This window comes from Lygodium microphyllum, chromosome 10 (genome assembly GCF_053477565.2).
Source record: "Lygodium microphyllum isolate KBCC chromosome 10, Lygodium_microphyllum_v1.1.10, whole genome shotgun sequence".
NCBI lineage: Eukaryota > Viridiplantae > Streptophyta > Polypodiopsida > Schizaeales > Lygodiaceae > Lygodium > Lygodium microphyllum.
Genome location: NC_141144.1, coordinates 59,702,143 through 59,846,321, shown reverse-complemented (window position 1 = coordinate 59,846,321; position 144,179 = coordinate 59,702,143). Strand labels below are relative to the sequence as shown.

The 144,179-nt window shown below is 41.9% G+C and overlaps 1 protein-coding gene across 8 annotated transcripts; it reads left to right on the top strand.

Annotated features, from left to right (window-relative positions):
• The first annotated feature begins 65,368 nt into the window (after positions 1-65,368).
• Positions 65,369-141,206, top strand: LOC148030047 (phosphoinositide phosphatase SAC6-like). Of its 8 annotated transcripts, none has more exons than XR_015692124.1 (22): positions 65,390-65,520; positions 65,601-65,777; positions 66,860-66,934; positions 67,131-67,258; positions 67,338-67,429; positions 93,918-93,966; positions 94,379-94,435; positions 94,523-94,556; positions 94,698-94,778; positions 94,846-94,952; positions 95,034-95,120; positions 96,777-96,854; positions 98,210-98,280; positions 98,395-98,493; positions 99,027-99,126; positions 101,587-101,695; positions 103,485-103,557; positions 103,678-103,771; positions 103,889-103,975; positions 139,970-140,036; positions 140,174-140,382; positions 140,979-141,206. XR_015692124.1 is itself a non-coding variant. In XM_087686319.1 (22 exons), exons 2-21 carry the CDS (start codon positions 65,633-65,635, stop codon positions 140,299-140,301), a joined length of 1,761 nt encoding a protein of 586 aa, XP_087542445.1. In that variant the 5' UTR covers positions 65,390-65,520; positions 65,601-65,632; the 3' UTR covers positions 140,302-140,349; positions 140,979-141,206. The 8 variants fall into 8 exon arrangements, 6 of the variants coding, with proteins under 6 accessions (XP_087542443.1, XP_087542442.1, XP_087542444.1 ...); XR_015692123.1 differs by lacking the exon at positions 140,979-141,206 and adding an exon at positions 140,609-140,758; XM_087686319.1 differs by having other exon boundaries at positions 140,174-140,349.
• Positions 141,207-144,179: the final 2,973 nt, after the last annotated feature.

Here is a 144,179-nt window from a genome sequence, read left to right as displayed (position 1 = left end):
ATACGTAGTCGGAGAAACAGTAAAGCTATTAAAAGAATTAAATGCCTTTTATGAATACGATATTATTTTATTTGACGTACTTGGAGATGTAGTCTGTGGTGGTTTTGCAGCCCCATTAAACTATGCTGACTATTGTATCATAATCACAGATAATGGTTTCGATGCACTTTTTGCAGCAAATCGTATAGCTGCATCCGTTAGGGAAAAGGCGCATACGCACCCTCTGCGATTAGCAGGTTTAGTTGGAAATCGAACATCTGAAAGAGATCTTATTGATAAATACGTTGAAGCTTGTCCCATGCCCGTATTAGAGGTACTACCTCTAATCGGGGATATCCGGGTATCTCGGGTGAAAGGAAAAACATTGTTTGAAATGGCTGAATCTCAACCTACTCTTAATTACGTTTGTGATTTCTATTTGAGTATAGCAGATCAGATATTGTCTCAACCAGAAGGAGTTGTACCGAAAGAAATTCCAGACAGAGAATTATTCAGCTTACTGTCTGATTTTTATTTAAATCAGAATAATGGAAAAAGAAAGAGTGATTCAGGCATTCAACAAAAAATTTCAACAGATTCTATAATCATTTGATTCTACAACCAAGTACCTTACAGTAACTCCATGCATTTACTCTTTTAGAGGAAATTTCTTTATGCAAACTATCAACGTTACTAATTTCGAGTGTGAAACCGGTAATTATCACACTTTTTGCCCCATCAGTTGCGTAGCCTGGTTGTATCAAAAGATTGAAGATAGCTTCTTTTTAGTGGTAGGTACAAAAACTTGTGGTTATTTTCTACAAAATGCTCTCGGAGTTATGATTTTTGCGGAACCTCGTTACGCAATGGCAGAATTGGAAGAAGGAGATACTTCAGCTCAATTGAACTACCTTTTGAATGGGGGGTTCCCTACATGCCTTATCCTAGGAGGCATCAGGTTGACTGCAACTCCGAAATGCATGGCAAGTATGATTTCCCTCTAACCTTCAATGTCAATGCTAATAAGCTAGAAGACAACCTCAAGTTTTTTGAGAAGGACTTGATTCCCTTGTTCAAATGGTTTGTGAAGGACTCTTCAGCTTGTCCAAGCCCTACTTTCATCACCATTTGCAATTACCTAAGGTTATGTCTCCAATTGCTTAATCAAAAGAAGATGGCAAAAGAAGAGGGCATCCATCCACTCTTCTTTGATATAAATTTCAAACTAATGTATTATCTACATATTTTTTTGAGCTATTAGAGGATATGAACACTAGTAGATACACTAATTGCAACCACCCATTTCTTCCATCTACACCCCTAGTTGTAAGGGTAGCATTGAAGGCCTACAAGTTGAGTAGGGCATGCCTAGAAAGATCGCTATCCCCACTCCCCCAACCAACACCAAGGAACCAAAGGGATCCATAATGAAGTTTCCAACCCAAAAGAAAAAATTAAGGTAAACAAAAGTCTCATTATAAATACTCATAGTCACATCCTCTAGGGGTCCCCAAGTAGGGTACATCTCATGGCACTAGCTAGTGAGCTCCATCCTCTACCCCTTCCCCACTTTCTAGACTTAGGGCACCTCACCCCGTATCACACTAAGCTTTGCACCACACCTTCCCTTTTACCAACTAGGTCCTCAAGTGTGGGACAACACTTCCAGCTTACTTGGGATTCAATCCATCTTCTAATTGCAGTTGCACAATAGTCACAACATAATAAGGTAGACACACACCCTTATGTAATGCACATTTTCTTTTATGACAAGATTTCGGCTTGAAGATCGACTTGACTAACCCAATGATATTGGTGGCCTGTGTATTCTTACCCTCTTTCTCATTTCTCTCAATGCCAATCTAAACCCAAAAGGACAAAGCAATAGCTAATTCCATCCACACTAACGATGGCCCAAAATTGCAACATCATTAGCAACTACCCTCTACATAACCCATCGACATTGATCACATATTAATACACACCAAATTACAAAGTTCCATGGGAGTGGCACAAGTCTAAGAGGGGTTAATCTTAACCCTTTCTAAGAAGACATGACAAAGGAGGTGCAAAAAGAAAGGCAAATTGTTAGAATAATAAGAGGAGCAGAAACTAGAGCATCTCTCCAATGGTTGTGCTTTGTTTATACAATCTAGTTTGTAAAGAGAGCTAAGATCATTTCCATACAAATAGAAATAAATCCTAAATGAGGCACAAGCGTAAGAATCTTGGCCCAACAAGTGGAAAAGAGTTGTAAGGGTGTGCAAGGTAAGAGAAGATCGATTTAAGCCAATGAGATGGGAGGGAAGAAAACCAAGCCCATGCACAAAAGCAAAAAAACAAAAGGATAAGCTCACTCTTGCGGTATGCAATCTTATGGAGCTCTCTTCTTACTTCTTGCTTGCATCTTTCTTTTGTGTGTGTGTGTGTTAGAGCAAGAAATTGGTATGGGAGAAGCTCTTGCTTCATTTTCTTCTTCTTCACTAAGGCAAAGCTTACACGGAAATCAAGGTTATGGAGCTACAGCTTGCTTGAGGTGAATCACTTGAATCATGGAGCCATTAATGAACCTTCTACAAATATACACAAGGAGAAGGTAAATCGGCGAGTTTACTTTATTGATTTTGAGAGCATGTGATGGTTACGGAAGAGGTAGCCATAGTTGTGTTGCTCAAAGCATTTAAAATATTGAGCATTCTATTAAGTCTAGCATGTGGCTTGTGAAAGCAATGTCAAATACAAGATAATATGCATGTACCTTGATTGTCCCATGAGAAAAGCCAACACAAGGAAGGCAATTGTCCCACCAATGCTTCTCATGCTCTTTGGAGTCAATACTATCTACGATGATGACACCATATTGATACTAGCAATACGATCACAAGGAACAAAGCAAGAAAACTACTATCAATATTCCTATATTGTCCACTCCTTCACAAATCCATTAGAGGAAAGAACAATATGAAAAAGAGAAGAAGAGAGCAATTAAGAAACTTTTGTTGCAAAACTAGGGATTTACAACCAATGTGACCAAGAAACTCATTTCCAATTCCAAGAGCACCATGATCACTCTTCAAATCAAGAAGGTCACAACCTCAAGTGCAAAGGAGTACTCCAATAGTAAGTAATACTTGAAAATAATAAGCAAAGTCCAAGAAGTGGATCCGAGAAAACTAGGAAGCTATTGAGCAAGGACCAAAATCCACATTTGACATGAGTGCTATTGGGTTGTAAAATAATGTGCCATTGTCTTACCCAAGATAAGGACCTAAAGCCAAAAATACATTCGATATGCACCTAGAATTGGGACAAGCCAAAGTCATGGTCTAAGGGTAAAATGGTAACCAATAAGATAATTGATACCAATCTAAAGGTGTGGAACACATCCCTGCCAACATGTTGGCTTTGACTAGTGTAATGATACTACTTGGGTTACTACTGCATAGTACCCCTAACCCAAGTAATGATACTACTTGGGTTACTACTGCATAGTACCCCTAACCTCTGGAAAATGTTTGAGTGATTGATAGAGAATGGGGTGGAACTATAGGAGCAATGATTCCATGTAATTCAAGAGCAAAGGCAAGCATTAATGTGACTAAGCCTTCATCGAGAGCACTTGGTTAACTCTTTTTGGGAAGGAGTTGAGCATCAACCAATTTGATATATGCTTACATGAGCAAAATTGTGAGAGAATCCTCTCAAAATAGAAAAAAATGCCACTTTTTGTAAAGCACATTGCTTTTTTATAATTTCGGCCTTGGATGGCTTGTGGCATTCAAATTTTCCTTTCATGTATTTTAATCCACCCAAAGTTGTCATTAAGTTTGTAAAACTTAATAATGAAGACTAGATTGTTTCTGTAGACCAGTTTTGAACCTAGAAAAACATGTTTGCATCCTAATTAAATCTCCCATAAACATATATCTAAAATGCTTCAATAAATGTTTCCTTGGATTTCATTCACTGAATGTGTAGCCACATGACAACATGGTTATGATTCGCAATACCATGGCGAATACAACTTCCCAAAGATACCCAATGTCAATCCCATTTGAGTGTGAAATTTTATACTTGTTTCAACTTGAGATCATTAGACCCTCATTCTACAAGTTCCTTGGCCGCTTCACTAACTAACCTTACCTTTATCCATCACTTGTAATTACCTTCACGTCCTAGTTAAGCTATTGGAACAAACCCCAACCACCTATGAAGGTGGACCACCCCAACTATTCTTTGACATCAATGCTAGCATAAACAGACTGGATATGTTTTGTTTATCACTACACCTAGGGGTCCTCAAGCTAGGTGCATCCAGTGACATTGGTCAACTAGCTCCAGTTCTAACCCCCTAGCCCTTTTCCCCATAGCACAATCTCGAGGCACATCAAAGGTAGAACACCTCAAGATGGCTCAGACGACCCGTCACCCTAGGACTTCAATGCACAATAAAATCATATATTGACTAGGTCCTCAAGTGTGGGATAACACATCGAGCTAGTTTGGAGCTCAACCCATCTCCTAGTCACACATGCATGAGCACAGGTATTGCACATTAAGGTAGCCACACTCTCAAGGAGAGCACATTCATTGTAGGTTATTGAAGACCCATGATTGTTGAAGAATTCATTAGAGGGGAAGGGGTTGTAATTTAAAAAAGGGAGGTGAGGGGGGGAAGGCTTTAATGAAAAAAGGAAAGGGGAAGAGAAAATGAGATATTGCACGTGAGAAAGAGAGGAGGGAGGGGCTTTTGATTGAAAAATGGAGGTTTGGAAAAGGGGGTAGGTTCAGGAAGCCCTCTAGAGGTTCAGGGCTTTTCGAACCTATAGCTAAAATAATATAGTAGTAAGATAAAAGATTTGAACACATGACTTGTGAAGGTGTTCAATAGACCTAATGAGCATTGATCAATAATTCTCGATAGCCTTTAGCTTTGCATTGTGCACCTACTCATTTACATTGACATTGAGTTGGCATTGATGGTGAGGTGGAATGATAGCTGTAGGATCTCATGAAACAAAGCTACCATTTCTATCGATTGCAACATTTAAGGAATCCTTGGGAAATGCTCTAGCTTTGATATTTTCTAAGAATCATAAGAAACTTGGACCAACTCCATGATGTCTCTTATGTAAACCAAAGCACCTAGACTAATCAAAAGAAAAATTGTGATAATAAGGCAAGAAATAACAAGGAGTCCACAATTTAATCCTCTTTTATTGGATGCTTGTGTAGATGATTTGGGTGAGCATGTGCTTCATGCACTCTACCCACAAAGCCCCCTATTGTTTTGAAATCAACCAAGAAAATTTGCATTTTCACCATGGCTACCATATGAAATAAAGGATTGGAATTGTGAATGTTATATAAGGGCTTCCCTCCACAATAAGTGCTCATGCAACATATCTCTTATATTTGCAAATCACTTACTTAGTAGTGAATGCTTCAAAGGCTCCATGTGATAGACCTAATCACAATCACGCACATCTATAACCCATACAAGATTTTGAGCAAATAAGAGTTGAGAATTGCTCCAAGCATTACACTAAATATGATGAAATCTCTTACAATGATGAGTACATTTACCTTAAATGTGTCATTATCTTTAGGAGAATCAATTGGACACCAATAAAGAGACATGAGACCCAAGAGTTTCACATATAGAATGGGAGATGAGATCTAATTTTACCATCAACACCAAAATTAATTTTTTCTTCAAGTTCTCTAAGGTATGAGCACACACAATCCTTCTCCTTTATGTCTTAATGCAAACAAGGCTTGATGGATTAGAAAAGGATTTACTTCCTCTTCCTCAAAGTTTTTTTCCCAAACCCTGGCCAAGAAGGAAGTACATCCTCCACTCTTATATCAATTGGGAGAAAGCTCAAGACTTCAACCTTAATAATACTTATGACACCACTTGTATAATGTCAAGTTAACTTTTGTAATATTGTAATTTTATCTTCAACTACACATTGCAATTATAAATTTATGTTCAACATCATTATCTTACCAAGCAATGAGAGGTGTACCATATATTTATTATAGGGTGTGGACTTTACTTTATTCCAATGCAATGTCATGGCTATTTACCATGTCATAAATGAAACCTTCCATTTGCAATGCAAACACATCTTCTCACTAAAATTAATTGCTCTTTAATTGTATTCACTTTTAGTTATGTTGTTAGCTTGACAAATTAGTAAACTTAGTTCCTTAGTCCTTACTAGCTTACTATAGTTTAATTACTTTAATACTTTGTCTATCATACCATGCAATTTTACTAATTTAGTATAATCTAGTTTGGTTACTTAATATGTAATATAATTCAGCTATAATTATTAATTTACTATAGTTAAATACTTAGTTTATTACTAGTTTACAATACTTTAGTTATTTAAATGATGAGTGATGGTAGTATTCTCTCTCTCTCTCTCTCTCTCTCTCTCTCTCTCTCTCTCTCTCACATGCTAGTGGGGCTACGCTTGTAGGTGGGACTCATCAGCCTGAAGTCATGAGCTCTCACAGAATGACCTTTTTGCTCATGGAATGACCTCCTCAATGTGGCAAGTGCCACATCAAAGCCCCATCGCCGCATCTGCAATGGGGCTTGAAATTTATTCAAACTCCCAAATAGTAGCCATCTGACATGATCATCGCATGCCTTAGTTTGTCACAGGTAAGGTGAGGTTCACCATGTCAGCTAGTCGAGCCATATTCTCAATGTCAAATCCATGTGTGCAAGTTAGCACTATCTACATCAAAAAGCAACATGGACTGATAAGTCAATTTCAAGAGTTGTCACCAAGCTCTACCCATGTTTCATAAAGATATATCAACACTAACTCATAAGTTAATATATTAGGTATATGTGCAAATTCAACACAATTCCATTCACTCGTGCATTGGTGCATACATCTTATTTGAAAAATCCAAAGCAATCGTTAATATTGTATTGGAGTAGAAGAGCCTTTATTGGCATGCTACTAATTAACTCTAACTTTATCGATTGAGCATGATTAGAATAACAACAATTGTTGCATTGGTTCTTAAGATATATGAGTGAATTCAATCCTGAGGCATTGATTAGTTTTTCTCATTATATAATCAACAAGATGTGTGTGTGTGTGTGTGTGTGTGTGTGTGTGTGTGTGTGTGTGTGTGTGTGTGTGTGTGTGTGTGTGTGTGTGTGTGTGTGTGTGTGTGTGTGTGTGTGTGTGTGTGTGTGTGTGTGTGTGTGTGTGTGTGTGTGTGTGTGTGTGTGTGTGTGTGTGTGTGTGTGTGTGTGTGTGTGTGTGTGTGTGTGTGTGTGTGTGTGTGTGTCCATAAATGAGGAAAATAGAAAGAATAGTCAAGGAAAACTTGCACCATGCTTTTAGGGACACCCTAAATATTTAGGTGGATTAGTTAAAGGATTTGTTTAGTTTTGCAATACCTCTGCACACATACTTGAGTTGTGGATAAGCCCACATCATAGACCTCCTTTCGCCTTGCATTGAGAGTGTGGCCACTAACTTAGGGACATGTCTCCTAGTCGAAGAGGTTGATGAACTTCAAGGAAATGGATTCATTTTTTATGGTGAGGTTGAATCATATTCAAGCACGTCAAGCTAGTAGATTTGACATGAAAAAAGTTTTATCAATGTTCCCTGCAACATGTACGTTGTATTTTTGCAAATGCTTGGGTTGGACCAATATGCACATGAGTTTATTTGTCAAGTAGCAATCATAAAGGTGGAATAGTTTCAAGCCTTCGGTAGTAGATGAACAAATATACAATTGTAGAAATGAAAAATTCAGTAGCAATAATCATGTCTTGGGGCAAGTATTTTAAACACAACTATTTGTGGCAAGAAAGTTGGTATTGTCTTTTTATAGAAGATGTGAGGGATAATTTAAAAATTGTTGGGGGTAAAGGTGCCTATGCCTAGCTGCCCATGTACACTGATAGTACCTGCACCATGTATTAGTTACCCACACACTTGTACACTATAGGTGGTGGGCACCCATCACTATCACTTCATTCTTTATTCTTTTAGTGACATTTGAATAAAGAGAAGGCCGGTCACACATTGTGACAGTTGAAGTTCCCACATCTTGTGTCTTGTTCTTGCTCCTTCCATACGTCTTGCTTCCACTCCATGCTTCCACTTTAGGGCTCAATCCCTTCAACTAGTATTAGAGCCATCTTCCCCGAGAGTGGGCATTCATCATTAGGTCCATGCTTCCACTCCATGCTTCCACTTTAGGGCTCAGTCCCTTCAACTAGTATTAGAGCCATCTTCCCCGAGAGTGGGATTTCATCATTAGGTGCTATTGGGGCTTGGTCAAGGTATTCATGGGCTTGTGTTGAGCTCATTTTAGTGAGTTCTTTTAGCTCAACAATTCATTCTTCAGGAGAACAACCATAGCTATAGATTCATATTGAAGTCTAGCTTGCTTCAAATCCTACTTGAGCTTGTCTAAAGGCTTCCTTGGGTACTCCTAGTGCCCCCCCACCCTCCCCAATCATCCTAGCAGCCACACATGGACCCTTAGGACCAACAACAGTATCATGCCATTTGTGCCTATTTTTAGGTTGGGGCAACACAACAATCTTTAGCTTCTTCTCATCAATGTGGTAGCTCATTGAGTACTTGAAAACACTCTTGCATACTAAGCATTGAGTCCTGGCATTGATCTTTGACATTGTACCTTAGATTTTAGTAACATATACTCAATCCTTGGCTAGAATAAACAAGTTGTTCACTAGTTAATATAGGACAACCCCCTACTTGGATGCTTCTTGCTCGATGGTGGCTATTTGGTTGCCTTTGGTTTGAGATGATTTTGGACTTGATTTGAGGCTTCATTTACTCAATTTTGTCAAAGATATTGCTGCTGTAATAAGCAAGGATGATTACTACTTTATCTGAGAAAGCACATGCTCATTAATATTGGATACTTTCTATGCATTTTGGATGTTATGCTGATGTATATCAATAATTTTCCATGCTTGGTTATGCTCTTAATCCGAGATTGGAGCTTTGACTTTTAACATTGGCTATCATTCATTGTTATGTATGGTCATTGGATGGAGCTCCAGGCTCTCTATATTGAGCCACAGTTTATGTTTGGATGTTACATTGAGCATTTGCGTATGCAATTGAGCTTGAAGGTCTTATAGTGAGACCGTGGGACTTGGTGACATGCACATGTTCTCATTATGCTTTATGTGTGTAGTTGATGCTTAATGGGCTGATTTGGTATTGCTTTTGGACCAGCACCTATATCTCTGTCATCATGCTGTTGTTAGTGATGTATGCATCTTGGTTGGCTATGTATTGAGCTTCTGTTACATTGCTCAGCTAGTTGTGCCTTTGGTCGGACTCTTCTGTTACCCATGAGACCTACTCTATGCATGATGGTTATGCCTATGGGGTGTATCTCACTCTAACACATTGAGTTTTCGATGCCAGTTGCGTATTTTTTGGCAGTTGCAGTTTGTCTTGTATCAGTGATTGCCTCTCTTTGGCATTGATTTCTAATTGCTATAATTCATTTTCATCATGATGTACTTGCAGTTTACTGCACTATTTATGCGAGCAATCACCTCCATTTGATAGTCTCTTGCATTGAGTTTGTGAACAACTCATTACTTGGTTAATACCTCTTGTTTTCAGCTTGATTTGGCTGTGGTTTTGAGGCTAATTTGCAAGTTATTATAGCAGCTTGTTTTGCCCTTTTATGCACTTACTTGGTCCCATTATGGCTAATGGTTCTAATGATTGTGCTATCTTTAATATTGACAAGTTGGATTGCACCAACTATAACTATTAGAAGGCCTAAATCTGGCAAGTTTTATTGCAAAAAATGTAGATTAAGCCTTTGAAACATGAGGGTGTCAAGCCCAAACATATTGATGTATATGATTGGGTTGAACTGGATGAGTTATGTAAGTCCACGATTATATTGTCCCTCTCGAAGCAGGTTTTTTATAATGATTTCTAATGGAAAGTCCGCATAAGACTTATGGGATAAGATTTGCAATGTCTATGAAAAGCAGATCCCTGCTTCTCTCAGATATATTGGGACTGAAGCAACTCATGGACATTTTTATAAAGGAGGGCACTTCCATGTTAGTCCACTTAAATGAGTTTCATTCCATTCTCATCCATTTGTCTTCACAAGGGATTGAATTCAAGGTAATCTCCCTCCCTTGTTCTTGTTGGTTACATTGCCTGAATCATGGGATATATTTCATATTGCTATGTGTGTAAACATGCCTACTAAAGGGCTAAAGTTCTAGGATGTAGAGGGTGCACTCTTGAATAAAGAGATTAATAGAAAGAATATCAATGCTCCTTGCACCTTTCATGCTTTGATAGTTAGAGGCAATAATGGTAAGAGTGATCAGGACCGTCATAAGAGAGACTCTCAATAGTCTTACTCTCAGTTACATGGACGGTCTTACAATAAGTTCCATGGCTATAAGTCCTCTTTGACTTGTCATTACTGTAGGAAAGTAGGACATATTCGGCTATAGTGCCATAAAATGCATAAGCGAAGGAAAAGAACAAGAGTAAAGTACAATACAAAATGATGATTGTAGCATTGTCCCTAGCAAGCCCAGCATTAAGATTGAAGAGATTAATGTCATTCAAACTGATTTGGATTATGATTTTACACTTGCATCTTCTTCTCTTAATACTTCACATCTAACTGATGCCTTGTCAGGATACACTCAGTGTTGGTTGATATATTCAAGGGATTTCTTTCATGTGACCTCTCATAGAGAGTGGTTTCAATCCTATTACAGTATAACTAGATCTGTCCATTTGGATAATGACCTGGCATTAGAGATAGTTGGTATTGGTGATGTCCAGTTTGGTTTCAGGTAGCATGTTCACTCTTCATGTACCGGTTCTCAACATGAGAAGAATCTTATCTCTACTAGCACTTTGGATGATCCAGGCTATGTTATCTCCCTTGGTGATTCCTCATGGAAGATTATCTATGGAAATCTTGTCATTCCATATGGTACTAAGTCCAAAATACTCTACCCCTTGCTTGTATCTGGGCTAGTTGACTATGTTTTGGCAGTGGATGCAGTTTCACATGCATCGCTCTGGCATTTTTGCTTTGGGTATGTGTCCTTGAAAGGAATGAAAATGCTTACATGTTTGCAGTATCTTTCACCCCTTGAGGATAAATGTTTTGAGTCTTGTGATAATTGTCTATAGAGCAAGTAAACATATAGTATTCATAAAAATTCTTGTATGACATGCATGGGTGAGTCTTTGGCTCTTATTTATTCAGACGTATATGGGTCCCTTGCCTTACAAGACATTAGATGGCACGAAGTATTTCATTACTTCAATCATGACTATACACATAAGGTTTGGGCATACCCTATTAAGCAAAAATCAAAAGTCTTGGCTACATTTCATTATCGGCTTGCTTTTGTTGAGAACCAATCTAGGTACATGTTGAAATTGCTAAGGTTAGATAATGGGGGTGAGTATGTCTCTAAAGCCTTTGAATAGGTAGTGCAAGAGGGATATTAAGCATCAGTTGACCGCCATGTACACCCCACCTCAGAATGGTATAACTAAGAGCATGAATAGGACAATTCAAGAGCAAGTCCATAATATGCTTGGCCAAACAGGCTTACCACAATATTTTGGACTGAGACAATTACTACTGCCGCACACTTGATTAATTGGTCCCCATGTACTACCCTTGACTATCAAGTTGCAAAGGAGGTATGGTCTGGAAAACCTCCCTCATATGCTCATTTGTGTGTCTTTGGTTGTGAGGCTTTCTGCCATGTTTCCAAGGATAAGCACAATAAGCTGGATCTTAAGTCTATTAAATGTATCTTTCTTGGTTATGGAGATATAGGTGAGATGTGATATCACCTATGGGATTCGTAGGCTTGGAAGGATATCTGCAACCATGATGTTTTTATCCATTAAGAGAAAATACACAAGTAGCCTAAGCATGTCCTTGAGGTACACAATGTGATATTTCAGGAGGAGCCTCTCCTGCTACTATAGAGCAAGCTAAACAGCCTGCAAAGTGGCTTATGCTCTAGTGGCCCAGGTCCCTGATGCTCCATGGGATGTACAAGCCCCACTACATGTTTTGAGGCAGTCTATTAAATATAGATGACAGCCTAAGCATTTTGCACCCTCTATGGATTATGTTATGGCAACAAATGTTGGTGAGCCTCTTATTTATGATGAGGCCATGCACATAGGTGATAGTCACTCTTGGGAGAGAGCCATGTAGTCAGAGTATGACTTACTGCATCCTTTGCCTAGTGGAAAGCGTGCTTTGCCATGCAAGTGGGTGTACAAGCTGAAAAGTACCCTTGGATGCCCCAAGTTGGCATACAAGGACAAATCAGATCCTAAGGGTTTCAAGAAGGAGCATGGTGTGGACTTTGATGAAGTCTTTTCTCCTTTTGTAGAAATAACAACCCTATGCAGAAAAATAAGAGATCACTTTTGCCACACATCAAAGAATGAGCTTCTCATTCACTTTTTGAATTTATATACAAAACCCTAATCCCTTTTGGTCAGTCGTCCCCTTTTTTACATGGCTAGCAAGCCCTCTCTCCTATTGTCCTCATATCTTCCTAGCTTCCTTTTTACCGCCCATCTACCCTTACAATTTTCATAGGAGGGAGCTTGGCACTCTTTTACAAAAGTTTTAGGGGTGCCTTGCATTTAAAAATGTGCCTTTGCCTTTGACTTAGCTTTTGAGACCACCCTTTCACTTTCGGCCGCTTCCCTTCCTACTTCTTCCTTTATGTATAATTTCCTTCTAGGCCACCTCTTTTAGCTCCCAACTTGTGTTTTTTCACTTTTTTTCCTTCTTCTTATACTAAGGTTAACATTACCCCCTCCTAGCCAAGTGCTAGTCCCATGGCTTTGACGGTAGTAGCTGGAAAGTGAGGTGGGTGCAGCCGGATGGACTTTTGAGTTTGTATACAAGCCCTTGCTGAGGATGCTATTGGATGGAGTTGCCCTTTGAAATTGAAGATGATGTTGGGGCGGGTCCCTCCCTAACGTGAGCGATGGGTGGATCTATCCTTTGAAATTGACGATGGTGTTGGACGGATCCTTCTTGGAGAATGGCGGATAGATGAATCAGTCCTTGAAATTGAATATGGTGTTGTACCGATCCCTCCTCATGCCCTCCGAGGTTGATACAATGCGATCTCAACCTCCAAGACAAAGTTATGCACTTCCTAAGGGGTGTATCTACCTCACCATCTAGTGCATGGTGCAGGTGCCAGTGGAACTAAGAGTTGGGTCACGAACCTCAGGCAAGCCTGTGATGTTGTCCCACACTTGAGGACCCAATTCGTGCGTCATTGTAGCTGCAGTGCATGGCTTAGGGAGACAGGTTTGGAAGTCCTGCCCTTGAGGTGTCCTAAGCATGAAGTAGGGGATGGGGCTAGATTAAAAATCCTAGGTGTAGTGATTGTGGCACTCGAATGATTTCAAAAACTTAGTCTTTTCCTTTTCTTCATTTTTTTAATTTTTTTTCCTTTTTTATTTTCTTTTTCTCCTTTTTTTTAAATAGATAAAGCGTTAAAATGCATGGATCTAGAGCATGGCAACTATGGAGGTTGGAAGATGAAGGCTAAGTTCATAGTGACATGGATAATGACTAGACCAAATGTTACACAAGTGAATTAGGTTCCAAGATAGATTAGCTTGTACTCATAAACACAATCTTATGTAAGAGACTGATAATGACAATGACACTAATTGAAAGCACACAGCATCATGATATTGCATTCATCATCTGAAAGTGATAGTCAATTACAATGTTTTATAGAAGTTGGGTTGTTCCACTCTCCTCACCCTGCATATGGGATTCAGGACATCTCTTCTTAGAGCATACATCATTTTTCTATTTCTCAACATCCCCCTCTAATGATGAGTCCCTACACTTGCTAGCTTTTTCCATCTCACCCTCCCCCTACATGGTGACATGGTCCGCAGAGACTAGTTCATACGCAGCCTAGTCAAGTTAAAGCTTGAAACTTTCCATCTTTGGCAAGGGTTTTTTCATCCACTATGGGAAAACATATGAAAGATACAATGAAATTTCTTTAGAACAATCTGTCAAAGTTGTTGATGGTAGCGGAAGCATCATCTTCTTCTTCTTCTTCATTCATGAACTAGTTCTAGTTGTGATCATTCTACATCTGTTGTGTTGAGTGCTCTTTTCTTGTGGAAACATTCACTAGTTGTATGGCTAGCCTTGCCATAGTAATGACATATAATCCTATCCTTGTTGTTGTTGGTGCTAAGTTCTCGACCACGGCCTCTTGTTCCATAAGTGCCCTTGGTGTACAAGAGATTGTTGGTGGTGGTGTGTTCCTTTGTATCTATGCTTTTAACTTTGCTTTACTTTCTCCATCAAGTAGTGAGTGCTCAATATCTTTAAGTGAGAAACTTGGAACATTACTTAGGGTGGACACAAGATTCTCATATGGATCCTTATTTACACTTGCAAGCAGTACGGCTATTGCTTCACCTTCATCAATATTCTTCCTAAGAGTTGCAAGTTGGTTTTTTAGGCTCATGAACTTGTTAATGTGTATGGTCATGGAAGCACTATCTTTTATATCCCGTTTATAAAACTGCATGAGTAATTTTACCTTTGAGTTCTTTGCTTGGGTATCAAAGATCCTGTCAACTTCCTCCTAAGCACTTCTAGCATCTCTGATCCTAGAGATATGATGTAGCACATCATCACTTAGTCCCCAAGAAATGATTCCTAATGCCTTGTTATTCATCTTCTTCCATTCTTTGGTTTTTGGTGGAGCTACTACAAGGATCCTGCTTTTTGAATCTTATTTTCCGCCATCTTTATCACCTTCATTATCTTCAAAGAGATCCCAGAGGTCTTTCCTCATGAGATGGTACATGGTCTTTTCCTTCCAAGCATGGAAGCCTTCTCCATTGAACTTTTCTATTTGTTCATTGCCATTTTTTATCTGCGACAAATCAGCCAGCAAAAGAGTTGTAGTTCAATGTGTCCAGAGACACACAAAGATCAGTGTCAAACTAACACTAGTTGAGTATCAATGGGGGATACTCTTCTTTGAGCTTAGTGTTAGATGTCGGTGCTTGAGGTCTTCAAATCTTCCAAGGTCTCCTATCCATGGGCGAATCCTGCTGTGGACTTTAGTGCTTGTAGCTTAGTGATTAAAATCATTGTTGAGAGCTTCAGTAAGAAAAACTAGTGATACATATCAAGCTTTTGAGGTTTTGGCTATGGAGTCTTTAGGGTTTCTAACAGACCTGACTGGTTTTTTTATCACAGCAACCTGTAGAGGAAACCAATTGATGAGTCCCTTGATGGGGAGTAAGCTCATTAGCCCACCTTTAATTTCCATATGTTCACAGGGAGAATTGCAGCATGTGCGTGCAGCAGCAGCAGTACAACAAAAGAAGGCATAGTTCTGAACAGCAAGGATGTATTTCCGCAATGCTCGCTTATAGAGGGGCTAATCTTGAGGTATGATGTGGAACAAAGAAGTGCCCTAAGGTGTAGAGGACATGTCTAGAAGAAAGCTTCAATAGATATTGCCTAGTTTGGGAGATCTAGAGGCTCCAAGGTAGGTAGGTACTATTTTGGCTGGCTGCCACAAGGTCAAGTGGAGATGGAAGTGAGAAATGAGACCATGAGCTAGATTTGAGCTGACCTGAGGTTAAAAGGAACTGAGAGAGCAGAGAAGTGAGTTATGCCATGCTCAACTGAGCTACCATGTTGAAATGCATGGATCTAGAGCATGGCAACTATGGAGGTTGGAATATCAAGACTAAGTTCATAGTAACATGGATAATGACCAGACCAAATGTTACACAAGTGAATTAGGTTCCAAGATAGATTAGTTTGGACTCATAAACACAATCTTGTGTAAGAGATTGATAATGACAATGACACTAACTGAAAGCATTTTGTCCTTGCAAATAGGTATCTTGGTCCATTGGCACTCGTCACAGTGCTTTAAAAATCATGCTGTATCTTGAAAAAGAGTAGGCCACCACAGTTGAGACTACATCACCTTGTCGGCTTTCACATCTCCACTGATTTATCCTCTTGCAATTCCCTTGTATGCCTCTACAATTATGTCATGCATTTCATGCTCACACATGCATCTTCGCAACAACACGTCTTGCCCTAGCCTGTAGAGTTGGCCTACTATCAACTGATAGGGTTGGACTTTCAGAATAAGTCACCTAAGTCAGGTTTTTTTAATGGGTCTTTTAGGCAATCCGTATTCCAGCACTTGAACTATGTCATCTGCCCAGTATGCCGTCAATTCAACTCTAAAAAAACATCGTTTACTAAACAAGTTAAATAGATGTGCATCTGGTAATTCATCTGTAATGCCCCAGCGGCTTCTCTAGTGGGTATGTGAGACATATGGTCAGCCATGTAATGCTGCTTCCCTTTGCATACAACCATGAAGAAGTCGATTTCTAAAAGCAGAAGTAGTCATCGAGCAATGTGTCCTATAGTGCATGGTTTATTCACAAGATAAAGCAAGGCTTGATGGTCAACAAAGAAGGTAAAAGGCATAGCCAAAAGATAATGCCGAAATTTCTTTACATCAAACACCATGGCCAAACCCTCTCTCTTTGTCTCGTTGAATAGTTCATTTTCATATCCATGAGTTGTCTACTAGCAAAGCTCACTGGATAGTCAAGATTGTGTTCACCAGGGTGGCACAGCACATCTCCCATGACAAACTTCGAAGCATCAATGTGAACATGGAAGGTTATGGTCCATACTCAGGGGCTCGTAGGATTGGTGTTGTGGCTAAAGCCTTTTTTAATTCCTCGTATGCGTGCTGGCATTCCTCAATCCATTTGAATATTACCAACAACTTGTACACATGTCTAGCAATCAATGCATAGTTCAGTACAAATCTCCAATAATACCCTATATAGCCTAAGAAGCACCGAACTCCCTTGTAATCAGATGGTGGTTGTGGGAGCTTTCACTCAACCGCCAAGACCCATGGACCGCTTGTTGTTTCAAGCGTTCCAAGCCGAGCACTAATGGCTACCTCTCACATAACCGACGCGCCATCCATACCTACGGGTGTAGTGAGCTTACCTCCATGCTGCTTGAGTTACCTCCTCTCCCGCGCACTCCGATAGCTCCATGATCCAAGTGCAAGCTTCCAACAAGCTCGATCCTCCCGCTCCAAGCTCCAAGCTTTATTGCCGCGAGCAAGATAAGAGAAGAGAAGAGAAGAGAAGAAGAGAGGAGAAGATGGAGAGCTTCTCCTCCTCGGTCCCTCACCCTCACACACTCACTCCCTCACACTCTCACACTCCCTCTCTCAAGCACAAGCTCAAGCAAGCAAGAACAAGAAGAAGAAGAAGAAGAAAAGAGCTACTTTTGGCCACACACAAGAATGAGCTTCTCATTCACTTTTCAACTTTATATACAAAACCCAAAATCCCTTTTGGGCGGTCATCCCCTTTTTCCCTTTTTTACATGGCCGGCCGTAGCCTAGGCCCTTTTTCCCATTGTCCTTCTATCTTCCTAGCTTCCTTTCCACCGCCCGTCTACATTTACAAATTGCACGGGTGAGAGCCCGGCGCTTCTTGAATTAAACCATGATGCGCTTGCGCTCTTTTACAATAGTTTGACTTGCGCTTTTCCTCGTGCGTCTTTGTCTTCCGTTTCTCTTTGCCTTGGCCTTTGTCTTTATCTTCTGTTTTAGCTTTCCGGATTTTCCACCGCTTGGCACTCTTTTACAAGATTTCAGGGTGCGCCTTTGTATTTTAAAATGTGCCTTTTCCCTTTTGCATTTCCCTTGGACTTTTAAGGTTGCCCTTGCACTTTTGGCATTTTCTCCTCTTCTTTCTTCAGTCGGGCTACCTTTTTTTCGCCTTTGACCTGTGTCTTTTTTATTTCCTTTTGCTTTCTTCATGTTGGGGTTAACATTACCCCTCTCCTAGACAAGTGCCACTCACCGTCATAGGTAGTAGACATTAGCATGCACCGAAGATGTGGGTGGCAAGGATGTCGGTGGTTGCCATGGCGGAGTGTTGGGAGTGGTGGGGAGGGAGGTCGTTTGGGGCACGTTGGTGGGTTAAGTGGTAGGTGGGAGGGCAATGGGAGTTTGTGGTAGTTCTGTTCTTTGGGGGGGTTGCACCAATGGGGGGGGGGGGGGGGTTGAACTAGTGGAGTACAAGTGGCGGTTTGGTGAGGATTTTGTACATGATGATTCGTGGTAGGCTTACCGGGTGATAAGGATAGGAATTCAGAGTTGAGTGTGGATGAAGAGTGAACGACACCTTCGTTGGATCTACAATACTTACAATTGAAAAACCGCTCATGTGGTCTCTCCCTAAGGGGAAGTGCTAGTCTTCTTTATCGTGCACAAGACATATTTTGATTAGTTTGGGAGACAGGTCGAACTCTAAACAAGCCTGGAGTATTGTCCTGCACTTGAGGACCCAAACCATGTATAGGTTATAGTGTGAATATTGAGTGAGTACACGTGCATATTTAGGTATTACTTAGTTAGAAGACTGTCAGCCTAGTTCCTTGTGTAGCAATGGGTGAGTGAAGCAAGGGGCTAAGTTGATGGAAAAATTTATAGATGAAGATGGGGAGTACACTTGAAGATTGCTTGAGACATCATTATGGTTTTGTCAAGGCAATGTGGCATAATTGAGCTGCTTGATGTCTTAGCTTTTGGTAGCTAGTGGCTACTTGTAGTGCTTGAAAAGTATGTTGTACTTTTCCATTGTCTTTCATGCCTTGCTTACCACTGTTGATTGTAATGCCATTGAGATGGAGTGCAAAAGAATTGTGCAAGTGGTTCAGGGTGACAGGTCTAACCATAGGCGAGGCGAGCTCCCTAGGTATGTCCTGCCCTTAATGTGCCCTGAACAATTGTGGGGGATGTACAAAGGACTAGGGGATTAGGGATGGAGCCAGCCGACCAACGTCACTGGATGTACCTAATTTGAGGACCCTTAGGTGTGGTGCTATGATCGTGTGTGCTTTTTTTTTCTTTCTTTCTTTCTTTCTTTCTTTCTTTTTTTCTCTTCTTTTTTTTTGGTGGGAAAAATGAATACAATCAATGCCATACATTGAGGCTATTAGCCTTTCATTTGGATTGAGAAACGTTGGGATTCAAAGGCTATGAAGAATTGATATTACATAGATGATTGTGTCACTAGCCTTGATGCTAGAGGAACTGTTGTTGAGATGAAGAGATACACTTGAGATTTTGCAAACCTCTTCGTAACATGTGAGATATCGAACAATTGAGGTAGCACTTGGAGTGAGCTGTGCATGGACAAGGGCAAAGCATCTTGCGAATTGAATCCTGGATGATGAAGAGATGTTCGCCCTTGTTGAGAGTGTGGCTCCTGCGTGAACATAGAGTTTAGCCAAGGAGGAGGTAATCGATGATTATGCTTTGGCCATGCTCAGTTGCCATATGTGCTTTTTCTGCAGAGGTTCTCATCCAGTGGCATTTCCGTCATGACTTTTGTTTCTTGGTATTCTTGTCACTTCCTCCATAATGGTTCTTTGTGGGGTTGGTGGTCTTGTGGTGACTTGGATATTAAACACTTCTAGACCTTGACCTGTGTCATTCTACATCCACTTGTCACTTTGTGAGAGTATATGCTCACTTGCGTTAAGTACATCAAGCCAATGCAATCCTGTTAAGACATAATTTTTCAGAATGCTATGATGCCTATCTCATTACTTGTTAAGATCGCATACATTAACGGTAGGTGAAGGAAGTGTGTACAAGTGGGGATCTTGCCCCTTTACTCATTAAGAACAAAAAGTTATGGCATGATGACTTGTCAAGCTTCTTGTACATCATAGTGACTTAGTCGATAGGTACTAGGCAGGGTGAGTCCGGTTGGCTAGGCGACTGGGCCGATACTTGTGCGGGGCTCCCGTGAGGTTGGGCAGGAAACATGTCGGCTGGGACATGAATGGTGTAGTCCCGGGTCACGACCGTTTTCAAAATGTCTTTAAACAGTTCATTAAATTCTTCCCTGTCCCAAGCTGCCTTTTCTGCCCTTGAGCATCTGGTGCCGAGCGTACGTTGGGGGTTTGTGCCACTGGCGTTGCCACATGCTGCGCGTTTCTTCGAGTCTCAACTTTCTTGGCCCAGGGGTTCTTCGGCCTTCGTCCGGGATGGTGTCGCTTAGGGCCTCGCTTCTTCGCATACCTCTTGAGGGTGGGCACGTAGCGCACCGGCGGAGGGGCATGTGCTGCATGTTCCCATCGGCACAGCGGAGAGCGTCTTTGCAAGCCAGCTGCCCTAGGCTCTCCATGTTTTCCTCGTAGGGGTACCTGCAAGGTGCGAACCAAGGGTTAGACCTTGATACACGATACAACTGTTCGCATGGAAGGGATTTTAGTGTGGTTTATCAAGCGCATATGACAAGAAGGGGAGGGGTGAGGCATGCAGTGTTTGTTGTAGAGGGATAGCCCCCATGATGATGTTTGTTTTGCCTCCAGCCATTAGCAGATATTCGCTTATGCTAAGTTGTGTGGACTGGTTGTCATGGAGTGGGACAGGGCACATCCTCGAAAGGATAGACCAAAAAGGGAAGAAGGTGTATAGAAAGGGACTACACCCTGTCTACACCATCAGAGTTGTTGGTCAAGGCTTCCTATGGCAGTAATGTGGGTTGCATGCCCTTCACTTGGAGGTGGGGATGGTCACACGGCTTTTAAATGCATGATGAGAGGAGGACTTGACGAGCTTAGTTTGTCAGACCCAACTCTTCTCCCTACGCTTGACTATCATTGCTTGTGTGTGTTGACATTGTTTATAGACGGTGACACAAAAATCAGTGTTTATTTATATACATATTTATGAATCCATGTGACTTCACGAGGATAAGAACCAAGTGTAGAACTTGGGGTTGTACTAGAGCATGGCACACGCATCCAGCACTCGTGGCAGCTTACTTAGTACTGATAGATATTTTGCCACATCGAGTAGCATGGACCCTTGTCCGAGTCTACTGGCAACATGTAACTCCTCCTCAGTGAGAACCTTATCGACCAGAGAGTTTTCTTGGCTAGGTTCAGCCAAGTCCATACCCCAAATGGCACTCAGCACTCGAAGGGAAGTTGGTGCCACATAGGTTGGGTCCCTTTGGGATCGCCATTTGGCCAATCGCTCCTCAAAGATTGTCATGATTTGAGCCCCTAGTTTGGCCATTGCTACGCGGCGTTCGCACCAACGTTGCTCAAATTGACTCTGGCATGTTGACAGTCGCTTTAGTTGCTCTATGTCTACGAGATTCGGTCGGCAGAGCACTTCATTGAACATGACGGTTAAGCGCAGTTCGTCAGCCTCCTCGTCAAAGATGAGTCGCATGCGTTCATGCAGGAGCCTATCATAGTGCTCATTAAGATGTTCTTGCTCTTCCCAGGATAGAGGAAAGGGCAAGTAATCTCCAAGCTTCTCCTTGGGGATTGTGCCCATGTCCACAAGGACGTAAACTCGTGCGAACACCTTGAGCTTAGCATCCAACTCAGCTAAGCATTCTGCGATACTTCTATGTTCAACGAGGGCTTGCTCGGTTGCCATCTCATGCAAGGTTCTAGGAGTTTACCTGGGTTTTAGTGTAGCCGGGGGCTCAGGCCTAGATGAGCAAGCTTGGTCAATGCTAGGATTACTCATGCTCTTGGGGTTTCCATGTTTCTCTAGAGGCTTCGTTATTGCGCTATGGTTCTCCTTGGATGTGACTGCTGGTGTGAGTTCGTCACCTTGTTGCGACAGTGTTGTATCCACTCTTGATTTGTCATTGCAAGTTCCATTGTCAGTGGATAGAGGGTTGCAAGCAGCTATTGATTGTAATGACTGCTTTGATTTGTCAGAGCACACGGATGTGTCTGCGGTTTCACCGCTATTAGGAGAGATATCAATGGATTCACTAGTGGGTGGACTTGATGCTTTATTCCCTAGCTCTCCAGCGCTCTTGGTGTCAATGTTCTTGGGATCCCCAACCACCTATGATTGTTGTTGTCTTCGTTGTTTTCTCCTCTTTTTCTTGGTCAGTGAAGGTGCATCTCTCAACGACTCAGGACCCTGGACTAGGTCAACCATTGATGTGCTTGGTTGGGCCTCAGCATTCTCTTTCTCTAATGTGTCCTTATGGGACATGGCCGTGACCTGCTGAATAGCCTCACTAGGTTGTGAGAGCACAACTGCCTCCCTTTTCGGAGAGTCTAGCTCTTCAGCCAACTCCCTTGTGTGTAACTCCTCCAACCTAGGGTTTAGGCACTTTGAAAGTGTTGGAGTTGTCGAGGAAGTTGGTTGTGACACCTCCTCCACAGGTAAACTTCCAAGGGCACTTTCCACAAGGGGCATTGTCATGGCCAAGGGCTGTGACTACTGTGATCCCTGATTGGAAGTAGTAGTAGCCAGTTTAGTGGGCTGGCTACCCTTGGTGGATTGCGGTGTCAAGTCCCTTGGGCGATCGGAAGTGGTCGCATCCTTTGTTGCCCTTTGAGCATTCATCTGTGTAGATCGAGCATGAGTTGATCTGGTCACATTGGGTTGCACAAGCATATTCTTGGGCCGAGAGCTACGGCTAGTGTCATGTCCCCCCTCTTGGATATTTGGAAGCCTCGATGGAGATAGAGATTGGGAGTGAGCAGCCGCCATTGACGACCACTGTTGTGCTTCCTGGAAAAGAGGATGTAGGAGATCTAGGACTCTTGGGTAGACTTGGCACTGGCTGAATGATTTGCTTGAGGCTATTAGACGATTGTGCCATTTTCTTTGTTGAGCGATCAGCCTTGCCATGAGCAATGTTGTGCTTATGATGCCTGTTATCCTCTTGGGAAGTCAAAGGCTCTTTGGGCACTAATGACTTTTGCATATCCTCAACGATTACACCTGATGTCTGCTTGTTAAGCATGCTAGGTTGAGGATCTACCCTCCAATGGGCACTAATGACTTTTGCATATCCTCAACGATTACACCTGATGTCTGCTTGTTAAGCATGCTAGGCTGAGGATCTACCCTCCAATTGGTCCCTTTGGGTTTCTTGATTTCGACCATGAGGGGCTCGATCACTCCACTGTTTTTTACTTGAGCCTTGGTTGTTCGTTTAGATCTCCTCCTACACTTCTTTGCTCTTGATACGATCTGGCCTTCAATCGACAAAGGAGGTTTAACAGGGGGTTTTGGTACCCAAATCCATCGGTTACCTGCATAATACCCTTGAGCACGTAGCAACGCTTTGGATATCCATCGCGGCGTTGCATTGACTCTCCATTGATGCCTGCGTCTATAAGGCTTGGGCTTCTTTCGTGGTCTTCTACGATATTTGTAAGTCCAAACCCTATCCCTGGCCTTGTCTCCTGACCTTTTTGTTTCAAGTATGGCCTCACTCACTGGTTCTCTTCGTTCAACCTGCGCTTTTATCAACTCTTTCAACAACTCATTACTCTCATTACTAGGCTTGCTTGGTATGTCAGAATGCTCCTTTCCCTTCCCTCAAGGTTTGGTGAGGTCACCCTTGCTAAAAGTCGTGATTATCCTCACACTTGGTAGTGTTAGGTATATCCTCTGTGCTATATAGTCGGCTTCACACTTCATTGCCTTTTTGAAGGGCCTTCGTAGGAGGATTTCCTTTCCACAATTCTCGCTATTTGGAGGAACATAGAATAGGACTGGCAAGCTTTCTGTTTCAATAGTTACAAGGATTCTGCACTTCCCTAGAAGTGCTTGTGGGTGTTCCCCGTAAGGGTTAAGAGTTGCATCAGTCGGTTTGAGCTCTGGTTGACCTAGTAGAGTCCATGCTTCATAAGTCAAGATATTGAAATCTGCTCCTTCATCAATGAGAGCATCAACACTATGCTCTCTTTCTGTGGTGAGTTTGACCCTAAGATAAGCAGGTGGTACTATGTCTTCATCTTCCGGGTCTTGGCTTGTAAATTTAAGCCTTTTGACAAATGCCCTTGAGTCCCCAACTGTACGACCAGATGTGGATTCTCCACTGGTGCCTTGGATCGTCAGTGTAGTGCTATTCAAGGAGCATCTATCATCAGGACTGTCATATCTAGTCATTCTCGCTATTGTAGCTTGATGTTGTTGCTTTCCGCTTTGACTAGATGCAGTCCGAATGCAACATATATGTGTTTTTGCAGTGTGGCCTTTTTGCCCTTGTTGGCTAGATGGGCCCATTGAGGTTCTAGGATCTCTGTTTCTCTCTGTTCGGGTATGGGCTTTTGGTTGTTCTTTTGCAAGTGAGAATCCATGCTCGTGTAGAGCCATTACTTCACTAGGGTCTAATTTGGAAGACCTGTCACAGCGCGCGTTTTCTCTCCAACCTACTTGGGGGAGGTGCGGAGGGGGCAGAGTCCCCCTCTGTGGGGGTCCACGAGGGCAGTCCCCCTGGCCCGCAGGGCCGTTACGATAAACACCATGCGCAATTTGAAGGACCGTTTATAGCCAAATTTTGAACTACTTGCTCTAAGTTTCAGCCCAATGAGACGATCTATGATATGGTTTCGGCTCTGTATGGTTTCTCGGTTAATTTCACTGTCTTCAGGTTAAAATTTGAGAAAATCTAAATTCGGCCCAACAGGTCCGAATTACAGGGGCCGAATGCCCGATTCGGAAGGGTCGAATGTGACTGGTCCGAATGTCAAATTCGGCCAGTCCGAGTCTAGATGTCCGAGGGTCGAGTCGATCGGGCCCAGTGGGTTGCTCGGACGGGCCGAATGAGTTTTTGGGCCGAGTCGGCCGGGCCGAGTGGATCGCTCGGACGGGCCGAATGAGTTTTTGGGCCGAGTCGGCCAGCCGAATCAGGTGAGCCGAGTCAAGTGGTCTAAGTGGTAGTGGGCCGAGGGCCGATTCTGGGACTCGGCCCAAAATCGCCGTCACTCGGACACGCCGAGCACGGAGCGTTTTTTGCCGGCGCGATGATAAATCGCCCGAATCACATGATCCAGATCACGGCCTGTCATACGTATCTCCACATCAAAGCTATGGATGGAGGGGAAGAGTTGTATATACCTGGAATAGCCAATAAACTCCAAAATACAAATCGGCAAGCAAATCAAACCCTCTTTCCCTGTTTTGACAACAGAAACCCTAATGCTGATTTTCTTTGTTTTTCTTTGTTTTCTCCTACTCTAATGCATCCAAATCACAAAGTAAATACCTACACTACTCCATCTCACAACATAAACCTCAAACAAAACAAAAAACCTACTTGCCAAGGAGATCAAATACCATCTTCAACCCCCTCACTTCCTACCTATCTCAAGCACCAGTTTGGGGAAACCCTAACTTTGATGTTCGATTCAAAGCACGCAAGCGCTCAAGGCTTGAATCCGTTGGTCCCGGCAACGGAACCAATGTGGGAGCTTTCACTCAACCGCCAAGACCCACAGACCACTTATTGTTTCAAGCGTTCCAAGCCGAGCACTAATGGCTACCTCTCACATAACCGACGCGGCATCCATACCTACGGGTGTAGTGAGCTTACCTCCATGCCGCTCGAGTTACCTCCTCTCCCGCGCACTCCGATAGCTCCACGATCCAAGTGCAAGCTTCAAGCAAGCTCGATCCTCCCACTCCAAGCTCCAAGCTCCATTGCCGCAAGCAAGACAAGAGAAGAGAAGAGAAGAGAAGAAGAGAGGAGAAGATGGAGAGCTTCTCCTCCTTAGTCCCTCACCCTCACACACTCACTCCCTCACACTTTCACACTCCCTCTCTCAAGCACAAGCTCAAGCAAGCAAGCAAGAAGAAGAAGAAGAAGAGAGCTACTTTTGGCCACACACAAGAATGAGCTTCTCATTCACTTTTCAACTTTATATACAAAACCCAAAATCTCTTTTGGGCGGTCATCCCCTTTTTCCCTTTTTTACATGGCCGGCCGTAGCCTAGGCCCTTTTTCCCATTGTCCTTCTATCTTCCTAGCTTCCTTTCCACTACCCGTCTACATTTACAAATTGCACGGGTGAGAGCTCGGAGCTCCTTGAATTAAACCATGATGCGCTTGCGCTCTTTTACAATAGTTTGACTTGCGCTTTTCCTCGTGCACCTTTGTCTTCCGTTTCTCTTTGCCTTGGCCTTTGTCTTTATCTTCTGTTTTAGCTTTCCGGATTTTCCACCACCTGGCACTCTTTTACAAGATTTTAGGGTGCGCCTTTGTATTTTAAAATGCGCCTTTTCCCTTTTGCATTTCCCTTGGACTTTTAAGGTTGCCCTTGCACTTTTGAACTTTTCTCCTCTTCTTTCTTCAGTCGGGCTACCTTTTTTCCGCCTTTGACCTGTGTCTTTTTTATTTCCTTTTGCTTTCTTCGTGTTGGGATTAACTGTGGTGGTAGATCAACAAAGGTTTCAAGTTAGCGGCACGGTTGTTGGCTAACTTGCTTGTCATGTACTCGAAGATCTCGTGGAGTTCTGGCCTATTGCTAGCGACATGGAACATTATAGGTTTGGATTGGTTGCAAGAGCTTCTGGCCATCATGCAGAGTGGCACTATAGGCTCCTTCTTGGGCACTCTCACTTAGGGTTCTCGATTACCCATCTAAGTTTTAAGGTCTTCTCGTATAGGTGGGTTCATTCAATTTCTTAAGTCTAAGTGAGTTCCTTATTATTTGCAAACAATCCTCAATTTATAGTCACTACGTGTGTGTGTGTGTGTGTGTGTGTGTGTGTGTGTGTGTGTGTGTGTGTGTGTGTGCTCTTTTCTGTGCACTATGCAAAATTAAGCTTTCAGCTTTTCTTCAAGTGCACTTCAAGTGTCAAAAAACATTGTGGGGTGCAATGCAAAATGGTAAATGTAGCTTCAGCACTCCCCTCTACATTCTCAGCCTAATAGGGCTTTAAGCTCTCATTGGTTACTCTCGCTGGTCTCTAGGGTCTAGCTGCGTCTTTCTCCTCAATCAAGGTCTAAGTGAGGGTCTACGACTCAGTTTGGCACTCTCAATGGGGTGGACAGCTAGCAAGTTGGCTAGCCTCGTTGCTAGATCTACAATTCATTGGTTCTCTCATTTCTTGCACCAAAAAGGTATTCCATTCGTTTGTATCACTCTCGGGGGTTCCTCCCCAACTATGGTCCCGGTCATAGGGTCTATACATGTCAAATTTGGTAAATTCTAGATTCGGCCCAGTTGGTCTGAATTGTAGGGTTTGAGTGTCAAATTCGGTTTGTTCGAATGGCCTAGGACCGAATGATATCAAGGCAGAATCTGAGGGCCAAGTGTCCAAGGGCAAACGTAAGGCTGTCCAAATGCCACATGGCAAGGTTGGCCGAATGGCCAATCATTTGAATCGGCCAGGCCGAATGGATGAGGGCCAAGTGAGATGGGGCCGAATCAGGTGGGCCAAATTTCAGGTGGCCAAGTCTAGTTGGGCCGAGTGGACCAAATGTGAGCGGGTCAAGGGCCGATTCTCGGGTTTGCCAGAAGTGGCTTTCTAAGTCTGGGACTCGAACAAGATGAGTGTGACGGTGCATGGCAATAGCAAAGATAATTTTCACTTCATTTGCGATATCTATAGCATACTAGGTGGCAAGCACTTCCAAAATAGATCAATGGACAAAGGTTAAGGTATATATATATTTGACATGCTCGAAAAACTCTGGAACAAATTAATCGATCAGCTGCAAGGGTTTGGCCTCTCTCTCTCTCTCTCTCTCTCTCTCTCTCTCTCTCTCTCTCTCTCTCTCTCTCTCTCTCTCTCTCTCTCTCTCTTGCAAATGAGCTTCTCCCTTGATCTCTTGGGTTTAGGAAGGAGGACAGGAGGTGAGCTATCACTTCATTGATGAAGTGGGTGCCTTGGTCACTAACTAGTTCGATGGGGCAGCCAAATCATGAGATCACTTGCTCCCATAGGAACTTAGCGATGGTCCGAGCATCATTCTTTCTTGTAGCTTGCACTTCTGCCCATTTTGTTAGATAATCGATAGCCACAATAATGTATTTGGCTTGTGAATACTGTACTGCAGGGCTAATGGGTCCGATAAAGTCAATCCCCCATTTCTCGAAGGGTTGTCGTGCAATAATTAGGGTTAGCTCCATGTGATCCTTACGAATCGGGACTTTGGTCCTTTGGCACTCATCACAGTGTATCACGAAGCATATAGCATCTCAGAAAAGGGTAGGCCACCATAGCTGGGACTACAGTACTTTGCAAGCTATCGCTTCTCCATTGAAATGTCCTCCGTCAATTCCGCCATGTGCCTCTGTTAGCACATCATGCATTTCATGTTCACATATGCATTTACACAGTAACCCATCTTGTCCCAGCCTGTACAATTGGCTTGATATTAACTGGTATGGTTGGATATTTAGGATGAGCTGCCTACATCAGGCTTTATCTATTGGTCGCTCCGGGAGTCCCTGCTCAAGCACTTAAACTATGTCATCTGCCCAATATGGTGTCATGTCAGCTCTAAACAAATCTTTTTCGCTGGATAAGCAGAATAGGTGTGTGTCTGGTAGTTCATCCACAATGCCTTGGCCAACCACTTCTCGTGTGGGGATATGAGACAGATGGTCGGCCATGTAATGTTTCTTCCCTTTATGCACTACCACGGAGAAGTCAAATTCCAAAAGTAGAAGAAGCCATCTAGCAATGTGTCCTATAGCGCATAGTTTATTAACTAGATACAACAAGGCTTGATGGTCAACAAAGAAAGTAAAAGGCATAGCCAAAAGATAGTGCCGAAATTTCTTTACAGCAAACTCCATGGCCAAGCCCTCTCTCTCCGTTGTCGAGTAATTCATTTCAGTCTCAGTGAATTGTCTGCTAGCAAAGCTCACTGGATAATCCAGGTTGTGTTCACCAAGTTGGCACAACACAGATCCTACGACGAATTTTGAAGCATCGATGTGCACATGGAACATGAGTGTCCAATTTGGGGCTCGTAGTATCGGAGCACTGGTTACAGCATTTTTTAGTTCCTCATATGCACACTGGCATTTCGTGGTCCATTTAAATATAATCAACAGCTTGTATAGAGGTCTAGCAATCAATGTGTAGTTTAACACAAACAGTGGATAGTACCCAATATGTCCTAAGAAGCACTGAACACCCTTGTAATCACTTTGGGGATGGAAGATTGACAATGACCTTGATCTTTGAGAAATCTACGGCAATGCCATTCTTTGACACCACCTGTCCTAGGATACATCCATGCTTCACCCAGAACTAGCATTTCAAGGGGTTCAATGAGAGGCGGTATAGCCAAAGACCACTTGGAGTCTGTCTAAGTGTTATTGCCAAGCAGAGTGAACGCACAAGTCATCCATAAAGACTTCTAACTCCTTCCTTAGCATGTCTTTAAATATTGTACACATCAGTCATTGGAAAGTGGCTGGTGCATTAGTCAATCCAAAAGGCATGACTACGTAGGCAAAGACTCCCCATTCAGTGGCGAATGTCGTCTTGTGCATATCGTTAGGATGCACTTGCACCTGATTGTACCCCGAGAAGCCGTTCAAGAAACTATAGGCCTCTTTGCCAACCACTCTCTCTAACATGTGCTTGATGTACGATAATGGGTAATTATCTCTTTTTGTAGTTGCATTTACCTTCTTGTAATTGATACACACTCGACGGGAATTCAGTCTCACTCGTCCTCATGGGATATACTTGGTAAGAGCTCCAGAGGATCCCCTATTCTATGCATCGCCCTTTAGCATGGTGGAGATGGCATCTAGGTTGACTGGTGTAGTCTTCCAAGTGTTCATCTCTACTCTCACAGCTTCTGTTAGATTGCCTAAGAATACAAGACTGTTGCCCTAGTCTTCTACGACTCTCGCATTGTGCATCCAGGGTCGACCTAGCAGGATGTCGTAGTCCACTCCCTTCATGACTATGAAGTCAATAGAGCACTGGATCCCTGCTATCTTTACAGGCCAAATTTTCAACACTCTGAACGGCTTCACCTTCATCCCATTTGCCAGTGTGACGTTAAATTTAGCAATCTCGACCGTTGGGTTGCCCCAAGTTTGGAGCATGGCATGACTTAGCATACTCACTCCTGCCCTTGTGTCCACGATCCCCTTTCTTGTGATGTCCCCCAATGCTAAGATTGGTAGGATTGCATGCATTTTCGTGCCTTCCCAAAAGGCATTGATGTGTAGGGATTTAGGCATGAAGTGTAGCGTGAGACTCGGTATTTGAGTTTCTGCATCGTGCTCAGGCAAATCTGTGGCAAGTGGCTCATTTGGTTCTTCAATCCACTACTTAAGCTCCCACCATAGCATTGGGTGCTACCTAAGGAGGTCGCCTAAGCTTTGAGTTATACAATGGTCACCAGTGTATTGAGAAGGTTGCTAATCACTCGCCTCTCTTCTAGGTCTGTGGTTCTTGGCCAATGGTCTTGATTATTTTGCCGACTTGAGGTAGTTAGGTGGTTCAGTTTGTGGTTCCATAGCCTCCCTTGGTTTTGGTTGTGGGAGAGAGATTGGGGTGCCTATGCTTGAGAGATCATCCATCTCATCCTTCAGTATGGACTCAACATCCTTTAAGTGCTCCTAGGCCTCCCTTACCCATTCTTTCACCTTCTTGATGGCTTCGAGTTGGCACTTCGGTTTGTGGTACTCCCCAACCTTAGCACCTCCCTTTTCAATCGTCTGAGGCGCCGATGTCTCTTCTTCGGCATCAATGACTTTCTCTCCAACCGGCAAAGTTATGGCACTTTCAATTTTAATGGTGACCTTAGTGTTTGGTCTCTTTTTCCTTCACCCTGACTTCTCTTTCCAACTGAGGTTGCATCAAGTTTGCTTGGCCTTGGCAATGATATGCTAGCTTGCTTCGTTTGTGCATGGGTCATGATATGCAACAGGATAGGTGTGGCCTCCCCATAAAGTGTCTCGACACCGAACAACCCCAATGGAACCGATGGCTCATTTGTTGAGCTAAAGGATGGTCTCTGCCTAGGGTAGTTGGCAAAGAGATGAGTGATTCCACACTTAGTGCATCTCAGATCAGCCTTATCTTTGTTTGCTGGCTCCCTCTCGGGTCAACGTGAAGAAATGTGTCATGGGTGACTGCAACTCCAATACACGATTGGTTCTTGGGTTTGCTCTCCTAGGCCTCTGCCTCTTTCTCTACCCAATGCCATCATCGGTTGGTCAATAGTCCATGAGGATAGCATTTCCTTCCTTATCGTACGACACATACGGGTTTACATAAGGCTCATCGTTGCTAGGCTCATCCACATAGTGGGCTAGAATGTCACTCAGTGGATGGGTCACGTAGGGTCTAGGTAGTCTAGGGATACCTGTAGGATTTATTTCCATCCTAGGGATGGTCGGTTTAGCATCATTCGGTGCCGGAAGAGCGAATGGGGCTCCCCTTCTAAAGAAGTTCAATGGCCAGTTCACAAGGTGGAGTTGACCGTAAGGCTATGGGTATGGGAGCCTCCGAGGTAATCGATAATGTATGGTGTCATGGCCGAACCTACCACAATTAGCACAAGGTTGTGACCTAGGGTCGTGACACTTAGCTGGCAAGTGGTTTCTGCCGCAACGCACACATTGGATGTGTGGGCGCGTTGGTCGTCTCATCATCTTCTGCAATTTGGCTATGTCTATCCTAATCTCTGCTAGTTCTTGTCACGACTCAGTGCCCTTCCCTTTGTCCTTAGTGCTTGAGTTTGCTCTCTCACTTGGCATTGAGGTTCTCTAGAATTCCTGGAAGCAGACTCTTCCTAATCCAAGCCTCTGGAGCCTCTTTCCTTGAGCTGGTCATCCACTCTAATAGCTTCTTCAAAGATTGCCAATGCATCTCGTTGTGAGCTTGAGTTGCCAGCCAAGGCTTTGTAAAGCTCTTTGCTTTGTATTCTGTTGAGAAACACTGTGGATACCACCCTTTCAGTTGGTCTCTTACCCATGGGAATTCTCTTGAAGAGGCTCCTCAAATGGGTCACATAATCTCGAATATCCTCTCTCTCTTTCTGCTTGGCATTCATAAGTTGCACTAACAGGTTATTGGAGTATCCAGGTTCGAAAAATCTCTTAATGAAGAGATTTTTCAAGCCATTGAAATCGGCACGCTATGCAGCATCTAGAATTGTGTACCAAGTCTAACCCTTGTCGCCTAAGCACTATCCGAAGGCTTGGGATTGTTGAGTAGAATCAATGAGGCCGTTGGCCTCATAGACCTACTCGAACTGCTCCACAATGCTATATGGGTCGTCGATTGCTTAGTATTTTTCTAGCTGCTTTACTACCACAAGGATTTTCGATTGGCTCTTAGAGCATTGGTTAACTCCCAATCCTGTTAGTAGCGATGTTGCCAGAGCTGTAACACTTTGTTTTGTAGTAATTTTATCTAGCAGTTGCTTCGTTAGGAGCTCGCTCGGCGTAAGGTCTCCTGCTAGTGCTCTCTCACTCTCTAACTGATTCTTGCCTACTAGGGCTAGCACCCTCTAGATCTCTCACATTTCTAAACTCTAGCATCAGTTCCTAGTTTGCTTATCCTGTTTGTACGCAGCTAGGCCTTGCAGAGCCCTGCGGGCCAGTTTTCTATCTTCCTCTAGGTCTGCCATGATGTCCTCTACAGGCCTACTGTGGTGTTCTAGCCGGGTTTGAGCATTGTATTGGTTCACTAAATGTTGAACAACCTCAGGAAAGTCTCCTAAGTTAAGCTCCTCGTTGCTTCTACGGCCTGAGCTTTCCTCTTTCATGTCTAGGACTTCCTATTCTGCCAAGTCATTGATCAAGTCGATAAGACCGAGTAGATCCACTTCCACAATAGTCTGCGTCTGGTTTTCAGATGTACTCCTCGCTTAGTCCTACCTTCGAGGATTCGCTTGCCCGCCTATGTTTATGGGTCTTCTCATACTAGTGGTTTCCTTCAAGTTATTACGTCTAGGTGAGTTCCTTATTAATTACAACTAGTCCTCAACTTACCCCCACTCTCTGTGTGTGTGCGTCTGTGTGCTCTTTTTCGTGCACTGTGCAAAGTTAAGCTTTTAGCTTTTCTCAATTGTGCTGGTTTATAGGGCTCTTTGCTATTCTCTTTGCTCTGTCATAATTCGATAGCCGCTAGATGGTCGACTAGCGTCGCCTCTATGCTCGGGTCTCGCTAATCCCTTTGTTTTGTGTGCCACAAAGGCTTCTCTAGCATTTGTATGGTCTTTAGATGTTCGAACAGCGAGTGTCTAGGTGGTCTGGTCTAATGTTCAAATTTTTTTGCAAAAATTAGACTCGGCCCAATAGGTCTGAATTGCAGGGCCCGAATGTCCAATTCGGCCTGTCCGAATGGGCGAGGGTCGAATGAGAAAGGACTAAATGCAATTGTTCCGAGTGTCAAATTCTGCCAATCCAAATGAGGTTGTCCAAGGGCCAAATGGCCGAACGATAGTGGGCTAAATCGAGCAATGGAACCAAAATAAAGTAGAAAAAACCTATTTGAGCATGAGACATGGTTAGGGACAAATTGTCAATTAAACTAAATACAAATCCTACACTAGGCTACAAAACTAGGGGGGAAACTCAGGCAAATCAAAACTTGAAAGGAAAACTTGGAAACTTTAATATCATTGTAGACATCAACTCAACCTAGCTCAAGAGACATGCTAGCAAGAATGGCCTCTTAAGAAAAAAATAGTGGAGAAGGAAGCATTGTTGAGAGACTTGCCTAAGGAATTGAGGCACTGTTAGAAAACTTTCAAGCTATTGCCAATAAGAACATTAGCAAGGTGTCATGGATAGGTTTAGAAGACCAATATAACACCTTTGTCAAACAAAGTAAGACACATCGGATAAATTGTTAGATGTGACCATAGCCACTCGACACAAGAAAGAGGGCATGCAATGAGAGATGGATGACATAAGAAGGTTATTGCAAAACGTGGACATTGTTAGATCCTCTATTGATTCGGTGATGATGAGTGACTGACTAAGTACGGTGAAGGTGATTAGATAATTCATATGCCCTCCACATCATGACACATGTGCCAACTCATTATTGGCAAGACTTGGCATTGTGCTAAGATGAAAGACAAATGGAAAATCCCATCAATTGTATCCAACAATAAGAAGATAGAAAAATATAGAGCAAGATATGACCCTTACAACTTCATACAGCAATTTGAGTAAGTGTGCGAGGCCCATAACCTCACTATTGATGATAAGAATGCTCATGCCTTTGAACCTTGCTAGTGCAATTTGCAAAAGCCAAATATGTGTATTAGACATTATGTATCCTATTGATGTGCTCCTAAATCTTACCTTATGCAAATCCACTCATCAACAACCATGTCTACAAATGCAATACTATCCTAGGCCTCCATAGCTAGCCTTGCCAACTTCCATCAAACTAAAACCATGCAAACCAAGAGCTAAAATTAATCCCTTAGGCATAAATTGGTCCCCCAAACCCCATAGTTTCTCATCTTATGAGCGATGAACTCTAGGGTGGGGAAGAGGAAGATCTCCAACTTAGTTCAAAGACCCCACTAATTGCTAGAACTACAAACAGCTTGGACAAGTATCCTCAAGATGTCCATGGAAAATCAAACCCTCCAAGGACATCCATGTGACAAACGATGCCTTGAATATTGTTCACCCTTTCTAGGAAGGCACAACAAAGAAAGTGCAAAAAAAGGCAAAACTTTAGAATGAAAATAGGAGCAAAAACCAAAGCGTCTCTCTAGTGCTTGTGATTTTTTTATAGAAAATTATTTTGTAAAGAGAGGTGGATACAAATTGTAATAACAATCTTAGTCCTTGCTTTTACAACAATAGTTTATCTTACAAGCATAGAGTAAATGAGTGGGCTACCAAATCATGACCAACATCAAACAACATTGCACCATAAAGACATTTGAGTATGACCCTACTTATGTCACCATAACTTCATTTTAGGTCATTGTCTTAACTCGTAATAGACCATTAAAAGATATCGTCATGCTACATCCATATATGAACCAAATTTTAGTGAGGAAAGAGCTACATATTAGTAGCCAAATAGGTTCATGCAATCTATTCACTAATGATCTATATTACCCATGTGACACATGCCCATAAGATATGGATCATTATGTTTCATTTGGATGCAACCCTCACTTCTACAACTGGCTAATTAAAAAGGTAGCTAGATATTCCTCTATTTATAAATAACTTCGTATGCACACCAATGTCAAAGTCGAAACACACACTACATTACCTTTCCCATCACTTTCTTTGAGTAATCCTAGAAAGTATTACAATCTATTAGGGGGCTTGTAAGTTGTTTCACTCAAGTGTAAATTTTTTGGGTTTTATTAGTGAAGTTGCCACAATGATATATAAATGTATTTTTCTTAAATTCTCACCACAATGTGTTGTTAGGATCTTAAACATGGCAAGCCAAGGAGAAAAGGCTATGCAAGAGTAGACAAGCCAAACACTAATGTCACTTATTGAAGAAGAGGAGATTGATTGAGAATAGAGATCAAAGGATATCACCACTTACAGTATTGATGATAGATTTACAACCTAAGGGGAGTGATAACCAAGAATCCAAATGCCAAAGAACTAGTGGATCAACACCTTCATGGAAAAAGTTGAAGGAGATGTAAATTATGAAAACTACATGGAATTCCTCATGACCTATGACCCTAACAGGCATAATGGGGTAGTCACAGTGAATGATGACAATGGTCAACAATAGGTGATAATCTCACTCATATGAGAGGTGATCCATAAAGCCTCAACCTAACAAATAAAAAAGAGGAAAAACCAAAAAGGGAACATCTGTGCAATACTAGGGATGGAAAAATAGAAGGTGTTCACCAATTATTATATAAGCTTGGTGGATATCCCAAACCCTATTCTGAGAATCCATGCAAATCTAATACACTCTCTATTTTCTAGTAACACGTACAACACCATGGAGAGTAAGATCCAAGTGGCAATGCTAGAAAATCTAGCTGCAAAGACAACGGACAATAAAAAACTCAATACCTTTGTTATTAAGACTATCCATGATGCAGCCAAGATGATTGGATCTAATGCACAAGACTTTGAAAGATCAAGACCCATATCAACAATAGTAAGCAAAGGAGTAGAGAGGAAAAAAGCTACAATCAAAGCCACATCAATAGGATTTGAAGGTGTGTTAATGTCAACTATACAAGAAATAATCAATGCTCCACCATATGAGAGAAATAGGCATCCTAAAAAGGCCCACGCATGTCAATACTAGAGGTTTTCTCCACATACACAGGAACATCAAAGCATGAAACCTCAAGAGACCTACAAGAACAAGAAATCAAGAGATTGTAGCTCGAAGTAGAGAAATTGCAAAAGGCTCACAATAAAATGAGACTTGTAGATGAAAAACATCAACATATATCCCCATGGCAAGCACAACCAAAGAAGAGAAAGTGAATCAACTAGAGCTCACAATAGCTATTCTTTGAGCTCAGATTGTCCACCAGATTTGAGAGCTCACAACAACTATTCTTCAAGCTTAGGCACCAATGTGACCACCAAAATTCAGAAGCAAAAGATTCCATGACCCTAATGGCTAAGTCTTGAAACCCGTAACAAGAAGCACAATTAGAAGAGCTAAAATCAACCGCCTTCGATAAGAAAGAAAGGGGAAAGTTCATCATTAAAATATTGACCAAATAAGGAAAGGCCACATGTGAAAAAGAGAATGAGCTAGAAAGAGCCAAGGAAGAATCAAGGAAGGAAAAACATGAATAGAGGCTAAAGCGCTAGGAGGAAGAGAAGCAACTCATGAAAGAAGAAGAGGAGGATATAGAACCATCCACCATTAGATGATCAATGAAACAACCCTCAAGAGCAAAAGAATTGGCATTAATGAGCCTCAACCTAGGAAGCTCATCAAAAGTAGGTAATAGTGCAACAAGGCCTCCAATCATAGACAAAGTCAAGGCTCCACTAGAAACACCTCTTCCATTAATTATAATAACCACACCTTCCACCTTAATCCCTACAGCAGAAGGCATGGCTAGAAGTAGAGTAAAGACTGTGGTCTATGAGGTCGTGATGCAAGTTGCTGAACTTTCTCAAATAAGAGTGGAAGGATCATCAACTTCCATATCTACAACCACACTGAGCCCAGTGCAAGCTTTGAAGAGCTACTAAAGGAGCTAAAAGAGTAGAAGGATCAATGTATTTTGAAAAAGAATTATCCATGCCAAAAGAAATCAATGACAAAGAAAATAGATATGAGGAGCAACAGGAGCAATGTGAAGTCAAAAGAGGAAACTAAGTGTAGGTTGAAACTCGGTATACCTAAGCCATTAAAAAAAAGGCTACAGTGGAAGGAGAAGCAAAGCAAACAAAGGAGGAGGACTTGCATAAAACTAGACAACTTGTGGACTTAGAAAATGAAATAGAAAATCTAGATGTAGCTACACACAACTCCAAAAGCAACTAGAATACAAAATGCAACAAAGGAAAACCTTTGAGCAAAACTTGGAGGAAATAGCACACCACACTATAAGTCCTCACAAAGTGGTAAAACAAAGGGCTATAGTAGGAAAAGGATAAGAATCAATAAGAGGAGAGAAATACCAATGCCATGCAAGACCTAGCCACCCACTTTAGCTCAAACCGAGTGTGAACAAAATTTAGTGATCAAGAGGGTTGGAGCAATAGAAGAGGTGATGTAGACACAATATCAAATATTCACCCAACATAGCTTGAAGTATGGGATCCATGTGAGGAGGACACTATTGAAAATCTTAAGAAGGAGCTACAAATTATCAGGTAAGCATTCAAGTACATTTGGAAATAAGAGTAATGTTAGAATATCAAGCTCCTGCTACTCTTCAGTCAATCTATCTTTATGTGTATGACCAACATTAGCTGGATATAGCTGTACATGTGTGTGACATTCAATAAGTCGGTGTAGTCAGTGACTTGGTTAGTCATACCTATGTGTGTAAGTCTCTTTCAATTAGTATGATGGAAGAATAATGGAAGAAGAACAATAATGAGCTAAGGCTCATCTTCCGCTCCACTCTGTCTCCCTCTCTTCCATCATGGTATCAGAGCTTGAATGCCTGAAGCCTGTAGGCTTGGCAGTGGTCATTTGACATCAAGATATCATATTTGAAGAAAACATCATCAAAGGAGACTGTGCCTGCAGCCTGTTTTTTTGCAGAAGATATATCTTGCTACTACAGAAATGGTTTTTGGAGAAACGGCCCCACTGCTTAACCGTTTCGACGTGGTCTACAACTTTGCATAAGAAAGTTTTTTCAAATTCCTCATAGATTTTGAGATATTCAGCACAGTCCTATGTAGACTGGCTGTTTACTGTTGTAAACAGCAGGTGATTCCAGGGCACTAGTGGCTTTGATCCTAACAATGTATATGCCCTTATTATCATGCATTTGAGCATGATACTAGAGTGTTAAATGCTCAATTTTGGAGCTTATTTGCAAGCTGGAAACAGTGAATTGGTTGCTGTCTTGAATTTGGAAACAATATATCTATAGGGTTGAAGTATCTGTGATGATTATTTGCTAGTGACAAATGCTTCGATCATACCACTTGAGTGGTAGATGCTTTTTGGGATATTGTGAGTGTTGAAAGTCCAAAGTTTGGATTGATTTGTCGCTGGTTATACCACGGTATTAACTTATTATTGTCTGCAGAAAGGATACCTATCATCTTCACTTGACATACATGCAATATATTATGACCGGTTGGACATGTATCAAATCTTGCATAGAGTGGCAACTGAATGAGATGTTTTGGGGCTATTTTGAGGTCTGAATACTCTTGTTTTAATAGAGAAAATACTACTGGTTATAGTAGTGGGCTAACTGTATATGGTATTGCTACTTGCATACAGTACAAACATTGATACTTGTATGGACATAGTTTGTTGCTGGGATGTTTTGCCACTACCATAGAATGTTTTGAACTTATTTGAGCTTGGTTTATGCTCAGTTGACTATGTTTTTTCATTGTTGGAATACAATTTATAGCAAGCAGGTTGTCAGGAAAACTGTCCTGAATAGTAGAAAACTGGTCTTGAATTGTAGAAAATTGAGTCAGATACTTACAGGTTGTATACATCACTGAATACCTAAGCTCTAACTATGGCAAATGCTCAAGGCACTGACAATATCACTCAAATTGTGGGAGAAAATCTGGATAACAAAAATTTTGCTTTATGGAAGTCTGTATGAATAATTTTTTGGTTGGCAAAGGTTATTGGGACTTATGTACAAGCGATGAGGCTGAACCTGAAATGCATGAAAGAAATTTGACAAATGATCAGAAAAGGGCTCATAAGCTATGGACTGAGAGAGCATGCAAGGTGTTACATTGGTTTTCCTCATGTACATCAAATGCTATGGTTATACAGATTACTGGATGTAGTTCCCCAAAGGATGCATGGGACATACTCATGAAGAATTATGGAAATGTAACACATGCAAGAAAGATTCAGCTGAAGCAACAGTTCAATAACATGTCTAGGAATGGCAAAAGCATTCAGGCCTACACTATAAAGATCAAGAACATAACGGATCAGCTTGCCACCATTGGATCTTCAGTGTCTGAGGATGATATGATTGCAATGACATTGAATGGACTTGGCAAAGAGTATAAAGCATTTGATACGTCTATTTCTGTGAGAGCTCAATCCCATGATTGCGATGAGTTGATTGCTTTGCTGCTGCACGAGGAAGTTAATCTTGGGTTGAATATAGGTGCTAGTACATCTCAAATCAGAGACATTGTTCTTTACTCTAGCTAGTGTGGCAAAGGCGGCAAAGGCCGTGGCTCTTTTTGAGGTCGAGGAGACACTCAAAATTCTTATGGACAGCATCAATAGAATGCCTGGCATGGCACAAATACACAGGGCCAGTGTGGATCTGGCGGCTTTAGAGGCAGGGGGAGATCACCCCATGGTAAAGGTGGTGGATCTGGTTCATGGCAGTCAAATGATCAGTCAAACAGAGATAAGGACTTTCATTACTGTGGTAAATATGGACACATTGCAAAGGATTGTTACAGAAAGCAGGGATATATAAAGGCAAAGGGCAAACAACATGGGCACTATGCATCTTCTAGCGGTGCTCATGATGAGCAAGTTGACAGATTGTTTGCCATGCAGCATGTGTCTAAGAATGCATCTAGGCAAAACAGAGATGAGAGATGGTACATTGATTCAGGGGCTTCAAATCATACGACACCCCATGGAGAATGGTTTGATGAGATGGTTACAGGTTCACATGGTTATGTGTGTACTGGGGATGACACCCAACATGACATTCAGCACACCAGAATTGTTCCGTTGTTGATGCGTGATGGCAAGAAAAAGAGTCTGCATGATGTACTACATATACCTACAATAACCAAGAATCTTTTGTTAGTTGGACAGATTGCATAACAGAATCTACAGTAGGTGAGATTTAATAGAGATGGATGCTTTGTTGAAGAATATGGTAATGGTTGCAAATTGATTGCTAGAGGCCGAAGAGATGGCAGAATGTTTACTCTTGATACGTCAATTCCAAAATTGAAAGCAACCATGTTTGCACATGATGATGGTGCTATATGGGATGTTGAGATATGGCATAAGTATATTGGCCATGTGAATGTACAAAAGCTGAAATCTATGCAACAGAAGGAGATTGTGCTTGGACTGCCTAAGTTCAAGTATCATGACTTTGGACATGTATGTGATGCATGACAGTTTGGAAAGCAAGCACGATTTCCATTTATGAGACATGTACGGAATAGCTCACGACCCTTGCAATTGGTACATTTAGATGTATGGGGTCTGTCTCATAATGCTTTGTTTGGTGGTGCTCGTTACTATGTATCCTTCATTGATGATTTCCGCAGGTATACTTCGCTTTACATACTGAAACATAAGGATGATGTGTTTGATACATTCAAGGACTTCAAGAAGCATGCTAAAAATGAGTTGAGTTGTAAAATTTCGTGTCTTAGATCAGATGGAGGTGGAGAATATGTCTCTAATTACTTTGATAAGTACCTTGCTAAATATGGGATCAGAAAACAATTAACTTGTAGCTATACACCACAGCAAAATGGTGTAGCAGAAAGGAAAAATAGGATACTAATGGAATCGGCAAGAGCTATGCTGAATGAGAAGAGTTTGCTAAATGGTTATTGGGCTAAAGCAGTAAGACTGCTGTCTATGTGCTGAATAGAACTCCTACAGCATGGATTCATTATGTAACTCCATATGAGAGGTTCTATGGTCATAAGCCTGACATTTCACACTTGAAGGTATTTGGAAGCATTGCATATGTGCATGTTCTTGATGAAAAGAGAAAGAAATTGGATCCTAAAGCTGTCAAGAGTGTGTTCCTTAGTTATGCACAAGATTGGAAAGCTTACAAGTGTTATGTATCATCTACACATGGTTTTTGATGAGCTGGCATCGTGGTATGGTAATCCTATTGCAGTGGCTACTGATGGATTAGCCAACACTAGTAATGTTGAAAATACACTTACAGTGAGTACATCTATGAGTGGTCCTACAGGTGATGGGTCACCTATAGTAAGTCCTTGGTCGAGACGCTTGTGGAGTTGTACTCCTATGTCCACTGACATGGATATGTCAGTGAGGGGGAGATTGGATAAGAGAGAATAAAATATGCTATTGGATAAGGGAAAAGAAAAGACGCTTGAGGATGTGACACGTCCACTTACAACAGGTTATGAGTCATCTAACAATGACAGTTTGGATAGTGAGTTGGGCATTCCGTCTATTATGACGCCTGGAGCAAGGCAGAGTCATTATGTACCGCCTCATAAGAGGCAAGCTCAAAGTGAGCCATAGTTACGGAGATCTGAGAGAGTTAGAAAACCAATTGACAAGTTTACATATACTAGTTATTCAACATGCCATTATGCATATATGGCTAGTGTGATAGGTTACAAAGAACCTACAAAGTTTGATGATGCAGTTACAAATGATAACTGGTGTGCTACCATGGATGAGGAATATGCAGCCCTGGCTGAAAATGAGACATGGGAATTGGTTGAGTTGCCTCAAGGCAAAGTTCCCATTAGCTACAAATGGGTGTACAAGGTTAAGTGAAAGTCAGATGGTTTGTTAGAACGCTATAAGGCTAGGCTGGTTGCAAAAGGGTATGCACAACAATATGGCCTTGACTATGAGGAAACTTTCAAACCGATGGCTAAAATGGCAATAGTTAGAACTGTCATTGCTTTGGCAGTGTGCAAAGGCTAGAAATTATGGCAAATGGACATCAAGAATGCTTTTTTGAATGGTGATTTGGTTGAGGAAGTATATATGGAGCAGCCTAAAGGCTATGTTCACCTAGACTTTCTTACACATGTATGTAAGCTAAAAAAGGCTTTATATGGACTGAAACAGACACCTAGAGCATGGAATGTTTGGATTGATAGTTATTTATTGTAACATGGATTTAAATTTGAGTGATGCAGATCACAGTCTATTCACAAAGAAGACAAATCATGGATATGTGTTTCTAGTGGTTTATGTAGATAATCTTATCATCACTGGAGATGATGAAGAGGGCATTGCTGAAATTAAATCATGCTTACAGGCTGAATTCAGAGTCAAAGACCTTGGTGAACTAAAGTATTTTCTTGGGATTGAGGTAGTCTCTATGCCTCAAGGTATATGGCTGCTATAAAAGTAGTATGCTCGTGACATGTTACAGAAGTATGGTATGTCTAAATGCAAGCCTATGGAGACACCTCTTGATTAGAATGTCAAGCTACAGATTGATGTTGGGAGTGACATAGAGAATGTGACCATGTATAGACAGATGGTGGGCAACTTGATATACTTACCCATCCTGACTTATGTTATGCAGTGGGGCTGATTAGTCAGCTCATACAGAAGCCTTGCAAACCACATTTAGATGCAGTCAGGAGGATCATGAGATATATTAAGGGTACTATAGATTATGGGTTGTTTTATGCATATGGAAAATCTCTTGACTTGGCAGGGTTTATTGATGCTGATTGGGCTATTTCTGCCTATGACAGGAGGTCAACCAGTGGTTATGCATTTGGATTGGACAGCAGTATGATTAGTTGGCAGAGTAAGAGACAGCTTATTGTTGCATTATCTAGTACAAAAGCTCAGTAAAGAGGAGCTGCCTTAGCGGCTTGCGAAGAAGTTTGGTTGATGAAACTGCTGAAAGACTTGGGAATACAGTTGGAAAGCAGAGTGAGATTGCATTTTGATAACCTCAATAGTGTTATGTTGGCTAGCAATCTTGTCTACCATGCTAGGTCTAAACATATTGAGGTTCACTACCATTTCATTAGAGAAATGGTTCTGACATAGTAGATTGACTTGATTCATGTGAATATTGAAGACCAGGTAGTGGACATATTTACCAAGTATCTTGGTAAAGAAAAGTTCATACACTTCAAACAGCTACTTGGAGTTTATCAGATGGTTTGAGCTTGAGAGGGAGTGTTAGAATATTAAGCTCCCACTACTCTTCAATCAATCTATCTTTATGTGTGTGACTAACATTAACTAAATAGAGTTATACATGTGTGTGACTTAACCACAGTTAGTCTTGGTTAGTCATACATATGTGTATAAGTCTCTTTCAGTTAGTATGATGGAAGAATAATGGAAGAAGAACAATAATGAGCTGAGGCTCATCTTTCGCTCCACTCTGTCTCTCTCCCTCTCTTCCAACAAGTACCCTAGCTGGAATATACAAGATGACAAAGGAAGATCAAGTACTGCCACACTGAGGGAAGCTAGACTCTCCATAGAAGATCTAAGGCTGATTACAATTATAGCTAGTGAAAAATCCACTACAACCATAGAAGAGCTACCACCATCACCTCTTGTACCTAAGTTAGACTAGGAGCCAGAAGAACTTGAGAGATTATTATCGCCACAACTAGAAACCACTATGAAAGTCAAAAGAGAAACCACTCATTCATAAGGAATTACTAAGGCTATGCAAAAATGAAGGGAGAGGTGGAGAGAAGTAAAAGAAGGCTCACAACCGCACCTCAACCAATAACATATAGGCCCTTCCCAAAAAGAGTAAAGTATATCTTGATCAATTTGTTGGGATAGGGAGATTAATGCCTAGAAGCAATGGGAGACTCCAAAATTCATAATGCATTTCTCTTTCAAATTTTCATGCTAACTTAGAAAGGTGCTGCTACTTATTGTAATGTAAAAGGAATTCAAGTATCCTCACAACCGTCAAGACCCTAGAATGTGGTAGTGAGAACTAGTCAACCAATTGTAGGACAAAGCGTTCGAGGTACCAAGGATTGTGAAGGGCTATGACTCCCAACCAACATGGAGAATGAATATTTTGGATGACAATATGGAAGCAAGTATTTTGTAGTGGACTACCTTTTGAATGGGGGGGTTCCCTACATGCCTTATCCTAGGAGGCGTCAGGTTGACTGCAACTCCGAAATGCATGGCAAGTATGATTTCCCTCTAACCTTCAATGTCAATGCTAATAAGCTAGAAGACAACCTCAAATTTTTTGAGAAGGACTTGATTCCCTTGTTCAAATGGTTTGTGAAGGACTCTTCAGCTTGTCCAAGCCCTACTTTCATCACCATTTGCAATTACCTAAGGTTATGTCTCCAACTGCTTAATCAAAAGAAGATGGCAAAAGAAGAGGGCATCCATCCACTCTTCTTTGATATAAATTTCAAACTAATGTATTATCTACATATTTTTTTGAGCTATTAGAGGATATGAACACTAGTAGATACACTAATTGCAACCACCCCTTTCTTCCATCTACACCCCTAGTTTTAAGTGTAGTACTAAAGGCCTACAAGTTGAGTAGGGCATGCCTAGAAAGATTGCTATCCCCACTCCCCCAACCAACACCAAGGAACCAAGGGGATCCATAATGAAGTTTCCAACCCAAAAGAAAAAATTAAGGTAAACAAAAGTCTCATTATAAATACTCATAGTCACATCCTCTAGGGGTCCCCAAGTAGGGTACATCTCATGGCACTAGCTAGTGAGCTCCATCCTCTACCCCTTCCCCACTTTCTAGACTTAGGGCACCTCACCCCCTATCACACTAAGCTTTGCACCACACCTTCCCTTTTACCAACTAGGTCCTCAAGTGTGGGGCAACACTTCAAGCTTACTTGGGATTCAATCCATCTTCTAATTGCAGTTGCACAATAGTCACAACACAATAAGGTAGACATACACCCTTATGTAATGCACATTTTCTTTTATGACAAGATTTCGGCTTGAAGATCGACTTGACTAACCCAATGATATTGGTGGCATGTGTATTCTTACCCTCTTTCCCATTTCCCTCAATGCCAAGCTAAACCCAAAAGGACAAAGCAATAGCTAATTCCATCCACACTAACAATGGCCCAAAATTGCAACATCATTAGCAACTACCCTCTACATGACTCATCGACACTGATCACATAGTAATACACACCAAATTACAAAGTTCCATGGGAGTGGCACAAGTCTAAGAGGGGTTAATCTTAACCCTTTCTAAGAATACATGACAAAGGAGGTGCAAAAAGAAAGGTAAATTTTTAGAATAATAAGAGGAGCAGAAACTAGAGCATCTCTCTAATGGTTGTGATTTGTTTATACAATCTAGTTTGTAAAGAGAGCTAAGATCATTTCCATACAAATAGAAATAAATCCTAAATGAGGCACAAGCGTAAGAATCTTGGCCCAACAAGTGGAAAAGAGTTGTAAGGGTGTGCAAGGTAAGAGAAGATCGATTTAAGCCAATGACATGGGAGGGAAGAAAACCAAGCCCATGCACAAAAGCAAAAAAACAAAAGGATAAGCTCACTCTTGCGGTATGCAATCTTATGGAGCTCTCTTCTTACTTCTTGCTTGCATCTTTCTTGTGTGTGTGTGTGTGTGTGTGTGTGTGTGTGTGTGTGTGTGTGTGTGTGTGTGTGTGTGTGTGTGTGTGTGTGTGTGTGTGTGTGTGTGTGTGTGTGTGTGTGTGTGTGTGTGTGTGTGTGTGTGTGTGTGTGTGTGTGTGTGTGTGTGTGTGTGTGTGTGTGTGTGTGTGTGTGTGTGTGTGTGTGTGTGTGTGTGTTAGAGCAAGAAATTGGTATAGGAGAAGCTCTTGCTTCATTTTCTTCTTCTTCACTAAGGCAAAGCTTACACGGAAATCAAGGTTATGGAGCTACAGCTTGCTTGAGGTGAATCACTTGAATCATGGAGCCATTAATGAACCTTCTACAAATATACACAAGGAGAAGGTAAATCGGGGAGTTTACTTTATTGATTTTGAGAGCATGTGATGGTTACGGAAGAGGTAGCCATAGTTGTGTTGCTCAAAGCATTTAAAATATTGAGCATTCTATTAAGTCTAGCATGTGGCTCGTGAAAGCAATGTCAAGTACAAGATAATATGCACGTACCTTGATTGTCCCATGAGAAAAGCCAACACAAGGAAGGCAATTGTCCCACCAATGCCTCTCATGCTCTTTGGAGTCAATACTATCTAGGATGATGACACCATATTGATACTAGCAATATGATCACAAGGAACAAAGCAAGAAAACTACTATCAGTATTCCTATATTGTCCACTCCTTCACAAATCCATTAGAGGAAAGAACAATATGAAAAAGAGAAGAAAGAGAGCAATTAAGAAACTTTTGTTGCAAAACTAGGGATTTACAACCAATGTGACCAAGAAAGTCATGTCCAATTCCAAGAGCACCATGATCACTCTTCAAATCAAGAAGGTCACAACCTCAAGTGCAAAGGAGTACTCCAACAGTAAGTAATACTTGAAAATAATAGGCAAAGTCCAAGAAGTGGATCCGAGAAAACTAGGAAGCTATTGAGCAAGGACCAAAATCCACATTTGACATGAGTGCTATTGGGTTGTAAAATAATGTGCCATTGTCTTACCCAAGATAAGGACCTAAAGCCAAAAATACATTCGATATGCACCTAGAATTGGGACAAGCCAAAGTCATGGTCTAAGGGTAAAATGGTAACCAATAAGATAATTGATACCAATCTAAAGGTGTGGAACACATCCCTGCCAACATGTTGGCTTTGACTAGTGTAATGATACTACTTGGGTTACTACTGCATAGTACCCCTAACCCAAGTAATGATACTACTTGGGTTACTACTTCATAGTACCCCTAACCTCTGGAAAATGTTTGAGTGATTGATAGAGAATGGGGTGGAACTATAGGAGCAATGATTCCATGTAATTCAAGAGCAAAGGCAAGCATTAATGCAACTAAACCTTCATTGAGAGCACTTGGTTAACTCTTTTTGGGAAGGAGTTGAGCATCAACCAATTTGATATATGCTTACATAAGCAAAATTGTGAGAGAATCCTCTCAAAATAGAAAAAAATGCCACTTTTTGTAAAGCACATTGCTTTTTTATAATTTTGGCCTTAGATGGCTTGTGGCATTCAAATTTTCCTTTCATGTATTTTAATCCACCCAAAGTTGTCATTAAGTTTGTAAAACTTAATAATGAAGACTTAGATTGTTTCTGTAGACTAGTCTTGAACCTAGAAAAACATGTTTGCATCCTAATTAAATCTCCCATAAACATATATCTAATATGCTTCAATAGATGTTTCCTTGGCTTTCATTCACTGAATGTGTAGCCACATGACAACATGGTTATGATTCGCAATACCATGGCCAATACAACTTCCTAGAGATACCCAATGTCAATCCCATTTGAGTGTGAAATTTTATACTTGTTTCAACTCAAGATCATTAGACCCTCATTCTACAAGTCCCTTGGCCGCTTCACTAACTAACTCTACCTTTATCCATCACTTGTAATTACCTTCACCTCCTAGTTAAGCTATTGAAACAAACCCCAACCACCTATGAAGGGGGACCACCCCAACTATTCTTTGATATCAATGCTACCATAAACAGACTGGCTATGTTTTGTTTATCACTACACCCAGGGGTCCTCAAGTTAGGTGCATCCAGTGACATTGGTCAACTAGCTCCAGTTCTAACCCCCTAGCCCTTTTCCCCATAGCACAATCTCGAGGCACATCAAAGGTAGAACACCTCAAGATGGCTCAGACAACCCGTCGCCCTAGGACTTCAATGCATAATAAAATCATATATTGACTAGGTCCTCAAGTGTGGGATAACACATCGAGCTAGTTTGGAGCTCAACCCATCTCCTAGTCACACATGCATGAGCACAAGTATTGCACATTAAGGTAGCCACACTCTCAAGGAGAGCACATTGATTGTAGGTTATTGAAGATCCATGATTGTTGAAGAATTCATTGAAGATACAACAACATCAATGTCAAATCATGCTCTACAATAACACTACATCCATAAGCTTCCTTCTACCTTATTGAGCATCATTGGCAAAGTGACAACACCTTTACTCACACCAAAAGGACCATATCAACACAACCATCTCCACCACTAAGTTCTATACCATTGTGTGCCATGGGACTAGCATGTGTCTAAGAGGGGGTAACATTAACCCTTGCCTCAAAATGGAGCAAGCATACAAAGGAGTGGAAACATTCTCATATGGTGTGCAATTATTATGTGATATGAAGTAATTATCTTTCTTTTCAAGGATATTGTCGATATAAAATTGAGGGTTTGGGCTCACTCCCATGCAAGTTGTAACTATTATTATTTTCTCAAGTCAAGTGAGCCTCACCATGCATGCAATGAATAAACAGTCAAGAGGCCAAAAGTGTGTGTTGGATGCCCAAAAAGGATAGGAAAGCCTAGAACTATTGTATAAAAGGGATATGAGATAATTGAAAAGGCTATTCATATGTGTGCAAACTTTAGTCTCCTCTTTTCCACTTATCTTTGCATTCTATTGTGAGAGTGGAGGAGAGGTAGGGAGTGAGTGTGAGAGTGAGAGCGAGGGACTCTTAGAAATAACCCCTTGCCATTCCTATTCTTTTAGTCTTTCCTTTCAAGGTGAGAAGCAAGGTCCATAGAGCATGTATGAGGTAGAGGTGAGAGATAGTAAGGTATGTGTGTGATGCTTGCTTGCTCTATTTCCACCCATCTCCTTTATACCTTCTTCTCATGTCGTGTACAAAAGTGAATGTGAGACATGGAGAAACCAAGGAGCCATGCTTGGATGATGGAGGGTGCTTGCCAAGACATCTCAACTATAACTAGGTGAGTTGGTAGGTATGTTCACGAGACATGCACTCAATTTATAGTCACTCTGTGTGTGTGTGTGTGTGTGTGTGTGTGTGTGTGTGTGCGTGCGCTCTTTTCTGTGCACTATGCAAAATCAGGCTTTCAGCTTTTCTTCAAGTGCACTTCAAGTGTCAAAAAACAATGTGGGGTGCAATGCAAAATGGTAAATGTAGCTTCAGCACTCTCATCTACATTCTTAGCCTGATAGGGCTTTAAGCTCTCGTTGGTCACTCTCGCTGGTCTCTAGGGTCTAGCTACGTCTTTCTGCTCAATCAAGGTCTAATTGAGGGTCTACGACTCAGTTTGGCGCTCTCAACGGGGTGGACAGCTAGCAAGTTGGCTAGCCTCGTTGCTAGATCTACAATTCACTGGTTCTCTCGTTTCTTGCACCAAAAAGGTGTTCCATTCGTTTCTATACATGTCAAATTTGGTAAATTCTAGATTCGGCCCAGCTGGTCTGAATTGTAGGATCTGAGTGTCAGATTCGGTTTGTTCGAATGGCCTAGGACCGAATGATATCAAGGCAAAATCTGAGGGCCGAGTGTCCAAGGGAAAACGTAAGGCTATCCAAATGCCACATGGCAAGGTTGGCCGAATGGCCAATCGTTTGAATTAGCCAGGCCGAATGGATGAGGGCCAAGTGAGATGGGGCCGAATCAGGTGGGCCAAATTTCAAGTGGCCAAGTCTAGTTGGGCCGAGTGGGCCAAATGTGAGCGAGTCAAGGGTTGATTCTCGGGTTTGCCTAAAGTGGCTTTCTAAGTTTGGGACTCGAACAAGACGAGTGTGACGGTGCATGGCAATAGCAAAGATGATTTTCGCTTCATTTGCGATATCTATAGCATACTAGGTGGCAAGCACTTCCAAAATAGATCAATGGACAAAGGTTAAGGTATATATATACTTGACGTGCTCGAAAAACTCTGGAACAAATTGATCGATCTGCTGCAAGGGTTTGGCCTCTCTCTCTCTCTCTCTCTCTCTCTCTCTCTCTCTCTCTCTCTCTCTCTCTCTCTCTCTCTCTCTCTCTCTCTCTCTCTCTCTCTCTCTCTCTCTCTCTCTCTCTCTCTCTCTCTCTCTCTCTCTCTCTCTCTCTCTCTCTCTCTCTCTCTCTCTCTCTCTCGCAAATGAGCTTCTCCCTTGATCTATTGGGTTTAGGAAGGAGGACAGGAGGTGAGCTATCACTTCATTGATGAAGTGGGTGCCTTGGTCACTAACTAGTTCGATGGGGCAGTCAAATCGTGAGATTACTTGCTCCCATAGGAACTTAGCGATGGTCCGAGCATCATTCTTTCTTATAGCTTGCACTTCTGCCCATTTTGTTAGATAATCGATAGCCACAATAATGTATTTGGCTTGTGAATATTGTACTGCAGGGCTAATGGGTCCGATGAAGTCAATCCCCCATTTCTCGAAGGGTTGTCGTGCAATAATTGGGTTTAGCTCCTTGTGATCCTTACGAATCGGGACTTTGGTCCTTTGGCACTCATCACAGTGTATCACGAAGTATATAGCATCTCAGAAAAGGGTAGGCCACCATAGCTGGGACTACAGTACTTTGCAAGCTATCGCTTCTCCATTGAAATGTCCTCCGGCGATTCCGCCATGTGCCTCTGTTAGCACATCATGCATTTCATGTTCACACATGCGTTTATGCAGTAACCCATCTTGTCCCAGCCTGTACAATTGGCTTGATATTAACTGGTATGGTTGGATATTTAGGATGAGCTGCCTACATCAGGCTTTATCTATTGGTCGCTCCAGCAGTCCCTGCTCAAGCACTTAAACTATGTCATCTGCCCAATATGGTGTCATGTCAGCTCTAAACAAATCTTTTTCGCTGGATAAGTAGAATAGGTGTGTGTCGGGTAGTTCATCCACAATGCCTTGGCCAACCACTTCTCGTGTGGGGATACGAGACAGATGGTCGGCCATGTAATGTTTCTTCCCTTTACGCACTACCACGGAGAAGTCAAATTCCAAAAGTAGAAGAAGCCATCTAGCAATGTGTCATATAGCACATGGTTTATTAACTAGATACAACAAGGCTTGATGGTCAACAAAGAAAGTAAAAGGCATAGCCAAAAGATAGTGCCGAAATTTCTTTACAACAGACTCCATGGCCAAGCCCTCTCTCTTCGTTGTTGAGTAATTCATTTCAGTCTCAGTGAGTTGTCTGCTAGCAAAGCTCACTAGATAATCCAGGTTGTGTTCACCAAGTTGGCACAACACAGCTCCTACGGCAAATTTTGAAGCATCGATGTGCACGTGGAGCATGAGTGTCTAATCTGGGGCTCATAGTATCGGAGTAGTGGTTAGAGCATTTTTTAGTTCCTCATATGCGCGTTGGCATTTCGCGGTCCATTTAAATATAATCAACAGCTTGTGTAGAAGTCTAGCAATCAATGCGTAGTTTAACACAAACCGTCGATAGTACCCAATATGTCCTAAGAAGCACTGAACACCCTTGTAATCACTTTGGGGATGGAAGATTGACAATGACCTTGATCTTTGAGAAATCTATGGCAATGCCATTCTGTGACACCATGTGTCCTAGGATACATCCATGCTTCACCCAAAACTGGCATTTCAAGGGGTTCAATGAGAGGCGATATAGCCAAAGACCACTTGGAGTCCGTCTAAGTGTTATTGCCAAGCAGAGGGAACGCACAAGTCATCCATAAAGACTTCTAACTCCTTCCTTATCATGCCTTTAAATATTATACACATCAGTCATTGGAAAGTGGCTGGTGCGTTAGTCAATCCAAAAGGCATGACTATGTAGGCAAACACTCCCCATTCAGTGGCGAATGTCGTCTTATGCATATCGTTAGGATGCACTTGCACCTGATTGTACCCCGAGAAGCCATTCAAGAAACTGTAGGCCTCTTTGCCAACCACTCTCTCTAACATGTGCTTGGTGTACGACAGTGGGTAATTATCTCTTTTTGTAGCTGCATTTACCTTCTTGTAATTGATACACACTCGAATCTTCCTATTTTTCTTTAGGATAATCACTATGGGTGAGACCTAGTCCGTGTGTTCAATTTCGTAGATGAATCCCGCTCTCATCAATTTGTCAATTTCTTCCTTAACAATGTGAGCGTGCTTTGGATTCATGGGATATGGTCGTTGCTTGGCCAGGGTTGCGTCAGGTGTCATGGGTATGTTGTGAGTCACCACACTCGGATCTATTCCTTTAAGTTCTTCTAGGGACCAATTCTTTACTGAGCATTTGTCGTTTCTTCCTTAATCGTTGGCATCATTGGTGAACGGGTAGGTCCCCCTTAATGCGTCTAGTCTTGGGAGGCCGAAGGATTTGAGGGTCACTTTCTGAGCTAAATTTTGATTCAAAATCGAACTCTCCGTTTTGGCTAGAAGAAGGGCTCTCTCCTAGGGGTCGTAGCTCAGAAGGTGAGTCCATTCGTAGTAGTGGTGCGTCATTTGGTTAGGCTAGGCCAGTCCGCTCGTAATTGATTGCACCTGGGTGCTCCAACCAATCGCAATCCTTGTCTGACTCCACCTCTAAGTTCACTCTGCTTGCGTGGTCTGAGGTCTACTTGTATTTGTTCGATTACATGCTCTCCATTGTCATGCTCTAGGGTATCGATTTTCTTTTCGCTCTCATCACTGAAGGAACAACAATCCTCATATTCATCATCGAAGATGTCTTTGTCAGGTTACTCCTGATTCTCCTGGTTTTGACTATTCCCTTCTTGTTGGCCGAGAAGTACGGCCCAATTGTACTTCAAGTTCAAATCATGCACCTTGGACCATTGCCCTTCAGGCTCATCCAAGGGATCTTGGAGTGGCTTAAGGTTCGTCACTGAATTGCCAACCAACTTTTTGGTTAAGTATCCTATGATCTCCTAAAGCTCACGTCCATTGCTTGGGACTTGGAATGCAACATGAGGGGATCTTCCATGTAGACTCCCGGTCATCATGTAGATTGGCACTGAAGGTGTGTCTTTGAAATTATCAGTTGCCTTGATGGTTTGTTCGTACTCCTTAGCATCTGAAAATGGTAGGTCGATTGTAGCAAGAACGGGAATTCAGTCTCACTCGTCCTCATGGGATATACTTGGTAAGAGCTCCAGAGGATCCCCTAGTCTATGCATCGCCCTTTAGCATGGTGGAGATGGCATCTAGGTTGACTGGTGTAGTCTTCCAAGTGTTCATCTCTACTCTCACAGCTTCTGTTCGATTGCCTAAGAATACAAGACTGTTGCCCCAGTCTTCTACGACTCTCGCATTGTGAATCCAGGGTCGACCTAGCAGGATGTCGTAGTCCACTCCCTTCATGACTATGAAGTCAATAGAGCACTGGATCCCTGCTATCTTTACAGGCCAAATTTTCAACACTCTGAATGGCTTCACCTTCATCCCATTTGCCAGTGTGACGTTAAATTTAGCAATCTCGACCGCTGGGTTGCCCCAAGTTTGGAGCATGGCATGACTTAGCATACTCACTCCTGCCCTTGTGTCCACTATCCCCTTTCTTGTGATGTCCCCCAATGCTAAGATTGGTAGGATTGCATGCATTTTCGTGCCTTCCCAAAAGGCATTGATGTGTAGGGATTTAGGCATGAAGTGTAGCGTGAGACTCGGTATTTGAGTTTCTGCATCGTGCTCAGGCAAATCTGTGGCAAGTGGCTCATTTGGTTCTTCAATCCACTACTTAAGCTCCCACCATAGCATTGGGTGCTACCTAAGGAGGTCGCCTAAGCTTTGAGTTATGCAATGGTCACCAGTGTATTGAGAAGGTTGCTAGTCACTCGCCTCTCTTCTAGGTCTGTGGTTCTTGGCCAATGGTCTTGATTATTTTGCCGACTTGAGGTAGTTAGGTGGTTCAATTTGTGGTTCCATAGCCTCCCTTGGTTTTGGTTGTGGGAGAGAGATTGGGGTGCCTATGCTTGAGAGATCATCCATCTCATCCTTCAGTATGGACTCAACATCCTTTAAGTGCTCCTAGGCCTCCCTTACCCATTCTTTCACCTTCTTGATGGCTTCGAGTTGGCACTTCGGTTTGTGGTACTCCCCAACCTTAGCACCTCCCTTTTCAATCGTCTGAGGCGCTGATGTCTCTTCTTCGGCATCAATGACTTTCTCTCCAACCGGCAGAGTTATGGCACTTTCAATTTTAATGATGACCTTAGTGTTTGGTCTCTTTTTCCTTCATCCTGACTTCTCTTTCCAACTGAGGTTGCATCAAGTTTGCTTGGCCTTGGCAATGATATGCTAGCTTGCTTCGTTTGTGCATGGGTCATGATATGCAACAGGATAGGTGTGGCCTCCCCGTCGAGTGTCTCGACACCGAACAACCCCAATGGAACCGATGGCTCATTTGTTGAGCTAAAGCATGGTCTCCGCCTAGGGTAGTTGGCAAAGAGGTAAGTGATTCCACACTTAGTTCATCTCAGATCAGCCTTATCTTTGTTTGCTTGCTCCCTCTCGGGGCAATGTGAAGAAATGTGTCATGGGTGCCCTCCTAGGCCTTTGCCTCTTCCTCTACCCAATGCCATCATCATTATTGGTCAATAGTCCATGAGGATACCATTGCCTTCCTCATCGTACGACATGTACGGGTTTACATAAGGCTCATCGTTGCTCGGCTCATCCACATAGTGGGCTGGAATGTCACTCAATGGATGGGTCACGTAGGGTCCAGGTGGTCTAGGGATACCTATAGGATTTATTTCCATCCTAGGGGTGGTCGGTTTAGTATCATTCGGTGCCGGAAGAGTGAATGGGGCTCCCCTTTTAAAGAACTTCAGTGGCCAGTTCACAAGGTGGAGTTGACCGTAAGGCTACGGGTATGGGAGCCTCCGAGGTAATCGATAATGTATGGTGTCATGGCCGAACCTACCACAATTAGCACAAGGTTGTGACCTAGGGTCGTGAAACTCAGCTGGCAAGTGATTCCTGACGCAACGCACACATTGGATGTGTGGGCGCATTGGTGTCTCATCATCTCCTGCAATTTGGCTATGTCCATCCTAATCTTTGCTAGCTCTTGTCCCGACTCATTGCCCTTCCCTTTGTCCTAAGTGCTTGGGTTTGCTCTCTCACTCGACATTGAGGTTCTCTGGAATTCCTGGCATCGGACTCTTCCTAATCCAAGCCTCTGGAGCCTCTTTCCTTGACCTGGTCATCCACTCTAATAGCTTCTTCAAAGACCCTTGCCAATGCATCTTCTTGTAAGCTTGAGTTGCCGACCAAGGCTTTGTAAAGCTCTTTGCTTTGTATTCTATTGAGGAACACTGTGGATACCACCCTTTCAGTTGGTCTCTCACCCATGGGAATTCTCTTGAAGAGGCTCCTCAGATGGGTCACATAATCTCGAATATCCTCTCTCTCTTTCTGCTTGACATTCATAAGTTGCACTAACAAGTTATTGGAGTATCCAGGTTCGGAAAATCTCTTAATGAAGAGATTTTTCAAGCCATTGAAATCAGCACGCTGTGCAACATCTAGAATTGTGTACCAAGTCTGACCCTTGTCACCTAAGCACTGTCCGAAGGCTTGGGATTGTTGAGTAGAATCAGTGAGGCCATTGGCCTCATAGACCTACTCGAACTGCTCCATAAAGCTATATGGGTCGTCGGTTGCTTAGTATTTTTCCAGCTGCTTTGCTACCACAAGGATTTTCGATTGGCTCTTAGAGCATTGTGTAACTCCCAAACCTATTGCCAGAGCTGTGGCACTTTATTTTGCAGTCATTTTATCTAGCAGTTGCTTCGTTAGGAGCTCGCTCAATGTAAGGTCTCCTGCTAGTGCTCTCTCACTCTCTAACTGATTCTTGCCTGCTAAGGCTAGCACCCTCTAGATCTCTCACATTTCTAAACTCTAGCATAAGTTCCTAGTTTGCTGATCCTGGTTATACGCAGCTAGGCCTTGCAGAGCCCTGCGGGCTAGTTTTCTCTCTTCCTCTAGGTCTGCCATGATGTCCTCTATAGGCCTACCATGTTGTTCTAGCCGGTTTTGAGCATTGTATTGGTTCACTAAATGTTGAACAACCTCAGGAAAGTCTCCTAAGTTAAGCTCCTCGTTGCTTCTACGGCATGAGCTGCCCTCTTTCATGTCTAGGACTTCCTATTCTACCAAGTCGTTGATCAAGTCGATAAGACCGGGTAGATCCACTTGCACAATAGTCCGCGTCTGGTTTTTAGATGTACTCTTCGCTTAGTCCTACCTTTGAGGATTCGCTCGCCCGCCTATGTCTATGGGTCTTCTCATACTAGTGGTTTCCTTCAAGTTCTTACGTCTAGGTGAGTTTCTTATTAATTACAACTAGTCCTCAACTTACCCCCACTCTCTGCATGTGTGTGTGTGTGTGTGCTCTTTTCCGTGCATTGTGCAAAGTCAGGCTTTTAGCTTTTCTCAATTGTGCTGGTTTATAGGGTTCTTTGCTATTCTCTTTGCTCTGTCATAATTCGATAGTCTCTAGATGGTCGACTAGCGTCGCCTCTACGCTCGGGTCTCGCTAATCCCTTTGTTTCATGTGCCACAAAGGCTTCTCTAGCATTTGTATGGTCTTCATATGTTCGAACAGCCCAGTGTCTAGGTGGTCTGGTCCAATGTTCAAAATTTTTTGCAAAAATTAGACTCGGCCCAATAGGTCTGAATTGCAGGCCCAAAATGTCCAATTCGACCTGTCCGAATGGGCGAGGGTCGAATGAGAAAGGACCGAATGCAATTGTTTCGAGTGTCAAATTTTGCCAATCCAAATGAGGTTGTCCAAGGGCCGAATGGCCGAACGGTAGTGGGCTGAATCGAGTGGGCTGAGGGCTGAGTGGTTTGTCTAAATGGGTTTGGGCCGAACGGCCGAGGGCCGAGTCAGGTGGGTGGAATGCAAGTTGGTCTGACTGGTTGACTCGAACGGCCGAATCATGGGTGTCCAAGTCAAGTGGACCAAATGGCCGAATACGGGGAGGGCCGAGGGTTGATTCTCGGGACTCGGCCTAGAATCGCCATCACTTAGATGGGCCAAATGTGATGCATTTTTTTGTTGAGCTTGCTCAAAATTCGTCGTGCCAAGCGATCAAGGCCTTCCCATTGGTCGAGCACCTCTAGATCCTAGCTACACATGCAGGGGAAGGTGTGGGAATACCTATAGTGGGCAATGAGCTCGTTGGCAATGAGATTGAAGCAAGTCCACGTAATGAAGCTCTCTCTCACTCACTCACTCACACACACACACACACACTCTCTCTCTCTCTCTCTCTCTCTCTCTCTCTCTCTCTCTCTCTCTCTCTCTCTCTCTCTCTCTCTCTCTCTCTCTCTCTCTCTCTCTCTCTCTCTCTCTGGAAACCAAGGTTTCAAATGAGCTTCCCCTTGGTCTCTTGGCTATTAAACCCCTCCTCCACAAAGTTCTTGCCACTCCTACCCCCTCGCTTGTTGGTCTCAACCCCCTTCAGCTCTCCTTCCTCCTGTTTTTTCACAAATCTATGTCCTATTGGCCTGTTTTACAACAGCAAACCCTACACCTTTCCAACTGATTTTCTAACCTTAACCTACTCTAAATGCAATAGGAATCGAAAACAAGGTGCTGAACTAATTTCTCCTACTAAACTAACCATCAAAGATTAAAAACATTTACTTGCAGCACGGATTAAAGATCCAAAACCTCCTATCTACCTCAAGCTTTGGTTCGGGGGTGGAACCCTTACTTCGATGCTTGATTTGAAGGGCGCAAGCACTCAAGCTTGAATCCGTTTGTCCCAACAATGGAACCAAAATGTAGAGGCGAGCATGAGCTCTATCGCCAAGACCCACGGAGCGCTTATTATTCAAGTGTTTTAAGCAATCACTAATGGCTACCTCTCACATAGCTGACGTGCCATATCTCTCTCTACAAATGTAGTGAGCTTACCTTGATGCCCGATTGAGTTGCTTTCTCTCTCAAACACTCCGATAGCTCCACAATTCTTGATGCAAGTTCAAGCATCCTCAAACCTCCACCTCCAAGCTCCATCTTCCATAACCATAAGCGAGACAAGAGAAGAGGAGAGAATAAGAAGAGAGGGGATGCTCGAGAGCTTCACCTCCTTGATCCCTCATCCTCACACACTCACTCCCTCACACTCTCATACTCCCTCCCTCAAGCACACACAAGCAAGCAAAGAGAAGAGAAGGAGAGGAGAAGATGAGTCCATTTTGCCACACACTAAAGAATGAGCTCTCATTCATCTTTTGAACTTTATATACAAAGCGCTAAATCCCATTTGGGCAATCATCCCCTTTTTAAATGGCCGGCGATAGCCTAGGCCCCTTTCTTCCATTGTCATTCTATCTTCCTAGCTTCCTTCCTACCGCCCATCTACCTTTACAATTTACACGGGTGAGAGCCCGACACTCTTAAAATAAATCATAGTGTGCCTTGCACTCTTTTACAAAAATATTGACTTGCGCTTTTTCTTGTGCACCTTTCTCCTTGCTCTAGGACTTTTCTGCACTTCTTGTGTTTTCATATTTTTCTTGGTGCGCCTTTGTCTTCCGTTTCACTTTTACCTTGGCCTTATCTTTTGCTTTAGATTTTCTCAATTTTCCACCTTGTTCATCTGAGGGTTAACACCCTCTCTCACACTCCCTCACACTCTCACACACTCACTCCCTCACACTCCCTTTCTTAAGCACACCCAAGTAGGCAGAGAAGGAGAGAAAAAGAGAAAAAGAAGAGATCACTTTCACCACACACCAAAGAATGAGCTTCTTATTCACTTTTTGAGTTTATATACAAAACCCTAATCTCTTTGGGCGGTCATCCCCTTTTTACATGGCCAGTCGTAGCCCTCTTTCCTATTGTCCTCCTATCTTCCTAGCTTCCTTTCTACCGCACGTCTACCCTTACAATTTGCACAGTGCTCTTTTATAAAAGTTTTAGGGGCTCCTTGCATTTAAAAATGTGATTTTTCCTTTGACTTAGCTTTTGAGGCTGCCCTTTCGCTTTTGGTCATTTGCCTTCTTGCTTCTTCCTTTGTGTTCGATTTCCTTATGAGCTGCCTCTTTCAGCTCCCGACTTGCAGTTTTCTTCTTTTTTTGCTTTTTCTTATGTTGAGGTTAACACCCCCCTTGCATTAAATCTCCCTCTCATGATAAGTGCATTAGAACTTTCAATACATGCATTATCCTTCTTGTTGATCTCCTTAAGAAGCTAACTGCTCTAAACTTTTGCACTATTCAAACCACTTGCAGGTGTTGAATGTCTTATAGTGGTCCTAAATTTATCCCAACTTTTATGTAAGGGAATAAGCAAAAGCATGGCTTTGATGGAGTTCATAAAAGTAATCTCTTGTGCTAAAACTTGGCTAAAAATATGTTCAACTTATTCAATTGATTAGATATAGATATTCCCTCTTCCACATTCAGAGCAATTAGATGTTCCCTCTTTTGTGCAAAGACCAATTAGCTTTTTCAACTTCTTTAGATGATGCACTTTACTTTTGATAGAAATTAGACAAATTTTCCATGCTCCATAAGCACTACCATCCATGTCCTTTATATTAAAGTACATTGGCTTGGAGAGTATCAACATGATAGTAGAGTGTGAGAGCTCATCCAAGTCATTCCAATCATCTTTATCCATGTCTTTGGTTTACACCTTTGCATTTAATAGGCCTAACCTATTTCTTCTATACCAAAACATTCTAGATTTATTCCTTCCAGTAAGAGAGGTTAGTGCCATCCAACTTCTCAATATTGAGGTCCAAGAAATCTTCCATGCATACTATATTTTTTGCAATTTTTCAATGAGGAACTATTTTTTAGACCCTCCAAAAAACAAGTTTTTCTCTCTACAAACCAATTAAACTCGTTCACTAAAATAACTAATTCAAATCATTCACAATATGAAAATAGTTTTTTTGCAACAAGTAATTTGGTTCTAAATTTTGCAGTGTGAATATAACTAATTTCCCAAGTGTTTCAATTTGAATTAGTTCAAATGTATCCAATGTGAAAATAGATCCAAGTTAACCAGTTTAGGTTGCTCCCAATGCGAATCTAGCTTGCATTTTATATAATTGCAGCCTTTAGATTGTGAATAGGACTCCCAAAAAAACTCATTTAATGGGCATTACCATGAATGGAGACATTGTGACTAAAGGCTAAACCTTTTGATAAACCTAAACAAACCTTATCTTGCTAAAACAAGCCACCACCTTATAGAAAATAGCATTACTAACTATTGATGTGAAATGACTAAAGGTTAATCCTTTTAATAAGGCTAAATAAATCTCATCTTGCTAAACAAGTTGCCATCCTATAGAAAATGGTACCACCAAGCATCATGTGAAATCAAACATTGTGACTAAAGGTTAGGCCTTTTGATATGACTAAATAAACTTTATCTTGCTTAAACAATTTGGCACCTTGTATAGAATGACATGAAATTTATGAGGATAGAGGATGAGTTCATTGCATTCGATTCCAAGGAGGACTTATTTTGGAGGAGTAGATGATTGAACATGGAGGCACCAATACTAAGCAACAAAGCCATACAAAATAAATTTTCTGTGTGTGTGTGTGTGTGTGTGTGTGTGTGTGTGTGTGTGTGTGTGTGTGTGTGTGTGTGTGTGTGTGTGTGTGTGTGTGTGTGTGTGTGTGTGTGTGTGTGTGTGTGTGTGTGTGTGTGTGTGTGTGTGTGTGTGTGTGTGTGTGTGTGTGTGTGTGTGTGTGTGTGTGTGTGTGTGTGTGTGTGTGTGTGTGTGTGTGTGTGTGTGTGTGTGTGTGTGTGTGTGTGTGTGTGTGCACGCGCACGTGCGTGTGTGTGCGTGTGCACGTGTGCGCATGTGTGCGTGCGTGTGTATGTGTGTGCGCATGCGCGCATGCATGTGCGTGTGTGTAATAGATACAAGAAGGCCCCTTGCTTCTTTGATTAAGCAACCCTTATGCTTATTTGAACAAGCTAAACCTTGCTTCTCAACAAACAAGTTGCCCATGTGCTTAAGCAATCCTTGTACTTACATGCATCAATACACGAACTAAGTCTATCCTTGAGCAATCAAAAAAACCCATATATTTGGCCTTGATTCTATCCTCTAATGGCTATCCAATACTTCAAACTTGGGTTATGGTAGCTTGCAAACTAAACCTCAATGGATCCCCTAATCGAAGCACTTGTCGTACTTAAATTGGAGAGTTCAATCACTCAATTTGTATCTCCTTTGGATTTGGGTAGCAAGCATCAATCTCATGGTTTGGTTCAACTTGTGGGTGGTTGAGGATAAAGTAAGTTGTGGGTTCTCACACTCCCTAGTTAGTTTGCCCCTTATCTTAGCCACATGGGCAGTATGTCACATCCAGGAAATAGGCAAGCTAGGAGGAGAGCACTAAGAAGACAAGCAGAAATTCCAATGAAAAGGTAATCGTGGACACAAAGTATGGTCTAGTTAGGCTAATTATAGTAGCCCTTGTTAATCAATGCCACATTAACCTTGGTTGTGAGCAAGGAATGTGATTGCATGTCTTATGTTGATTGGGAGGGCATTAATTATCAATCATGTGCCACATGGGCAACATACAATTATGGCTTGCTAGGGAGGTGGTGGCCTACTTGAAGCAATGGTGTGCTACTTCAAATGATGGCTTGCATATAGTTATAGGCAATGTAGGTGCTATTGAAGGCAACTCCCGTGGTGCTACTATTAAAGGGCATGTCACTTTTTAAGACATGTCTTGCTTTTCTCAGCAAGTCTTGCTAGTTGGACACCCTATGATTGTGGTTGCATGAAGCGTACAAATCATGGGGAGTCCATGGATTGTGGATCCATCGTATGCAAGTCACCAGCTAGATAATTATGAGAGTGCAACTATGTTTGGCATGCACACTATTTTCAATGCTTCCTTACTAGATGTGACAATACTTGCTTCATTGTTTCAAAGTGGCGCTTTTAATTTTGGCCACATGAGGTTCCTTGTGTCATGTAAGTGGTGATAATGCATATAGATGGGGGTGATCGTGGGCCACATGGGTTGCTTGACAAGGAAATGGTAGGCAAGCCTAAGATAGGTGGCAATAGGCCTAAAGGTGGCCACAAGATGGATGTGATAATAGGCAATATTTGATAGCAACAATTAGTGTTGCCTCTTATGCCAAAAGCACATGGATGGCAAGCATCATATTGCCGTATCCATTATCCGATAGTTGCAGGCTCTTAATTGTGGAGGATAGTGGTAGGGATTTGCTAATGCATTGGTGAAAGATTAAGAATAGAATGACTTCTTATGTACAATTATGACAAGTGAGTTTGGGAGGTGGTGAGAAGGGTTATAGGATATAATGACCTTTGAAGAAGTGGCGAGAAGGGCTATAGGATATAATGATCTTTGAAAAAGTTGGCTAAGAGAATATTGAGAAGTAAGCTCACTTTTACTTAAAAGATTCCTTTGAAACATAGTAAATATTATCTGCCTTCTTAATGTGTTTTGAGGGAAGCTCCACTTGGGTTGTCCCATACATTTCAACTTGCTGGATGTTGTTTTTTCCCATAGATATATTGAGTGAAGTTGGAAATTTACAAGCCATTCTATATCAAAAGTCGTAGATTTGTGGATGTGGAATTTAGAAACCAAATCTTGTAGCCAAACTTATTATTATTGCTTTAGTTGAACCTTCGGTTGCATAATTGCCAATGTTGACACAATGATTATAAATAAGTAGTAATAAGATATAAATTAGGATTCTTGAGACTAGAAGTGGTAAAAAATGGTTGATGCTTGTTATGATTGTGCTAACGACCAATGAGAATGCCTTTGAAAATGGACTAGTGAGAAGATTTGGTCTTAGTGAGGATTCTTGGATCTCTTGTGAGAAGGCTTGAATTTAGGCAAGAGCTTTGGTATCTTGAGTAGAAGAAGGAGAGAAAGAGAGGGTATCTTTCATAACTTGTTGTTACTTAATTTTGCTAATTAGAGGCTAGAGTTTAGGTTGATTGGTTGACATTTGGGTAACAATGAAGGTTCTCCAAGATAATGGTAGAGATTGGACAAGAAACACATCTTGTTCTTCAAAGATAGCCAAAAAAGAGATTGTGGTTTTATCCAATATAGATTGCAAATTTCCTAAGAACTTAGTGATTGATTGGTCTTCATGTATAGGTTGCAATGGCTAATTTCCTAAACACTTTTGATGAACTATGTATGTCTACCCAGAAGTGCTCTTAAAGAAATCCCATGTATCTTAGCCATGTGTGTAGTTATGACCAATTGCATTGATCCCTCTAATGGGCGAGTATCTCTATCCTTGTAGTTGCAACTATTTGCATCTAATCTTCCTAGTCTGATTCTTAATCAAGACACTCTTCTTTGTTGTTCACTGTGCTCCATAATTTGCAAAGATCAAGTGATAGAAAGCATGAAGAGAATGTGCACAATGTAAAATAGTAGAATGGACTATTGTTTATGACTTCATAACAAAGAGTCCCTTATATACATGTCACAGGTATAAGGGTAGGTGCACCCATACCAAAATATCATATCTTATTACATAGATATTTCATTGTGGGATCCCTTTGCACTATACAAACTTCTATTGTACATAGCATCACTTCATCTCCTAGTTTTCTAGTATATACTAACACCATCCTCAACTAACAACTCATTCAAAGGTATCACTACCTTAAAATTTAGTAAAGATAGTGAAAATATAAGAAGACCTCCAACACGTCACTAAGGAGGCCTTATTAGCTAAAGATATAGCAATCATATAAGTTCAATAGCTAAAGGGCCTTTTTAAGATTAAGAGAGTTAAGAGACAAGTATGCACATATCTCAAGAGTAAATTGCAAGAATGCATGTAAAAGATCTTTAGGTTGCATTGGGACAAGAACATAACAATAGACATGTTGCAAAGGCTTGCCACTACCCTCACGTTTGCAAATAAAAAATGCACATTTCTGAAAGAGCAAGTGATGGTGATGTATCATCTAATGCAATGCCGATAGTTTCAATTCCTTAGAGCAATTCAAATGATTGTAGCACCAATGAAAGAATATGACATTACTACACTAAGGATGAAGCTCCAAAATGCATAAAGTGCCTTACAAAATAACTTCGTCTCCTCATTGTCAACACACGAGGACTTTAACAATGCAAGGTATGACCTTGTCCACGTACTCAAGGAGGCAAGATATACATATGAAGATCATGCCTAGCTTTGGATTTGGGACATGCATTAAGATAGTCGATAGTCTTCGATAGTCCAACTAATAGTCAACAAGGATGAACTCGGCATATAATTGCACATACAAAATGAGGAATTTGGTGGCTAGGAGCTGCCTCCCCACCATTGGTAGTGAGGTACCTAGGATAGATATGCATTGGCATGACATGGTGCATATATCGCATCATGTAAAATGCCCATCATGTAGAGGGTGTATGCAGCCTTTGTGTGACTATCACAAAAGTAATCATCCGTGGCTTGATGTTGTAATGTGTCACACTCTTTAAGACCTCTTTGTAATGCTTGTACTAATCCTTGATGTTTGACTCAGCATGCTTGTAAAAAGCATATTGTAAATCCTTATATATTTGGTGGCTGAGGTCTTTCTTAGTCTTCTTGATCAACCAATCTTTCTTAGACCTCTACATGTGGTGTTTCTTTACGAGCTATTATCTAGTGCTCTATGGCTTAACATCATCATTCTCAAGCAACTAAGTACCTCTTACCTCACACTAGGGAGAACATTTAGAAGAGCTAGTTGTCCTTGCACTTGAACAAATTACTCACACACATAAAAACTTAAAAAATGTCGGTGAATTTGGTGGCACTAGTTAAACTTATTCACTTATATAAACAAAAGTTAGTGCAATACCACATATGTTTTCCCAAAAAAACTAAAGATCTCTAGCTTGAAGTTTGTAACCACATTCAACAACCAGAGCTTTTATTTTTCCCTCTTCACAAGATCATCGTAAAAGCTCTTCTATTTTATCAACATGACTCAAATATATAGAAAGTCTTATTTAGAAAGCAAGAAAGAGAATCCTTCCATGAGACCCACAAATTCATTCACTTATATGATCAACAGTTATTGGAAATGTCACTAAGATTTCCTGGAAAAGTTCAAGATGAGCCTAGCTTGAAGCACGCAACCATGCTCGATAGCCAAACTATTTCCCCGCCCTTTTGACAAGGTGACTTGGTGAAAGCTCTTAATTCTTGCCACTCTCATAGTGACATTACTCATAAGTTTCCTTTAAAAAGGCCCAGCCGGAAAAGGAAGACTCCTCCATATAAGGCTATAGTATGTTCTAATATTATATACATGACATGACATGTCTCTCTTTTGTCAACCTCTTGGTGTCTCATTCGGTTAGCTCTTTCTATAGGATTTTCTATCTGATTGGGTTCGAAGAAGGCCCATAATTGGTACAACAGCTCCTTACAAGTAGGTATGTTCAAATTTGCCATTGGCTTGATGACAGATTGTTGAGCGACTGACTCTTTTGTGGGTTTTGCTCGTTGTGAGTAGCAGATCTGGTCGTACACTACTCAGCATCAAACATGGGCTTCTCGGAACCCAAGAGAAACCTATGCAGCCGTATGCGTCTATGGGTGTTTGATCATCAGTATGTCTTGGAGCCTATGGATGGTGCAGATTCTCAGCTTCTCGCAATCAGCAGGGTTAACGCAGATCTAGAATTGATCAGTAAGCACTACATCTCATTAGGATACATAAGCTTGTGATAACTGATAGTTAATTGGCAATAATGACGCAAAAGTATATGTTTGTTTTGCTGGTTTTTCTGGTAATTAATCCGGCATTATTGTCCCCTCAGTAGTTATGATACATAAGCCTGTGTTAGGTGATGATTAGTTGGTATTAATGATACAAAGATATGTGTTTGTTTTGCTTGTAAATAATCCAGCATTATTGTGTCCTCAGTCATTATGATACATAAGCCTGTGTCAGCTGATAATCAGTTTGTAAAAATGATGCAAACGTATGTGTTTGTTTTGCTGGTTTTGCTGGTAATCAATCTGGCATTATTATGTCTTCAGTAATTATGATTCAGAAGCACGTGTCAGCTGATACTTAATTGGTAATAATGATACAAAAGTATAGGCTTGTGTTGTTCTATTGTCACTTATGTTGCAAAAGCTCATGTTTGCTCGTAATTAATCTACTTATTGTGATATAGTAGCTTTCTTGTCACTGGCCTAATTTTTTATAGTGGGGGGTATTTAGACTATGCATTGCCTTTTCATAAGAGCTCTGCAGAAGTTCTATGCTATATGGTCTGTACAGGTGGAGGAGAAGAGAGAGGTGTGTGATACAAGTGTATCTTGCTATCATGACCAAGACTCCATGACTTGAAATGCGACCAAAAGAACATTTCTGGGATCTCTTTTTGTTGCAGTGCATGCTCAAATAGCCTTCCAGCCACCATTCTTTCATCATTTTGACAGTCCTGGTGCAACTTCAACCATAGGTTCCAAAGCATAATTATGGTGCACAGGAGTGGTTCTAGAGCTGTGTTTAATTATATGTTTGGATCAAAATATTGAACTATGAATGATTTGCAAACTTTGCAAATGCTAGTAGAGGGAAAGGCTGAAGCACATTGAAGTAGTGATGAATTTGATCCTGGCTACAAGCTTGTTTTTTTGTTTCAAACGTTTGAGCCTCTGCCCATGGGTCTTTATTGCAAAATTACTTTCACATAAATAACCTGATTTAATACCAATTTGAAGAATCAAAGAGTGTCTAACAACATCTTGTTCTTACAGGTGAACTACCTGCTGGCAAGCATACTCAAAGGTTCAATATATTTGGTTTCTTGGGAGTCATCAGACTTATCACTGGTCTCTTTCAGCTATTACATTTTCTTCTATTTTCAGCTTTTATGTACTGCTTACATTATGCATGCAGCACTGCCATGCACTCCCACAAGATTCTGTATACTGTGTTTTCATTGTTGCAATGAATTTACGGTAGTCAGTGAGAAAAGCCTGAGAAATTCTCATTCTTTGCCTCCCCTCACCCATATCTTACAAGCAGAAGCTTACGCTGTGGTGATTACGTCTCGAGAATATGTTGGTACCTATTGTGGAAGTTCTGTATACAAAATTGTATCTATGAAATTTCTTCAATGCGACTATGAGACAAGACCTTTGACTAAAGCACAGGTAAAAGTGATTGTTCAGATGTGTATCTTCCTAAGTTTTCATAGCGTTTGAACTCAGAGATGAAATTCTGACATGACAGGAAGCTGAAGAAGCTCATTTGCGGGGCCTTTTGAAGTCATTAGAGGTGACACCTGGGTTATATGTGTCTTATGGAGCGGACCTTACTTGCAGGTTTTTCCTTGTCTGACTTTGAGTGTTAGTAGACTTTGTACAGAAAGTCAGGTCTGTTTGGCACATGCAGGTGCACTCACTGTGTTAGAATAGTAAAAGAGATGATGTATATAAACTGTAACTCAAGAGTACAGGAGTTCACTATGAGAATCAAGAGAACAAACTAGAGCACTAGCTCATACATTCTATGGGTTCCTTTCTCTTCACACCAAAAATTTGCACGTACAAGTGCATGAATGTGGCTGCATTGTGGAGTGACCAAAATCAAGAGTAGCATTAGTCATTAAGTATCATGCATTTATACCTAATAATTGCTCTTGAATTCAGTTCCAAAAAGCGTAATTTATGATTCACAAGGCTTTTATTTGCGCAACAAGACAAATGCTCAATATTCCCCTATAAAAGGGCAGGTTGTGGGCATCCTATACTCTCTCACTTTCCCACCATTGCCAGTCCCTCTTTCTCTTCATTAAGTGCTGTTCCTCTTCTTCCCTCTGGTGCTTGGTGGATGCTGCCCAGCTGGAGCTGCTGCTAACTACCTCGGAACTGCTTGGAGCTCAGTTGGACCTGCCACCCAGCTGCTGCCCAGTCAGAGAGCAGCTGCACATCTGCATTTTCAGGTTCTGCCATCATCTTGAAGGTTGTCATCATCAGCTACTGTAGCGGCCACCTTAGGTACATCTGCATTTTGATTTGCTGGCTATTCGGAGGCTGTTGCCTAAATTTGCAGCCCATTGCCATCACACTTTGAGGGCTGCTTCTCTGCTTTGTGCTGCTGCTGCTGTTATAGACAGCGGCTCATACTCTGGACTCTCAAGTAGTTGCTCATCCTTCTTGAGGCTCTGTCTCATTAGCAGACAGCTGCTACAGGTTTTTCCATCAGTAGACACTTTTGCGTTTGCTGTTACAGTCCCCCAAAGTCTCCTCATCATCACTCACAGCTATGGAGGACTGTGTTTCTCTCCCTTCACTGCTGCCCATCTTCATTTGTTGTCTTCACTGAGATCTCCCGATTGGGAGGATTGCGTCCCTCCACAGAGCATTCTCCTTCCCCAAGTGTGCTGCCACCTGATCAGCCAAGATAATGTAGTCATCTTGAGTCACTCCATCAACTCTATAGACTTTATGGTTGATGCCTTAGCCTCAGTCCTAGAGACATGAAGGCTTGAGCCCCATCGTATCATCATTAGATTTGATTCACCATTCTTCCATTCTTTGTATTTCTAGGTTCACTTATTGTTAATGTTCATCATACAGATTGTTGTACCCACTGCAAATCCTACTATTTCTTCACTCACTCACTCACTCACTCACTCGCACGCACGCACGCACACACACACACACACACACACACACACACACACACCCCTCTTATTGCAAAGGTGGGATTGCCTACATGAACTAGGTTGGCCAACAATCAAATAACTATGTTACAGCCCTAAATCTAGCAAGAAAATACTAAAGGACTACAAAATTGTTGCGGCAAAACTGCATATTTGATTAAGGAATTACAGAAAACTAGCAAGAAGATTGTTAAGAGATTACATTAAACTCAAAGAAATAGTGCACTAACAATAGAATGATACACACAGATCATCCGGTTATCCCTCATGACTCTCTAGTACAAGAGAGGGAGTGTGAGAGGATGGTAAGGTGGGGCAGTTGGGCCTTAGCTATATAGGTATACAAGTGCAAAGGACACCTGGAGAGGGGCTTTCCTTCAGCATTGATCAAAGTCTTGGCATGTTTTGAAATTGTGGAATAGGGATTGACATCTAAGTTCATTATGGGTTGTTTCTTGATAGAGGGCAGGGTTTACTCCTCACTTGAGGTCGCGATGGGACACTTTGGTAATTTGGCCGAAGGTGGAGAATCCATGGTCATGTATCCTCAGAGGCATTGTTGATAGGATGGTCACATATCCTATTGGAGAGACTTTGTTGGCAGACATAAAAGTTGCTATGACTACTTTTTGTTTTCAAGAGTTGATATGATCGACATCGACCTCAAGTTCTCTTTGAGGCATCTTGGTGGTGGCTTGATCACTTTTGGTAGTTTGGCCGAAGGTGGAGAATCCTCAGAGGCATTGTTGATAGGATGGTCACATATCCTATTGGAAAGGCATTGTTGGCAGACATAGAGAGTTGCTATGACAACTTTTTGTTTTCAGGAGTTGATATGATCAACATCGACCTTGAGTTTTCTTTGAGGCATCTTGGTGGTGGCTTGATCACTTATTACTTGGGTATCCATGGTTTGTTTCAATGGTCATCGTTGTATATGCTATGACGAGCCATTGTCGTGTATTGTATTGTACTAGACCACCCATGATTTGAGAGAGTAATTTAGTAGATTAGGCAATTCATGAGCGAGTATATGTGTGTATTAGTGGAATGGGCACATTATTTATTAGTCATGAATTAGTGGCGTCTGATTTTGAGCCGATTGGGAATTTATTATTGGCCGACCTATTTATGGCCTTTTTATTCCCTTTTTTAGTTGGCTGAATTTTTCAGGTTGGTGGCCTATTTATTGGCTGTTGCTACCTCCTTAGTTGCCATCATCATCGTTAGCATACTTAGACATTTGTATTTGCAGGCCCTATTGGAGAGAGGGAGCTAGTGCTAGTGCCTACTCAGCTGGTGACTTCTTGTTATATCTGGTTGTCTTATGCATAGTTGCAATCGTACATTGTATGGTATTGTTCTTATTGTATGATTCATACTGTATGGTATCGTACGGTTTCATATAATAAAATAGGTCTTTATTGGCCATCGTGTTTGCTGTGTCTCCCTGCGTTTTGCGCAATTTGCTTATGAGTGTCTCTTGTGTGGCACTTTTGGGGGGGTGGGAAGCCTTGGATACTTCAGCCCACCCCCTTTTCTAGCTATGCACTTCTCCCCTAGCCCCCCTTGGATTCCATCCAGTTAGCAACCATGTTTGACTCTTGACCCCTCTTTGACTGTTTGACCCTTCTCTCATCTACAAAAGGTTCTCCTTTCCTCCATGCTTCCACACCAATTCAGCAAGCATTTGCCATTCTCATCTACCTCTTTTGGATCTTGAATCGATTTGTGATTTGTGAAGCTCTAGTCTCTCACTCTCTCCTCTTTCCTACACCTATCAAGGCTAAAGGCTCAATCCTCTCCCATATCCTCTCTCTTACTCTTGCTCTTTCAACTTTACCCCAACCCTCTCCCTCTCTTTCAAGTTTCAAGAGTCAAGATTCAAGCATCTCACTCATACACACACACACTCTCTCTCCCTCTCCCTCGGGCCTCTCTATTTGTCATCAGCACCATGACTCTTGAGAAGAATGAGGCCTTCAATTTGCATGTGATCCATGTGGAGAGGGACACAAAGAAGTCCAACTTCCACCATTGGATGTGTAAGTATTGCAGGAAGTGCTATACAAGTGGAGCAATCCGGCTTTTCCAACATCTTTCCAAGACAGGGGGCAAGTTGCTCCATGTAAAGAAATTCCTCAAAACATCGCAGATGAGATTCTCCTTAAGATGAGAGAGGGATCCATAAGAGGAGGAGGAAGTGGCGTATCGACACTAACTTCTATGCCTACTAATGCGGAAGCATTGAATGTGGGTGTATTTTCAACCAATGCAGGAGAGGCCTCTACCATTGGTGGTGGGTGGAGGCTCCACATTTGCGTCCAGCTCTGGCAAAAGGCAGAGTGGAGGCTCATGCGGCACCTGGGAGACAATCCTCTCTCTCACAAGCTCTTGGTCGTGTTTGTGGATCAGTTGCCTTTCTTAGAGAAAGGCAACGACTTGCGGATATTGAAATTGCACGCACGGTGGTTGAGTGCAATCTTGCATTCAATGTCCTAAAGCAAGAGCAATGAAAGAAGATGGTAAAAGCCATTGTCAATGTGGTTCCATGTGAAGGATGGACGGGTGTCACATACAACAACATGAGGACGAAAATATTGATGAAGAGGAGAGGATTGATAGAGCCCTTGATCCTATTTGAGCCGCATGGATAAAATATGGTTGCTCCATTCTCACCGATGGATGGAGTGATCGTAAGAAATGGGGCATCATCAATATACTCGTCTCATGTCCACTTGGCGTTTACTTTTTACGGGCTGTAGATACCTGCAAGAGGGGGAGGAAAATGACGGGTGCATTCATCTACCGCCACATTTGGCAAGCTGATATACATTACCTTTTAAATTTGTTTCACTTTCTTTCATTATAATTTATGCATAGCTATCTATCTCCCTATTCTCTCTAATATCTATCTCAATTCTCTCTTTTCCCCCAACCACCATCTCTCTTTATTCTTGAATCTTGAAAGTTGAAACTTGAAAGGCTTAATTCTCTTTCTCTCTCTAATCTCCAAGTATTGTTACTTGTAATTTGTGGTTGTAGGTGGATCCCTTGAATGTGGTGCAAGTTGTTTTATTGACAATGCATTGAATTGTTGGCACACGGGCCATTTGCTTGAGGCCAAGTTTCCCATGATTATGTGGACTCCATATACAAGTCATTGTTCGGACTTGCTCATGGAGGACACTGGGAAGCTCAAGTGGGTGAAGAGGGCGGTCCGCAAAGCTACATCAGTTGACACATTCTTTGCGGTAAAGGTAAAGGCGTTTGTGATGTATTGTGAGCATAGCACACTTGAGTTGAAGAAGCCTTCTTCGACTCGGCTTGCTTCCATGTGGTTGTTGCTCAAGCGCCTTTATGAGGTGCGGTCCGCCTTGTGCCAGATAGTGGTGTCTACTCCATGAAATGAATGGGATGAAAGAGGAGGCTAAAGCCATGTAGCGCTTGTGTCTTAATGAGTAGTTTTGGCAGAAAGTCCGTTGTCATTGTTATGACCCCCTTTTATAGGGTGGAACGTATGAGTGATTGTGAGGGGTCCACCATTTGCCTTTTCATTCACTCCTTTAGAGTGGCATTGGTGGAGGTATGTGCTTGCACAGTGATCATCGAGACACAGCGTGCACATGTTCTAGAGATAGTAGAGAGGAGAGGGGCATGGATGCATAAGCCCATCTATGGTTTTGCTGCATTAGTACATCTAGCCTACAAGTCGTCGGCGGTCGTGGATTTAGAGAGTTCCGTTTGGATCAACTTGCTTATTTCACTCATGTGGTTCTTGTGGATGACCATAATGCAGTGCTGGAGGAGCTAGGAAGCTATGCGGATTAGAGAGGGCGTGTGGCTTTTGCTTCTTCCACTTGTTGAAGGAGAGTCATTTGTGAAGCCTTTATTATGGTGGTAAAACTTTGGATACGCATTGGAGACCCTTCATTTTGTTGGGAATAAAGGCCCTTGTCCCTTTTAAATGTGCTCGGGTGTGAACACACCCTTAGCACTTGTACTTTCATATATATATCTATCTAAAAACCTAAAGTGGTACACTCGTCATTGTATCCACACAAAATGTGCTCACTCTCTACTCTCTGTCTCTCCCTGTGCTAACAACCATTGACTGTCTCGATCCTCGCGCTTTTCGTCACTACAAATTGGTATTAGAGAGGGCAAGGAGTGCACGCTTCTCGAGATGTCAGAAGTGTGCCGAGCTGCAGAAGGCGAGTAGGTCGTGAGTTTGTGGGCGACAGTTGCTGCAGGCGTGACAAGGCAGTTGACATGCGGTGGGCAGCAGCAGACTGGTTGACAGGCAAACTCTTGGCGGGCAGCAGATTGATAGTCGATAGGAGTGTTGACTGTTAGAAGAAGGCAGCGATTACCAGTGGGGCGTTGACGACGGACGTGGCATGGTCCAGTAGGGGTGACGGGCAGTAGTAGGCGTGATGGACTAGTGGGGCTCATGAGCTCACGGATGGGATCAGTGCGCGACTTACGAGACCAGTGGAACGTGCCAAGAACGGGACCAGCAGGGCTCACGGGCGCCAACTAATGGGTCAACGGACCCGTCAGCCGTCATCCATTTCTTTTTTTTTTTTCAAAACCTTTTTTGAAATTCCTCTTTCCCTACCGAGGGTTCATGTGTGGAGGCACAACTGCAAATTTTCGTGCAATCTAAGCCTAGAAATTTGGGGCTTCTCTAGACCGAGCACTGTTCATGCAAAATTGAGGCATTTGTGTTAGAAATTGCAGACATTGTGTGCATTTCAACTAGGATTTTCACCAAAATTATTGAAATTTTGCTCATTTGAGTGAAATTTCTCAACATTGGACCCATAAAATTTGGGGCTTTACGAGGAAGTTTCGGAAATGGAAAAAGCGGAGTTTCGGTCAAATTTTAGAAACGGGAAAATTGCGTTTTGGATTGTACACTAAAATAAATACGGTACTATGTGGGTATGTAAATATATGATGCCTACAATAACATGTATCCAAATTTCATAGAAAACTTTGAGTCTTCTTGTCATATGACTGAAATCACGATTCATTATATATGTCATGACTCATGAGTGAAGAGTCGAGACTCAACGGTTAAAACTTAAGACAACTTGACACAATTAAGACCCAATTTTCAAAACTTAAGATAACAAAGTGTATTATAATTTATGACTCATGAATCATCTATGATCTGAAGAGCAATGAAGACTAACATCAAGAACAATGGAACAAGATGCATAATAAGTAAGATCAAGATACAATGATATATGTAACTATGTCATATGAATAATTTGTCCAAACTTAAAAGTCCAGTGAACATTGAGCACCAAGTACTAGTAACTACAGAGCAATAAGTATCAACATCAATGAATAATTTGCAACTGCAGTCTACAATGCTCAATTGACTCTTGAGTATTATAAGTCATGACTCATACGGACTCCGAGGATATGTACACCATTTCCTTGTCTGACTTTGAGAACCCTGATCGAGAAGATGATGAAGTAGCCTTAGCCTCTAGCTTTGACTTTACTTGTGATGCATGACTATGTGTGGCCCTCTCTCTAGTGGCTCTAGCTTTCCTTTGTGCACGAGTCTCATACACTGGTACTGATAGCTTCTCATAGAGTATGGAATTGATATCTCGCTTCTCCTGTGGCATTTCCGAGATGTCACACACCTTCTCTATATCAGTCTTGTCAACATTCACTTGTAAAGGTGAATGAGACAAAGATACGAGAGAAGATTTAACATGTTCAATATTTATACATATCACAATTTACAATTCAACTTCCAAGCAGTGACAAGTGCCAAGATTAAAAATTTAATTATACACAATAATATTTATTACCAATTTATATGTCAAGGCTTAGGGGATAGAGCGGTCCTCTCACGAAGCTGGAGATTGCAATGGCAAAACACTAAACGCTCCAACTTGGTAGTTGTGAGCTTGTTTCTCTTTTTGATGTGGAAGAGGGTCCATGTGCTCCAGTTTCATGGAGTACATGAGGTGCCTCAAAGGTGATGATCTAGATATAATGAGAGTAGAGGATAATTTAGGAGAGTAGAGGATGATTTACTACAATCATTCTCTTCATTTTGGCTGACCCACAACTAGACTTCAAGAGACACGACTTCAACCCATCTCTTGGTAGGAGAATTACGGTAATTGTACTCCTACTTTGGTACGTGACTTGTGACTTTAATGTTTTGAATCTTGATAATCTAATGTTATGTAACTTAGGTAACATGTTCTATAATCTATTGTCTACTTAAATGTTGATTTTGCAGCTTGCTTATTAGCAATTATCTAGCCTCGATCTCTTAAATTTGAATGAAAACGCATTGCCATTGGTATCCTCTTGCAAGATTGTAGTTCGAGACCTATCAACTCTTTGCTAGTGTACTGCTCCTCATTATGCTAAAGGGGATGTAAGATATGCGTGGTAACATGGATTGGTTTATGGAACCAATCCCATCATGCATTCCACATTGCATGAATCTTATCAACCCTTGAAAGCAAAGGATGATGGATCATAGATAAAATAAGTTAGAGAGTTAGAAGTTAGAACAATCATTAATGATTCATTAACAGTAAATAATTACATATGTAAAAGTCAAATAATATCTTACTTATCTTGGGGCAAAAAGTTGTTGTGAATCAAGGCCTTGTCAATTTTATCCATATACTAATATAGAAGGCCCAAAATACTCCCCTCCATATCAGTGATGCGCAATACAATGTAAATAAGAGTGTGACTTTTCACTAATGCCTGTGTCTCAACCCACCAACTCTCATTTAAAATATTGTGCCTAAATGTAAGAGCCTTTGGAGACTCTCTCTTACTCCATATGAGCCACTCTTGGAATGCAATGGTCTGTATCAAATTTGGGCACCTCTCCAACACAATAAATATATAAGCAAATCTAGTGGTAGAGGGCTTTAATATCTCAAGTATGATATTGGCTTGAAACATGCTTGTGACGGATGGCCTTTTCTTCACATATCTTACCATGCTTGTTATCGTCTTAAGAATGTTATCCACCCAAGATATTGCCCTACATCTTCAATAAGCAAGTCAAGGCAATGGGATGCACATGGGGTCCCGTACTATACTAGGAAACTCCTCAAGCGTACGTCCCATAGACACACAATCGCTTCCATTATTTGTCACTACTTGTACCACATTTTGGACTCCTATGTCCATAATGACTTGTCGCATGTGGTTCCAAATGAAAGCTCCTATGATGGTAAGACCTGAGATAGAGGTATCGATGGCCTTAATCAATATGGTGCATTTGCATAAAGGCACCAAAACATTGTATACATTCCTTTAGTGCATATCCAACTATCCATCATATAATATTGTGCATCCATATTTCACCCATGTCTCCTCCAAGGGCTCCAATTGAGCCTCTATGGATGCTTTTTCCTTTTGAAGCTTCCGTATACGTAATGCATTTGCGAATGGGCCTTGCTACTCACACTTTTTGCAACTCACTACCTTGATTGTCTTATTCCATTGATGTGTAGTGGTCACATTGAAAAGGATAACACATTGAATAAATAGCATATGAGTTTCCTAGTTGCCTCCACAATTGCTTGCCTCTGAAGTCTTGCATGGACACTTGCACCATGCAAAGGAGTCCCTTTGCTCACCACTACTAGAAGATGGCAACGGGGTTCTTTTTGTGCTTGGACCCGATATGGATGTGGATGCATTTCTTTTTGATGGGCCACTAGCACCTCCAATTTGGCTAGCGCCACTAGGTCCACTAGCCTCTCCTTGCCCCACTTGTGTTTCATTAGCCCAATGTGGTGTTGGATGAGAGGATTCATCCTCTTCTAGCTCAATATCCATACGCTTTTGGCACCAAAGATAGAGACTTCCCGCTACTTCCTTCGACACATTTGCACAAGGCTGGATGTCTTTGTTGGGAACGCACGCCAAGTGATTTTCCAGATGCGTTACGCTCCCTGATTTCTCCAATCCACAATAGTTGCACCGCCACTTCTTTGACCCAATGGAGCCCTTGTATCCCTTGATTGGAGTGACATGCCTCCAAAAATGGATCCTTTGCCATGATTAGGTAATGGAAATTTGAAAAAAGGATAAGTAATAAGAACTTAGAAGAAGATTGAAGGAGGAGGATGAAACTTGGAAGAAGAATAAAGAAAAAGAAGGATGGAAGAAGCAGAAGGAAAGAAGAAACTTGGAAGGAGAAGAAGGAGAAGAAAGAGAAGAAAAAGAAGCCCATTTTTTCTCCGAATAACCCGTTTGTTGGTTTTCCCACAGGATGCTAAAACGGCATTTCCTTGTTTCCATTTCGGTCTGAAATGGCCATTCCGTTTCGGGGTACTATGACCCCCACCTTAGACTATTTCCTTGCCTCGTCATGAGTTTCATTGGCAAAGGCCTACTGATGGCTGTGCGTGATGGTGGCCACACACTTAGGCTAGTCTTCTTGGGGTACACTATACTAGTTTCATACTACTTAGCACTCCTAGGTCTTTAGGCTAATCAGTTGGGCTATACTTTACCCTTAGACTTTCTTTCCTTTGTCTTTTGTTGTATTCACTCATTCACTCATTCATTCACTTTCTTTTAGGTTTACTTTTGCTTTGTTTTGCTTTGAAGTATCTCACTACTGATCTATTTTTCGCAGATTCTAATATGTTTGTAGGGTTTTGTATTTCAGCCTAGGGCTAATATGCAAGTTTGCATCGGTCCTACCTAGGTTGGAGACATAGGAAGTTCAATGTTCCTTCATGGTTTCATCTTCCTAGGAGACTTGCATTCTACCAACATGGAGACTTCGCCTCTCGAGGCAGATCTTGGAATACCTCTTGATGCTATCACAATGGTAGCCTCTCCCTAGCTCCTCCAACTAGGGTGCTTCATCCACATTCTTCTTCATGGTTCTTGGTATTACACAAAGATTGACATTAGGCTCGTCTTCCTCCACCATCGACATCCATGGTTGTGAGTTGGTATTCTATAGGTTTTGATATTTGTTCTCAACATCAGTCTCCCTTCCCTATTGTATGAAAGAACTTCATGTCAATGCCAATCGTACCAGAACCCAAAAATAGAGAAGAAACATAGTAGCTCTTTGTGTCTTTCAACAATGCCTTGCAGTAGCTTACATGACTATCTTGGTACCAATGCCTTTGAGCATATGTGAACATGGATTCCCTGAGACCACCAAAGTGTGCCCTCATGTGAGCTCAGACTAGGAGCCAATCCTGCTGTTTGTCAAGAAACAATCCATCATAAACCTGGAAATCAATTCCAACTCCACGATTTGAAAACTTGCTAGACTTTAGTTGAGGGAGAAGAGAAGTCCCTCTCTAGATCCTTTGCACTTGTATAGTTATATAGATGAGGCTCACATGTTGCATCTCACCACCCCCTCACACTCCCTCTCTAGCATTGGCTCCGACACCATCACAAGGCAGATTCCAATTGTTGTTCGTTGTTGGCATGCACTTTGAGGTAACATTACTACAGAAATTCAAGATGTAAGGTACGAATTTCTTCAATTTCTTTGAAAATTTAGGAAGAAATTTAGGGCTTTTGCTGCTCGACACGCATTCCAAGGCAGCAATCAAGTAGACTGCAATACAACAGCATTTAATTGCTGTTACAATCAGATTGAGTAGAAAATTTTGGGGATATTCAGTAAATTTTGATAAGAATCAGTATTAAGTTGTTGTAATTTGCACTTTTGAGGACACACATTATGAGGCAGGTATGGTACAGCAGTGCATTGCTGTTATTTCTTGACTAAGTGCTGATTTGGGTCAAATTGGGTACACTTTGGCATTTGTATGATAGTTTGGTACTTGTTCCATAATCCCAAAGGGATTTTTGGTACTGTGAGTAGTACAATCTATACTTTAGTAGAGAAGTGTTTGGTTGTAGATTTTTGTCCATTATTGATAGCATGGCTAGCCAGGGGACTAATGATTAGAGCAACATCCTTGGTGTTCTCACTTAGGAGGACAAACTTAATGGATCAAACTACCTATTGTGGAGTTTTATGGTCCACAACCTTCTTGTGGCGAAGGACTTATGGGACTATGTTAGAGGTGATTTGCATTGACCAGGAGGTCTTGCACCTCAAACACCTCAGTGTAATGCCATAAGATAGGCTGCTGGTGCTGCTCCTCCTCCCCCTCATACCAAGGATCAGAGGAGATGGGACTCAAAAGATGCACATACACTTTCTTTGATGGCCTTGTTAGTGAAAAGATTGATCATTCCACACATCTGGTCTTGTATGACCTCAATCGGCATGGGATATACTTGATCGTATGTTTGCAACACATAATGAGGCCAAAATATCTTATATCCATAGAGAGTTGGCCAATATGAACATGGATGAGGGTGATATGACAGATTACGTTGCTCACATACTAGATTTGCGCAAGTAGCTACTCAATGTGAATGAAATCATTCAGGATGCTGAATTAGTAAACATCACACTGAACTCTCTTCTAGAGTCATATCTATGTTTCCACACCTCGTTGGTGTTATCTTTTTTTTGGGAGGGGGATAGCAGCCCCTTACATTTGTAGAGTTGGAAGGCCTCTTGTTGCAAGAGGAACTCGAAAGAATGTTGCATTGCATTCAAGAGATGTGGCTATGCTTTCCAAGTTTAAAGGCAAAGGAAAAGTCAAACAAAATGTAAAAAATCAGCAAAAGGGTGATACTAGACAGCCATCAAATAAGGCTATCCAAGACATAGAAAAGTCTAAAAAAAAAGGGAAAATGCCATTATTTCAAGAAGCCACGTCACTATATTGATGAATGCCATAAGAGATTAGTCAAAGAGAAGAAAAAGAACTTTGGTTTGGCTATCCAAGAGACATCAACTAGCAAATCTATTGATGGTGATTCTTTAGCTAACTCTGTGGAGGACGACTATGCATTTTTGATTTGCAGTTATGATTTTTAAATGGCTGATTCAGCATTTAATGCGGTTGAAACACAGTAAACATGGTATTTCGACAGTGGAGCTTCAAAGCACATCACTTCTAGGAAGTGTTTGTTTTTCTCTTTGCATTCATCTCCTGTTGGGAAGCGTGTTACATGTGTGAGTAGCGGTAGTTATGATGTTTGTGGCATTGGGACAACCACTATTATTGCTACAGATGCTTTTGACTTCATGCTTCTAGATGTCTTGTTTGTGTGTGGCATTAGAAAGAACTTGTTGTCTATCTCTACTTTTAACAAGCATGGCTTTTAGGTCGTCTTTGAGGATGACAAATGCATTGTCAGCAATGGGGAGATGGATTATGCACTTAGGTTGTCTAGGACCCTATATAAGGGTTTGTTTTGTTGGATACCTATGATGCACAGTCTAATGATGCTCTTGCAGTCATTGCTCTATCGCCCGCTATGCAGAATGTGGAGCTATGACATGCTCACCATGGACATATAAGTTTTGGGAGTTTGATGATCCTTCAAAGGTGTCATATGGTAGATGCATTGCATCTAGTGGAGACTCCACCTTCTCATGCATGCGAGATATGTATTTTGGGCAAGATGCATAGATTTGCCTTCAAAAAGGATGGTGTAGTGCGTGCTGTCCGGAAATTGCAGCTTATTCACTTTGATGTTTATGGTCCCATGAGGACACGTGCAGTTGGAGGTCATCTTTACTTTATTACATTTATTGATGACTACTCTTGATATACGTGGGTGTATGTGTTGAAAGCAAAATCTGATGTGTTTATGCATTTTAAACATCTTGTTGCAAAACTTGAGGTTGAAACTAGCTTGAAAGTGCACATATTTCACATGGATAGAGGGGGGGGAGTACATGTCTCATGCTTTTGAGACATATTTGCTTGATCATGGCATTATGCATCAAGCCACTGTTAGAATGACTCCTCAGCAGAATGGTGTTGCTAAAAGGGAGAATCGCACTCTTATGGAGATGACTTGTTGTATACTCAAAAGCAAAGGGCTGCCTCATAAATTTTGGTTAGAAGGCCTTCAGTGTGCAAATCATGTGTTGAATTGTGCACCCACCAACGCACTAAAGACGATCTCTCTGTTTAAAGCTTAGCATGGCAAGAAACCCAAGGTTGACTACTTTTGGATGTTTGGTTGCATAGCCTATGCACATGTTCTGAAAGAGCTTCATGGGAAGCTTGATGACAAGGCTGTGAAATGCATATTTATTGGTTATAGTTTGAAAAGCAAGGGCTATTGCTTGTATGACCCATGCACAAATTTTTTTTTTGTCAGTAGGGATGTCATATTTGCTGAAAATGCTGCATTTTCACTTGATCAGTTTCAAATGCCAACCACCCATGACATTCGTGATTTCTTTTTAGGGTCTCTTGCCACTTTCTTTGGAGTCAGTGTCTGTTGTAAATACCGGACAAACATAATACAACAAGCTGTTGTTGCACCATTTACACCTGAATAGTAGGGTATTGATGATGGTTTGCCACATACAGTACGGCATGAAAGGGTTGCTGTAAATGCAAAAAAATTAGTTCCGAGATGGCTGTTATAAACTCTCTACGAGAGTAAAATGGATGCTACTTTAGCTCAATGCACCAGAAGGGTTGCTAGACATGTAGCACATGATGTAGGGGGAGCCCATTTGGCTGATTTTACAGAAGTAGATGATTGTGATGAGCATGTATTTATGAGCTTTGTTGGATGATGATGAGCCTACTTCCTTGGACGAAGCTCAACAAGATGTACATTGGATGTAGGCCATGCAGGACGAGTTAGACTCTATTGCCACTAACTCTACATGGGATCTTGTGGACTTACCACTTGGCAAGAAGGCCATTGGCACAAAATGGGTTTTTAAACTCAAACGCAAGGTTGATGGTACCATTGATAGGTACAAAGCACAGAAGAAGGGCATAGATTATGAAGAGACTTTGGCTCCTACATCCCGTATGAGTATGGTGACATGTGTAATTGCTATGGCTGCAAATTATGGTTGGAAGGTACATCAATTGGATATTAAGACAACATTCTTGAATGGGGATTTACATAAGAATGTTTATGTGTCACAACCTTTGTGGTTAAGGGGAAAGAGTGGACGGTATGCAAGCTAAACAAAGCTCTTTATGGTCTCAAATAGGCTCCTCGTGCATGGTATGTTGAGAAATCCTTCACTTGCAGTTTGCATTTTGTGTTTTGCGTTTTGTGTTTAGGGTAGCCCCAGAAAGGGGTTGGGCACCCATAGTGGGGTATCACCCTAGACAGCCGGTGCCCTCCCTCTGGGTGCTATCCTAGACAGTCTGTTGCCTATTTATAGGCTGCCTCTGTCACTCATTCTTTACGGTTGATTCATTGAGTCCGTTACCTCTTTTGCCCAATCTCTCCATTACCCTTACACCCCTTTAGAAGGACATTGCGATTCGTGGTTCATATCTGTCTTCATCATCTTCCTTGTGCTACGATACCCTTGTTTCCTTGTATCACTTTCACTCCATGATTCAAATCTTCATCATTCCATTATCAAAGTTTCTTCTCTCTTCTCTTCTCTTCTCAATGTTTGCCAAGTTCACTGTGTTCCTCCCCGCAAACCCTATTGTCTTGCTGATACGTTGCCTTTTAACATGGTACTCTAAAATTGATGTATATTTGGCCAGCAAAGGGTTCGAAAAGAGTCCAATGGCTCCCACCCTATACATTAAGAATGAAGGGCAGGACTTGCTAATCATCATTTTGTATGTAGATGACATGCTGCTCATTGGACCTTCAGAAGTAAAAATTGCAGATTTCAAGGTTGAATTAAAACATGCAATTGCTATGTTAGATATGGGCTGTCTACACTATTATTTGGGGATTCAATTAACCCAAAATTAGTATGGTATCATCATGTCATAGTCATAGTATGTGAACAAGCTGTTTTATGGGTTTAATATGTAAAAACAGTGGAATGTGTATGGTTGCACAGATTGTCGACTGATCTATATTTACCATTGGAGGGTTCTACACCCATTCTTTCTGACAGTCAGAGTGCTATTGCAATGTCATGAAATCCTGTGTTTCATGCTCACACGAAACATATTGAGGTGCATTACCATTATGTCAGAGAGAGATGCTATGCAAGAGAGATCAACTTGATGTATATTTCTACACAGGAAAATGTTGCAGACATTTTCACCAAGACACTACCTCGTGAGAAGTTTGAGACTTTTCACAAGTCCTTAAACTTGCTACCCTTTGGTGATTGATCATTCCTGTACTTTACCACATTGGCACTATAGGGGGGTGTTGAGAATTTGCCAATTCTATGGGGAGTGCCCAATATTTTAGTCTCTAGTTCTTTTTAAGTTCTTAGTGTGAACGCAACTAAAGTTATAAGTTGTGTCACCACTCTTAGAGTTAGAGTTAGATCTAATCAATTAACTCTAGTTGAGTTAGAGCTAGACCTATCTTGTACTTTTCATTCTCATTCTTTCAGTTTAGCAAGTACACTCTACTCTTTTCCTTCAGCACACTCTCATTGTCTCTCTTTTCTCTCCTCCATCGCTGGTTGTCATTTCCCAACAGTGACTTAGCAAAGGAGTTTGTATTCTGCTTCTTCTTTCTTGAAACTGCTAGCTTTTTACAATCCTTATGCAAACGTTCTTTTTTACCACAATGATAATACTAGGCCTTTGACTTCCTCTTGCCACCATATTGAGATCGAAGCCTCCCCTCTAATTGCATAGATGCCTCATGCTCAAGTAGGATTGAGGACGTATGGGCAAAGCTGAAAATGCAGAATGCAGCATAGAGATGCAGAGAATTGAAGGCTAAAAACAAGCTGAAAGCACCCAAAAATTGGTCGTCTAGGCTGTAGCAGACAAATGAAGGTAGATCAACACTAGAAAATTGTGAGGGCAGACTATCCACAACATAAAACAACACCCAAAGCCCAAACATAGTGTCAAAAGTGTAAATAAAATACTCTAACACAGAAGCATAAATAGAAACCGTACGACAAAGCACAGACTGATAAAAAAACACAGTTAGGGTTAGGGTTACCCAGAGACAATGAACACATTGAATAAATGAAATGATGTGACTACTAATAATACGATGCTCATGCAACAAACACACTATGCAGTGAATGAATATCGAACCTCGAACTTCTGTATCTCAAGGATCAGGGTAGGGGTAATGAGCTGGAGACCGTGTCGTACTCTGAACAGATCTCGAATTGGAGCAAGGCAGCCTCCAGATGTCGAACACTAGCGAACGCAGCAGTGAGAAGCTGGATTTGATGCAGACAACAGCGAGGAGAGAGAAAAACTAAAAACGTAGGCAGTAGGTCAGAGAAAGACTAAAAACGTAGGCAAGACAGCCTATAGGAGAGAGAAAGACTAAAAACGGAGCCTGCAGGAGAGAGAAAGACTAAAACGCATGTAGGACAGCTTGCAAGAAGCAAACTCAGGGCTGTGATGATGTGGCAGGTTGTACGGCAACAGGTCTGCGCAGGAACAGCAGCCGCTTGGCTGGAATCAGCTCCAAACTACGTAGAGAGGGCTGGAAATCAGGTGCCAATTGATGGAGGCAACAATGGACAGCTTCGGTTGAGATGTCCTCTGCAAACGGGGTGTGGGTAGCAAGCTGAAACACCTAAAATCTGTAAAAACGAGATTAAGAGAAGAGTGGAGGGCTGGCTGCCAATTTATAGAAAATTAGGGTTCTAGATGCTCTCCCACTTAATTCTCTCGATCCGCTCCCCATTTTAGGGTTTTGGCTAAAATAAGCCTAAAATAAGCATGTTTTGGGCTGTTTAAGTGGCTAAGAGCAATTCTTAGCACAACACTCTCTCTCAGGCCCAAAATAGGGTGAGAAAAGTAGGCCAGTCTAAATTTGGATTTATCCCAAGGCATCCCACCCCAAAGCAGCCAGGGCATCGGACAAAGGGTGTACGTCGGTTGCCCAGTGGCCTAGCAAGACTACAGAGGCGATGGTTATCTTACCAAGGGAGTCCAAGTGATCACCCCAAAGAGGCTAGAGCATCAGACCAAGGGTGCTCGGCAGCTGCTCAAGGGCCTACCAAGTCCTACAAAGGCGGATGGAATCAATGGAATTGTTTTGGTTTTTTTGTTTTTTCTTCGAAATGTTTTGAAAATACATAAATAATATATGGGCAGCGACCGATTAAGTGACAGATAGGAAAAGATAAAGAGAGTTTTAAACCCAAGTCATTCACAAAACTAGCAAGCCAATCCCTCACACTGACTAGGATAAGTGCCTAAGGATGATAAAAGTGTGTGTATATACCAATCATGCGGTGAATATGTGGAGAGGAAAAAAAAGGATGGTGGGCTTAGCAAGACAAGCAAAACAAGCAAGCAAGCAAGGGTAGGAAAACTGCCGTTAGGAGAACTGCCATGTGTTATGGTACGAATATGGTGAATCCTAGAGTCGACCACTCCAAAAGACCGAAAAGGGATAAATGCACACATATGCATGTTTACATGAATAGAATGCCAATGCATGGGGTAATGCAAAGGGAGATGCAAAATGTCATGCTCATGCAATATGCTATGCAACGGTGCCACTGGGACAGTGCCCTCGCAGGGGAATTGTTCATTGGTCGCCCTTTTACAATCATGTCATCCTGACAGTGCGGATGAAGTTACAAATGTCCATAATACAATACAAAAGAATAAATGAATGTAATGTCTAAGAACTGTAAGCATCATCATTGTCACGATCAAGAGTAGAAGCCGCCCCCTCTCAAACTGGAAGGGAAAGCAAGAGGAAAGCACCCTTACCCTGTCAAGTTGAAGAAGTAGGGGAGGGTGTAGCTCAACCTGCTCTCTGGAAAAGTGAAAGTGGACTCCCACATGCCGTGTCCGTGGTGTGATGATCGGATTACCCGCAAGGGCAATGGCACTCTGGTTGTCACAGTAGATAACTGTGGGAGAGTCACATGGAAAGTGAAGCGCTGCCCGTAAACTCCTCAGATAGATTGCCTCGGTGGTACCATTGAAGAGAGCCCGGTACTCGGTCTCGACCGTGGAAGCCGCCACCGTCTCTTGCTTACGATTGGACCAAGAAATGGGAGCCGTGCCCAAGGTAAAGAGGTAGCCGCCATGGGAATGCTGGGTGTTAGGATCTCCTGCCCAATTAGAATTAGTGTACCCCTGCAAACTTAAACCAGAACCATATGTTAGGCCATTAAAAAAAGTACATCGCAAATAACGCAACACACGAAGACATGCAATCCAATGTGACATCCTAGGTGCTGTGAAATATTGACTGAGTATGCTAACTAAGTAAGCTAAATTTGGCCTAGTATGAATTAACCAAAGAATTTTTCCTACAATCGAACGATAGGTGTGTGCATCGAAGGGCTGTCCTAGGGTATCCTTTGACAAGTGGACAGTAGAATCAAGAGGCGTGGCTATTGGGCGTGTCTGATTCGAAGTGGTAAGCTTACCTATCTTGTCATCAGGCGTGTGTGTGTACGCATGGCACCTGAAGACTTTGAAATGGGAAATAATAGGCCGAGAGCCAAAAAATGCCTCATACGGGGTCTTTTGAGGAAGAGCCGCAGCTAGGCACTGGTTGAGGATGTACACTAAAGTGTTAACAGTCTCGACCCAAAGGCGCTCAGGAAGCTCTGCTGTGAACAACATAGAGCGTGCCATTTCCATGATTGTGCGGTTCCTACACTCTACAACTCCATTCTGAGAGGGAGAGTTGGTAGAGGTGAGTTGGCGAGAAATGCCATGCTTCTGTAGAAACTCGGAAAAATCATGGGAGATAAACTCACCACCGCTATCACTCCTCATGCACCCAACATGAGACCAGTCTGGTTATGAACCAGCAGCACCCAAGCAGAAAAATATGTGAAAGCATCCAACTTATGCTTGAGGAAGTACACCCACATGTATCGAGAATGATCATCCACTATCAAAAAGAAGTACAACGCGTTGTTCAAGGCGGCAGTGGATGTCGGTCCGCAAAGATCAACGTGAATCAGTCTAAGAGACTCCTCAGCTCTATGTGTAAGCTGCTAAGGAAATGGGATACAGTGTTGCCCGAGCTAACAGGCTTTACAGACATCTCGAGCTAGCTTCAGACGTAGAAGACCCTCAACCAGCTCACGGCGTGACAACTCATAAAGTGAGTCATAACCAAGATGCCCTAAGCGAAAATGCCAAAGACGCTCATTGTGCGTAGGCTCCCGAGATGTGGCTAAGGCCTGGAAGCTATGGAACACAAAGCCCTCGGTAGTCGGCTCGGTGAGAAAGTGAGACGTGGTATAGGCCATTAGGCTGTGCCTCACCGCGAGCAATCACTAAACCAGTCTGAGAGTCAAGGACCTCGACTGTGATCACTATAAAGAAAACTGCTCGTCCCAACCGGCAAAGCTGCTGAACAGATATTAAGTTCACCCCAAGCTGAGAGACATGATATACATTGTCCAGCGAAGCTAGATCCGGACCCTTGTCAGTGGCAAAACTGATGCAACCTTAAGCCTGAATCTTGACTGAGGAGTTGTTTCCTACACGGACCTGCCCGGCTGCAGGGGCTCGGGTACAGAAAATGTCCTCTATAGGAGTCATGTGATGTGTAGCTCCATTGTCCACAATCCAAACTGGAGCTGAAGTGCTCGGCTGTGACGAGTGGGCCTCTGCAGTAACCTCGTCGGGAGGCAACTCACAGATGTAAACGAGACTTGCATCGAATGTCTCTACGAAGACGATGTGGACCTCTGTAGACCAGTCAGACAAGTCCTTTGGAGTTGAGAACATTGTCGACTGAGATGACTGTGCAATGGCAGTGTGAGTCTGACCTTTAAATTGCCCCTTGCCATCACCCTACCTTCCCTGTTGGGGGTTGCCCGATTGTGGGGCAGGGGTCTGAGACTTAGGTTTTGGTGCTGTGCCTCGTGCCTTTGATCGACACTCGTCGTCAAAATGGCCAGTCTTTTGACAATGTTGACAATACCTATTCTTTTTAGGTACATTCTGCCACCCTGGTTTAAGTTGTGACTGGGAGTTTCCTTGAGAATCCCCAGATTGATTTAGCTTTTGATGTTGATTTTGATATTGAGTGGAGGTTTGGTTTGGTTTGCCCTTCCCTTGTTGCCCTTTCTGAGAATGAGCAAGAAGAGCCTCCTCTGAAGAGGAATTCATATGAAACTGATCGAATAACCATGCGTAATGCAACAAGTGACACTCAATTTCATAGAATGTACGCATGGTAGGCTTTGAAACTATTCCTTGCACAAAATTGAAGTATTTCTTGGGGAGTTTATATAGGAACAATGTGACCTGATCGTTAGAGGACTTGGGAGTCCTTGTAGTGGAGAATTCAACGAGGAGACGCCAATACTCAGCCAACTTGACTTTCAAGTCATCCCGGTCAGTGATTTTGGAAAGCTGAAGCTCATGGTTAAGATTAATACGACGGGCTCTATCCCGAGCCGCATAGCGGTCAGTCAAGTGTGCCCATCGCTTTGATGCTAAGTCAAAATACTGGAGCTGAGAATGAAACTCAGGCAATAAGCCCTACATCAGCTCGACAATAGTGGAGACATTTCTAGCCTTCCATGAGCGGACGACCTCGTATGGAACAAATGCGGGATCGGGCCCGTTAAAACGAGTCTTGTCATTAAATGCATTCTTGGCAGAAGATGAGCTAGAACCATGAGGTGTCGGGTAGGTGATGTAAGATGATGGTGGAAAAGATGATGGAGGTGGGTGTGTCTGATAAGAGAAAGAGGGAGGGGGAAGAGGTGGGTAGGCAAAAGTAGGCTGTGAGTGTCCAATGAGTGCTGATTGATGCACAGGCACTTGAACATGAATGTTTCCATAAGGTGGCGGTGTAGGTGGAGACACTTGGATACGGTAGCCTTGTCCAAAGTGAGGTTGGGACACAGTAGGATGACCAGAAGGTTCACTAGGCAATGCCATGTAGGCAAATTGTGGAGGCAATTGATCCACACTCGAGAGAGAGTGAGTGGGATACCCAAGCTGCAATGATCCCGAAAGTGTGTATGAGGTAGGTGGAACACCACCCGGTTGAGGGAAGGATGAGGTCCTAAAGGATGTGCCTATGTTTCCATAACCCCCTGATGTGATGTGCGGTGCGACATGAGGTGTCTGAAATGGAAATGTAAATGGTGTAAATGGAAGTGGTGAAGCAGCGGAAGAATGTGGTGGGATGGGTGGGTTTTGAAAGTGAGGTGTATGAGGTGCAAATTCTTTTTGTTCATTTTAATCATTTAAAGACTGAAAATGAAACTGTGAAGATGATGATGCACCATGTAATGAAGTGAAAGGAACACCAAATTCATTTTGATTATGTGAAGTAGACGGAAAAGAAGAAAGGGCAGAAGAAGAGTTACTTGGCTTTTTCTTATAATCCCCGTGACGTGTGTTAACATACAAGAATTGGTCCTCGAGGACCTTTTCCGTAGTCAACAGACTGGACTCTTTCTTCCACACGATTTCTACCAGTATATTGCAAAACATAAGAGGTAAAAGAGGAAGGCACAAAAGACGAATCAAAAGTACCTTGCACTGGAGAGGACGGAAGAGTTTGAAAAAATGAAACATACTCCAGATCTTGCTCTCTAAGAGGGGGGCCCATGCCTGATGGAGGTCTCAACGGCCCTGCAACATCATCAGTCTTACGCGCAACATCTGAAGTGTGAAAATCATGCATACCTTCATTCAGAAGCCTTTCTTGAAGGGCAATCCTTCGGTCGAGCTCCTCAATCTTCTTTTGTCGATAGGCTATGATCAGTTTATATTCTTAAGAGGTCAGCTTGCCTATCTTTTCTTCCATGTACTCAGATGTGTTTTCTACCATGTCAGAACTTTGTGGAGCAAGCTGATCGATCCACTCTCGCTCGGTTTTTGGCATAGGCTGTTCTAGAGATTGAATCGGTGTTGATGTGTTCGAAGTCATTTGAACCTACTGTTGTTCTTGCTTCTTGCGAAGAGCTCTTAGATCAAAGGCCTTGGTTTCTTAGAGAGTACCAGGCTGTGATACCATGTAAAGAAAATACCCTAACACAAAAGCATAAACAGAAACCATACGACAAAGCACAGACTGATAAAAAAAACACAGTTAGGGTTAGGGTTACTCAGAGACAATGAACACAGTGAATAAATGAAATGATATGACTACTAATAATACGATGCTCATGCAGCAAACACACTATGTAGTGAATAAATATTGAACCTCGAACTCTTGTATCTCAAGGATCAGGGTAGGGGTAATGAGCTGGAGAGTGTGTCGTACTCTGAATGGATTCCGAATCGTAGCAAGGCAGCCTCCGGATGTCGAACACCAGCAAACGCAGCAGTGAGAAGCTAGATCTGATGTAGATAGCAGTGAGGAGAGAGAAAAACTAAAAACGTAGGCAACAGGTGAGAGAAAGACTAAAAACGCAGGCAGGACAGCCTGCAGGAGAGAGAGAGACTAAAAACGCAGGCAGGACAGCCTGCAGGAAGGAAACTCAGGGCTATGATGATGTGGTAGGCTGTACGGCAGCAGGCCTGCGCAGGAACAGCAGTCGCCTGGCTGGAATCAGCTCCAAATTGCGTGAAGAGGACTGGAAATTAGGCACCAACTGATGGAGACGGCAATGGACAGCTTCAGCTTAGATGTCCTCCGCAAACGGGGTGTGGGCAGCAAGCTGAAACACTTGAAATTTGCAAAAACGAGATTAAGAGAAGAGTGGAGGGCTGGCTGCCAATTTATAGAAAATTTGGGTTCTAGATCCTCTCCCAGTTAACTCTCTCGATTTGCTCCCCCTTTTGGGGTTTTGGTTAAAATAAGCCTAAAATTAGCATGTTTGGGGCTGTTTTAAGTGGCTAAGAGCAATTCTTAGCACAACATGAAGTGGGTGCAGTGATGTAAGTGTAGAAGATTGCGGTAATAGACTGCACAACACAAGAGAGGAGAAAACAAAAGATGATGAGAACACTGCAAAGGTAGAACCCAATGATATGCTCGGGAAGTGGAACCATATACCAAACATGAGACAATCGCATACAATAGTAAGTCATTGGTTGTGTGGGCACTGGCATTGGCTCCCTCTCTCCAACAGGGCTTGCATTAGAATTTGCAGATGATGAATGAATGACTATGGAGGAGAGGGCCTAATTATATAGCACAAAAATATGTCATCAATATGATCAGGTTGACCAACATTGAATGCTGGTTGGCCAACAATAAATGCTAAAATCACCATAATACAAACTCATAAAAAATGCCTGAAATAACTATAATGCCTGGCTCTTTAAATCACATGCCCAGACACACTCATGGGCTGACAAAACTGCTAACGTCGAAGGGTCACTTGAACGATGTCTAGTTGGGAATGGACGAGCCACACCTTAGACCCAATCGAGAGAGAATAGTGAGGAGCTATCAAAGGCCCCCTAAGTTGACAAGGAAGAGCAACAAGGACCAAGGGTAAGGGGGTGGGCATACAAGTGGCAATGGATGGTAAAGAGGCCATTGCATGAAGGAAAGGCTTGTAGAAGACTACAATCCTTAAAGAAGCTCTTCATGACCTTGGGAATCCCTTTGAAACACAAAGGGCCGGGGAATTCACAACCACATCTCTAAGATTATTCCCCTTTTTAAGGGATGGGGGATAGGAGGGAACCACCAGAGGAGATGGTGGGGGATGGGATAGGAATTGTGGGGTGGGTGGTGCAAAAATGAGAATAGGTGCTACAACAGAAAATTGCTACCAAGGACCCTTCACACTAGGAGGGGAATGGAGCTTGTATATCCCCCTCTCTTGCCAACTTGGTGCAATAATGTTTCTTGATAAAGTATCCTCAACAAGGATGGCTTGCTTGATGAAGAAAACTTGAGTACCAAGTCAAGTAAGACCAGGAACTAAGACGAGACGGAAGCACAAGTTCGGAACATGTAGGACTTCTAAAATGGAGCTCGAAGATGAATGGTTGGGCAATGATGTGATGTCACCTATACCCTCCTAGGTACCCTCTTGAGTATAGAGATCTTGTAGCCAATGGCCTCGAGGAGTCATATTATCCAATGCACTGCTGTCAATGAGCCAAGGCTTCTTGGAAGATGAATGTGAAGGAACACTATATTTGTAGTAATAACAGGTGTAGAAGTAGAGGTAGAAGCAAGTTGTGATGTAGCTTTTTCCTTCGCTCTCAAACGAAGCTGAGGGTATTTCTTCTAGCACCCTTCTCCTCAGGGTGCAAGGTCTTCCCATGGGTAGATACTTGGAATATGATTTACGCTTCCCTTTTGTATTTGTATCGGAGTTTGAAGATGACTTCGATTTCTTGGACTTCTTCTTCCTTTTCTTTTGCTTGGCTTGCCCTTTACTTGAAGGTGATGCTATAGAAGCATGACTTTGTGCTCCACCACTATGAGAATATGCCTTCTTAAGCACCATTGGGACTAGCTCCTCCCAAGTGATAGTATCCATCCTGCGAGAGGTGAGAAGACTCATGTAGAACACATCATACTTTAATGATGGGAGATGTAATTGAAGTGTTATAGCAAGGTTTTCCGAAGCCATGATCTTATTGAGGGATGCAAGCTCATTCCGAATCTCCTCCATTTGGTTGATGTGATCCTTCATCGTAGGGGGATCTATGACAGAGAGATCGAAGCTTCAACTTGAGGGTCATGCGATGCTTGAATGTTCGGACCTAGTAAAGAGATGCCAATCTAGTCTAGATTTTTGCTACGGTGTGGATACATCTTACATGCACAAGCATAGAATTTGTTCAACTCAAAAAGAGTAAAGAGTGGGCTTTGGTGTTGAGCTGACCCCATAAAGCTATCGAGTTGGTAGTCGCTCCTACATGGTGATCCACTGCAGGCTGGGGAATAAGAATCTTAGAAAATCTCATAGGTCAAAGGTGTCGAGGATGCACTCAAATTTGCACGACTATAGAGAGTAGTTCTCCCCATCCAACTTTTGGGATACAATAAGACAAGGTAGGATAGGCACCTGGCACCTGCACAGGGGATCCCGTAATGGCCAATCTTCGATTGGTGGCCATGGAAGATGAAACAGGGATAGAATGATATGATGGTGGTCAGTAAGGAATCCTTGTCCTTTGATTCACATCACCATCACTGTGCTGATCTCGGTGGTCTGAACAGCGATCCTCATGGTCATGGTTGTGTGAACGTTGTGGTCTTCTTAGTCTCAGTCGTCGTGTCAACAGTCCTCCTGGTTCCGATTCACACAATCCCCCCAGTAGTACTGGTTTGCCATCTGTATTTTTCAAGAAACCTGCCAAAACACAATAAAAGTGGCTGGAAGATGACCTGCTGCTGATGAAGACAGCCTGTCGGATGATGATATCTGCCTGTTTAGGTTCTGATACACATTAGTGCAGGTATAAGTTGTCTGGGCTAGACCTTCTACAAAATCATGTGAAAGCCTGAAAATTGAATGTCACAACTTTCACCCTTGCCTTTCATCATTGCTGTCTACTTTTGTGTGTGTCACGTTCGATCTCAACCAAGCATTCCGTCCATGCCTCCTTCCCATCCCATCTCTCTTGAAGGGCTATCCTCAGGCTAGGAATGAAGAACTTTAATGGTAGAGTTGCCTCAGTTCCATAGGTCAATCTAAAGGGAGTCTGACCTATAGCGGTTTTGTAAGCCGTGCGGTAGGCTCACAAGGCCGCCATCAACTTGTTATCCCCTGCCAGGTATAGTATCTGACAATGGTGAAAAGGTTACAGCACCACCAAGAATTTTGTGCCAGGCAGTACTGTTCATTGGCATTTTCTTTGTAAATTTTTTAGAACTTTCATGTATGGCATGAAAGAGTGTAGTTATGCATTTATATATGAGGTGTTATTAATAGATTTCTCTTTTCTCTGAAAAAAAAAGTATAGTTGTGCATGCTAGCTTCTATCTTAGCGAACCAACATGTTAAAAAACCTTAGCCTAGTGCATGGGTTGATGCTTAGTGCTCATAGGATGGGTATTGATATGAACCTGATTGTCAACAGAAACACATCCTTAGTAAAGCAGCTTACATGTATATCAGCAACTGGAAATATCCTTAACTTTTCTTGCATGATGCCTGGGCTCATCATTGGTGATAAAAGAAGTTTCCTTATGCAAGTTGTATTGTCCACTCTATAGCTGGCACGAAAGATTTTTAGATTGAATTATATGTTTTGCAGTGTCCAAAAACATGCATCAAGACAAAGCGAACTTCCACTCTGGGAACAGGTGAGATATAACATCTGGGTCTCAGTATCAGCTCTAGGTCTCTTCAAAAAGTGCTACTGTTCTTGCTCTGCTGGTTTCATTTAACTTTTATTATCATCAGTGATTTTTAAATCAAGATTCTCAGTGCAATAAGTGTCAAATATAGTTTTGTGTACAACATGGCAGTCCATATTTTCTGGAATACAATGGTAGTGGGCAGACTTTTCAAAATTTTAGGGGTTGTTATTTATATAAAAGTATCGTGTACAAGGAAAAGCCTTCTTTTGAATTTGTTTGAAAATAAGGACCATTACTACAGATGTGATCAAGGAGAAAGTATTACTCTTTAGTCAAATGTATGCAAAGTTGTGTTTCCTTGGCTAGTGGATGGCTAATGTTGCTAAACCCTCAAAATATATTACTATTTTGGCAGGCAGACCCAAGGTTTGCTTGGAACAGACAATTATGGGAAGACTCTTCTTGGCAGCAGGTCTTGCTGCTTCGTTTTGCTACTTCTTTTTCCACAGAGTTGGGGTTTGTGAAGTTTAACTAAATGTAGTTTGATGTGCTTTGGCAGCTGGATGCTTTTGCACTCCCTGTTATTCAAGGAAATATCCTTCCAGCATTGTGTTCTGTGAATCTGTACAGCTTTCTTACAGAGCTCGTGTCAGAATTTCAAAATGGACAACTTTTTGTGGCAATATTCAAATGTCGTATTTTTTGAAGGAGCTGGTTTCTTGACTTCTAAGCACGCTTTCAGACTTTTGAGATTGAAGTACAGAGTGCGCTTCTTAGAGTAACTTTGATAGCTCGGCGGTGTGTACGTCGCATAGGTAAGCTCTTTTTACTTTAGTCCTCACTTTATTGACTTTCCTTATGGTTACTGGGATATGTATACAGGCACTCGAATGTGGCGCAGAGGAGCAAACTTAGATGGGGATGTTGCTAATTTTGTGGAAACTGAGCAGATACTAGAAGCTGCTGGACGTATAGCTTCATATGTGCAGGTATTGTATTTTATGATGTTATTATTGAGTACCGGAACACAGCCAAACTTGAATCAGAGCCTGACAGTGTCAGACTTTCAGGTTAGGGGTTCCATCCCTGTTATATGGCAGCAAGTTGTGGATCTTACTTACAAGCCCAAGATTGAACTCGCTAACCTGGATGAAACTGTGAGCTCTGGCCTTCTCTAGTATATGCAATTTGAAACATGAAATCAGCTTTTGTAAGCCTCCATTTTCTTGAAGCATTTTAATGAGTAGGGGCACATGCTAATGTCAAATGGTGTTCTACAACTTATCTGACAGAGATGCTTCATGTGCTGCAAACAAAAAATTGCAAGCCCCTTTCTCCTGCTAGTCTTATGCTGGCCTAAATATGCTTTAAAGGGCTGAAAAACAATTTGATAGTTGCAGCCAGATTGAAAAGCAGTGGGTTAAAGCATGTTCCACAGCTGAATTTTTGTTAGAACTAACAAGTTTGTTCAATTGTTCTACACAGAGAGCTTCTGTTTCTCTCTCACCTCTCACACTCCTTACCACAGAGAGCTGCTGTTTCTCTCTCACCTCTCACACACCCTACCAGTTTCTGAGAGTTAAATACTGTCCCATTGTTATAGTTGTTGGTCATCATTGTCATTATCACCAAAATAAGGCTTGTCTGTCATCTAGGCTTTGACTGCAGAGGTGGTGAGGAGGAGGATCTGTGATGGTTTGTCCTTTACATGTTTTAAAATTGCATAGTTTTACTTGCCACAAACACTGTTACTGTTGTTCCTGTCCTCATCCTCTCCAGCTCACTGGTCTCGTGTCTTTCATTCTCATGTGATGGCTAGAGGTGAGACACTGCAGTAACTGCCGTGCTCCACATTCTTTAACTTCACCTGGCTGGCTTGCTGTGTGAGTGACCACCTTTGAAAATGGCAAGGTGTGGTGTTTGGGATGCTAAAGGGGAAGATTGTTGACATTTGGAACCACGTTACCATGAGGATATTTCCAACAGTGAATTAAAGAAGACCTTCTGGATCTCTCAAGTTAAAGCTCCCCCTTAAGGAAAGCTTCCCCACAAACAAATTAAATTGATGAATCAATCAGAAAATGTGCCATTTTGAGAATTAAGTAAAGAGGACCTTCGATCCCCCTTTGGAGAGAAAGTATCCCCTCCAGCAAATTACATTAATAAATCATGTACCAAGTGCACCATTGTGAGAATTACATTAGAACAAGGAAATTGGTTAAAAGTATGTGATTCAGTGCTACACCGTGTGATTATTCCTAGACTTATAACAAGGTCTCACAAAGTTTGGTGGGTAGTGCTCTGCTGGACTTAGCCTAGAAATTGATTTCTTTGTTACATATTTACTATCATTGCTTTGAAAGCTGAAATTGCTCCCTATAATTTTGTTGCAAAGTTTCATAGGCTTGTAAAGAAGTATACACCTTGCGTTGTGTCACACTTTTAACAACATATGCCTTTGCACTCTGTTCAATGTATACAAAGCTGCTTTTCTCTTTCATGTATATACATGGTGTCTTTTCCACTCTTTTGAGCCAATCATAAAGTTTAACATCAGTAATCATTGTGATATTTATTTACTTTAAGTTCAAGAAAATAATATCAATTAGCACTGGCTACCAAGTTGCAGAATCAGTTTATGTTCTAATAACCAGGTTCATGTTAATGAAATAAATTTTCACTATCTATGTTTGCAAAATATCACCTATGACCTGTCATGCAGTGTAATCAAACTCAACCGTGCATTGTTGCATTCATAGGGGCAAACATGCACCGTTAATTGTTTTCTTATGTGCACAATGAACTTGGTGCAGCCTATGGTAGTGCAGCGGCATTTTCAGGACCTTACAAAAAGATATGGATCTGTTGTTGCTGTCGATCTGGTGAATCAGGTGAGGGCAATCGACCTGTGTTATTTACAATTTTGGGTTTGACTGTATATTCGTGATATTGGTACTAGATACCAGAGTATTATCAGAACACCTTGCTCCATGCCAGAATATTTCCAAAACACCTTGCTCCTCTGTACTTTCACACAAGCCAAGGCATTTGCACTAGATTGGTTAACCAGTAAACCCACTAGTTTGGTTAACCAGTCAAACTGATGACCATGCTTTGTGGAGGATTGGGCGGGGCACTCCGTTTTTCCTCCTTCTTAATAACTCAGATCTTGATCATCTTGCTGACCTTTGTGAAGATGGCTTGCTTTAGTCTTTATTGTGTGTGGGATGCATCATGTTTTTACACAATTATTGGGTTTAACATTTGCTAGGATCTGTTTGTATGTGTGAGGCTGGAGGAGAGGTAGGTATGTTGGCTTGATGTGGAGTGGTTGGAAAGGATGAAAAACTTGGTGATGGGTTGCATCCAAGCAGTGACCCATCATATACTCCAGCATGCCTACTTTGTTATGTATGAAGCAAGGGAGGGGTCATCGCTACTCCTGACTTCTCTTGGATAGAGTGGACCACAGGCCACTGTGACAGATGGGAACTTGTTGGTAGCATCATGCTTGGATTTGGACAGTGAGATATAATAAGGCTATAGAGCAGCAGCATATCTCTACTTCAGAGAGCCTCACCTGAATTTGGAAGAGATCATTCACATTCTTGGAGGCAGGCAAAACGAGATTTCAGAGGGATTCAGAGTGCATTTGGGAATCTGGCACCTTATTTTGCTTAAAGTACCTGATATGGTTTGGCATAATAGGCTGCTAAACTGGTTATTCTATCAGCCTTGTACGAGAGATCTCCCTTGAGCTGATAGCCAGGGAGTTGTAGACCCATATGCTTCCTTCTCCTTTCATGTTCTTTTGTTGTGTAATGACTTTAGTGATGATTGTGTCTGAGGTGCTCTTAATAGAAGTTTTTCCTGGAAAAAAAGAGAAACGGAGGACATCATACACCAGTCAAGGACATGTTGCAGATGCAATTTTGAACACCATGGCACATCTTGAGGTTTTTCTTTTGGAGAACACATAAGAGTCCTTGTTAACTGAATAGTGATAATACACAATAGAGCCACAATGTCTCCGCCTCTTTGTTACCACAAGTTGGTAATGTTGGAACTAAACACATACTTGAGAATTTTGTTTCATTTGCATTGCTTTTTGTTGTTTTACTTCTAAGGCGACTTTTGTTGTTTGGGTTGCAATGTGTAAGTAAAACGTCTATACAATGCTGTTGAAAGATTAAGTGAAAGATAGTTGTAAAGATCACAGTTTAAGATGGATCTTATGACTCTGCAGCATGGGAGTGAAGGTGTTCTAAGCAGGGCATATGGAAATGCAATGCAAAATATTATCAGCGAGAACATACAGTAATCATTTTCTGTCATTCATCTGCATAAATAACTTGACCTTCAAACTGAACACAGATTTCTGTTAGTGGAGGTTTCCACTGAGGCTGAAGATCTTTCATATTTCAATGACAGATATGTTCCATTTGACTTTCACCATATCTGTGGGCAAGTCAGATTTGAGCGGTTGTCTTCTCTTTATGACCAGATTGCTGATCAATTGGGCAAACAAAGGTGACATAGCTTGTGCATGGAAGTATAAGGAGTGTCTGTTTGGGTGATTAACATGTCAAAGTGGCAAGTTAGGAGATGTGTTTACTAGCAGCTACCTGCAGCCATTGTCTTGTTATGTTTGATATAAGAAACCTATCTTTTTGCATTTGTAGAGTCCACAGTTAGATTATAATTTGGTCAGTTTGTCGTCCAAGTGCAAGCATATTTTTGTACCTGATGTCATATTGTAAGTTTATTTTTTGCTGATGAAAATGTACAGGCAATAACTGGGACATATTTGTCAGGAATAGGGACCAAGACAGGGAAATTATAACCAAGGAGATAGGAGTGAGTTTTAGAAGAACATAACAATGAATGGCACTGTCATCAAGGGTTCATGTACAAACAGAACATAGGGAAAGGGAATCAGTTCTAGTAAAGTAATACAAGACAATTTACAATCAGCAGTAGACACTGCAGATGTAAAATACTGTCCTGTCATTGTTTTGTTATGCCTGGATGTGTATTAGGCTCACAGAGCTCTTCAACTGCAGATATTTTTTAAAATCAGACACAGGGGAGATACTTGAAGAGCAGGAAGGAGTTGTAAGAACCAACTGTATTGATTGTCTGGACCGCACTAATGTGACTCAGGTTAGACATTTTGATCGCTAACCTCCACACAGTTCTATGTTTCCTGCAGCTTTTATGCTAGACCTGTTAACAAGGGCAAGGAAAAAGTGGATACTGAAAATAGTGTATAAACAAAAGATCTACTCAGAAAGGCCTAGATAGTTAATGGAATGATCCAACTGTCACAGGAAACACTGCATCCTCTTCAGAGTAGGCTAGTGGTTCTCAGGGTCTTACATATTTAAAAAGCATGCAAATTGTTTACAACAGTTGGCAGGGATGGATGTTAATTTTCAACTTTAATGTGTAATGCATGTCATTAAAGGCTATGGGATTATATAACATTTGCTAAACCAGATTTGGCATTTTTAAAAATATAATCAACACATGCATTTGGGCAGCTATGGAGGTTAGCAACAGAATTGAGGTGTGTGTGTCCATGAAAGTGTGTGCTCTGACATGCTCCTTCAGCTTCAAATGCCTGAAAATGAAGGAATCTTTCAATTCATCTTACTCCATACCTAAGATCACGAAAGATGCTGTCCCTCTTCTCTTTTAAGGCACAAGTACACTGTCCTGTACTGCGAATCTTTTGATGAAGAGCTTGACCAAGAATAGTATGGCCTTATCTAACTTAGAAACCATGCAAGTGGGAGATTCTTAATTGCGCAGTATGTCGGGAATGGATAGATCTGTGAGGTATGTGAAATAATTCTTCACAACCCTTGGCCCATAGAGCATCAACTTTTGGTCCAGAGCATTGGACATTATCATGCTGTGAATCGCAATCCGCACAAATGACCACACATTACCCAACCTGGAAGTATCATGCATGACATTCAAGCTCAATCATGGAGTATGATTATTTTCTATCAGTGCTCTGTATTTGCCTGCTTTGTTAAGGAGTCTACCAAGCATTTGAATCTTGTTTTCCCTTTTTGTTTTTCAGAGAAGAGAAAAATTCTATTAATAAATCCCCCAAGTATCATAAAGTACAAAATGGCCCTGTAAGGGACTTCCAAAACAAAAAATATACAACAAAGAGCAAGTCCATTACAAGCTCTGAGTGAATAACTAGTCGGGAGGTCTGTAGTGCCAGATGACATATGGTTTACAATCAAAGAAAGTGCCAGAATCCTAGATCCTTAGAAAAGCGTCTCTCATAGTCTCTGAACTGCCTTGTATCCTCGGACATCCCCCACAGAGAGTATGGACAATCTCTGTGCAAATCCTGGAGAGAGTCCATGCAGTGGATATTTCCGATATATCTGTAGTATGGCTGCATCTCGTGGTCTGTATATACGAAGTCATGATGCTAGCTATGAGCTCCCATATGAGATGATGCCTCTGAGTCCTTATGATTTACAAAAAATCTGGCATGGCAATCCTGATCACAAGGTGTCCCAAGATAAGGTAAGCATGACACCCCTGTACATCCTCTTATCTGCAGGCTGGGCCTCTATCCATGGCCCAAGCAACCATCTCCATGGAGCAATCATAGACTCTGCACTGCTGTGAAACCCCACCCTAAGGGCTCTCGTGTGTATCCAAATTTTTGTGAAGCTAAATTTTCATAACTTTGAGCATCATACATACATTCACGTGCTGTAGCAATTTTGGCCTTCTTAGTTATATTCTTAACCTCTTGCAAATCCTTGGAAGCAAGTTGAGGCTTAAAGCTGTTTACCATTGCTCTGCAAACTCTATCCAGCAGTATTAAGAAGCACATTAGCAGTCATCAGCGGAGCGAGGAGGATTATTTCGCTTTCCAAAGTGAACTACTCATAGGCAGGTTTGTTTCACAGTTGCACATGTCAAAAGGAAGAAGAGGTTTGCAGTGACTGAAGAGCAGGTCTCAGTTGTGATGTCTATATCCTTACCTTTAGATGATTGATCTGTTGAGATGTTAAAGATCTTCATGTTCGTCCATGTCTTTCTATGATGATGACGATTCAAAGTACATGGTAATGATATGGTGAAAGTCTTCATGTGGTCCAACTGTCACCATATGGGAGAATGGCAAGTGGCATATTTGCTACATAAAAATACGGCCCCTCCATGTATGGAAGGGCTCTTGGGTGATGTTGTGAACTACCCTCCCAGCTGTTTATCCCACTCAGAATTGTGTGGTCTATCACCCTATAGGATGGCCAGCTTGAGGCTGCTCTGCTCTTTTGTGTTTGATTTTCTCCCTGCTATGGGTGTTTTTTTGAACATGCATTCTGTTTGTATCAATGCTTGGTGCATCTTTTGTAACAAACTATACAATGATTTGTGTATTGCAAAAAAGAACATTATAACATCTTGGTTGACTATTTTAACGGACTTAACATGTTTCAAACATGTGAGACGTGTCTAATCAGGCTTTTATAACAGGTCAATGATCTATTCATGTTTGGTTGCATCTTGTAGAAGCTAATGAAATTTGTTAATGCAAAATCTAGTATGATTGTTAACCTTTTATGCTTTTCTGGATTACAGAGCTTGTTGGGACGAAAGTCTTTAGAAATCCAGCTACAAAGGTTGGCCATTTTCAGGCAATCAGAAACAATTAGTGAGCATCCAGAATTCGATAGCAAGTTTAAAGCATGTAAGTTTTGTAGAACCTATATCATAGATGTTAGTTATGAAGAATGTGGGACCCCATAATTGAAGAACTGAAAAGCTTAATGAAAAGTTAATTACATCTACATGCACAAGGGACGTATATGTAATTGTGTGCTAGATTATTGGCCATAAGTTTCTATCTTGAGAATGCATTTTTGAAGTCATTTGGATGAGCATGCACAGATGTGCACATGCACACACACGCTCACATGTAAGCACATACACACATGCATGTGCACGCACATTGGTCAATCTTACAAAGAGAGACAATTAGGCAGAATATTCTGAAGTAGTCTCCAAAGAAAGGTGCAAGAGTCAAAATCGGTCTTTAAAAATTGCATGATTGTGAGACTGCCAGATTGCTGATAATGCCCAATATCTCAGCAAGTCTAAGAAGTATAAGTAAGATCTCAAGGTAGCAAGAACAATGCCAAAGAGCCAAAAGTACTTCCTATAGCACCATTGGGAAACCAAGCTCTCAAATATGCTGAGATATGGTTGAGGAGGGACTAAGAGGCCAGACAACCCGAAAGAACATGATGCACTGTTTTTGCGGTGCCCCATAGCAAACACAAGTCAATCCCCTAGGATGTGCTTTGCAAGGAAGTTGCCCTTTTGGCAAGGCACCAACTAAACGTCACCACACAAACAACCTTGATTTGAGAGGAAGCTCAAGAAACCTAGAACATGATCTTAAAGAAAAATAATCGAGATACACAACCACTGCATAATGTTTTGATAATACAAAATGATATAAAGTGAACAAAATTAAAGCACAAGCAAACAACGAAGAGTAATGTTCATTTGCTTGTTAGCCTTATCTTCATTTGCTCATTAAATCTCTTGTGAGTGCTTGACAAGCATTTCCAAGAAAACTAAAAAACTGAAGACAAGCATTTTGTAAAGGGAAATGCTTATATGCACTCATGTACCCGCATTTCACCAGTGTGTCTTGTCACACATCATCATGGGGGATCTGCATCAGAAACCTTTTTGTATGGATATCATTTGTCACACCACAGTGCACAAATCGCATCATACAGTGCCATTACATAGGTAGGGTTAGGATGTTTGATTCACTGTGAGGTTAGTGACCCTAATGAATATTCACTCTGATCTCACATGAGATACAAAGGAGTCATTATCATGTGGCTTGGGTCAACTTTTTTGTGTGAACATCATATGTCAGATCACAGTGCATACATCGCATCATAGTTGCTGTCGCTACATAGTTAGGGTTAGCATTTTTGATTCACTGTAGGGTTAGTGACGCTAATGCATGTTCAGAGTTCACAAATTCTTCTTTTATTGCACGATAAGGGTGGGAGGTTGGAATAGTAAGCTGTTTTACACTATTAAGAGACATCAGCAAAACACCAGTAATCTGCTGAAGGAAGATGATTCTTGAAGGGACAAATTTCAAACTTATTGTCAGGTAAAATGAAAAAAGACAGGATGCACCTGAAAACTAGACAATTGAAAGATTCCTCATTGCCTTCTTGTCTCCAGCAGAAATTAACTATGTATTTGCTGAAGTTTTTAAATAATTTTTACTGAGCCTGGTGTTATATCTTTGCACCTGAAAAATTTGGTGCTAGTCCTTGCTATGAGAGATCATATGTGAACAAGTAACTGATGGATGCTTGCTCTTTTCCCACAAGTCTAAATTGCAGTTTCAAGCATAAATAAAAACTAAAGAAGTGAACTGGAATGAGGCAGAACGTGTAACTGCTGGTCAAGGTCCTGAAGGTGGTTGTTAATTCTCATTTCAGTATGGGCTGATCATGGAGACAATATAAGCATTCAGTATTCTGGAACATGTGCTTTGAAAGGAGACTTTGTAAGGTACTTCAATACAAAGATGAGACCTTTTTAATTTAGGACTTCTGAGGTGCGTATGAAGCATTGAACTGTCAAAAAAATTGTTGAAAACAATATGAAAATATATGCTTTCTGTTTTTGTAGGCATGGCAAACGAACTGTGTCTGGTATTTTGAAGGATGGTTACAGTGCTCTTGCTCGATATTATTACAACAACCTGCATGATGGAAGAAGACAGGTCTACATGTTAAAATCCATTCATTGGGGCTTAAAGTTGTTTTCAGATAATTTTCTTGATATTCAACGGCACTTCTAGGGCATCTAGTTTTGACTATACTAAAACAAAAATGTACAGGATGCTTTGGACCTTGCAGCTGGACATTACAATGTGAGTCGAGGTTTCTCATTTCGTGAAGATAGAAAAGGGGTGAAAGCCCTAATGGTAAGTACAATCATATGAAATATGATGCATATAAACTCCTCGTGATACTGCATTGACTCAGGGAGAACTGACACTAAAACAGCATGTCATTGAACCCCAGATTTATATAGTAGAATGGAAACAAAACGCAAAACAGTTAAAATTGAAGAATCCAGTTAGTATAGTAATAGTGTTGAATCATTCTGTTTTGAAGAATTAATGCCATCATAGTATCAACCCATGAGCCCAAAGGGCTTAGTATACATGAAGCTATGGAGGAGGATGAAGGCAGGAACCAATTAGTGATGCCACGTTGTTGTGTTTCATGCTTGGAGTGATGGACAAGTCTTTACACATACATGTTATGTGTTAAAGGACCACAATGAGAGATACTTTTTCTTTTAAAATTTTTGAGACAACCAGATCAGAAGCTTCCCTTAGCAAGAAAGGAGCTCTTAAAGGAAGCAGCTACACTTGGGTGATGAACTCACCAGGACACATGCTGCATATGAAGTCCTTTGATGGAGCAGACTCAAGAGGCCTAGGAGGTGGGCAAGTGGGCGATGTGCAGGGAGGCATGAGCACACATCTCACTGAGATGCCCCACCTTACTCCAAATAGGGGTGGATCTATGGGACCAGTTTAGGGATAGTCATTTGGAACTGCAATGGTTCCATGATATTGTGACCTATGAGATGACTTTAGAGATCACCATTTGGAACTACAATGGTTTCATAGTGGCCTGTTGGACAACAAAGACACAGGTATTACAGCAGTCACCTGGTGGGAGAGATGGCAGCAGCTTGTCGCCTAGTACCATACATTGAAAATGCAGGCTGATCAGGTGCTATGATGACATAGCAAGTGGAGACCTCCAAACAGTAGGGCAATGGCTCGAAACAGACTGCCTAGGGCTAGATAATGATGAGCTGCAATTGGTGATGGCTGGATAGTCGATGATAGGTGGGTGTGGAGTGAAATCTGCAAAGTAGAGTGAGAAACCTGTACAAAATGATAAAGACTAAATGGGGGTAGCTTGTCTATTATAGATATGGATGGACTCTCCCAAATTAGGGTTTCACTAAAACTCTCTCGAACCGCGCACCATTTTTTTTTATGTTTTTCATTAAAGAAGCATGTTTTGGGGCTATTTAAGAGGCTAATCAGCATGTAATTCATTTTTAAGCTTAACACCCTCTCTTTAGGCCCAAAATAGGGCAAGAAAGGAAGGCCATGTTCCATCTCAAAGTAGCTAGGACATCAGACAAAGGGTGCACGGTGGTTGCTCAATGGCTTGCTAAGACTATAGAGGTGATGGTTATCTTGCCAAGGCAAATCCAAGTAGTCACCCTAGAGAGGACAAGACATTGGACAAAGGGTGCGCGTCGGCTACCCAGTGGCCTACCAAGTCGTGCAAAGGTGGATGGAACTACAATGAGCTTTTTTGGTTTTTTGGTTAGCAGTGTTAGATGGTAGATGCATTGCCTCCTATGGAGATCCTACCTCCCATGCATGTGAAGGATGTATTTTGGGCAAAATGCATAGGTTTGATTTCAAGAAGGATGGTGCCATATGCGTTGTCCGGAAAATGCAGCTAATACACTCCAATGTTTGTGGTCCCATGAGGACACATGCACTTAAGGGTCATCTTTATTTTGTTGATTTTATTGATGACTACTCAAGGTATACATGGGTGTATGGGCTGAAAGCAAAATCCGATGTATTTATGCATTTTAAACATCTTGTTGCAAAGCTTGAGGCTGAAATTGACTTGAAGATACAAACACTTCGCATGGATAGAGGGAGGGGATACATCTCTTGTGCCTTTACTTTTCTTTTTTTTGTGGCTTTAAAAAAAGGTGGTTCGAGAGATGGATTGTGGTCAATTGAGTAATTGTATCATAGGGGAGAATAAGAAGGGATGGTTAGGTCCAACCCATCACAAAATAGACAAGCTACCCATCTACTCGAGGGCATCGATGATGAGGGAAGGGGATGAAGTAATGGTGGAGTGCTGTACAAACTGGTGGAAATAACTTAGGATCCATCTAGTGGTGCTCTGCACAATGAGTGTGCTACATGCTGTGAATTGCTTATGCAACAGTTGCCACCTGGACAGTGTCCCTCTTGGGGAAATTGTTCACTTGCCTAAGTGCCCTTTACAAAGGTGATGAAATCATACAATGCAAAAGGAGGAGGTACAATGGGGGGGGGGGGGGGGGGGAAAGGCCGATGTCGAAGACAAGTACTGAAACCTATAGAATACCTGGATGGGTAGCAACCCCCTCTCAACCTTGGATGTTGATGTTGAAGGAGGAAGAGGAGCCGGATGTTGGTCTTCGTGTGGTGCCAAGAACCGTGATGTGAGGAAGCATCAAGAGAGATGCTGCATTATTTGTCTTGGGAGGGGAAGCCTCCATGTTGGTAGACAAGCTAAACCCCTAGGATGATGAAACCATGAATGGAACGACATGCATCCCAAGTCTTAAGCCCAGGTAGGACTGGTGTAAACTTGCATGTTAGCCTTACAATGAAAATAGAATCCTACAAAAGAGATGAAGGTCCGCAAGCATAGAGGTTAGTAGTATGATGCTCCAAAAACCAAACCAAAACAGAAATGAAAAGCTAACTGAATGAATAATGCAATGATGCAAATGTGTATGTTTGTGCAAGTAAACGGAGCGGAAGACTTAAGATGAAAATGTAAGCGCAAAATCCTATGGGTCCGACTCGATAGTCTAAAGACCTAAGAGTGCAAAGATGGAGCTAATCTAAGGATGTGGCCACCATCGTGTACGCCCACTAGCAGGGCTCTACCAAGGAAACACTTGACGAGGTGGTGAGGTAGTTTTAGATGGAGGTGGATGTGTAAAGCGCAATGGGATCGGTACTCATAGACCAATCAAACAACCCCTTAGAAGTAGAGAAGGATGGCCACTAAGGCTGCCCGTATGCCACATGTCCAATACATGTTGGAGCTATAGGAGCAGATGGGACAGTAGCGGGAGGTCCCACTAGCTTAGCTAGCCGGAGTGGAGGCAATTGCAGCGGTCTGTTGAGGTTTCTTAGAAGGAAGACCATGGGCCTTGGTATGACACTTCTCATCCATATGGCCCGATCTTTGGTTGTGTGTGCAAAACCTATTTTTTTAAAGGGAGTTGTTGCTAGATGGGTTTTGTCTCTTTGGTTCCGTCTAAAGAAGGGGGGTTACCCTTTGTCTGGCTTGCCTTCGCATCTTGTGAGTTCTTGCCATTGTTAGTTTTCCCTTCCGAAGAAGAGGCAACCAATCCCCTCTGCTTTGAGTAAGGTTGTGTGGAGGCTTTCTTGTGAACTTGATTATGCAACCTTGCATAATGCAAGAATTGGTACTCAAACTTGCAAAAGGTTGGCAATCTAGGTAGTGAGATAATGTGCTAGATAAAATAGGAGTATTTGTCAGGCAACTTGTTCAAGAAGAACGTGACCTAATCATCATTTGACTTTGAGCAGCTAGTAATGGTAGACTTCGTGAGTAACTACCGATATTTGGCCAACTTGACTTTCAGATCATCCCCTTCCTTAATGGAAAACTCCTGAGCTCAAAATCAAGATTGATACGTGGAGTGCGATCTCTTGCCGCATAGTGGTCAATGAGATGATCCCAACTCTTAGATACGAGGGGAAAATATTGTAACTGAGAGTGGAACTTAGGAAGCAACCCTTGCATTAACTCAACATTGGCTATGGCATTGCGGACTTTCCATTGACGGATGTGATTAGGGTGAGCTAATCGAGAGTCCGGCATAGGACCTAAACCAATTAGACAATCCTTCAAATTTAGTCCTTAATGCTGCAAAGTTCAAATATTGAAGTTTGGTATCTTCTTTCTAAAAATCCCCTTGCATATTTCAATGTTAAGAACTTCAAATTTTAAGGATGGAGGAGTTGTTTCATCTTAGATTCCTAATCCTCCTTATTGTGCTTACAAAATATAAAACTAGTTCACAGAGGTATCGTTGATAGACAACCTAGTTTCTATTCCTTATTCCTATTTTGTTTACAAAAAATGACATTGGTTTCTATTCTTTATTCAAGCACTTGTTGCATAAAGTTCGACCTAGTGGTGAAATTTGATCCATTAAAACAAGTCTTATCCATGAAGGCATTCTTGGTTGTTGCATAGGAGTAGTAGTGCTAGGAGATGGATAAGGTGTGTAATGAGGGTAGGGTGGATAGGGTGGGGGAAGGGAGTACACTTTGTTGTGCTAAGAAATGCACTTAGCTACTTAAACAACCCCAAAACGTGCTTATTTTAGGCTTATTTTAGCCAAAACCCTAAAACGGTGAGCGGATAGAGAAAGTTAAGTAGGAGAGGATCTAGAATCCTAATTTTCTATAAATTAGCAGCCAGCCCTCCACTATTTCACAATCTCGTTTTTGCAGGTTTCAGGTGTTACCAGCTTGCTGCCCACACCCCGGTCACGGAGGACATCTCAGCCCTTGCTGTCCATCATTGTTCCCTACAATTTGGCGCCTATTTCCAGCCCTCCACACGCTGATTGCTGCTGTTTTGCCTGGCGAATGACTGCTGTTCATTTGCACTGTTGTTGTACAGCCTGCCACGCCAGCAAACTGCTGCATTTGCAGGCTCCAGTTGCCGCCCTGACAGTTTTCTCTCTCCTGTCTGCAGTTGCTGCAGTCTTTCTCTTGCAGGTTGTCCAGCCTGCGTTTTCAGTCTTTCTCTCTCCTGCAGGCTTCGTTTTTAGTCTCTCTCTCCTGCAAGCTGTCCTGCTTGCGTTTTTAGTATTTCTCTCTCCTCATTGCTATCTGCATCAGATTCAGCTTCTCACTGTTGCGTTTGCTGGTATTCGACATCCGGAGGTTGCCTTACTGCGATTTGGGATCCGGTCGGAGTACGACACACTCTCCAACTCATTATCCCTGTCTTAATCCTAGAGATATTGGAGTTCGAGATTCAGTATTCATTCATTGCATAGTGTGTTTGCTGCATGAGCATTGTATTATTAGTAGTCATATCATTTCATTTATTCATTGTATTCATTGTCTCCGAGTTACTCTAACCCTAACCCTAACTGTGTTCTTTTTATCAGTCTGTGCTTTGTCGAACGGTTTCTGTTTATGTTTCTGTGTTAGGGTATTTTTCTTTACATCATATCAGAGCCTGGTACTCTTTGAGAAACCTAGGCCTTTGATCTGAAAGCTCTTCGCAAGAAGCAAGAACAACAGTAGGTTCAAATGACTTTGAACACATCAACACCGATTCAGTCTCTAGATCAGCCTATGCCGAGAACCGAGCGAGAGTGGGCCGATCAGCTTGCTCCACAAAGTTCTGACATGGTGGGAGAAACATCTGAGTACATGGAAGAAAAGATAGACAAGCTGACCTTTGAGGAATATAAACTGATCATAGTCTATCGACAAAAGAAGATTAAGGAGCTCGACCGAAGGATTGCCCTTTAAGAAAAGCTTCTAAATGAAGGTATGTATGGATTTCACTCTTCAGATGTTGCGCATACGACTGATGATGTTGCAGGGCCGTCGAGACCTCCATCAGGGATGGGCTCCCCTCTTGAAGAGCAAGATCCGGAGTATGTTCCATTTTTTCAGACTCTTCCATCCTCTCCGGTGCAAGGTACTTTTGATTCGTCTTTAATACCTTCTTCTTTTACCTCTTCTGTTTTGAAATATACTGGTAGAGATCATGTGGAAGAAAGAGTCCAGTCTGTTGACTACGGAAAAGGTCCTCTAGAGGACCAATTCTTGTATGTTAATACACGTCGCGGGGATTATAAGAAAAAACTAGGCAACTCTTCTTCTGTTCTTTCTTCTTTTCCGTCTACTGCACATAATCAGATTGAATTTGGTGTTCCTTTCACTTCATTACATGGTGTATCATCATCTTCATAGTTTCATTTTCAGTCTCTAAATGATAAAAATGAACAAAAAGAATTTGCACCTCATACACCTCACTTTCAAAACTCACCCATCCCACCACATTCTTCCGCTGCTTCACCACTTCTATTTACACCATTTACATTTCCATTTCAGACACCTCATGTCGCATCGCACATCACACCGGGGAGTTATGGAAACATAGACACATCCTTTAGGACCTCATCCTTCCCTTAGCCGGGTAGTGTTCCACCTACCTCATACACACTTTCAGAATCATTGCAGCCTGGGTATTCCACTCAGTCTCTCCCGAGTGTGGATCAGTTGCCTCCACAGTTTGTCTCCATGGCATTGCCTAGTGGACCTTCTGGTCATAATGTTGTGTCCCAGCCTTACTTTGGACAAGGCTACTGTGTCCCGGTGCCTCCACCTACACTGGCGCCTTATGGAAACATTCATGTTTCAGTGCCTTCGTATGAATCAGCATTGATTGGATACTCACAGCCTACTTCTGCCTACCCACCTCTTTGCCCTCCTTCTTACTCTTATCAGACACTCTCACCCCCAAAATCTTTCCGACCATCATCTTACTCCACCCACCCGACACCTTATGGTTCTAGCTCATCTTCTGCCAAGAATGCATTTAATGACAAGACTCGTTTTAACGGGTCAAACTTTACTACTTGGTTGAATTTGATGAGATATGTCTTTGATTCATAGAACCTATGGGATCTAGTGTAGGGGTTGGAACCCCAATCCGATCCCGCATTTGTTTCATACGAGGTTGTCCGCTCATGAAAAGCTAGGAATGCCTCTGCTATTATCGAGCTGATGCAAGGCTTATTGCCAAAGTTTCATTCTCAACTTCAGCATTTTGACTTAGCGTCAGAGCGATGGGCACACTTGACTGACCACTATGTGGCTCAAGATAGGACCCGTTGTATTAATCTTGACCATGAGCTTCATCACTGACTGGGATGACTTGAAAGTCAAGTTGACTGAGTATCGGCGTCTCCTTGCTGAATTCTCCACTACGGGGACTCTCAAATCCTCTGACGATTAGGTCACATTGTTTCTAAATAAACTTCCCAAGAAATACTTCAATTTTGTGGAAAGAATAGTTTCAAAGCCTACCATGCCTACATTCTATTAATTTGAGTGTCAGCTTTTACGTTACACACGGTTGTTCGATCAGTTTCATATGAATTTCTCTTCAGAGAGGGCTCTTCTTGCTCATTCTCAGAAAGGGCAACAAGGGAAGGGCAAACCAAACCAAACCTCCACTCAAAATCAAAATCAAACTCAAAAGCTAAATTAATCTAGGGATTCTCAAGGAAACTCCCAGTCACAACTCAAACCTGGGTGGCAGAATGTACCTAAAAAGAATAGGTATTGTCAACATTGTCAAAAGGCTGGCCATTTTGACGACGAGTGTCGATCAAAGGCACGAGGCACAGCACCAACACGTAAGTCTCAGATCCCCGCCCCTCAGTCGAGCAACCCCCAGCAGGGGAGGCAGGGTGATGGCAAGGGGCAGTTTAAAGGTGAGACTCACATTGCCACCGCACAATTATCTCAATGGACAACGTTCTCAACTCCAGAGGGCTTGTTTGACTGGTCTGTAGAGGCCTATATCGTCTCCATAGAGACATCAGATGCGAGTCTTGTCCACATCTGTGAGTTGCCTCCCGACGAGGTTACTGCAGAGGCCCACTCGTCACAGCCGAGCACTTTAGCTCCAGTTTGGATTGTGGACAGTGGAGCTACACATCACATGGCTCCTATGGATGACATTTTCCGTATCCAAGCCCCTGCAGCCGGGCGGATCCATGTAGGAAACAACTCCTCGGTCAAGATTTAGACTCAAGGTTGTGTCAATTTTGCCACTGACAAGGGTCCGGACCTGGCTTCGCTCGACAATGTATATCGTGTCCCTCAGCTTGGGGTGAACTTGTTATCTGTTCAGTAGCTTTGCTGGTTGGGGCGAGCAGTTTTCTTTACAGCGATCACAGTCGAGGTCCTTGACTCTTTGACTGGTTTAGAGATTGCTCGCGGTGAGGCACAACATAATAATGGCCTATACCACATGACACTTTCTGACCGAGCCGACAACCGAAGGCTCCGTGTTCCATAGCTTCCAGGCCTTAGCCACATCTCGGGAGCCTACGCAAAATGAGCGTCTCTGGCATTTTCGCTTAGGGAATCTTGGTTATGACTCACTTTATGAGTTGTTACGCCGTGAGCTGGTTGAGGGCCTTCCACGCCTGAAGCTAGCTTAAGATGTTTGTAAAGCCTGTCAGCTCGGGAAGTAGCACCGTACCCCATTTTCGTAGCAGTCTACATATAGAGCTGAGGATCCTCTTAGACTGATTCATGTTGATCTTTGCGGGCCGACATCCACTGCTGCCTTGAATGGTGCGCTGTACTTCTTTTTGATAGTGGATGATCATTCTCGATACATGTGGGTGTACTTTCTCAAGTATAAGTCAGATACTTTCACATATTTTTCTGCTTGGGTGCTACTGGTTCATAACCAAACTGGTCGTCGTATTGGGTGCATGAGGAGTGATAGTGGTGGTGAGTTTATCTACCACGAGTTTTTCGAGTTTCTACGGAAGCATGGCATTTCTCGCCAGCTCACCTCTATCAACTCCCTCTCTCAGAATGGAGTTGTAGAGTGTAGGAACCACACAGTCGTGGAAATGGCACGCTCTATGCTGTTCGTAGCAGAGCTTTTTGAGCACCTTTGGGTCGAGGCTGTTAACACTTCGGTGTACATCCTCAACCGGTTCCCGACTGTGGCTCTTTCTCAAAAGACCCTGTATGAGGCATTTTTTGGCTCTCGGCCTGTTATTTCCCATTTCAGAGTTTTCAGGTGTCATGCGTACACACACACACGCTTGATGACAAGATAGGAAAGCTTACTCATGGAGCTGATCTTTTTATTTTTGTGGGATATTCCTCTGAAGCGAAAACCTATCGTTTGTTCGATTCTTAGACAAACAAGGTGATCGTTAGGCAGGATGTCGTCTTTAATGAGAGGGATATTGTGCAGTCTTCTGCACCGTATTCCGATCCGCTTGCTTCTTTCACATCATCAGAGATCGTGCCTACTAAGCCTGGTCTACTTCCCGCTCTTGACATTCGTGCAGTTTCTTTACCTCCCAGGCCCCCTTCGCGAGACCCATTACCTTGTTGGTATCAGCAGACCATGCGGGATTCGGGGATCCTACCACCGGATTCCACTCCGGAGGGACCTAGAAGATCTGCCCGGCTTGCTCCTTAGGCATTATTTGCGTCACTGTTTACAGCTGATTACATAGCGCATTCTAAGCCGAATACCTGGCAGGAGACTCTTCAGCACCCTCAATGGCGAGAGGCCAATGAAAGGGAGCTAGAGAGTATTGATCGAAATGAGACTTGACATTGGTGGATCATCCGAGCCACAAGAAAGTCATCGAGACAAAGTGGATTTTTCGGATAAAGCTAAAAGCTGATGGGACTTTAGACAAGTACAAGGCTTGCCTTGTAGTGTAAGGGTTTCGACAGAAGTACGGCATTGATTATGAAGAGACCTTTGCCTCTACTGCACGGTTGACTTTCTTTCGGTTGCTACTTTTGCGCGCCGCTTACCACGGCTGGCCGATACATCAGATGGATATTAACAGTTTCTTCCTTAACGGATACTTGGAGGAGGAAGTCTATGTGGAGTAGCCACCGGGCTTTCCCTCAGGGAACCCTAGGGATACCGTATTCCGCTTGCAAAAAGCTCTTTATGGGCTGAAGCAAGTGCCGCGGTCTTGGTTCCATAGAATGGATGAGTTCTTACAGCCTCATGGATACCATTCTACCCCTTATGACCCAAACTTATATGTTCGATCCACTCCAGAGGGGGTTAGCATTATCTTGCTATATGTTGATGACTTACTCATCACAGGTTCAGATTCTCTTTCCATAGCGGAAATTAAGGCTAAGCTTAAAGCTATATTTGAAACGACAGACCTTGGTTTGTTGTCTTATTTTTGGGGATGGAGGTAGTTTGTTCTGGAGGATGTATTTTTGTGTCACAGCAGAAGTACGCACTTCAACTTGTGGAACAATACACTTCGGATCAGACACGGCCAGTGGCCACGCCTATTGATCCTACTGTCCACTTGTTGAAGGATATCCTAGGACAGCCCTTCGATGCACACACCTATCGTTCTGTTGTAGGAAAACTTCTTTGGTTAATTCACACTAGGTCAGATTTGGCTTACTCAGTTAGCATACTCAGTCAATATTTCACAGTACCTAGGATGTCACATTGGATTGCATATCTTCGTGTGTTGTGTTATTTGCGGTGTACTTTTTCTTATTGCTTGACATATGGTTCTGGTTTATGTTTGCAGGGGTACACTGATTTTGATTGGGCAGGAGATCCTGACACTCGGCGTTCCCATGGCAGCTACCTCTTTACCTTGGGTACGGCTTCCATTTCTTGGTCCAACCGTAAGCAAGAGATGGTGGCGGCTTCCACGGCCGAGGCTGAGTACCAGGCTCTCTTCGATGGCACCACCGAGGCCATCTATCTGAGGAGTTTACTGGCGGCGCTTCATTTTTCATGTGACTCTCCCACAGTTATCTACTGCGACAACCAGAGTACCATTGCCCTTGCGGACAATCCAATCATCACACCACGAACATGGCATGTGGGAGTCCACTTTCACTTTTCCAGAGAGCAGGTTGAGCTAGGCACTATTCGCCTAGAGTTTGTACCTTCATGAGATAGTTATACAGACATCTTGACCAAAGCGGTCAACCGGCCGGTTCTTCAGTCCCTGCTACCCAGGATTGACTTGGGTACACCCTCCCCTACTTCTTCAGCTTGATAGGGAGAGGGTGCTTCCCTCTTGCTTTCCCTTCCAGTTTGAGAGGGGGCGGCTTCTACTCTTGATCGTGATAGTGATGATGCTTACAGTTTTGTAGACATTACATTCACTTATTCTTTTGTATTGTATTATGGGCATTTGTAACTTTATCCGCACTATCAGGATGACCTGATTGTAAAAGGGCACTTGGACAAGTGAATACTTCCCCTGCGAGGGCACTATCCCAGTGGCACCATTGCATAGCATATTGCATGAGCATGACATCTTGCATCTCCCTTTGCATTATCCTATGCATTGGCATTCTGTTCATGTCAACATGCATCTGTGCGCATTTATCCCTTTTCGGTCTTTTGGAGTGGTCGACTCTAGGATCCATCATATTCGTAGCATAACACATGGTAGTTCTCCTAAAGGCAGTTTCCCTACCCTTGCTTGCTTTGCTTGTCTTGCTAAGCCCACCGTTTTTTTTTCCTCTCACATATTCAACACATGATTGGCAATACACTCACTTTTATCATCCTTAGGTACTTATCCTCGTCAGTGCGAGGGATTGGCTTGCTAGTTTTGTGAATAACTTGGGTTTAAAACTCTCTTTATCTTTTCCTATTTGTCACTTAATCGGCCGCTGCCCCTATATTACTTATGTATTTTCAAAACACTTTTCAAAAAAAAATAAAATCCATTGTTGATTCTATCCACCTTTGTAGGCCCTTGGGCAGCCGATGAGCACCCTTGGTTCGATGCCCTGACCTCTCTGGGGTGATCACTTGGGCTCCCTTGGTAAGATATCCATTGCCTCTGTAGTCTTGGTAGGCCACTGCGCAGCTGACGTTCACCTTTTGTCCGATGCCCTGGCTGCTTTGGGGTGGGACGTCTTGGGGTAAATCAAAATTTAGGTTGGCCTACTTTTCTCACCCTATTTTGGGCCTAAGAGGGAGTGTTGTGCTAATAAATGCACTTACCCACAAGCAACCCCAAAACATGCTTATTTTAGGCTTATTTTAGCCAAAATCCTAAAACGGGAAGCGGATCGAGAAAGTTAAGTAGGAGAGGATCTAAAACCCTAATTTTCTATAAATTGGCAGGCAGTTCTCCACTCTTTCACAATCTCGTTTTTGCAGGTTTCAGGTGTTACCAGCTTGCTGCCCACACCCCGGTCACGGAGGACATCTCAGCCCTTGCTGTCCATCACTGTTCCCTACAGTCTGGCGCCTGTTTCCAGCCCTCCACACGCTGATTGCTGCTGTTTTGCCTGGCGAATGACTGCTGTTCATCTGCATTGTTGTCGTACAGCTTGCCACGCCAGCAAACTGCTGCGTTTGCAGGCTCCAGCTGCCGCCCTGACAGTTTTCTCTCCCCTGTCTGCAGTTGTTGCAGTCTTTCTTTCTCTTGCAGGCTGTCTTGCCTGTGTTTTCAATCTTTCTCTCTCCTGCAGGCTCTGTTTTTAGTATTTCTCTCTCTTGCAGGCTCCATTTTAGTATTTCTCTCTCCTCACTGCTATCTGCATCAAATCTAGCTTCTCATTGTTGCGTTTGCTGGTGTTCGACATCCGGAGGTTGCCTTGCTGCAATTTGGGATCCGTTCGGAGTACGACACACTCTCCAGCTCATTATCCCTGTCCTGATCCTAGAGATACGGGAGTTCGAGGTTCAGTATTCATTCACTGCATAGTGTGTTTGCTGCATGAGCATCGTATTATTAGTAGTCATATCATTTCATTTATTCACTGTGTTCATTGTCTCTGAGTTACTCTAACTCTAACCCTAACTGTGTTCTTTTTATCAGTTTGTGCTTTGTCGTACGGCTTTTGTTTATGTTTCTGTGCTAGGGTATTTTTCTTTACACACTTGGGACTGGGTCCTAGAGTACCCACCATGTATGTGAGATGTGTCTACAATGGAACTGAAGGTGGACATGGCCTGACTAGGCATGGACATGATATTTGCATGAGGAGCCCATGGTGAAGGGATAGACACATGGAGCAGAGGATGAGAATCCCTATGTAGGAGTGACCCATGGAAAGTGTGATGATGCAACATAAGCATAGGATGAAAATCCTTGTATTTAAGGGGTCAAAGGAGGTGGGTGATTGGGGGTAGTGAGGGAAATGCCCATCACAGCCGTCCTAGTGAGAAATGATGTGCTTACTTGCGGAAAGGTGGAGGGAACTATGTTAAAGGGTGGCATTCCTTGTAACAAAGTCCCATGATGCAAAGTGGTTGGAGGGTAAGTGGATGTTACAATTTTAAAGGGTGGCATTCCTTGTAACGATATACCGTGATGTGAAGTGGTAGAAAAGTGTGAGTATGGAATGGAGAATGAGAATGTGCTAGAGAGTGGAAACAAAGGGTTCAACTCCTAGTGTGGAGGATATGGATGTGGAGTGTAATCCAAGGTTTTGGAATGAAGAGAGAGGAAATCGAGGTGAAGGATTTGAGAAGAGTGACTTACATGCTCAAATTAAATAGAAGATGTAGATATACTTGATGAAGGATGTCTGCTTCGAGTGTCCCCTTGATTGAAGTTTACATACAAAAAATCATCGAGATCCTGCATATCAAAAGGAGAAATAGAAGAGGGTTTTGATTCATATGACTCAAAGGGGTTGCATGAACTTGACATTGGGGGTGGTTGAGATGAAGAAGATGGGTCATGAATCATCCCAAATGTTGTATGTCCTCCGTGATCGAAGAGGTGGTCCTCTGTCTCATGAGACTAAAATTTGGAACAGGAGAAACCAAAGAAAGTGAAGGTGAAGGCGGGGTGTTGTCTTCATCGTGGAGTCCATAATACCTCCTCAAGAACTCCAGTGATGGAGAAGCTTGATAAGACATCATGGAGTCCCGAGGAGGTGATTGAGACATTGTGATTCAGTTACGAGTCGTTTGTGTGCCTCACACAAAACCTAGCACTCCACAATATTCGCAGGATACTTTTTACAAGAGCACTGGCTCTGCTGCCATATGAAGGAAACGGTGGAGTAGCTACTAGGGTTTGCATTGAGGAAACACAGTATACGATCATGACAGAAACACAACGATATAGACATAGATGTGCAAAACTCAAACATAGAAACAAACACAAGCAGAAGGAGAGAGAAGAAACACAACTCTGAAGTAAATGAAAACTGTAAACAAATGAAGAGTGTATAGAGTACCTAAGGGCAAACCAATAGTGTTGGAGAGTGACGTCTATCGGAGACGGATCTCGAGTGTTGTAACCACTAGTTGGAGATGAGAGAGTGCTGAATAATAAAGGGCAGCAGGCAAAACACAATAGTGGGAGGTTGAAATCTGGCAAACATAGCAATGTACCACCAGAGAAAGCTGAAAATTGATCACCCGAGGTAGAGAATTGTTTGACGATAGCAGGAGAGGGGTTTGCTGATGTAGGTGGCATGCTGGATAGCAAAAACGCAGGTATTGCAGCGGTTGCCTAGTGGGAGAGATGGCAGCAGCCGGTCTCCTGGCACTAGATGCCGAAAATGTCGGCTGATTAGGTGCTATGATGAGGCAGCAGATGGAGAAATCCAAACAGCAAGGTGATGGTTGGAAGTAGGCCACCTAGGGCTGGATAGTGATGGGCTGCAGTCGGTAATGGTTGGATAGCAGATGGTAGGTGGCTCATGGCTGAAATCTACACGGCAAAGTGAGAAACCTGCACAAGAGGATGAAGACTGAATGGGGGCAGTGTGTCTATCTATAGATGTGAATGGACCCTCCCAGATTAGGGTTTCATTGAAACTCTCTAGAACAACGCACCGGCTTTGCGTTTTTCATTAAATAAGCATGTTTTGGGGCTGTTTAAGAGACTAATCAGCGTTTAATGTATTTTTTTGCTCAACAACTGCAAGGTTCTCAAGAGGCCAGATGGATTCCTGTTCACACTAGATATGAGTTGACATAGGGAGGTGCAGTAGAGTGGCATGGGAAGATAATAAATTTTAGACATTCTGGATGCAGTAGGTGGAGATTGAGGAGCACTACATATATAGATGTCTTGCCTACCATGAGATACAAGGTCACTACCACCATCTTTTCTAAGAGGGATGTGCTTCCATACATCATATTATGGCATCCCTTGGCTAGATAGTGGCTATGGATGTGCAATACATGAGATATAGCAGATATTGGTAGACTTATTGAGTGTTGTAGCATCACTAGCACAGGCTCGACCATTAATACCAGATTTATGTAGCAGAGGACTGTTTGGGGTGACTATACACAAAGTTACAAAGTTATTTAGAGCTAGAAAGCCCCGTTCTTGAGCTAGGTAGTGTCTATGAGAATCCAAGCTGTTGTCTCTTACCATTGCTGAACATCATCAAACCCTATCATAGACGAGCTGAGATACTCCACCGTAGCCCTATGATGGATCTTGTAGGATGCAAAGAGCCTAGGAGCTCTTGTATACATTGCTGCATCATCTTTGATTTTATTGCATTTTGCTTTTTCTTTCTTTATCCTCAAGGCTATATTTGGATACCTGAATGGGCCTTTTGTAGGCACCATTCTGTGACATCAAGGAATCTATGTGTTAAGATACTTAGATTGAAGGTAGGGACCTCATGAGAGTCTCAAGGGAGACAATAGCTTGCACAGGCACAGGCTATGGAGAGTACATCCTTTCACCACATACTGCACACAACTTGGCTATTATAATAACCTCCCATGATGACCCTAATCTGGCCTCTATATATGCTATTCATCTTGTCATGGCACTGGTGCGGTGGATTATTTGACGGGCTCCCTCTCCTTGGTAGCTGACATACATGGTTTCGCCATGTTGGAGTGTCCTACTGGAGTCTGAGCAGACCACACATGCATGTCCTTCATCTCTTGCCACATACATACTCCACCCTAGTTACCACTTACCCAACAGACACCTACTATATATTCCAGCCAGGTTGACAACACCACTATTCTGCACACAGGCTAGCTCAGCTAAGGCCCAAGGAAAGAGCTACTAGCCATCCTTGCTGCCACTTTACCCGACAGGCATCTAGCATATATTCCAGCCAGGTTTATAACACTCTCTCTGATCTGGACTCTTGTATACCTCTTGAAGGACCTTATAGTACAGCTAGCTGCATCCCCATGTAGATCTGCAACCACCGCTCTTCTACACACTAGAGCCACTAGCCATCCTTTCTGCCCCTTTACATGACAGACAGCTACCATGTATTCCAGCCAGGTCTACAACACTCTCTCTGATCTGGACCATTTTATCCCTCTTGAAGGACCTTGTCATACAGCTAGCTCCGTCCCAAGGTAGATCTGCAACCACCACTATTCCGCACACTATAGTCACTAGTAGACCACTGAGTGAGACTGCCTCACCATATAGTTGTTGCAACAATGAGTGTCATGAGATTTAGGCCAAACTTTAGAGAGAGGTGGCTTTGGGAGCACATGTGTAAGCAAGCACGAGTTATCTTTCGATGTCTGGTACAATGGAAGAGATATGTATACCTAAAGAAATTGGAGCAAGAGTGCACTGATTATTTTGGGACAGAACTATAATGAGGCATGAAGTTCATCCAGGCTTTCATAAGACCCCCCATCTATGGATGCTAGTTATCTTACTAGAGACATCATGTGTAGATGTATGCATGCACATACACAAACCTGCACATGAATAGTCACACTTGTTTTTTGGTGTTTGGAGAGAGGAAGGGGATAAAACAAAATCACCAGAATGAGATATAAATTTAATGATTAAATTAAACTTTACCAAGATTTAAAGTTTAAATGAACTTTAATTTTGGTATCCCTAGCTCTTGGCATGGTGACCGTTATAGTGGTAGTGAAGGATTTGACACGAGGCATGTAGTGGACAAGTGTACATGCTATGTAGTATGAGGGCAAGGCAAAATAAATAAGATGCAATGTGAAACTTGTCAGAGTGCAGTGAATGCGGAAGTGTATGGACAACAATGAAAGACAATGACTATAAGAGAAGAGGGAGAGAGTAGAACACTGAAATTTGTAGTAAATGAATGCTGACTATAAGAGAAGAGGGAGAGAAAAAAGAGAGAGTAGAACATTGAAATTTGTAGTAAATGAATGTTGAAATGAAGAAGACAGATGTACAAACAAGTTGTCAAAGTATCTTCTCTAGCCGATTGTGAGAAAATTAGAATCAGCTATGGAGGAGAGAGAAATGACACAATGACAGTGATTGAGCTGAGCAAGAGAGTAGAGTGTACTTGTTGAAGTGAAAAGATAGGGTGAAGGTACAACCTAAGTTAGTTAACCTAACCAGCCCTCCATTGATTGACTAGAGTTAAGCTAACTCACTCTAGTCCCTAGTGACACTACTTTTAAATGTGAAGATACTAGGTACACACACTAAAGTGTCCACACCACATGAATTACATGGGCACTGCCTAGAATTGATAAATCCTAACACCCCCATGTAGTGCCAATGTGATGAAGTACAAGGACGATCAATCACCAAAGGGTGATAAGTTTAAGGACTTTCGAAAAGCCTCAAACTTCTTGCGTGGTAGTGTCTTGGTGAAAATGTTTGTAACATTTTCTTGTGTGGGTATATACATCAAGTTGATCTCTCCTACATAGCATCCCTCTTTGACATAATGGTAATGCATCTCAATGTGTTTCGTGCGAGCATGAAACATAGGGTTTTATCCCACTACAATAGTACTCTTGACTATCAGAAAGAATGGGTGTAGGACCCTCCAATGGTAAATGTAGATCAACCAACGATCTACGCAAGCATACACATTCCATTATTGTTGTGAAAGCTGCCCTATACTCACCCTCACAAGACGAGGTAGCCAATGTAAGTTGTTTCTTGCTTAGGTATGAAATGCATGAACGGCCTAGAAAGAAACAATGTCCACTAGTAGATTGCCTAGTGTCTACATCACTAGCCCAATTTGAATCATTGTAAGCTTGTAAGTGCAAGTTTCCCCTGTGGAAAACAATAATGCATGTGATTGAGTACCCTGTAAATATCTAAAGATCCACTTAATGACTTGTTAATGTACGGTCCGTGGTTTGTGTATATACATGCTTACATGAGATACTCCATATTGAATGTCAGAGCGTGTGTTGCAAAGAAAATAAGATAGCCAACAACTTGGCGATAAATTGCAACTTTAGATGATTTGCACACTGAAGGCCTTTTAGCAAAAAATTATTGAAGATGGAGATGGTAGCTATAAGCTCAACACACTGTGTAGACAGTAGAGAGAGTGAGAGTGTAGATACAGCTTGATACACGTTAGATTCCAAGTGTGTAAGTGAAAGTATAAAGTACAACCCTTAGACCTTAGGGTTGTGTAAGTGCCTTAAGGTGTGTTTACACCCGAAAGTGTGTAAAGTGCGGTAAGTGACCGAACTGTGTAACATAAACACATAAATAGAGAATAATGTGACTTGGGGAAAAAACCTCTCTTATGAAGAGTAAAAAGTGCCCCAGTGTCCTATTGCAGATCACCAATACTCCTCTGTGAGCGTAGGTGTGAGTCAAACCCAACAAATCCCCTTGGAGTGAAAAGCGATCAGCATACAAGGATCATCCACCAAAGTAGATCAAATTTGAAGTATTGCAAAATGCTTTAAATTTGTTGTGAGGAAGAGCTTTGGTGAATATGTCTGCCACACTGTTTGTAGGACAGTAAACAAGGCTGATATCCCTTGCATGTAACCTCTCTCTGACAAAGTGATAGTGGATCTCTATGTGTTTTGTGTGTGTATGAAACACTGGGTTCCGTGCCGCTGCAATGGCACTCTTAACTATCGATAAATAAAGGAGTAGGGTCCGTGATAGATACATCGAGATCAACCATCAAACCTCTCAACCATACACATTCAATTGTAGTAGTGAAAGCTGCCTTGTATTCGGCTTCATGAGACGATGTGGCAACAATGGATTGTTTCTTGCTAAGCCAAGAAATGCAAGATGGGCCAAGAAAGAAACGGTTTCCACTTATAGAGTGACATGAATCAAAATCACCAGCTCAATCTGAATCGCTGTACTTGTAGAGTGATGTGAATCGAAATCTCCAGCCCAATCTGAATCACTGTAAGCATGTAATTGTAGCGGTCCCCCCTTGGCATAAAGCAATCCAAGAGTCCTAGTACCTTGCAAGTAACGGAAAACATGCTTCACAGCTTGCCAATGTGACATGTATGGATTGCGCATATATTTGCTTAGGGATGAAATTGCAAATTGAATATCTGGCCTTGTGTTGCACAAATAAACAAGACATCCAATTGTTGGAGCATATGTATGAATGTCAAATAGATCAGTGTCATCATGCAAAGACAACTTGAGTCCAGTCTCCATCGGTGTGCTAATTGGCTTGCAATCTTGCAAGTCAAATCTCTCAAGGAGTTTACCAATATATATGGACTGTGACAATCCAATGTCTCTAGCATCATGAATAAATTGAATGCCCAAATAGTAATGCAAAGGCCCCAAGTCTGACATTTCAGAAGTTTGTTGCAAATTTTTGAATGCTGAAATCTGATAAGCATGTGTCCATGTGAGTAGAAGATCATCCACGTAAAGACAATTGACCAGCAAGGATTCCCCCTCTTTGCATATATAAAGAGTAGACTCTGATGGGTTGTTAATGAACCCTTGGCTGAATAAAAAGGCATCAATTTTTGCATACCAAGCTCGTAGAGCTTGCTTCAAACCATACAAAGCCTTTTTTAGCTTGCATACCAAGTGCTCGGATCCTTCAACTACAAAACCCATGGGTTGTTGAACATGCACTTCTTCTTGAAGTTCCCATGTAAAAATGCAGTTTTGATGTCAAGCTGGTGCACAATCCAACCATAATGGGCAGCCAAAGCAACCATACACCCAATGGTAGTCATATGGGATGTAGGAGCGAATGTCTCCTCATAATCAATGCCTTTCTTTTGTGCATAACCTTTTGTCACAAGCTTGGCTTTGTACTTATCAATGGATCCATTTGCTTTTCTTTTTAGCTTATAGACCCATTTAGTACGAATAGCTTTCTTTCCAACAAGCAGTGTAACTAAATCCCATGTTTGATTCTCCATGATATAATCAAATTTAGCTTGCATTGTTGCCATCCAAGGCACACTCTATTGTGCATCCTCAAAAGAATCAGGCTCCTCATCATCAAGTGTGTTTGTTGCCATAACAAACTCCATTGTGTTAGCATGTCTTCTAGTACGATCAGCAAGAGGAGTATCCAAATGACTGCCTTTTAAAGTTTACAAGTAACATCATGTAGATGTGCTTGTCTTCTAGTATACGATTAGCAAGAGGAGTATCTAAATGACTGCCTTTTAAAGTTTACAAGTAACATCTAGGCGTTTGTCTAGCCTCTTGATTATGTGCATGCTCTTGATGAACCTCAAGTTTAGCATCTTGCTGAATATTCAGATCAGCCATAGGCTGAATTTCTGCATTGTTAAATAGAGCAGCTGGCTGAACATTTCATTAATTTAATGAAGCTCCAGTTGTATCACCAAAAGAAATAGGAAACAACCCTTCAAATACATCATTTGCAGCCTGACATGTGTCAAAACTAGCAAGCTTTAATTCCGATTTTTCATCAAAAATCACATCCCTACTAACAAAAACTTCCTTGGAAACAAGATCGTACAATTTGTACCCTTTGCTCTCTTTGTTGTACCCCTCAAATATGCACTTGACAGCCTTATTGTCCAACTTCTTTCTCAATACTTTGGGAATATGAGCATATGCAAGACACCCAAAAGTATGAAGTGACTAACTGAAGGTTTACGGTAGTTCCAAGCCTCAAAAGGCGTGACATTTTTCAATGCCTTGATAGGGTACTTACTCAAAATATGATAAGCACACATAATTGCTTCCATCTAAAAACCATGTGGCAATTTTTAAGCTTTTAGCATACATTTGGCCATCTCCATGAGTGACTCATTCTTCCTTTTTGCAACCCCATTTTGTTGTGATGTGCAATGTCTTTTTGCTTCAAAAAAAGTAGAGCCATCAATGGCTTTCAAGACAATCTCTCCAATACCTCTAACAGAATAAGATGCATTGTTGGCATATTGCACAGATTTGCCAATAGAAGCTACAACAATAGGGGTAAACAAATCCCTACGGGATGTAATGTGCTTGGGAGCACCATTGTCAAAGAACCAAGTGCTAGCATCCTTTGTAGAGTTGAATGCTCCATCTACCCAAGAAGAATCATAACTGCAAGCCTAAAAACAGTAGTCACGGTCAACAACAAACGATACAGACTCTGTAGCAGTAGCAGTAGAAGGTGCATTAGAAATAGACATCCCAGACTCCTTGACAATGCATTTCTTGCATTCTGTGATGTAGTGACTTGGATTTTTACAATAATGGCACTTACCCTTCTTGGCTTGTGTGCTCCCTGCTTCTTGTTGTTCTGTGAAGTGCCAGAACTTCCATAACTCTGCGGAGTATTCTTAGACTAATTGCCCTTGCCCTTCTGTCTTGCCATAAAAGCCTGTTCTGAGGCTACAACATCCACCCCACCTGTTCTTCCTTGTTTGCTCTTCTTCTAGTAGCAAAATAACCAATTAAAGAAAGGTAAGTGGCCATGGAGAAATTCTCATTGTGAGGTTCAATGCCTTTTGAAAGGCCAAATAAGAAGGTGGCAAAGAATTCAAAGTAGTAGAGATCATATGTGCGTCAAAATAATACTCATCTACGTTCATCAACTGCTTACCCAAGTCCTGAATTTTGTTAAGATGATCTTGCATAGCATCACCTTTGTCCATCTTCACATTTTCAAGCTCCTTTTTAAAGAAAGAAATGCGTGTCTCATTTTTTCCAGCAAACATTTGCTCAATTGTAGGCCATGCTACTCATGAAGAAGTAGCATACTGTATATGTGGGATTATGGACTGTTGAACTGCCAATGCAGTAAGTGACAATGCTTGGGCATCCCAAGTGTCCCAAGCCTTGTGTGTAGCTACACTTTGGGGTAGTGACTGAGCTAGAGCTAGCCTCTGATCATCTCCTCCTCGGGGAGGAGTTGCAGGAGCCACAACTCCAGGATGGACTTCTTTACCACTAATATACTCCCAAAGATTTTTAGCAATGAGCACATTCTTCATCATGAAGGACCACAAAGAATAGTTATTGCCATCCAACCTATTCTCTTTAGATATATAAGTGAATACATCACTTTGTCCTTGATTGGCCATGATAAATGTCACTCTTCCAAAAGGCGCAAGAGCAATAACCAAAGCTGGATTAACTTGGAAATCTGCAAATTTCCAGAAATTACATCAAACACCAAGCTGTAATTAACAAAATTGTGTCACACTTGATCACTACTATCCAATGTACCGAAATTTCCATAGATTTCAGCAGATAGCACTCTGTCCAATACACAAACAATGCTCAGCAGCATGAAAGATGCAAAAGCCCCAAAATTTAGTTGGCCAATCTGCAAGATTTCAGTCAATTTCAGATTGAATCTTCAGTACATGTGTCAATGTCTGCCAAACATGCAAAAGCCCCAAATTTTCTGACCCAAATTTCAAGAAATTTTTGTGGTTTGTGCCCAAAAGCACTCGCTGAAGTAGAAATGCACCTTTCTTGCAAAAAAAACCCCTTGCTGTAGCTCTGGTTTCCTGAATAAAGTGATAAAATATACATGTCACCTTCGAGATGAGCTGGGTGGATGCCAAGACTGCCTAGATTGGTGGCGGTGACTTGGAGGAGCAGCAGAAGTTGGTGCTGAGGCTAGTGACGGAGTTGGTGGTCTTGGCGGTAGCTGATAGTGACAGGAGGAGGAACTAGCAGAGGTGGCGCTACAGGGCGGTGTTGGCTGGAGCACAGGTGGAGCTGGCTGCCCTGGCGAGAGGCAGGTGTGGCAGGTGCAGGCAGTGCTATAGGCAGCTCAAGTGGAGTAGGGGGCAACAACTGGAAGACGGTGGCGGTTATTGGGCGACGGCCATTGCAAGACGATGGCCACAGGGCAGGCGATGTAGTAGTGCTAACTAGTCAGGGGTAGGAACAGGGTGGTGACCCTGCTGGTTGATTGGGAGGAGCTAGACCGGGCGAGCCTGATGAGGCTCACAAGAGTGTTGCAGCTGATGGAAGTTGGCCTGATGAACCTTGAGCTTTGATCCCAAATGTTGAAGATGCAGATGGCAACCACTAGCTCAACACAAAATGTAGACAGTAGAGAGAGTGAGAGTGTAGACACATCTCGACACACGTTAATTCCAAGTGTGTAAGTGAAAGTACAAAATACAACCCTTAGACCTTAGGGTTGTGTAAGTGCCTTAAGATGCGTTCACACTTGAAAATGTGTAAAGTGCGATAAGTGACTGAACTGTGTAACATAAACATACACTTAGAGAATAATGTGATTGGGGAAACTGGGTTCGAAGCCATTCCTTTGACACTTTTTACTCTCTTATGGAGAGTAAAAAGTGCCCCAGTGTTCTACTGCAGATCATCGACACTCCTCTGTGAGTGTAGACATGAGTCAAACCCAACAAAAATTATCGGGCAGTCCCTTGCTTTTTAATATACAACAACTTATTTGCATAAGAGTGCAAATCTTCCTTTCAGCAATACCAAATTGCCGAGGGGTCATCCTAACAATGGCTTGATGTGTAATGCCATGATTAAGCAAATGTGTCTCAAAAGCATGAGACACGTACTCCCCCTCTCTATTTGTGCAAAGTATTTGTACTTTTAAGCTAGTTTCAGCCTTCAGCTTTGCAACAAGATGTTTAAAATGCATGAGTACATCAGATTTTGCCTTCAGTCCATACACCCATGTATACCGAGAGTAGTCATCAATAAATGTAACAAAGTCAAGATAAACCCCAAGTGCACGTGTGCTCATGGGACCACAAACATTAGAGTGAATAAGTTGCATTTTTTGGATAGCATACACTGTACCATTCTTTTTGAAGGCAAACCTATGCATCTTGCCCAAAATACATCCCTTGCATGCATGACGAGGTGGAGTCTCCATTGGAGGCAATGTGTCTACCATATGACACCTCTGAAGGGTCCTCACAAAGTTGGATGAAGCATCACTATCAGTAGATTTGTTGGCTGATGTCTCGTGGACAACCAAATTGAAGAAGTCATTTTCTTTGGTCACTTGATGGCTGTCCATCATCGCCCTTTTGTTGATTTTTTGCATTTTGCTTGACTTTTTCTTTACCTTTGAACTTGGAAAGCATAGCCACATCACTTGAACTCAATGCAACATTCTTCCGAGTCTGTTCCTCTTGCAACAAGAGGCCTTCTAACTCCACCAATGTAAGGGGCTACCAAACCCCCCATCACACCCCCCCCCCCCCCCCCCCCCCCCCCCGCGTCCCCCACCCCCAAACCAATGACAACATCAAAGAGGTGTGGAAACCAAGATATGACTTTGGAAGAGAGTTCAATGTGATGTTCAACAATTCAGCATCCTGAATTACCTCATCAACATTGGCAGATGCTCACAGAAATTGTGTATGTGAGTAAGGTGATCACCCTCATCCATGTTCACATTGGCCAACTCTCTGTGGAGAGAATATCTTGGCCTCATTGCATACTGCAAACATATGCTCAGGTATATTCCATGCTGATTTTGAGATCTTACAAGACCGAATGTGCAGAATAATTGCCTTTCTTTTACTGACAAGGCAATCAAAGAAAGTGCACGTGCATCCTTGGAGTCCCATTTCCTTTGATCCTCCGTAAGAGGGGTAGCAGCAGTAGCAACAATAACATCAACAACTTGTCCTCGAGTGCTACGTTGAGGTGTTTGAGATGCAATACCTCCTACTTGCTGCAAATCACGTGTAACACTTGCTCGCTACAAATCACTTGTAATATAGTCCCACAAGTCTTTTGCCGCAAGAAGGTTACAGACGATCAAACTCCACAACGGATAGTTTGTGCCATCAAATTTTTCTCCTAAGTGAGGGCACCAAGGATGTTGCTTTGATCATTATTCCTTGACATACCATGCTGTCAGTAAAGGCTAAATGGGCTCAAGGAATGAATGTTGGTCGTACAAATGGTCCGGTTGGCGTTGGTTTTGATGTAAATTCAGCAAATGCACCCTTTTTGTAGCAGCCAGTGTATGACAACTTGATACCCAAAGGGGCAGCAAAAGACTATGATGAGGGTGGAAAAGCAGTGAAGTTTTAGTTCTTCAGCGGTGTACAAGATAGGTTGAAAGATTTGATTTTCATTTAGAAGTTTGATGCAGTCTATTCAAGGGGAAACTTCATGGAGTCCTCGAAGATGCGAAAGGCAGCCACTTTCTTGAAAGGGAATGCATTATAGTGGTGGTCCACTCTTTTGATGCAAGGTAGATCACTGTCAACGTGGGTACAATTCAAGTAAATGTTTGTATCGAATTTGTTGACAAGTACCTTTGAGATGGACATCATGATAGCTTGGAATGAGTTGGATGCCATGAAAGAGCAATATGCATCGCATGCCAGAAGGTAAAGCATGATAGGCAAAAGATGCTGGGTTTGTTGCAACCCTTGCCTATTCAAGATAGGCCTTGGCAGAGCATTGCAATGGACTTTATTTTTTGAGCTTCCTAAGACATCTACAAGGAATAATGGGATATGGACTATTATTTGCAGATTTAGCAAACAAGCCTTTTTTATTCCGGTGAGGAAGAAAATAAAGGTTGATTATATGGCATGATTGTTTTTGCAGCACATCTTTAAGTATCATGGTATGCCAGAGTCGATCATTAGCGATCGAGACCCCCGGATAACCAGTTTATTTTGGAAGGGGTTGTTTGAGAATATGAATACCATACTGAAATTCTCATCATCCTTTCATCCACAGACAGATGGTCTGTTTGAGGAAGCAAATTTCACAGTGTTAGATCTTTTGAGGTGCTATGTTTCAGACCAGAAGACATAGTGAGAGCGGTATTTGTCCTTGGTTGAGTTTACTTACAACAACACAGTGCATAGTTCTACAAGCAAAGCTCCATTTGAGGTGGTTGAGGGTGGCAAGAAGGTACCACCTATTCTGCAAACTAAGGATAAGATCTTTGAGGTTGATCGTTATGTGGAAAACTTGGATGTAGCCTATGCAAAGATAAAATATGCACTTCAAAGATTGCAAGAAAAGCAAAAGAGGGCAGCTGATTGCCACAGACATGCTTTGCAATTTGTAGAGGGTGATTATGTATTGCTGCGTTTTGAAAAGGTAAGGTTGAAAAAGATGAAAGGAAGAGAAAGATTGTATCCAAAGTTTAAGTATGAGATACTATGGGCCCTTTCAGGTGTTGGAGAAGATTAGTGATGTGGCATATAGCTGAAATTACTTCCACATTGGCGGATACACAATGCCTTTCATGTCAGTTTGTTGAGGCCTTTTCATGGTGATGTGCTAGAGGATATGTTTGTTGAAATTCAGCTTGAGGTTGAGGAGCTAGATGAGATTTTGGTACTTGAGCAGATTTTGGCACATATGGAAAGAAAGGTCAAAGGTAAAGTTTCCAGGAGATACTTTGTGAAATTTCAGAATTATTCACGAATGGATGGAAGAGGATGACTTGATAGACCATCCTCAATTGTTGCAGCTTTACCTAGATGCCTTTCAATCAGAGTGGAATTTAGTTCAGGCTCCTTCAAGTTTAGCAGAGCAAGAGTGTGGAGTATTGCATGATGCTCAAGGGGGAGGTAGCACTTCCACTCCTCTAGTTATGGACAACCCTTGTATGTAGTATATCTCGGATGTATTCAGCATGCATCCAAGATACTGCGCTGACAGTATGCTTGCCATGAGGTCACTACTTAGTGTACTAGTCACTGTGAGATATATGCAGATGAGTATGAGCTTCACCCGGGCACTAGAACTATACTTTGCATTAGCTTATGATCAATTTGTCATGAATTTTGTCTTAATTTTGAGACAAAAATTTTGATTAGTTTCAGCTCAGTTTTTGAATATCTTGAGAACTATTTATGGTCACTTTTTGGATCAGTTTTTGCATTGATTACTAGTCAGTTTTTGCAATGAGTTTGTGATCAATTTGGAGTCACATTTGTAGTAGTTTGTGATCAGTTCTCAGATCAACAACTGATCAATTTATTATCAAATTATACTCAGTTTTCAATGGTTTACATCTGGTTCCATGGACAACAACATATGTTATGATGCCATTGATGTTTTAGCCATGGTTTATGCTTGGTTATGCTATATTATGGTTTGGTTTTGCCAAATAAGTTGAGCTCATGAGAAATAGGCATGTCACATGATAATCTAACAATGTTTTTTTATAAGATTCTTTGTGAGTCTTATGATATGTTATAATTGGCTGGTAATTTTTAGCATGTGTTGGACATATGGAATGGTTGAGCAACATTGCACAATGTTGTATTAACTATGATGCCTTGTGGAAACTCGAATCCACTATTTTGCTTTTGATATATTTGGCAGTGCAATCGTGGACGATTGCATTGCACTGGACGATTGCAAGGATTTTAAGGGGGAGGGCTATCATGAGAACATGTATTTTTCAAACCTCACTTAACACGTGGATTAATTTTTAATCACATGGTTAAGTAAATGTTGCACATGTGAGGTGTAACTAGGGTTAGAGTAAATTTACGAGCTCGAGACTCAAGGAAATCATGGGATGTCAAAGGCAAAAGTTGCTATAAGTTATGCCACACAGGTACTTGGTTGTATCTGGTGCCAGTTGTTGACCTAGGTCATTCATTTGGCCATAAGTGTCAGTTGGTGACACTAGAGAAGTGGCGTTTAATGGTGCCTAATACCAATCTGATGGTCAAAGCTGGCACAAAGACACTTGGGAATGAAAGTTGCGCAGCTATTTTTATTATTGGCTAGTTAGATTATTTTTCAGGGCATTGAAATAATTATTAGATTAATTTTTGATATTTAAAGACTAAAAATTAATATTTAAATACCATTTGGGAAGGCTGTCACTTATCAAAAATGCCCATGTAAGATTGAAAAACTTCTTTAGAGGTTGGAGAGAGGTATTTTTAGTGTATTTAACTTGCAAGAGAGAGAAAGAAGATGCCGTTGGTCTGATTTGCAGCCATTGGAGGACCTTCTGAGGCAGCCAAAGGTGGGAGAAGATCAATCAATAGTAGGTGACAACATCTACATACTGTTGAGAGAGGGCAGCAGTAGTAAATGACTGATTTTCTTCAATTCTTTGCATCTTTAAGTTGTTGAGATAGGGCAGCAGCAGTAAATGACGTATTTTTTTAGTTCTTTTCGAAGAAAGTCTGAATTTTCTCTCACCTCAGCATTCTCTCTCATCTCCTATCCTTTATACAACATTGCTCCAAAGATTGCAGCATTGAGATCACCAGAGGCTGAGAAATTTCGGATTTCTCAGCTGTAAACCCTAATTTGTAGTAGAAATGAGGGTTTAGTAGCAGCCTTGGGAAGCATGCCGTCAAGCTAATAAACCATTCATCTCCTATTGCTGGCTAAGGTAAGAACAATCCTAATGATAGCCATACAAGTTGTATATGCAAAGGTGTCATGGAATCCACACCTAGCCGTTGCATAAAGCCCTTTGCAAACAACGAGCTGTGTCTTGTGCTTATCTAGAGTGCCATCACTACGGTACTTGGTCTTAAAGACCCATGTGACTCCAATCATATTTCTATGAGCGGGCCAATCCCAAATGCTATTCCGCTCAACTGTATCCAACTCTTGCTCCATAGCCTTCTTCCAATGTTGTGACTAAAACACCTCCTTCAAGGAGGTGGGCTCCCTATCATGAATGGCATGAGACACTCAATATGAACAAGCTTGGTGGAGTGTGCTTGGTTTCTTCGAGAGTGGTGCAGGCCATCCTATGAGTGTCACTCCTCAACCAAGCACGTTGTTGTTACTCCATGTACTGCCAATGTACAATTTTCCATATATGTTTCAATGTAACCAAGCACTCTACTATTACACCATGTTCTGGCAATGTATATTTTTTTAAAAGGATGGTAGTTATTATACTAGTAAATAACCAAACATAATTGTAGGAACACAAGTGTCTAGTAGGCTGATCATAGAAGTACGTGTATGGAATCTAATTGGTTGTATACTACACTAGTAACAACCAATTGGAACCGCACAAATCCATAACCATGAAGATAGTACTCATTGCAAATAACCAAACATAACTGTAGAAACACATGTCTAGTAGGCTGATCATAGAAGTACGTGTATGGAATCTGAAAGATCTCCAAACAACATCTAAATGCGTGAGCATATCTATACTAAGGAAGAAGAGGCATCACCCCCCTATTGAGCATCATACAATGCTCTAGATCTACGCTCTATTGAGCTTGATTGAGCTCGGATGAAAGTCAACTCCAATTGAAAAGCATCAAGGTAAAGTTGTAACAAATGAGGTGATTCTATGAAATCCTCCTCCTCCATCCATTTTGCATTAAGAGATGCATAGTTCTCAAACTTCACCAAATAGCGACAGGAGACTCTACCCTTGACCTTCCTTTTGTCATGTGCCAATATCTATTTAGGAACCAAAATTTCATGAAGTTCCTCAATCTTTGGCTGCATCTCATCATTATATCGTCAGGCACATCACCATGGAAAGGCCTAAGAAGACTCACATGAAAAGCATGTGAATCTTCCAATGATTAGGTAGCTTCAACCTATAAACCACCTTATCGATCCTTTGCAACAGTTGGAAAGGGCCATAGTACCTCGTGTTGAGTTCAGGAAAAAGACACTCTATACCCTTCATTTTCTTTAACCTGGTCTTTTCAAAGCGTAACAAGACCCAATCACCCTCTGCAAATGCCAAAGCTTTGTGGTGATGATCAACTGCTTTCTTTTGTTTTGCTTGAGTCTTTTTGAGAGCTATTTTTACTTTAGCATAAGCTTCATCCAAACTCTCGACATACTTGTCGATCTCAAAGATCTTATCTTTTGTATGCAAAATGGGTCGGAGTTTCTTTCCCCTTCCACAATCTCAAGTGGTGTCTTCCCAATGGAATTGTGCATTGTGTTTTTATTAGCATATTCCACAAGAGGCAAAAATTGTTCCCATTTCATTTTATGCTTAGACACAGCATTTCAAAAGATCTAAAACAATAGCATTTGCTTCTTCAAATTGCCCATCTGTCTGTGGATGAAAAGAAGATGAGAACTTTAGGGTAGCACCCATATTCTCAAAAATTTCTCTTTAAAAGAGACTTGTCATGTGAGAATCCTTGTCACTCACAATAGACCATGGTATGCCGTGATATTTAGAGATGTTCAACATGAACAATCTCTCCATATGATTCACAGCTATTTTTTTCCTCATCAGAATGAAATGAGCCTGTTTGCTAAATTTGCAAATAATGGTCCATATTGCATCATTCCTTGTAGGTGTCTTAGGAAGATCAAAGATAAAATCCATGGCAATGTTTTCCCATGGTCTATCAAGAATTGGCAAGGGCTGCAACAAATCCGATGCCTTCTATCGATCAAACTTGACCTTTTGATATACAATGCATGTGCGCACAAAGTGATCTACATCACATCTCAAGGCTGGCCAATAAAAGAAAGTCCCAACTGCTTTAATTGTAGTATCAATGCTATGATGCCCTGTAGACGGAGGTGCATGACTTTCAACCACGACCTTGGCCCTTAACTGCTTTGTAACACATAATTGACCATGCATCATAAGAAAGCCCTCTCTAAGAGTATAGTGCTCATGGTGCTGACCATCTGATAACAGATCATAGACTCTAGCAAAGTCCTCATCCTCTGGATATTGTGTCTTCATCTCATCTAACTCATGATGATATGCTATAGATACTGCAGAAACCTGTGGTTTCCTAGACAATGCATCAGCCACAACATTCTTTTTACTCTCCATGTGCACTATCTGAAAGTGAAATATGCATAAAAAGTTGATCCATCGTATATGCTTCTCAAATAGCTTAGTCTAAGTGAGAAAATATCGCAAAGTTTGATGATCTGTTTGTACAACAAAATCAGCCCCTAGCAAATAGTTTTTCCAAGTGGAAAGAGAGTGAATTATAGCAAGCAACTCTTTCTCATAAAGCTGCAAATTTTTCTTAGCACTCTATAAAATTCTACTCTCATATGCCACAACATGGCCTTCTTGTATTAGAGCTGCACCACTGTTGTTCCCACATGCATCACATTGAACAATGAAAGCTTTTCGGAGATTTGGTGAGATCAACGCTGGATCCGAAGCATGCTTTTCTTTCAGCTTATTGAATGCTGCACTTTCCTTATCAGCCTATGTAAATTTAACTCCCTTCTTCTGCAATGCATGAAGGGTAAAGCAATTTCAGCAAAGTGGTGTATGAACCTTCTATAGTAAGAACAAAGCCCGAAATAGCTGCATACATCATGCAAGGTTCTCAAATGAGGCCAGTTGCGTATTGCTTCCACTTTTGTAGGATCCATTCTAACACCATCCTTTGAGATATTATGCCCTAAGAAGTGAATCTCTAACATGAAAAATTCACTCTTTTTTGCATTGATAACTAGCTTGTGTTTTCTAAGTTACTTAAACAAAGTAGTCAAATGCATCCGATACTCCATCTCATTCTTTGAAAAGACTATGATGTCATCAAAGAATGTGCCAATGATAGACCTGTAGAGTCGAAAAATTCAATCCATCATGCGATTAAACATCGCAGGTGCATTTGTGAGTCCAAATGGCAAGACCAAGAACTCATATAATACAAAAGTGGTCCTAAATGGTATCAGAGCCATGGTGAGCATGGCTCAGCTTCCTTCTCTACTCTCTTAGCTTCTCTTCACTTTTGGTCAGCTCAGTGTTAGCTCATGAGCTCAGTTTCCACCTCTATTTCCACTTGGCCTTCCATGGTAGCCATAGTCAGTAGGACATACCTCAGTTAAAGCTTCTAGATCTCTCTCTACAGGCCATATCTTCCAGTGATTCCTTCTAGAGATATCTCCCTCTGCTCAAGGCGCTTCTCTATGCTACATAAAATCCTGACATTGGTGCCTTTCAAGCCCAGCATTGCAGAAACTCGCCATTGCTGCCTGAAATGCACCTGTCTTTGATCATACAACCCGCGTTGTCTCTACTCGCTACAATTCTTCCTACATGTATAGGGCATTTAAAGCCCTTGGTCTAGGCTATCGTCCCATCAAATGTCCAGCTGAATGATGCACGCCTTGATTTGTTGGAAGCGAAAAAACAATTGCTTCCAGGAAACCCTACTATGGCAGCCATAGCCACAAGCACCAAAGCTCATTGCTTTCTTTACGGTTGTGATTGAGGAGGGGTGTTGAGAGTTATGCAATCACACCCATGTGAAATCCCATAAGCACAGTGGAGAAAAAGGGAACCATCATGAGCCTATAAAGTGATGTATCTTCTTATCATTCAATGATGGAATACTATTGTACTTTGTCCTTTCAGTCATAGTCACTATCATACTCAAGATTGTGTTTATAAGTCCAAGCTTCCATCTTGGAACCTAATTCACTTGAGTAATAGTTGGTTTTTCTAATTTATGTCATCATGAACATTGTCTTTGTGTTTCATCCACCATAGCCATGCTCTAGATCCATGCATTTCAACAATTGTTGACTTGACGATGTTGACCAATGCTAAAGGTGATAGACCACCGATACATGCACTAAAATACATGGTACATGCAGCTCTTATAGATACACCTATGAGAGTTACGGAAGTAACCGCGTTGGGAAAAGGTTGCTTCAGGGTTTTCTTTAGCACTCCAGAGCAATTTGTAGTGGCGCTTGCTACTAGCCCATTAGATGTTTGGAGTGCAGTTGCCTTCTTTGATAGATGGATTGAGGGTAAGGATTATTCCATGCTCGGAGATGATACAACTATCACAATCTATTTTCCTAGCCTTGACAAATACTCGCCTCATATAGCGGCGATTGGTAGAACTTTTGTGTGTGTGATTCAATAGGAAACGGACTTTCACAGATGTAGTGTGGCAGAGGTGCCCCCTTCGCACTCATTAGTTAGGGTTATGATCCCTACTTCTACATCGGGCTCTCTTCCTTGAGCCGTTAGGATTCCATCTATGCACGGATGGCTCATGCTTCATATAGTTTATTACAAAGGCCTTTTGGTGCTTTGCTTTTAGGATGGTAGGCCACTTTGTAGCAAATTGACCTAGGATGTAGCAAAGGAGACATACTACTAGGCCTTGCTTGGACTCCTTTTAGGATGAGTGGAGAGGGCCATGCCTTGTAGGAGTGAGAGGGAGTGATAGAGGAGATGAGTTGCTAGACAGAGGAGACAAAGACAAATAGGGAGAGAGACAGGGACACGAGGGCTTCTTTCTAGACATGGATAGGGGATTGGGTGAATGGAGAATTCTTTTGCACTATAAGTTCTAGACACTCTAGACAAGATGTTAGGAGATTGAGGAGAGTAGATGGATCCCTTGCCCAAGGGCCATAGGAGATTGACTAGGCAGCCATGGATTATTATACTACCTTGTTGTGTTTGATGACTAGGCCTCCAAGCTTTGAGAGCCTAGAGGGATGTAGAGATTGTGGCAGAGTACCATGAAAGTGGTTAGAGAGAGCATGAGGAGATATTTGATGGCCTTATTCTCAAAGGAGATTGCAGAGGCCTCATTGGTACTACCATTAGGGAAGTCCTCGAGGGATAATGGATTAGCAAATAGGACTTTTAGGAGCATTTCAAGAGATTATGGCATTTGGAGATATGTTGGAGAGGCTATTCGAGGGATTGATTTACCTCACCCCAAAAGGCAATGGAGACAGGCTAGAGATCACCTAGTGGAGACCGATTACTTTGCTTGGAACAATGTGTAAAATTCTAGCAAAAGTGATTAGTCTTAGACCATCTATCTTGTGTCTTGATGCCAAACCTCATTCACCCTACCCAAATTGGGTTTGTTTGGGAGCACGGCATCTTGGACAATATTTTCGCCTTTTGGGTGTCCACAACTCTTGTCTGATCCAGGGGACACGACCTTCTTCTGCTTCTCAATTTTGAGAAGACCGACCATAGAGTTGATTGGGAGAGAGGGTACCTTGTTGAGGATGGGTTTTAAATAGTCCGATATTTGTGGATCAAAAGTGTATTGGCTCTCTATAATTAGCTCACAACAAGGCCAAGCCCTTTTTGGTGGGGCTAGAGGTGACAGATTTAGCGTTTAGAGATCAGTGAGATAGGGATGCCCCCTTGCACCTTGTCTTTTCTTATTTGTTGCAGAGGCCATGAACTCGTTGAGGAATAGAGCTATAGGCATTCAAGGCATCAGACTGCCCATATTTAGAATAAAATTGAATTCACAATTGAATTCATCAGACTGCCCATCCTAGAGTTTGAGTAATTGTTGTAGATTTTGCAGGTGATATGATTACTTACCTGGATGGGGGGTGAGGAGAATTTTAGGGCCTTTGTAGCTGCAATGGAGGTCTTTTGTAGCCTTCAGGAGCTCTTATAATTGGCACAAATCCTATGGAGGTCTTTTGTAGCCGTCAGGAGCTCTTATAATCGGCACAAATCCTATAGATTTTGGGTTCGTGACACACTCAGTAGCTAGATTGGAAGCCACATGAGAATTTCACTTGGGTCCCCCATGGCATTTCATTGAGATACTTAGGCTGCCATGTAGGCCTTGATATTTCTTCAGAGCAGCAGTTGGCACCCCTATTACTTAGCATAAGGCTGAAGCCATTATATTCGAGCACAGTGAGACTATCACTAGTAGGGAAGGGGGTAGTGGCAAACCAGAGTTGTTAGCTACCATGTGGTGTATTACTTCGTGCTAGGCCTTCTGTAGGTCATGCATCGGCTAACTGAAGCGACTCATCAAGAATTTCATTTGTCGGGCAGAGATGGTAGCCCCATGAGGGCTAAGGTAGCTTGGGATGTTATCATTCAGCCTAGATATAGGGGGAGTTTGGGGATTATTGACCCAGACAGTTAGAGCAGGGCGTTGATTGTGAAGCTTATTGTCAGGGCCTTCTTTTGGGGGAGGACTGGTGGAAGAAGCTACGACTATGGAGATTAGAGAGCATTGCCTATGTTCATGGAGGACCATGGCAGCCTAGCACACATTGGATATTTCAGCACATCCGAGCTACAGGGCTTGGGAACAGCTTTGAGGTCAGATGTGGGCATGGAGATTAATATCTGCAGGAGTTCACCAGGTTTATCCAGCCACTGTCAAAGACAAGTTGAGGCAGCCACTTCTCTTCAATCAGCTACTCAAGACAGAGAGAGGCCACACTGTTGGAGAGACCCTCCTGTCTTGGAGCAAGGTGGCTTCTTGCAGTGGCCACCAGTGGAGAGTGTTTCCTTTCCCATTAGAGATGGATGGCAAACTTAGGGGAGAGGATCTGGATTGGTCGAAGTTCAGAGGATGCTCTCAACAGAGGATTAGAGTTCTGGGTCTTTGGGTATACCACGAAACTGGGGAGGATGATCCAAATGAGCAGGATCAGAGTGGTGCCAGCTGCAGCATAGCATTGGACTGCCCTATGTATATCACAGCCTTTCCTTGCAGACTTCTAGAGAAGATTGGACAGCTAAATGGAACCAGACTAAAAATTGGGACATATTTATTGCAGAGACTCTCTCTTGGATCTGGATAGAGATTGTGCATACTCTGTGGGAGATTGGAGAGAATACAGGGCATTCAGAGACTTATGAGGAGGAGAGATGCTTTTCACAGGACACATTATTCCAGCACTTTCTTCCTTTTCCAGACCTACATGGTCTGGTATTATAGACCTCATGATTTTATATTCATGCAAGTTTTGTAGTAGACTCCCTTTGATACTTTTTTAAAATATGGAAGTCTCTTACATGGCTGCCTTCTATCTTGAATTTTGCCTTGGGATATTTTGTTCCAAGTAGTCTTATTAATAGAATTTTTTCTCCTCTGAAAAAAAAAAGATCCTGATGAACCAGTCTGCTTGGCTGACGTGAACTGAAGGCATGCATCAAGTTTATTAGTCTGAAAGTCATCTATTTCATTGTTACGACATTGTGTATTAATGCTGATCTTTATGATAACTGGTGCTGCTAAATGTAGATTATAACTGCTTACAAATCTCGTTGTTCTTGGATTTTGCAACTTCCAGTACTGCTTTTGGTTAATCGAAATTTGAATTTCCGCTTATTCAATGCTAAGCAGAGGAGCTTTTGTTGTGGGTCTTTAATGAGTGGTCTTAAAAGAGGGCTTTTATTATAAAAGAAAAGCGACTTTGTTAACCCCTCAATGGGTTATGCCTCATCTAAGACTACTTTTGGAATTGAAATATTATGCAGCATCTTCCACTTGTTTCGGGGGTAATATTGACTGGAATGACTTTGTCTGCAATGTCGATGAGGCAAGGTAAGCTGATCATTGAATTTGCTGTTCTTGTAGCCAGATACTTTTTCACTTAGTCTTCTTGCTCATTTGTTAACAGTTTAAATTCGTGTAAGTATGCTCATACTCAAATCAAATTTTGGCATGAGATTTGTGTGCAGCAAGGCAAAACACATACCACTTGCTGTTCTCATTAGTCTGGGCTAGCGTGACAGTCATCATCATGAGACTGGTGCGAAGCAACGGGCGGCACTTTACTAGCAGACCTCATTTATGCAAGTTGTTCTGATCAGCCCTTCAAATCTATGTATTGCATGGAGGAGCAACAAAGGCACATGTGAGTGTGGCAACAAGTCTCTAGTTAAAGCATGTAAGCCTCTATGTTTAAAGATCCTTTTCAAAGGCTTTTCTTCTGTAGTAGGGTAGAAGGGCAGTCCTGTGACACCTATTCTAAATTTCGGGGAAGGGGAAGTTTGGGGGTGGGTGGGTGTGTGATTTTGCATATGTGCTCCAATGAAAGCCTTTTGTTATATCATTCCATTCTACAGAAAATAACCTCAATAATTATTATAAACCTGTATGTTACACACTTTCAGCAGAGGAGCGATGATACCTACCCAAATTTCTGGGGTTGGTACTGGCATTTTTTATGGTTTTTGGCATCTCTATCTTAAACGGAGATACATGTACTGGCTGACTACAGTTGTGTGCTGTCATTTTTGTTATGGATGAATCTGTGTTTCTACTGTACAGCCACATGATGCATGATGTGTAATCAATTATAGTGGCTTCAAAACATCTTTCCTTATTGTAAGCATTGTCCTAGGTTTGAGATAAAATCTCTCATCAATGTACACTTTTATACCACTGGAATAGTCGCCCTCTATTGATCTTAATTTGGCATTTATGATGTACCTCTTGAAGGAGAAAATGATGAATAATTTGTGGTTGACGTTGTTCTAATAGGTATGAAGGCCTTGAATCTAGCCAAAGCCTACCAAAGAAGCATAGATATCAAGGAGTGAATTCATGGCAGTTGAGTAACATGAGTAGTGAAGATAAGCAAATCGAGACACTAAGGCAAAACATTTATTTACGTGAATTGAATCTTAGCTGCAAGAGGACATGATTTATGTCTTTTGTCTACATTTATAATTAACATAACAATTCATGAATCGATATTTTTTCCTACTAGATGAATCTTGATGCTTTTCATAGGTACAATTATCTCTTTATATTTGGAGAAATGTCCTTATTAGGACTTGGTTTGTGTTTTCTTTATAAAATTGGGTGAGCTTAGTATAATGAAGAGAGTTAATAGTAATAATATGGGCAAAACGATGGCCCATTAGAATGAGCTCAATAAATATTGAATGAGGTTGACTAGAGGAGGTACCAAATATACATCTCGAGTACATTGTCTTGTTTCTCTAAAAGGAAAGATATTCATTAGAGTTTAGTCTACTAAAAGAGGAAATTATATTAATAATCATGTAAAGTGAAGGCTTCCCGAGGCAAAATACAAAAAGGCAAGTATAGGATTCTTAATGACAAGTCAAAGATCCAAAAGAGTCTAATACAAGTATTGAGTGTATGGCCAATCTAGTGGTCTTTAATGGAAAACCATGTGTAACTCTTAAGAAAGAATGTGTTGGAATCTCTGCCTCATGTGCTCAAAGTCTCTTTGCCATCTCCCTTATAGGATACTAATTGTATTGGTCTAAACTCTATAGAATGTCTTTGAAGTACATATATTCTATTGATATATGATATGATAACATTTTACTATTGAGATGTACTAAGCAATAAACTAGCAATTAGCTTTGCATATAATCCTGCTTTAGTATTGACCAAGGAGGAGAGAGGATTGGCTCCTTGATACATTCTCATGTCCACACATTGGGTCTTTCGTTGCGACCAAAAATAAGTCATTGCTATAGTTTTAGTTGCACCATGAAAGACCAAATTGAGGGTTCTTCTCCAAACCCTTTGGGCAATCCCTTTAGGAGTGTGTGCTTGCTCTTACTCGTTGCTATCCCATTTCAACCAAGCCAGGTGATAACTACTAAGCTCTTGGTGTGACGTTAAGCGTAGGTCTAAATTTGCCGTGCAAGCCTTCTCTATAAGTCACAAAAATGGCATTTCTATGTTCATGTTGGGTAATTGTTGATATCACCTTCATCTTGCTCATGTGAGTTTGGCGTTTTGCTATAATCTTTGAACACATTATCCATTGTGCAAGCAACTAGCTTTGAGTCTCTGCATCTTTTATTAGAGTGAAGCCATATGATGCTTTGATGAGAACATATTGTGAAGTCAACTCTCTCCAACAATATCTATTGTGGCCATGGTTGCTTTGAGGCAATGAAGTCCATCTATGAGTGTTATTTTCATTTAGTAAATAAAAAATAGCACTCTTATCAGTTCATAAGCAACTCGTGTGAAAACCTCGCTTCTCTCACGTCTCTTGGATTAGAACCCTTCTCTCACTTTAGAAGCAACTTTTGTGGAAAACCTTGCATTAAAAATTTGTCCTTTGTTTCAAGGTATGGCTATAATTTGACCTCGAGTTATCATTGAAGAGGAAACTACCCATCTTTTGTTTAAGTGAGATTGAGGACTATGACACATTTCCAAGCTTGTATAATAGTAGATGGAGATATGATTTATAAACCTTTGCTTGGGATCTTTGGCCTTGATCTATTGAAAAATTAAGTATGTGCTAGGTTGCTATGTTACTCAAGGAGCAGGAATTATGGACTCTAGTCCATAGTAGCAACTACTTCCCCCCTCACTTGGAAGGAGTCTAGTGATAATCTTCACCATTAAGGCTTTGCTCTAGAGTGGGTATGTTATTCCTAGAATGTATTCGAATTAGACTATATAATGTTGTCCCATGTTGCCTTTGCCTTCACAACTAGTAAATACATGACCTTAACAAGGCCCAAGAAGTAATACACCACATGGTTGATAGCAAGACTTGGTTAGCAAGGACCACTCTCCATACTAAAGAGATTAGTGCTAGCTTTCTTTCTCTTGGGAGGTTTACTATATGTATATCATTTGTAGGCAATGACAATGTCATGAAGAGCATGGCTAACATTGCAGTTAAACCTAGAACCAAGCTTACAAAGAGAATGGATTTTCAAAAAGATGACCAAAACAATCTTCCTAATAGTCAAAGAGAGATGGAAGATTCTACATCCCCAAACTACATGGAAGACATGGGGATATGGGCTCACCAAGGTTTATGAAAGGTACCCCTTTACCCATGTCCAATGTGTCGCTTCCCTTGGATGAAGTTTTTCCATTAGCTTTTTTGGTATTAACTTGGGGCTAGGAAATTGTGGGCCAAAGAAAAAAACAATCTCTCTAGTGGTTCTTAATGCCTCTATAGCCATAAAATTCAAACTCTTCAACGAGTAAAGGACTATTGGATGAAGAATCCCTCACACATAAGAAGAGTCGTCCTATTTAAACATAACTATGCTACTAGAACTAGAATTTCGATACAAAAAACTAAACCCCAACATGTTGATCATCTATTTAGTACATGTTTCAGTAAATCTTGGCATTATCTATGCATCTTAAGAAGGCCAATCTAGTCTTCAAGATCGCCTTTAAGCTTCACTCTAAGAGCTAAAGTGAAAGGTTTTTTTTAGTATACTTGATAGTTGCATTATAAAAAGGAAATTTGAAAGGTTTTTTATGTTAAATTTTCTATTAATAGATAAATACTTGCGATATAAAAAGGATATTTTAAAGATTATGTTATTTACTTTATTTCTTCTCCCTAAGATCTCTTAAAAGTTTTTGCTTTGTTATGCTTGAGTTTAGAGTGGCTTGACCACATAGATGAGCAATCCTAGTGGTGATATTTTCTAAGTAGGTTTCCCCACTAAATATTTGTTGATCAAAAGAACAAGTCAAAAATTAGCTCACATGTAGATGGATTATCTATGTACTAAAACTTTCTTTGGTTGAGTTTCACCATTTGCTGAAGGTTCAATAGATTACAACTTACAAGCCGTAAGGTACCATACTTATGTTTTACTTGTAGAGGGGAAAGATTCACCCAAAAAAAAACAGCTGACTAATAAATTTATTTGGTTTGTGTACACCAATTGAGTTAATAGGTTAATGTGGCTAATATGGGGAACCTTATGT

Excerpts from the sequence above, each read along its gene's own strand:
- LOC148030047 (XM_087686319.1), top strand. The coding sequence starts at position 65,633 with ATGGGCTTCTCGGAACCCAAGAGAAACCTATGCAGCCGTATGCGTCTA. Across the intron at positions 66,935-67,130 it reads AGTCATCAGACTTATCACTG|AAGCTTACGCTGTGGTGATT; the intron begins GTCTCTTTCAGC and ends TCTTACAAGCAG. Across the intron at positions 67,430-93,917 it reads GGAGCGGACCTTACTTGCAG|TGTCCAAAAACATGCATCAA; the intron begins GTTTTTCCTTGT and ends TATGTTTTGCAG.